General features: G+C 44.3%; 1 protein-coding gene across 1 annotated transcript; it reads right to left on the minus strand.

Annotated features, from left to right (window-relative positions):
• Positions 1–113,350: 113,350 nt before the first annotated feature.
• Positions 113,351–116,012, minus strand: LOC123446776 (G-type lectin S-receptor-like serine/threonine-protein kinase At2g19130). Its single transcript, XM_045123318.1, has one exon. The coding sequence runs from the start codon at positions 115,930–115,932 to the stop codon at positions 113,458–113,460; it is 2,475 nt and encodes an 824-aa protein (XP_044979253.1). The 5' UTR covers positions 115,933–116,012; the 3' UTR covers positions 113,351–113,457.
• Between the last annotated feature and the right edge of the window lie 28,167 nt (positions 116,013–144,179).

A 144,179-nucleotide genomic window follows, 5' to 3' on the forward strand; every position in this document is an offset into this window, starting at 1 on the left:
CCTGAGTCGGTGTTTAGCCTATGCCCCGGAGCTCAAACATAAGAAATAGTCGCCGGCTACCCTGAGCTGAAGGACGACGGGTCAGAGTTCACCGAGGAGGACTACCACCGAGTTACCATAGAATCCCGTTTCTCGGCGACTCAACTGGCAGCCAGCTTGGATTTGAATAAGTACCAAGCCGCCTATGACGAGAAGAAAAAGAAGGTGACGCCTCCCTCGTACGAAACTGCTAGCTTGGTTCCTCGTCGACCCAAGAATCCTTTTTATCTTGACATGGATCTATCCCTCTTCCTTGATGATGAAGATGAGTTCGTTGCCCTATCCAAGTGTAATTGGAAACTGGGCGACTTACAAATCAAAGGCGGAGAGAGCTCAAGGCAAGGTGACTCGGAGGCGGCTTGATTCGTCCCTAGGTGTTAGTGTGATTTTAAAAAGACAATCCGATCCTTTCTTCACTGGGGGATGACACCCGTTTTGTTCATGCGAGCCATGTAATAGCTTGAACAACAATCAGTCAGTAGTACCTTTTGATGGAACCTTTCCTGAACCACTTTTATTCCTTGAATCTATGCGTGAATCGCCTCATGTGTCAGAAAAAACATAAGCCGACTCAGTGAGTGCATGGCAAAGAATAGACCAGCCCCCCGGGTTATGGCAAAAAATAGATCAGCCCCCCGGGTTATGGCAAATAGTGGTTCAGAAAAATGAGTCGGGGCGAGTTATAACCAAAGGCTGACTAAAAAATACTAGGAAACCTTGTGGTCTTGCCATCAATAAATAAAATTTTGTCGACTCAGTGAGCTACGACAGGATAAGATGAGTTTGCAAAACTCTAGTGTTACCCTTAGAAGGCCTTTGCAAAAAGCCTTGTTGTTTTAGACCGGCTGATCACGCACGAGTCAAGCTTCCGTGAAGCAGGTTCAATGAACCAATGGTTTCTCTATTTGCCATGTGTGACTCTGGCCGGTACCTTTTATGTTTTAACCAAGGCGAGTTCAGGGTCCAAATGACGGATTGACTCGCCCTGAGTACATAGGTCCATGTGGCAACTTGTTCAACACATAGTCCAGTATAACCATTTGTAATGCGGCAATTTTTCGCTAGCCAAGAGGGTATTCGGGCTGAACTCAATGAGTGGAAACCCCCAAGTGACCTATGATTCAGGAAAAAGCCGGGCATAGGATCACAGAAGCGTATATACTCTTACCGCGAAACGACTTGGGGACTAGTAGCCCCCAAGTAAGACGGCTTAATTCTCAAAACCACATAAGGCTCCTATGTTTGAATCGTGCAACGTGGCAACATTGGTCCTCTTTGGCTTTATCAAAGCCCAGTTTTGAAGTAAGTGCAACATGGCGACTTACGCTCTTTGACTTTGATAGCGTCCATGTTTGGACGACTTATAGAACAATAAAGACTCATGCTTTCAAAAGCTGAAACGGCAAAGGACCCCGAAATTCATGGGTGCTGGCTTTATTGCTTTCATAATTCATGGATTACAATTTTCTGAAAACTGGTAAAAAAGGGACCTTATAGCTCCAAGTGTAGTAAGGCCGCAGATGGGCTATGTTCCAGAGGCGAGTTGTCTCAACCTTTGTAGTTGGTCGATCCGGGCGAAGATCCACCAAGTAATATGATCCGTTTCGAAGATTCTTGCTGATGACAAACGATCCTTCTCACGGAGGTGATAGCTTGTGCATACCAGTATGATCTTGAATCAAACGGAGCACCAAGTCGCCTTCTTGGAAAGTCTGGCTCTTGACCCGATGGCTGTGGTAACGTCGCAAGTGTTGTTGGTAAATCGCCGATCGTGTTGCGACCAAGTCACGTTCCTCCTCCAAGGCGTCCAACGAGTCTTGTCGCGCCAGCTCATTGTCCTGTTTCACATAGGCGGCGACTCGTGGTGAATCGTGTTTGATGTCACTTGGTAACACCGCTTCTGCTCCGTAGACCAGAAAGAAAGGAGTAAAACCCGTGGAGCGATTTGGAGTTGTCCTGATGCTCCATAATACTGACGGCAACTCCTCCACCCAACACCCTGGAGTATGTTCCAAAGGTACCATGAGCCGAGGCTTAATCCCCCGCAATATTTCCTGATTCGCCCTTTCCGCCTGCCCATTAGACTGGGGATGTGCAACCGCGGAAATATCAAGCCGGATATGCTCTCGTGAACAGAACTCTTGCATTGCACCTTTGGATAGATTAGTACCATTGTCAGTAATGATACTATGAGGATATCCGAATCTGAAAATTAGTTTCTTCAAGAATTTGACGGCCGTATCCGCATCACAACTGCTAACAGGTTCCGCCTCCACCCACTTGTTAAACTTGTCTACCGCCACCAATAGGGGAGTATTTTTAGTGGAAGACATCTTGAAAGGGCCAACCATATGAAGCCCCCATACTGCAAACGACCAAGTGATTGGTATCATCCGCAATTCCTGAGCCGACACGTGCATGTGACGTCCAAATTTTTGGCAGCCATCACATCGGTGAATGATCTCCTCTGCGTCTGCGTGAGCCGTCATCCAGTAGAACCCATGTCTGAAGGCCTTGGAAACCAAGGATCGGCACCTAGCATGATGACCACAATCGCCAGCGTGAACCTCATTAAGGATCATACACCCTTCTTCGGGAGAGACGCATCATTGAAATACCCCCGAGGTGCTTCGTTTGTGTAACTCGCCATTGTGTATGACCATGGATTTACACCGACAGACGATTTGGCGAGCTAATAACTCATCGACAGGTAACTCGCCTCTGGTGAGATATGCCATGTAAGGGGTCGCCCAGTCTGGAGTAGCATGAAGAGCCGCCACGAGTTGAATCTCGGGGTCCGGTACCGCTAAATCTTCCTCTGAAGGCAGTTTTACTGGGGGGTTATGCAATACATCCAAAAAGACATTGGGAGGAACTGGCTTACATTGTGAACCGAGACAGGAAAGAGCTCTGCTGCTTCGTTAAGTCGCCGATCGGTGTGATCCACTTTATAACCGTTGAAGTGACCTGCTACATCTGACACAGCTCGTCTGTAAGCCACCATCAAAGGGTCTCGTGAATCGCAGGTGCCAGAAACCTGCTGTGCCACCAGATCTGAATCGCCCAGACACCTGACTCGCGTGAGGTTCGTCTCTTTGGCGAGTCACAAACCATGGAGCAAGGCCTCGTACTCCGCTGCATTATTGGTACATGGGAACATGAGCCAAAGGACATAGCAAAACTTGTCACCTTGAGGCGAAGTTATCACCACACCAGCCCCCGAGCCTTCCAATTGCCTGGACCCGTCGAAATAGATGGTCCAATAAGTATGATCGGGCCTCTCCTCCGGGATTTGTAACTCGGTCCAATCATTGATGAAATCCACGAGTGCTTGAGATTTGATGGCCGTCCGAGGCGTATGCCGCACATGATGGGATCCGAGCTCGATGGTCCACTTAGCAATCTGTCTAGTGGCCTCTCGATTCTGTATGATGTCGCCGAGGGGGGCCGAACTGACGACCGTGATCGGGTGTTCCTGGAAGTAGTGCTTCAGCTTCCGACTCGCCATAAACACCCTCAAAAACCAGCTTCTGCCAATGTGGGCAACGTTGCTTGGAGAGGATGAGGACCTCGCTGATGAAATACACCGGTCGCTGGACCGGATACTCCTTTCCTTCTTCCTTCCGCTCGACAACTACTGCCACGCTGTCTGCTTTGGAATTGGCTGCAATGTACAGGAGCATAGGTTCCTTGTCCGTCGGAGCCGCCAACACTTGCGGGTTAACTAATTGTCGCTTCAAGGCTTCAAAAGCTTCGTCGGCTTCGTCCGTCCATACGAAACGATCAGTTTTCTTGAGCAACTGATAGAGAGGGATGGCCTTCTCCGCAAGGCAACTTATAAAGTGGCTCAGAGCTGCGTTTCGACCCGCCATACGCTGGACCTGGTTAACGTTGGCCGGTTTCCCCAGTGAGGTAATTGCCTCAATCTTGTCCGGGTTGGCCTCAATGCCACGCTCCGACACCAAGAAACCCAATAACTTCCCCGCAGGGACACCAAAAACACGCTTGGTGGGGTTAAGCCTCATCTGGTAAACGCGTAGGTTGTCAAAGGTTTCCTTGAGATCCTCCAAGAGCGACTCCTTTCGGTAAGACCTGACCACGATGTCATCCACATAAGCGTGGACATTACGGCCTATCTGGTTGTGCAAGCAATTTTGGATGCAACGCTGATAAGTCGCCTCGCACTATTGAGCCCAAACGGCATGGACATGTAGCAGAAGGCTCAGAATGGGGTTATGAAGGATGTCTTATCCTGATCCGCCACCACCATCTTGATCTGATGGTATCCCAAATAAGCGTCCAAGAAACACAGACGTTCACAACCCGCCGTCGAGTCAATAATTTGATCAATGCGGGGAAGGGCGAAGGGATCCTTCGAACAGGCTCTGTTTAGGTCAGTGTAGTCGATGCACATGCGGAAAGTGCCATTCTTTTTGAGTACCAGGACCGGGTTAGCCAGCCATTCAGGATGGAAAACCTCGATGATAAACCCGGCGGCCAGAAGCCGAGCTACTTCCTCTCCGATCGCTTTACGACGCTCTTCATTGAACCTACGAAGGTACTGTCGAACTGGCTTAACTTTAGGGTCAGTATTAAGATGGTGCTCAGCGAATTCTCTCGGTACACCTGGCATGTCAGAAGGTTTCCATGCAAAGATGTCCCGATTCTCAGGATGAATTCGATGAGCGCGCTTTCCTATTTGGGGTCGAGACCCGCCCCAATAGTGAACTGCTTGGTGGAGTCGCCAGGTGTAAAGTCTATAACCTTGGTGTCGTCCGTTGGTTTAAACTTGAGGGGCGGCTCAGAATAAATGGTTGGCCTCTTGAGCGGCGTCAGTTCTGCCGGGTCAACATTAGCTTGGTGAAATTTGAGCTCCTCAGCCACGCAAGCCGACTCGGCGTAAGCTGCGTCTCCTTCTTCACATTCTTGAGCTATCTTCCTATCTCCGCTGATGGTAATAGGACCCTTAGGGCCGGGCATCTTGAGTTTGAGATAGACATAGCATGGGCGGGCCATGAATCTGGCGTACGACGGTCATCCAAACAACGCATGATAGGGGCTTTTGATTTTGACCACTTCGAACAGGAGAGACTCGCTCCTATAATTTGACTCTGTGCCAAAAGCCACGTTAAGTTTAATCCGTCCAATGGGATACGCCAACTTACCGGGGACGATGCCGTGGAAGACCGTGGATGATGCATCAGGTCTTTCTCCAAGAGGTTCATCCGTCGGAAAGTATCAAAGTATAAGATGTTGATGCTGTTGCCTCCATCCATGAGGACCTTGGAAAGGGTGTACCCTCCGACTTGGGGAGCCACAACCAAAGCCAAGTCGCGAGGGTTGTCCACTCGGGGGGGATGGTCTTCCATGCTCCAGGTTATGGGCTGTTCAGACCAGTGAAGGTATCGAGGGAGCGCCAGCTCAGCTATGCTGAAGGTTCTATGCTTCACATTATGATCCCGCTTGCACATGCTGGTGGTGAACACGTGATACTGTCCGCTGTTCAATTGTTTGGGGTTATTCTGAAACCCGCCATGATCTTCCTGTCGCTGGGGATCCCCTTGCGGGGGGGGGGGGGGGTTGCTGGAACACTCCCGACGGGTGGTATTGCTGATTGTGAACTTGGTACTGCCCAACATTGGGTTGTGACCCGCCCTGTGGTCCCAGGTTAGGAAAACCACCGAACGGGACCTGGCGTGACCCGGATGCGCCGGGTTGTTCCTGCCGCTGGCCCTGTTCACCACCTTGACCTCTTCTGAGCGCCTCGGCCTGGAATTCCTGCATCACGTAGCAATCCTCCCAAGAGTGAGTCGCCGACCCCTCTGCCGTGGCATGCTGCAGACAAGGGACTTTGAGCATGTCGTGATAATTGCGCGGTTTCTTCCCGCTAAAGCCCCGCTTATTTTGGCGCGGGTTTCCGTTGCCGGTATTAGTATTAGAGACAAATTCCGTAGGACCTTCCTCTTTACTCTTTTTTCCATGCCCACCGGAGTGGTGGTTGCACCGGCCCTGAAACTGAGAATGGCCCTTGTGTAACTCGCCCTTCCTGGCGGTACTAACTTTGTTGTCGTCCTCCCCTGGATTCTTGGTGTCGTCCGACTCAGCATACCTAGTAAGGGTATCCATTAATTCGCCCATGTCCTGTACTTTCCACTTAAGTCGCCCTAGCTTTAGTACCAGAGGTTCGTAATGGTAGTTCTTCTCCAGGATTAACACCGCCCGAGCCGCCGAGATGCCTTCTGATGAATGAATAACTTCCATGACTCGCCGGGTCCAATGGTGGGCCGACTCATCCGGCCGCTGAATGAAGTACTATAGGTCGACGATGGTCATCGAGTGTTTGCAAGTCCCTCTGAAATTCTTGATAAAGCGCTCTTTTAGCTCTGCCCAGGTGTTGATGGAGTTGGGCGGTAAGTTCTTCAACCACGCACGTGCCGTCCCTTCGAGCATCATAGTGAAGTACTTAGCGCAAACTGCCTCATTTACGTCGAGCATGTCCATCGCGAGTTCGTAACTCTCGATCCATGACCTTGGTTCGAGATCCGGTGAGTAATTAGGGACCTTCCGGGGCCCTTTGAAGTCCTTTGGCATTCGCTTGTTGCGCAGAACCGGTGCAAGACACGATACACCTATGTGCTTGCCTCCGGTGTCTAGGGGCGTGGGAGGTGATGACGTGTAAGCCGAGTAGGCCTGACCCGCCGCGGCTACTGTCTCTATCTGATGCGCAGCTCGTGCCACGTCCACGATATCTTGAGCTCGCGTATCGGGCATCCCAAGCGGGCTATGTTGAGGGAATCGCCACGGCCGCTGGTTACCGCAGGTAAGTCCTCGTGGCAACTCCTCGTGTGGATCGCCTGAGGCATGGAGTGCAGCCAATCGAGGCTATGAGAGTACTGCGCGTGCTGGACCATGGCTGTCTTTAGCATCTCGATGGCTTTTCTGGCCTCTATCTCGACCGGGGAGTTTCCGTAAATCAACAGGGACTCCAAATGGCAGGTTGCCGCCAGCACATTGTCCACGGGATTCGAGAAGTGACCCCGTGGCGTCTGGAACCGAGTCGCACATGCATCCATTGGTTGAGGCGGCGGTGGATTGGGTGGCGAAACCTGACCTCCCCTTGGAACAGTTTGTAAAGGTCGATCAGGACCCACCCGGGGGTGCGCGGGGTGTCGAAAAGGCGAGTTGGATGTAAGTCGGCCGGGATACGTCCGTGGTGCCTCCTTTGGTGAACGGTGTTGAACGCGTGCTGCTGTCTCTCGAGCCGCCAGCCTTCGGTGTTCAACCGTTCCGTCTCTACTGCGATCGCGGCTTGCTGCGTCTCCACCCTGGCGGCTTCTGCTTCCATGTCCCGCTGCGCCTTGGCCATCGCCTCCCGCAGCTTTGCTAGCTCGGCATTGATAGACTCCTGATTCTCGGACGTGATGGTAGTTGCCATAAGCCTGGCGACCTCCGCCGCTAATTCCGCCATGGTTTGTGCTGGGGGTTTGGACGTCCCACCAGTCTCGTTGTTGCCGGTTGGATTTTGCTGAGGCTGCGCTGACCCCGCCATGTAGATGGCGATTTGTCGATGGGATCTCTCGAGGACCTCGGGGTCCATTGCCAACGACATCCCTCCAAGTTGTCCTTCCTGGAGAGGGTGGATTGAATCTGTCTCACCCATGGATGACTCGCCGTCAGAATTGACGGGGGTGATCTCCTGGACCGCCACTTTGTCTTGTACGTTGTTTCCCTGCGTAAAACCGACGAAAGCGTGGCGACTCCTGTCCCGCCGTGTGATGGGGAGGATGTACCTGGCCGGCTCTTCAATGTCGGTGGAGGTGTCCGGCTCAGGCATGGGCATCCCAATCCTGCCGATGAAGACGTTGATTTTTCCTAAGGGGACTCGGTAGCCAGATTCGACTGAATCGGCTTCCGTCTCCCACAGCGAGTTGTCGATGTAGTACCTCCCACGGCGACTCTTTGTCATGATGCCGACCGCATAGCTTTCTAACCCTGGTAGGGCTCCCTTCGAGAACTCAACTTCACCATGCACTAGCCCCACGGTGGGCGCCAACTGACGTGGTTTTGTCACGACAGATGTCCTCGTGAAAGGACTAAAGATGGAGCCATCGCACCTTGGTGGCGACTCGAAGGGGGTGAGCGAAAGCGAGACTCAGATTTACCCAGGTTCAGCCCCTCGTGAGGAGGTAAAAGCCTACGTCCTTCTTTGTGTGGATTAATGGTGATTTCAATTACAAGGAGGGCGTAACTCGCATGACTTAGCTCTCGATTCTCTCTAACTTGCCCAACCTTTCCCCGGGACTCGCCTTTATATACAGGTCGAGGCCCTAGGGTTTACAAAAGTCCTGCCATGCTACTCCTTGTGGCTTTCCCTATCTCTAATTCGCCGTGCTGTCCACGATTGGGAACTCCCTTGGTAATCTACCATCTGCACGACCTCTTGAACCGCCATCCAACTTCTGGGCCATGAGACACGCTTTGAATGGTAAGTCGGCCCTTTGATGATCTGACCCACTAAGGGCGGGTTATCCACAGGTAATATCCCCAACAAAGAGCCTTATGTTCCCTTCCACAAACAATTCCCTTACATATAACTAAAGCATTTCTAGACTCGACTTCGACCAGTTTGGCTTGGTAATCCTACAGTCAGTCAGGCTTTGATACCAACGTTTTCGGGACCCCGATCCTAGGCCATAGGAATCCAGCCTGTAACACATCGCATCCCTTTGCGGTCTCACGCACGGTTAACCCCACGGCTGCCACCTTACCTTAGCCGGGACCGTTTGCTCCTTTTGACTCACGTATGCAATTGTGTTGCTAGCATTCCAATGTCAAAGAACCCGGGTCAACATAACTAGTCATAAACTCAAGTGGCTCAACTGTACAGAGACAGGCATACATAACCCAGAAAGCAGATGTCGGTCATCAACGAGTGTAGACGAGTCGTAGCAAGCTACAAGGACTCCATTACATCACGTGACATTTCCCCGTAGGGACAGACACAACAACTAAGAAGGATACATGCCGGTCAACCAATGTATCTGGAGAAGTAGCAAACTACCAAGGCTCGGTGGAAGCACAAAGGGGCATTTCTCTGAATAGAGAGCTACTAAGGGCATACGACTAGGTGTCGAACCCCATACATATCACAGTACATCACACGTACGCATGACATACTTGATATGCATAGATACAACAATGGCATCACAACATAACCATACAACATCACAACATTTATTTAGAAGAGTCGGAAGAGTCTTGCATAATAAGTGCATACAGGTAGGGGTCACATGACCCGGCACTCAAGTTATACAAACAAAGTCATACAAGCCATGCGGAAACATTAAAGCTGTCTGAGTACACATAGTTGAAAGGAAAAGGCATAAAGCCTGACTATCTACAGATCCCTTCTGAAAGGGGCCAGGTCGTAGCTGGGACACCAGCTACTCGTCATCATCGACGTCTAGATAGAACCCACCTGTTGGCTCGTGGGTGTCTTCTGCAACATTTATTAAACAAACATGAGTACAAAGGTACTCAAAAAGACTTTACAACAGATCTATCTACTCATGCACATGTATCAATAAAGGGAGGGTTGTGGGGTTTCATGCACCAAGCCAGCTTTGACTCTTGGCTAGCCTATACTACAACTTTAAATAGTTTTAAACAACTTTGATAAGTCGTACACGAGTCCACTACCACCACAACAATACACCATCATGGATTCCTTCAAGTCTTTCTACGGGAATGCCATCCATTCCTGTTCATCGCCCAGATGAAACACACCTGACACAACTCTAGGCATAGCAAGCAAGCATGATAAGACACATCATAGCTCAAGCAACTACCAGGTATGCTAGGTTGCAAGGTTTGTCTATTTACTATGACAATGACAGGTCATGCAAAGGAATGGGTTCAGCTACCGAAGTAAAGCATTTGAAATATTTTGTCCTAATGCAATAAGTGAGAGCAGGAGCGGGAGCATGGGATTTTATCGGGATGATCAAAAATGGTGCTTGCCTTGTTGCTCAGTGGAGGGATATAATCCATGAGTCGGATATTCGGACGTATGAGGAGGGTCAGAGCCTACCGAAATAATAGCGACAATGAGTATCATTCATATGCAACAATATGATGCATGAACATGCATGAAATGAAATTTAATATGGTTTAATGTGGCTAACAGAACCTTAGTTTGATTCTGATATGAATTCAAAATTCAAATATTATTTAAAATAGGGTATTGATAAAATTCCTTTAATTGATTTGACCTGATGCTGTTTCTTAACTTTGTTTGTTATGCATGAAAGTAGCACTATTGTGTTCATTGAATTTTTCTGATACTTATACATATATTATTTATCAAATTTGGAGTTATATTTTTATTTTCTATGATTTCTCAAAGTTTTTGGAATTATTTTTAATCACAGAAATTGATTTATTGCGTGAGGCTGACGTCACTTGGTCAACAACGTCTGGCTCTGATCAAACTGACCAGTGGGGCCCACTGGTCAGTGTCAGAGGGAATAATCCCGCGCTGACTAGCCCCTAAGTGGGTTTTGACCCACCCTGGGGTCCACTGTCAGTGGCACGTGGGGGGTTAATTAAGCTTTAATGAGCTAGCCACATCGGCCCCCACCGGAGGGTGGTCGTCGGTGACCTTAGCTGCAGCGGAGGGCTCGCCGGAGACGCTCTGGCTTGCGCTACAGGGGGCCAAATGGTGAGTTGAGGGCACCACAGGTAGCCCTCGCTCGGCCTCATCTACTAGGTGCAGAGAGAGGGGATGAGGGTGGCCGGAGGGCACCGGCGACGAGCCGTGGCGGCTGCCGAAGCTTGGTATCACGGCTAGGTAGCTAGGGTGCAGGAGAGAGGGGAAAGTGAGGGGAAACACTCAGAAGCTCACGGCGGTGACGAGGAGAGGATCATATTGCTTGGGGAGGTAGCATGGCCGGTGAATCAACGGGCTTGCCGGCGGCCGAAGGTTGAAGATGACGGCGTTGGGGGCGATGCAGGGCTTGGGGGCTCGATTCCGTTGGCGTAGAGGACGAGCTCGACGAGGCAGAGGCGATGAGACGCTCGGGGAAGCTTGCTGTGACCGGAGACGACGGCGAGCTCGAGCTCGAGCTCGGCTCCAATGGCGGCAGAGAGAGGAGAGGGAAAGAACCCGAATGAGGAGGGGGAGAGGCTTGGAATGGGTTGCGGGGGAGCTTATCTCCCTCGCCAGCACGACATGGCGGCCAAGCAGGCACGCAGCTGCGTGCTGCCGGCGGGTGAAGCGGCGACCACCTCCTGCTGATGACTGGCGAGGAGGAAGACGACAGGGAGGTAAGTGTGCTGTGCCCGGTGAGCGGTAGATAGTTTTTTTTTTATATTTTCTGCTTTTATGTTTTCTGTTGACATTTTTAACATTTGTTTACTTTATTTTTGGCTCCAAACTATTCCTATAAATAGAGAGTATAATTATGGGGTGTTATTTGGAATATTTCCAAGTCCACCAAATTATTTCAACATTTTATAATATCCTGAGATATTTAAAACCACATATTTGGGTAATATCAGTGGCTTTGGTGGTTTAAATAAAATTCCAAAAGTATTTTAAAAATAATACCCAACCCTGAAATATTGTTTCCAGTATTTATCAAAAAGAGTGGGCTTTTATGAAGGCCATTTTGGGTTCATTGAAATCACACTCTTTTTATTTTGGTTTAAACAAGGTGAGGTGCTAGGGTTTCTTTCATCCCTATTTCATTTTTAATGCAATAATAAAACATGAGCACAATCTTGCTAATCACCAATAGGAAATCTAGGGATGTGACAAAAAATCTTGGTGGCACCGATTTTGATGTTCAGGCTTTAGACAGAGAACATTTGTGGGAGAATGACTATGTACTTTTGGTGGCTATCTCTAAGCACTTGAGCAACCAATTCATCATAGGTACCTTACTCCCTTTTAATAGTATTGGATTTCCTATGGACTCAAATGTGATTTCTCACAAATATAAAACATAGAGTCTTGTAGCTTGAATCTTGGCCAATCCTTTTCCTTTCGTTGTATCCAGGGGTTCTCCTCACAATCCTTTAGCCAATGCATCTTTGAACTTTTCTGAAATATACGATAAGATCATTAGCTCAATGACACATATGTTGTGATTAATTTCCAAAACCACCTTAGGGAGAAGTTGTTCTTTCAATCTCCTCCTTTTTGGTAATTGATGACAACATATAGATCAAAGCTTTGACAAAAGATATAATCAATGATTAACATTGTCGCATTGTGAAGTAAGTGAAAAGCAAGAGCTTCCCCTAAATTTGTGCATTATTTCAGATTTGCATTTGAATGCAAATGCACAATCTATTAGGATCATGGGTCACTCTTCCATATCACATACATCTTGGTGGTGCGCATATATTATATGAATGAATAGTAATGCACATAACACCAATCAATGAGTGAATGACCATCGTGTAGTAGCTCAAAGGTATGAAATGGTAGCATCAACAATCAAAGCGTATGATCAAACACAACAAACTTTAAGACATCCAAAAGACCAAATGTTTTGACAAACTAAAGAGAGCAATAAAAAGCAACACACACACTCTCTCTAAGCCCTAATGATATATACACTTCACCCCTTTGGCAACAAGTTACCAAAGAGTTCAAAGGTCTAGAAGTAAGCGTTGCTCTGGGCTCGATCTCCTCCGGTAGTAGTTGATGGAGACGACATGAGAGCGTAGGCGAAGGCTTCAACGGATGTCCTCTGGGGTGGAGGTGTTGACACTAGAGGGGGAGGAGCTGGTGGAGCTGATGGAGTTGAAGGTGCTGATGCTTGGTCCAATGAAGATGGTCTGGCTTCCAGAACTGACACAACTGTAGATCTGACCTGAGTCTTGAACTGAGTGGTAGTAGGAAGAGACTTATCATCCTCATCATCACTGATGGAGCAAGGTGTGTGTACTGCATCAACTTCATGTTTCAGCTGCTCAATAGTGGTAGTCAACTCCATAATTTTGATATCCACGTCATGGAATTTTGTCTCCACAATCCTCTCAAGACTCTTTTGGTTCAACAAAATTTCTAAGATATTATTATCCATCCCTTGGTTGGTGCTAGAAAAATATGACATCTACTCCTCTCTCGTCCTCAACTATGGTACTAGAGTTGCTCTGGCTGCGTGTGCCCGTGGTGCTACCTCTGCTTGAAAACGAGCTGAAGGTGAACTAGGATGGCTACGGTCCATCACTACCTCGTTGTCTTCAAACTCTCGATGTAGTGGTAGGTGTGGAAGATCAAGTAGGTATGCATGCTTCCCAATCTTGGCAATGATCAACATTTGAACGGAAGGAACATATCCACAAGATCTCTTTTGATGAGGAGCTATCCTCTTGACAATCTCAACTATCAGATCCATCACTCTAATCCTGGTGTGAGTGTCAATGTGGTGCAACATGTTGATGGAATACCCTCTCATCATCTTATCATCTCTTGGCTTAGGCATCAGGGTGTACCTCAGGATGGTATTTGTGGTAGGTATCCCAGCTCGCAGAAAGTAAACAAATCCAGGCTTGTGATTTTTGTGTGGAAGATTCAATCTCATACAGTGGCAAGATTTGGAACTGAGCCTAATGCACATGAATCGGATAAAGGAGCACAAAAGGGGGGAGATCTTTGCCCTAAGTCGGTGAAGATCTCCTACGGAGGCGACGACATGAGAGAATGCAATCAACGACGAGCACTCCTACGGCGAGGGCGCACGGGTTATGAAGGATGACGTCTTGGAGACACAAGCATGGAAGCAGGGGCTTGCGGGAGATGACGTTTGAGAATGAATTTCGAAAGTAGTGTCCGCTAGAAATATATATCCCCTTGTTGTCGGTGACACCAGTTCAAAAATATTGGTGCCACCAAGTTTCATAACTGTCAGGTGACAGTCAAACTCGGGGAGGCCGAGATTTACAAATCGGTGGTACCGAGATTCTCAAAAAATATCAACCCTAGTGATTCGGTGTGACCAAACTTTTGGAGTTGGTCACATTGAGTGGCACTTGGGAAGTTTTGGAAGTTAGCTCTTGTTGAGACGGATCTACGAGTGCTCCTCACACAGAGTGTCCCTAAAGTGGTTTCTCAAATTTTGTGATGTAGCATGAACATAATTTGAGATGAGAAAGCATAGAGAGCTAGAGAGGGTACTTAGGCATTCTTGCATATCCAATTAGCCAAATAAAAGGAAAAGCAGAATAACAACAATGGCATATCCTCGAATGGGCAAATATATGCATACCAAAATTCACTACAACTTGGGAGGATCAATATTCATCAACATCTTTACCAACACCATGTCATCTCAAACCCTAGTTCATCGCTTGTATTCAATCTTTGTCTTAGAACCTCAGATTGGTACATGTGGGTTACTAGTAGTGTTGATTACATCTTGTAGTTGATGCTAGTTGTTTTATTTGATGGAAGATAATATGTTCAGATCCATTATTATATTCATTACACCTCTAATATTGAACACGGTGATGATTTGTGAGTAGTTTCTTTTTTCCTCGAGGACATGGGAGAATCATGTTATAAGGAATCATGTGAAGTTGGTATTCGTTTGATATTTTGATGATATGTATGTTGTTGCTTTCTTTAGTGGCGTCATGTGAATGTCACTACATGACACATCACCATACTTGGGCGTAAGGGAAGGCACTTTGGAGTAATAAGTAGATGATGGGTTGCTAGTGTGACATAAGCTTAAACCCTAGTTTACACGTTATTTCATAAGGGGTTGATTTGGATCCACATGTTTCATGCTATGGTTAGATTTATCTTATTTCTTCTTTCATAATTGCGGATGCTCGCGAGAGCGGGTAAGCATAAGTAGGTTGCTTGTTTAAGTAAGAACATTGCCTAAGCACTAGTCCACCCACATATTAAATTATCAAATTAACGAACGCACATCAACTGGACATGATCAACATGACTAGATGGAAATTCCCATGTGTCCTCGAGAGTGTTTCCTTTATATAAGAGAACTTTCAGGCTTGTCCTTTGCTACAAAAAGGATTGGGCCACCTTGCTGCATACTTTCTACTCTTGTTACTTGTTACTTGTTATAAATTATCTTACTAGAAAACTATCTATCATGGTTACTCATAGCACTTGGATAGAATACCTTGCTGAAAACTAGTTATCATTTCCTTCCGCTCCTTGTTGGGTTCGACACTCTTACTTGTTGAAAGGTCTACAATTGATCCCCTATACTTGTGGGTCATCAGGAAGCGCCTGAAGAAGGTGCTCGCGGGTAGGCCGAACCCACAACTGAAATGCTTGGCGAAGACGACTATTTTGCCGTCACGCGGTTCCGACGCGAGCTCTCCATCGGGGATGCCCGCCTCCATCTACTTTGTCGTCAGAATCTTTTGCCGGTGGCATGGATGCATGATGAAATCCTCCACCATGTCGCTGCCATCCCACGAGCCCTTCCTCCCCTCCATAATAGGCTATGGCGTGGAAGGCGCTGAAGAGGTTGCCTAATGAGTTGCCGGTGAGGCGTGGTGGCGACCTACGACGAAGGGCTACGAAGAGAGAGTTGCGGGAGCACACACTCGTGGGCTAGAGGAAGAAGATGATGGGAGGGGGCAAAGAGGGGCTTATTCCTCGGTCGTTCCCCTCCCCTCCCTTTAAACCCCACAGGGTACGCGGGGTAGTGGGCTCGAATGCACTAGCGATCCCCACTACCCCTTGTTAAGTGGGTGCATTACCGAGCATTTAGGATCCCAACCACCCGTCTCAGACGCAGCAAATTTCGTGCGTGGGCCGAGCTATGTCCTTGTTGGTCTGGCTCATGGCCTTGTCTCGTCATGCGTGTGGCATGGCAGCGTTCGACCCGCCATAAGACCACACATGGCACCCCCACAGTGTGTAGTGGGTGCGCCTTTTTATGCCGGCCAACACGAGCTGGTCGAACCGTTCGCCACCCATGCGGGTTGAGCCTCGCGCAAGTTACTGGTTCGACGGGGAAACTAGTCGGCTTCGTCTATGACATGCACTTCCAACACTTCCATAAGACAAGTTGCCGACGTCCGCCTCATCGAACCGGTGGGCCTCCACGGATTCGGGGACTATTGTTGGGGGTATGACCCTCGGGTAGGCTCAAGGGAACTTATCCCCTTTTCAAAACTTCAGGGCCGTCTGCTCCCCTCTGTCCGGCTCGCCCTGGCTGGCTGCCACGACGTGGTCCATCTCGACAAAAAGCCACCGAGTGGGATGGTTGGGTGCGAGGCGGTGCGTCAGCGCCCGTCCCATTGCTCCGCGCAACAAGACCTCACCATGACGGGGAAGCGTGGCAACAATGGCCCCGGTACAGCTGACCGGGGCATGTGTGGCTATAGTGAAGGCGACCATACCGCTGACCAGGGTGAACAACGACCAGGCGATGCAGCACTATGGCTGCACACTGCAACCACTCCATGATGCCATTGATGTGTGGCTACATTGGCAGGGAGCTCACAAGCCCCTCCAGCGATGAGACCCTTTAGCCGGTGGGCCCTATGACGGGGGGATAACCCCGGTGTAGGCTCATCGAGCCTACTCCTTTGCATTCAAGAGTAAAGGGAAACCACAACTCTCTCCATACGGTCAAATCCTCTTGGCCGGCTAGGAAGCCCCTGCCGGCTACGAGCGAGACGACCAACTTCTCCTGGCCGTCTAGGAATTGCCGACCGGCTAGGAACGAGACGACTACCTCCCTCTGGACGTTTGGGAAGCGCCTACCGGCTAGGGGGAGACGACCGTTCCTGGGCTGGCTAGCGAGGTGGCTAGCTGGCCAGGCAGCTCAAGTCACATCAGATCGTAGGCCATGATTAAAGGTGAATACGCGTCAGCATAGTACAAGGTTGGAGCGCACGACAGACACAGTGTCAGCGGCAATGCCGCTGAGCTATTCGACTCCGATCCGTCAACCCCGCACAGTACCGGCCCGTCAGCATCCACTCCATTACCAAGCCCGGCGTGGTAACAGTGGAGACGACCGTACTGGCGACCCATCAAAAATCTCGCAAGACGACGCCGGACGTACTACACGTGTCCTGCGTCAGCCTTACGCGAGTGCTCCATTGGCTGGCCGACGGGTCCCATGACCACATGGGACCTCGCAGCCGGCGGGCTCCTTCAGCGATAAGACAAGACCACTTTGGACCCCTCGGCCAGCCGGCGAGGCTGCCAGGCGGGTCCCTCCTTTGTACTTTTATCCTTATTATGGGTCGGTGGGTTCGTCTATAAAACTCCTTGATCCCCCTCCATGCAGAGGGTCGGTCAATTGCTCACGCACACAACCATACAGGAGAGGTAGACGTGAGCCGGTAGCTCCTTCTTCCTGCTCCGTCGAACAGCTCGAGGAGCATGCTGTAATCCCTTTGGTGCATCAACCATTCCGACAGGACTAGGGGTATTATCTCTACGGAGAGCCCTGAACCTGGGTACATCGTGCGTCCCTCGCTTGTACTAACCCCGTTCCCAGAGCCCGCCGGTGTCCTTTCGGTTCCCACCACTCATGTTTGGCCTACCCATGGTTGATTGTGACAACCCGATGCCGACGCCCCAGAAGATTCCCCTTTATTTCCATTTTCGTCGTGTGGTTATTTTATTTTGTGGCATCATCACGTAGTTTGCATCATGGCATCATGCATGGCATCATGTCAACTGTGTTTTGTCGGTGTTGCTTGTTGCTCCGTGTTGTTGGGTGTTAATGCTTGTGAGTGCTTTGTGAGTGTGGCGTTGTTCGTTGGCGTGATGAGAGTGGGTGCAACAGAGCTGCTTCAAACCGTGTTACAACGAAGATGTAAACCCTTCTCTCCTCTATATTCTATTTTTGGGGTTGCGTAAAAGATTTCGGTTTTAACCCCTTTTAAAAACAAGTTCGTCTTCTTTTAAAATTCTTTGTTTAATGTGGGGGCAACCCTTGGGTTTCCTTTATTTTTTCCCTTTTGTTTATTTTTAAAACTAGAGACTCTTTTATTTATAAAAGGGGTTTATCTTATTATTTAAAAAAGGGGTTTTATTTTATTCTTCAAAAATGTTTTATTTTTATTCGTTAAAAAATGCCCAACTATATGGTTTTTAATGGAGCCAAAGAGTATTTTTTATTTGTTAAATCCTTTTTATTTTTGTGTGTGGTGTTTTCTGTTTTAAGAGAAATAAAGTAGAGTTTGAGGGAGAGAGGAGGCCTGCCCAGGCCCAGTCGGTCAAGGCCACTGGCCCAACCCTAGCGAGACAGCCCCGTGGATCCCTCGTTCCCCCGTGCGCCGTCCTCCCTCTGTTTCCTCGATCACCTTCTTCCTCCCGCAGCGACTCCCTCCTCCACCCCGAAGTCCCTCGTGAGCTGCCTCTCGCACCCCGCCGCGCTCGGCCCCTCCCGCGCCCCACAGTATCCCGCGCTCCGCCTCGCCCCTCTCCCTCACGGGTCGCCACGCCCCAGGACCCCGCGTACGCCTGCTCCGCCTCCCTCTCCTGCCCATGCCGAGTTCCTGCGCCGCCGCCGCCAAGTTCTCGACCCCGCCGCCATGGCCGTCTTCCGAGCACGTGCGCGCCTCCCGAGGCCCTCCGCCGGTGCTACCCTGTCATGCTCGCCCCCGCTGGTCGCCGCCTACAGTTCCCCATCGAGCCGCCTCCCCTCGCCCTCGGCCTCGTCCTCGCCGGCGGTCCCGTGCCGCGCCTGTTGGGTAACGTCGCATGGGAAACAAAATTTTTCCTACGCGCACGAAGACCTATCATGGTGATGTCCATCAACGAGAGGGGATGAGTGATCTACGTACCCTTGTAGATCGTACAGCAGAAGCGTTAGTGAATGCGGTTGATGTAGTGGAACGTCCTCACGTCCCTCGATCCACCCCGCGAACAATCTCGCGATCAGTCCCACGATCTAGTACCGAACGGACGACACCTCCGCGTTCAGCACACGTACAGCTCGACGATGATCTCGGCCTTCTTGATCCAGCAAGAGAGACGAAGAGGTAGAAGAGTTCTCCGGCAGCGTGACGGCGCTCCGGAGGTTGGTGATGACCTTGTCTCAGCAGGGCTCCGCCGGAGCTCCGCAGAAACGCGATCTAGAGGAAAAACCGTGGAGGTATGTGGTCGGGCTGCCGTGGAAAAGTCGTCTCAAATCAGCCCTAAAACCTCCGTATATATAGGTGGGAGGGAGGGGACCTTGCCTTGGGGCTCAAGGAGCCCCAAGGGGTTCGGCCGAGTCCAAGGGGGGAGGACTCCCCCCCCCCAAACCGAGTTGGACTTGGTTTGGTGGGAGGGAGTCCCCCTTCCTTCCCACCTCCTCCTTTTTTTTTCTTTTCTCTTGATTTTCTCTTCTTGGTGCATAGAGCCCTTTTGGGCTGTCCCACCAGCCCACTAAGGGCTGGTGTGCCACCCTCAAGGCCTATGGGCTTCCCCGGGGTGGGTTGCCCCCCGGTGAACTCCCGGAACCCATTCGTCATTCCCGGTACATTCCCGGTAACTCCGAAAACCTTCCGGTAATCAAATGAGGTCATCCTATATATCAATCTTCGTTTCCGGACTATTCCGGAAACCCTCGTGACGTCCGTGATCTCATCCGGGACTCCGAACAACATTCGGTAACCAACCATATAACTCAAATACGCATAAAACAACGTCGAACCTTAAGTGTGCAGACCCTGCGGGTTCGAGAACTATGTAGACATGACCCGAGAGACTCCTCGGTCAATATCCAATAGCGGGACCTGGATGCCCATATCGGATCCTACATATTCTACGAAGATCTTATCGTTTGAACCTCAGTGCCAAGGATTCATATAATCCCGTATGTCATTCCCTTTGTCCTTCGGTATGTTACTTGCCCGAGATTCGATCGTCAGTATCCATATACCTATTTCAATCTCGTTTACCGGCAAGTCTCTTTACTCGTTCCGTAATACAAGATCCCGCAACTTACACTAAGTTACATTGCTTGCAAGGCTTGTGTGTGATGTTGTATTACCGAGTGGGCCCCGAGATACCTCTCCGTTCACACGGAGTGACAAATCCCAGTCTTGATCCATACTAACTCAACTAACACCTTCGGAGATACCTGTAGAGCATCTTTATAGTCACCCAGTTACGTTGCGACGTTTGATACACACAAAGCATTCCTCCGGTGTCAGTGAGTTATATGATCTCATGGTCATAGGAATAAATACTTGACACGCAGAAAACAGTAGCAACAAAATGACACGATCAACATGCTACGTCTATTAGTTTGGGTCTAGTTCATCACGTGATTCTCCTAATGACGTGATCCAGTTATCAAGCAACAACACCTTCTTCATAATCAGAAGACACTGACTATCTTTGATCAACTGGCTAGCCAACTAGAGGCTTGCTAGGGACGGTGTTTTGTCTATGTATCCACACATGTAAATGAGTCTTCATTCAATACAATTATAGCATGGATAATAAACGATTATCTTGATACAGGAATTATAATAATAACTATATTTATTATTGCCTCTAGGGCATAATTCCAACAGTCTCCCACTTGCACTAGAGTCAATAATCTAGCCCTCACATCACCATGTGAATTACATTGTAATAAATCTAACACCCATACAGTTCTGGTGTTGATCATGCTCTGGCCGTGGAAGAGGTTTAGTCAGCGGGTCCGCTACATTCAGATCCGTGTGCACTTTGCATATATTCACGTCCTCTCCCTCGACGTAGTCGCGGATGAGGTTGAAGCGTCGTTTGATGTGTCTGGTCTTCTTGTGAAACCGCGGTTCCTTTGCTAAGGCAATGGCACCAGTGTTGTCACAGAACAAGGTTATTGGATTCAGTGCGCTTGGCACCACTCCAAGATCCGTCATGAATTGCTTCATCCAGACACCCTCCTTAGCCGCCTCCGAGGCAGCCATGTACTCCGCTTCACATGTAGAATCTGCTACGACGCTTTGCTTGGAACTGCACCAGCTTACTGCACCCCCATTAAGAATAAATATGTATCCGGTTTGCGACTTAGAGTCGTCCGGATCTGTGTCAAAGCTTGCATCGACGTAACCTTTTACGGCGAGCTCTTCGTCACCTCCATACACGAGAAACATCTCCTCAGTCCTTTTCAGGTACTTCAGGATATTCTTGACCGCTGTCCAGTGATCCACTCCTGGATTACTCTGGAACCTACCTGCCATACTTATGGCCAGGCTAACATCCGGTCTAGTGCACAGCATCGCATACATGATAGAACCTATGGCTGAAGCATAGGGGACGGAGCGCATATGCTCTCTATCTTCATCAGTTGCTGGGCACTGAGTCTTACTCAATCTTGTACCTTGTAGAACTGGCAAGAACCCTTTCTTGGACTGTTCCATTTTGAACCTCTTCAAAACTTTATCAAGGTATGTGCTTTGTGAAATTCCTATCAGGCGTTTTGATCTATCCCTATAGATCTTAATGCCTAGAATGTAAGCAGCTTCTCCTAGGTCCTTCATAGAGAAACTTTTATTCAAGTAATCCTTTATGCTCTCTAAAAACTCTACGTTGTTTCCAATCAGTAATATGTCATCCACATATAATATTAGAAACGCCACAGAGCTCCCACTCACTTTCTTGTAAATACAAGATTCTCCAACCACTTGTATAAACCCAAATGCTTTGATCACCTCATCAAAGCGTTTGTTCCAACTCCGAGATGCTTGCACCAGTCCATAAATGGATCGCTGGAGCTTGCACACCTTGTTAGCATTCTTAGGATCGACAAAACCTTCGGGTTGTATCATATACAACTCTTCCTTAAGGAAACCGTTAATGAACGCCGTTTTGACATCCATCTGCCAGATTTCATAATCGAAAAATGCAGCTATTGCTAACATGTTTCTGACGGACTTAAGCATCGCTACGGGTGAGAAAGTCTCATCGTAGTCAACTCCTTGAACTTGTGAAAAACCCTTTATAAACGGTCACATTACCGTCAGCGTCCGTCTTCCTCTTAAAGATCCATTTGTTCTGAATGGCCTTGCGGCCCTGAGGCAGTACCTCCAAAGTCCACACTTTGTTCTCATACATGGATCCTATCTCGGACTTCATGGCTTCCAGCCATTTGTTGGAATCTGGGCCCACCATTGCTTCTTCATAATTCGTAGGTTCATTGTTATCTAACAACATGATTGATAAGACGGGATTACCGTACCACTCTGGAGCAGCACGTGGTCTCGTCGACCTGCGTGGTTCGACAGAAACTTGAACTGGAGTTTCATGATCATCATCATTAACTTCCTCCTCAACCGGCGTTGCAATGACAGAGGTTTCCCCTTGCCCTGCGCCACCATCCAGAGGGATGAGAGGTTCGACAACCTCGTCAAGTTCTATCTTCCTCCCACTCAATTCTCTCGAGAGAAACTCCTTCTCGAGAAAAGCTCCGTTTTTAGCAACAAACACTTTGCCCTCGGATTTGAGATAGAAGGTGTACCCAACTGTCCCTTTTGGGTAACCTATGAAGACGCACTTCTCCGCTTTGGGTTCCAGCTTTTGAGGCTGAAGCTTTTTGACATAAGCATCACATCCCCAAACTTTAAGAAACGACAACTTTGGCCTTTTGCCATACCACAGTTCGTATGGTGTCGTCTCAACGGATTTTGATGGTGCCCTATTTAAAGTGAATGCAGTTGTTTCTAATGCATAGCCCCAAAATGATAACGGCAAATCAGTAAGAGACATCATAGATCGCACCATCTCTAATAGAGTACGATTACGAGGTTCGGACACACCATTACGCTGTGGTGTTCCAGGCGGTGTTAACTGTGAAACAATTCCACATTGTCTTAAGTGAGCACCAAACTCGAAACTCAGATATTCACCCCCACGATCAGACCGCAAGAACTTGATCTTCCACTTACGATGATTTTCCACTTCACTCTGAAATTGTTTGAACTTTTCAAATGTTTCAGACTTGTGCTTCATCAAGTAGACATAACCATACCTACTTAAATCGTCAGTGAAGGTGAGAAAATAACGATATCCGCCACGTGCCTCCACGCTCATCGGACCATACACATCAGTATGTATGATTTCCAACAAGTCACTTGCACGCTCCATTGTTCCTGAGAACGGAGTCTTAGTCATCTTGCCCATGAGGCATGGTTCGCACGTGTCAAGTGAATCAAAGTCAAGTGACTCCAAAAGTACATCAGCATGGAGTTTCTTCATGCACTTTACACCAATATGACCTAAGCGCCAGTGCCACAAAAATATGGCGCTATCATTGTTAACTCTAACTCTTTTGGTCTCCATGTTATGTATATGCGTATCGCTATCAAGATTCAATATGAACAATCCTCTCACATTCGGTGCATGACCATAAAAGATGTCACTCATAGAAATAGAACAACCATTATTCTCTGACTTAAAAGAGTAACCGTCTCGCAATAAACAAGATCCAGATATAATGTTCATGCTCAACGCAGGCACTAAATAACAATGATTTAAGTTCATCACAAATCCTGACGGTAACTGAAGTGACACTGTGCCGACGGCGATTGCTCAACCTTGGAACCATTTCCTACGCGCATCGTCACTTCATCTTTTGCCAGCCTTCGCCTATTCCGCAGTTCCTGTTTCGAGTTGCAAATATGAGCAACAGAACCGGTATCGAATACCCAGGCACTACTACGAGAGCTGGTTAAGTACACATCAATAACATGTATATCAAATATACCTGATTTTTCTTTGCCCGCCTTCTTATCTGCCAGATACTTGGGGCAATTGCGCTTCCAGTGACCCATACCCTTGCAATAGTAACACTCCGTTTCCGGCTTAGGTCCAGCTTTGGGTTTCTTCGTCGGATTGGCAACAGGCTTGCCACTCTTCTTCGAATTGCCCTTCTTGCCTTTGCCGTTTCTCTTGAAACTAGTGGTTTTATTCACCATCAACACTTGATGCTCTTTACGGAGTTCAGACTCTGCGACTTTCAGCATCGCAAACAACTCGCCGGGAGACTTGTTCATCCCTTGCATGTTGTAGTTCAACACAAAGCCTTTATAGCTTGGCGGCAGTGATTGAAGGATTCTGTCAGTGATAGCTTCTTGCGGGAGTTCAATCCCCAGCTCAGCTAGATGGTTTGAGTACCCAGACATTTTGAGCACATGTTCACTGACAAATGAGTTTTCCTCAATCTTGCAAGCATAGAATTTATCGGAGGTCTCATACCTCTCGATCCGGGCGTTCTTCTGAAAGATAAACTCCAACTCCTGGAACATCTCAAATGCTCCATGACGCTCAAAGCGACGTTGAAGTCCCGGTTCTAAGCCATACAAGACTGCACATTGAACTATTGAGTAGTCCTCCTTACGTGCTAACCAAGCGTTCTTAACATCCAGATCAGCCGTAGCGGGTGGTTCATCTCCTAACGCAGCATTAAGGACATAATCCTTCTTCCCAGCTTGTAAGATTAGCTTAAGATTACGAGCCCAGTCTACAAAGTTGCTTCCGTCATCTTTCAACTTAGCTTTCTCTAGGAACGTATTAAAATTCAGGATGACTGTCGCGTGAGCCATGATCTACAACACAAATATATTCAAAGTGGACTTAGACTATGTTCAAGATAATTAGAGTTTAACTTAATCAAATTATTCGCTAAACTCCCACTCAAAAAGTACATCTCTCTAGTCATTTGAGTGGTTCATGATCCACTTACACTAGCTCAAGTCCGATCATCACGTGAGTTGAGTATAGTTTCAGTGGTAAGCATCCCTATGCTAATCATATCATCTATATGATTCATGATCGACCTTTCGGTCTCATGTGTTCCGAGGCCATGTCTGCACATGCTAGGCTCGTCAAGCTTAACCCGAGTGTTCCGCGTGCGCAACTGTTTTGCACCCGTTGTATGTGAACGTTGAGTCTATCACACCCGATCATCACGTGGTGTCTCGAAACGACGAACTGTAGCAACGGTGCACAGTCGGGGAGAACACAATTTCGTCTTGAAATTTTAGTGAGAGATCACCTCATAATGCTACCGTCGTTCTAAGCAAAATAAGGTGCATAAAAGGATTAACATCACATGCAATTCATAAGTGACATGATATGGCCATCATCACGTGCTTCTTGATCTCCATCACCAAAGCACCGACACGATTTTCTTGTCACCGGCGCCACACCATGATCTCCATCAACGTGTTGCCATCAGGGTTGTCGTGCTACTCATGCTATTACTACTAAAGCTACATCCTAGCAAAATAGTAAACGCATCTGCAAGCACACACGTTAGTATAAAGACAACCCTATGGCTCCTGCCGGTTGCCGTACCATCGACGTGCAAGTCGATATTTCTATTACAACATGATGATCTCATACATCCAATATATCACATCACATCATTGGCCATATCACATCACAAGCATACCCTGCAAAAACAAGTTAGACATCCTCTAATTTTGTTGTTGCATGTTTTACGTGGTGACCATGGGTATCTAGTAGGATCGCATCTTACTTACGCAAAAACCACAACGGAGATATATGAGTTTCTATTTAACCTCATCCAAGGACCTCCTCGGTCAAATCCGATTCAACTAAAGTTGGAGAAACCGACACTTGCCAGTCATCTTTGAGCAACGGAGTTACTCGTAACGATGAAACCAGTCTCTCCTAAGCGTACGAGTAATGTCGGTCCAAGCAGCTTCAATCCAACAATACCGCGGAATCAAGAAAAGACTAAGGAGGGAAGCAAAACGCACATCACCGCCCACAAAAACTTTTGTGTTCTACTCGAGAATACATCTACGCATGAACCTAGCTCATGATGCCACTGTTGGGTAACGTCGCATGGGAAACAAAAATTTTCCTACGCGCACGAAGACCTATCATGGTGATGTCCATCTACGAGAGGGGATGAGTGATCTACGTACCCTTGTAGATCGTACAACAGAAGCGTTAGTGAACGCGGTTGATGTAGTGGAACGTCCTCACGTCCCTCGATCCGCCCCGCGAACAATCCCGCGATCAGTCCCACGATCTAGTACCGAACGGACGGCACCTCCGCGTTCAACACACGTATAGCTCGACGATGATCTCGGCCTTCTTGATCCAGCAAGAGAGACGGAGAGGTATAAGAGTTCTCCGGCAGCGTGATGGCGCTCCGGAGGTTGGTGATGACCTTGTCTCAACAGGGCTCCGCCCGAGCTCCGCAGAAACGCGATCTAGAGGAAAAACCGTGGAGGTATGTGGTCGGGCTGCCGTGGAAAAGTCGTCTCAAATCAGCCCTAAAACCTCCGTATATATAGGTGGGAGGGAGGGGACCTTGCCTTGGGGCTCAAGGAGCCCCAAGGGGTTCGGCCGAGTCCAAGGGGGGAGGACTCCCCCCCCCAAACCGAGTTGGACTTGGTTTGGTGGGAGGGAGTCCCCCTTCCTTCCCACCTCCTCCTTTTTTTTCTTTTCTCTTGATTTTCTCTTCTTGGCGCATAGAGCCCTTTTGGGCTGTCCCACCAGCCCACTAAGGGCTGGTGTGCCACCCTCAAGGCCTATGGGCTTCCCCGGGGTGGGTTGCCCCCCCGGTGAACTCCCGGAACCCATTCGTCATTCCCGGTACATTCCCGGTAACTCCGAAAACCTTCCGGTAATCAAATGAGGTCATCCTATATATCAATCTTCATTTCCGGACTATTCCGGAAACCCTCGTGACGTCCGTGATCTCATCCGGGACTCCGAACAACATTCGGTAACCAACCATATAACTCAAATACGCATAAAACAACGTCGAACCTTAAGTGTGCAGACCCTGCGGGTTCGAGAACTATGTAGACATGACCCGAGAGACTCCTCGGTCAATATCCAATAGCGGGACCTGGATGCCCATATCGGATCCTACATATTCTACGAAGATCTTATCGTTTGAACCTCAGTGCCAAGGATTCATATAATCCCGTGTGTCATTCCCTTTGTCCTTCGGTATGTTACTTGCCCGAGATTCGATCGTCAGTATCCATATACCTATTTCAATCTCGTTTACCGGCAAGTCTCTTTACTCGTTCCGTAATACAAGATCCCGCAACTTACACTAAGTTACATTGCTTGCAAGGCTTGTGTGTGATGTTGTATTACCGAGTGGGCCCCAAGATACCTCTCCGTTCACACGGAGTGACAAATCCCAGTCTTGATCCATACTAACTCAACTAACACCTTCGGAGATACTTGTAGAGCATCTTTATAGTCACCCAGTTACGTTGCGACGTTTGATACACACAAAGCATTCCTCCGGTGTCAGTGAGTTATATGATCTCATGGTCATAGGAATAAATACTTGACACGCAGAAAACAGTAGCAACAAAATGACACGATCAACATGCTACGTCTATTAGTTTGGGTCTAGTTCATCACGTGATTCTCCTAATGACGTGATCCAGTTATCAAGCAACAACACCTTCTTCATAATCAGAAGACACTGACTATCTTTGATCAACTGGCTAGCCAACTAGAGGCTTGCTAGGGACGGTGTTTTGTCTATGTATCCACACATGTAAATGAGTCTTCATTCAATACAATTATAACATGGATAATAAACGATTATCTTGATACAAGAATTATAATAATAACTATATTTATTATTGCCTCTAGGGCATAATTCCAATAGCGCCTCCCCGGCGGCCTCCTCTTGCCGTTGCTCCTTTTGCCGTGTTGCCGAGCTAGCTGCTGCTGTTGCCGCGCCTTGCTGCCGGATGTGGTCGTTGCTGCTTGCCATTGCCTATTGCTGTTGTTGTTCATGCTGCTTGTGCCGATGCTCTTGCCGCTTGCGTGCCTGCCCTGCTGATGCATGTTGCTGCTGTAGCTGCTTGCCCTGCTGATGCATGATGCTGCTGTGTTGGTTGCGCTAGCTGATGCTTGCTTGTGTGTTGCTGTTGCTCGTGCTGCTAGATGCTGCTGCTAGCTATTGGCCTGCTAGGCTGCTTGCCTTGCCTGCTTGCCTGCCTAGCTTCTTGTGCCGATGTAGTTTGCTAGTTAGTTTGCTGCTTGCTGCTAGCTCGTAGATGCTGCTGCTGTAGTAAGCTAGGTAGTTGTTAGTTGGTTGCCTGATGCTGCGTTTAGCTGTTAGCTGCTGCTGTAGTGTGCATGCCTACTAGCTAACTAGTTGCCGTAGCTTGCATGCTAGTAGATGTTGCTAGCTTGTGCTGCCGCTTGCCGTCGCCGCGTGCACCATCCCCTCCTTCATGGAACCGACAAGATCGCCGTGTACAACTACGTCCTCGACGACCCCCGGAAACGTGTTCGGCTACCGATGTGAAGACCATGAACCGACGCCGAAGACCCGTGAACCACAACGCCAAGCGAACGACTACCGTCGATGAGACCGGAGTACCACGACAACAAGTACTTCCACGACGACCACGACTTCCATGACGTCGGATATGACCCGAACCGCTACGATATGCACGCTGCGAAGGTATACCGATGAAACGTGTCGTGAACCGTATACATGTGATGTATGAGATGTATCGTACGTTTGCACTATATGTTTGCCCGTTGCACGTTGTCTTCCTTTTCGTCGTGCCCTCGACACATGGGAACCCGATAAGCGGGATCACCCCATCTTTATTTAGCGTTCCCGCACACGCTTCCTATACGTTGGCACGATATCTCGACGAGTTATCGGGATAGGAACGTTGCCGTGGCATCGTTTCCGTATAGCCGCCATGGTTCCCTTTCGCTCGCCGTGGCGACACATGTTTCTTTCTCTTCTTGCCCGTGGTGTTGTAATTTGCATGCATGACGCATTCATGGCATATATCATGTGTAGCATGTTTCTTGTGCCGTAGCTCCGTGCTATGTTCCGCGTGTTAACTGACTAGGACGACTGGTAGAATCACCCGCTTCACCCCTTGCCATGTTAACAACAATTTAATATTGCCGTGTAAATTAACGGGAGTGAACTAAATAATTAATCGTGGAGTTTCGTCGATATGCAACTCGTTGCATATCGAGCTTCACCTAATGTGTAGTGTTTGTGTGAGGTGTATTGCCATGCCATCCCTTGCATCATTGATCTGTTCATGCATCATATTAGGTTGTGCATCGTGTGGTGAATATCTGTGTTGTTGTTTGTTTCCGGTTTGCTCTGTCTCGATAGAGTTCCGCAAGTGTGTCGGAATGAGAGGACCCGCTCGACTTCGTTGGTTCGTCTGCTTCATGGAGTTGTTCTTCTTCCAAGCGGGATCTCAGGCAAGATGACCATTTCCCCAGATACCATTACTATCATTGCCATGCTAGTTTTACCGTTTCTACCGTTATGCCTCATTGCCTACCACATGTTAAATATCAGCCTCTCAACAATGCCATGAAAACTTTCAACCTGTTCAACCTAGCAAACAACTGATTGGCTATGTTACCGCTTGCTTAACCCTGTGTTAGCATTGCTAGTTGCAGGTGCAGTTGCTTCCACGTGATAACATGGGTTCCTTGTTATATCACCATATTAATGCTATTTAATTTAATGCACCTATATACTTGGTAAAAGGTGGAAGGATCGGCCTTTCTAGCCTGGTGTTTTGTTCCACCTTTGCCCCCTTAGTTTCGACTACCGGTGTTATGTTCCATAATTGAGCGCTCCTAACACGACCGGGGTTGTTATGGGGACCCCCTTGATAATTCGTTTTAGATTAAAGCTGGTCTGGCAAGGCCCAACATTGGTACTACATTTGCCCAACATAATTATTCTGTTAATTTGAAATGGATAGGGAGTTAGCGCTACCCGAGGAGTAATTCTACATAATACAGAGAGGACCAGTGCTGATGGTGCTGGTCCAAAACAGAGCACTGTGCGGGGCCAACCCAGGGCAACTTGGGTGATTTCTATCAGGCCACTGTACGCGTCGCTCATCCGTCATGTCCTGAGACCGAGATACGCGGCTCCTATCGGGATCGTCGACACGCCGGGCGGCCTTGCTGGATTAGCTTTACGTTTGACGAGATATCTTGTGCATCGGGATGCCGGTGATGCTTTGGGTAATCTCAGAGTTGATGTATTCCACTAAGGAGTCCGACGAGATCGCGAGTGTTGTGATCGAGGATTTCTATGCAGCTTGTGGTAATTTGTGATGGACTAGTTGGAGCACCCCTAGAGGGTTAAATCTTTCGGAAAGCCGTGCCCGTGGTTATGTGGCAACGTGGAAGCTTTGTTTAACACTGGTTCTAGACAACTTGAAGTTAACTTAAATAAAATATGCCAACTGTGTGCATAACCGTGACTATCTCTTTCGTGAGTTCCTTCTCCGATCGAGGACACGGTGGGGTTATGTCTGACGTAGGTAGGTGTTCAGGATCATTCATTTGATCATCAGTAGTTCACGTCCGCTATGCGTAGATCTTCCCCCTCTTATTTCTTGTACTCGTAAGTTAGCCACCAAATATATACTTAGTCGCTGCTACAACCTCACCACTTAACCATACCTCACCCATTAAGCTTTGCTAGTCTTGATACCTTTGGAAATGAGATTGTTGAGTCCCCTGTGGCTCACAGATTACTACAATACCAGTTGCAGGTACATGTAAAGGTTACTCGACGCGAGCGTGTTGCTTGTTCATTTGGAGTTGCTTCTTCTTCTTCTTCATCGATCTAGGATGGGTTCCAGGCCGGTAGCCTCGGATAGCAAGGATGGACGTCGTTCTTCTTTTCTTGTTTGTTTTTGTCCGTAGTTGGACCCTGCTCTTACTCTTGATATATATATGTACTGTACTGTTGTGACTCTGATGTAGCTTGTGGCGAGTGTAAGCCAATTCTATATATATATATCTCTTCTTTTCAGTACATGTACTTGTAACGATATTCATTCTTGCGACACGACGAGATGCGCTTCTATCCTTGACGAGGCCCTCGTGCCAAATTGAGGATAGGGCCGCATCTTGGGCATGACATTGATGTCGTGAGTAAACACCGACACCCTACCTTTGACAAGACTTTGCATCCCGCATGCCCCTCAACCCACTAGAGTGGCTGCCAGCACAGACCCGCCCCCATTTCCCATGAGTATTATAAGCTGGTGAGTTGACCTATAAAACCCCCAGCAACTCACCAAGCTGATGGTCTTGACCAGTTGTACACACACCACATACGAGGCGGGAAGGCAGGATAGTGCACCTTCTTCCTCCTCTCGAATAACTCAAGCAGCAGCCTGTAGTTCTTGTGATCATCTGAGTCACTCCAACAGGACTAGGGGTTTTACCTCCCACGGAGGACTCAGAACCTAGGTACATTGCAAGTCTTGCGTCGCTTGTCCTCTATCTCGCCACCAAAACACACCGACGTACATCCCCCCAACTAGACTCGATAAGCCACCCCATGGCATCTGCCATGAGAACACCACGATAACCTCCACCACTGTCGCCGTTGCCACCGGCTCCTGATTCTGACCATCTTTATCGCCGTCGACCTGCCGACCAACGTCCCCATCCTTCCTCGCCTCATTCCTGACGGCCTAAGGGAAGGAATTGTGGAGTAACAATTAGATGATGGGTTGCTAGAGTGACACAAGCTTAAACCCTAGTTTACGCGTTATTTTAGAAGGGATTGATTTGGATCCACATGTTCATGCTATGATTAGATTTATCTTAATTCTTCTTTCGTAGTTGTGGATGCTTGCAGGAGAGGGTAATCATAAGTAGGTTTCTTGTTCAAGTAAGATCAACACTGATCCACCCACATATCAAATTATCAAAGTAACAAAAGTAATTCAACTCAACATGATGAACATGACTAGATGGAAATTCCCATGTGTCCTCGAGAGCGTTTTCCTTTATATAAGACAACTTTAAAGCTTGTCCTTTTGTACAAAAGGATTGGGCCAGCTTGCTGCATACTTGCTACTCTTGTTACTTGTTACTTGTTACAAATTATCTTGCTACAAAACTATCTATCCCTATTACCCACGACACTTCCAAAGGATACCTTGGTGAAAACTGCTTATCAATTCCTTGTGCTCCTTGTTGGGTTCGATACTCATTCTTATTGAAAGGACTATAATTGATCCCTATACTTGTTGGTCATCAGGAAGCGCCTGAAGAAGGTGCTTGCGGGCAGGTCAACCCACGGCTAAAGTTCTCGGCGAAGACAATGACTTCGCCGTCCTGCGGCGTCAACGCGAGCTCTCCATCTTGGATGCACGCCTCCATCTACTCCGCTGGTGGCTCATATGCGTGATGAAGTACTTCGCCATGTTGCTTCCTTCCCATGATCCATTCCGCCCCGCAACCATCAGCTGCAGCCTGGAAGGCGCTGAGGAGGTTTCCCAATGAGTCGCCGGTGCGGCACATCGACAACATACATTGCGGGGCTCCAAAGAGAGAGTTGTGGGCGCGCGTGCTCGTGGGCTAGAGGAAGAAGATGGGGGGCGAGGCAAAGAGGGGCGGCCGCAACGGATCCCTCACGTGGGCCGAGGTGAAAGCACAACTTCTTCTTAAGGTAATTTTTGTAATTAATAACAACATATGTTTCATTGAACTAATGATTTTATCAAAGTATATTTTAGAAAAGTTCAAAGATGCATTGGCTAAGGATTGTGCGGAGAACCCCGGGATGCAAGGAAAGTAATAGGATTTGCCAAGCCCCAAGCTACAAGACTCTACATTTTATATTTGTGAGAAATCACATTTGGGTCCATAGTAAAGCCAATACTATTAAAAGGGAATGAGTTGATTATGATGATCTAGTTGCTCAAGTGCTTAGAGAGAGACACCTAAAATACTCATGAAATTCACCCACAAATTCTCTGTCCAAAGCCTATACATCAAAATGAGTGACACCAAGATTTTGCATTCGGCATACCGATTTTCATGTGAGACAGAACCTATGTCGAACCCTAGCATCTCGGTGACACCAACATTCCTTTAGGTGCAACCGAAATGAGTGACCAAGTTTCTAGTATGCCATTTTTCAAGAATTAGAATTTATAAGTTTTGAATCGGTCAGACTGAGATTTTGAAACTACCCTAGGTCACCTATATCGATAACACCAAGATTTGTTTATCACACTTATCGAGAATACAAAAAGTTGCCACCCACATTTTACACTAGTTGGTGCCACCGAGTGTCACTTCGGTTTCACCGAGTAGGGAAATAATGTTGTAACGGTTCGAGTTTTGGAGGTTCCTATATATACCCATCCATGCACTCGGAACACACATACACTTGCCACACCCATTTTTCTTAGGGAGAGCTACCTACTCATGTGTTGAGATCAAGATATTCCGATCCATCCATTTTAAACTAGATTTCTAGCCTCCCAAAGTTGCTTTCCAACCAATCAATCTCTTATACCAAAGACAAATCTATGAGAGAGTGATTGAGTGTTGAGGAGAGTATCTTTTGAAGCACAAGAGCAAGGAGTTCATCATACTACCGCATGCATTACCTTTTGAAGGGTGGTGCCTCCTAGATTGGTTAGGTGTCGCTTGGGAGCCTCCTAATTCATGTTGTGGAGTTGAACCAATAAGTTTGTAAGGGCAAGTAGATCGCCTTCTTTGTGAATATCTACCCTGAGTGAGGCTAGTCCTTCATGGACATAAGCCATGATGGAATACACAAGGTTTCTTATCCGTGGACCCTTCATGGGTTGAACCCTCCATGGACTCGCGCGGCCGTTACCCCCCGTGGGTTGAAGTCTCCATCAACGTGGATGTACGATAGCACCACCTATCGGAACCATGCCAAAAATTGTCATGTCAACCTTTGCGTTTGATCTTCTTATCTGTACCCTCTATTTACATGTGCATGTGTTTACTTTCCGCTACTATACTCGTAGACTTGCATGTGTAGGGTGTGCTTAACTTAGAACAATTTCTAAAACTTGCCCACAAGTAAAATTGGGAAAAGGCTAAGTTTTTATTTGGTCTAGTAGTTTAATCACCCGCCTCTAGACATACTTTGGATGTTGCAAGTGGTATCAGAGCTTTGGTCTCCATTGCAATGATTTCACAACCTACGAGAGTATGACGTCTAGTGAGGGAAATTGCGAGCGTAGATGTCCATATTTTGATGGTACAAACTTTGCTGGTTGGAAGCATAGGACGAAAATGCATATTTTTGGTCATAACCCTGTCATTTGGGCTATTGTTCGTGTTGATTTGCATGGTGAATTGTTTGGTGATGGAAGGGAACCGGATCGTGAAGGGACAACAAAAGAATTGAAGATGTTGCATTACAACACTCAAGCATGCGACATTTTGTTCAACTGCATATGCCTTGAAGAGTTCAACAAGATCAGTAGTCTTGAGAATGCCAAGGTAATTTGTGAAACTTTGGTTGATATACACAAAGGTACGTAATCCATCAGGGAATCTAAGTTGGATGTGCTACAAATTCAATTTGACAAGTTCAAGATGAAGGATGGTTAAGGAGTCACTGAGATGTACTCTAGGCTTGCTCTCATCATAAATGAGATTGCCATCTTAGGAAGCAAAGAGATGACCAAAAAATTCATCATCAAGAAGATACTTAGAGAGTTGGTTGGAAAGTACGACACCATGTGCACATTGATCCAAATGATGCCAAACTACAAAGATCTCAAGCCAACGGAAGTCATTGGAAGGAAAGTTGCTCATGAAATGTCACTCAAGGACAAAGAAGAGCACCATAACAAGTCAAGAGGTGCTTACAAAGTTGGAAGTGATACTCCCATTACCTCAAATGACAACCTCGTCACTAATGAAGAGATAACCCTTATGGTCAAGAAATTCAACAAGTTCTACAAGAGTAGAGGCAAATACAGAAGCACCAACTCAAGATATGAATAGCATCATTCATCTAGTCGTGACCGAAATTTCTACAATTGTGGAAGGCCCGGACACTACTCCAATGAGTGCTCGACCCCCCCACAAAAGAAGAGAAGAGTCACCTAGAAGACGAATCTCAAGAGAAGAGTCACCTTGAATTGAGGGAAGTTTTAGAGAAGATCGTTATGACCGAAGAGCCTCTCAGAGAAGCAAGGAATTGGAGAAGAATGACAAGTACACCAAGAGACACTCAAGAAGAAGACATCAAGCTCATGGTTGTGAATGGGTATTCGTCTCCAAGTTTAATAACCAATCCGAGAGAAGCTACCACTCCAACTCCGACTATAGTCAAGGTGAAGGTGTTGTCGGTCTTGCTCTCGTATTCTCCAACTCCTATGACATATTTGATTCACCAAATGAAGGGATTGGAAACTGCTTGATGACTAAAGGCCCCAAGGTATCAGACCCCGAGTACTTTGAATTTAATCATGATGAGGATGACTTGCTTGGAGATGATGACTTGTTCTGTTATAAAAGTAGTGATAACAATGAAAATGATCTTGATGATAATCATGCTAGTCAAAATAAGTCGTGTGATGATGATAAGAAGGAGATTCAACGTCTAACTAAAGAAACAAATACTCTTAAGTTATCCCATGAATCTACTCTAAAGGATCATAGAGAGCTTGCAAGAACTCATGAGAAGCTACATTTCGAGAAGCTAAATTTAGAGCAAGAGCATGAGTTTCTAAAAGAAATCATTGATGATCTTTGAAAGAACAGTTCTTATTATCTAGCCAAACGATTACTCTTGTCTACTTTTGTTCCACAAGTTAAATCTAAGCAAACTAGTAACAAAGGAAAGAAAGTTTCTTCCTCTAGTAACAACAACACTAATGCTAAATCTAATGATGTTGTTGCTAGTATTTCTCTTGATTCCACTAATGATTCTCTTAGCCAACTTACACTTGAGCAACAAAATGATTTATTGAAAGGAATTATAGAGATAGGTGTCTTCAAGAGCCTTGCCGGAACAAAGCAATTCGAGGATAATGTACACAAGAAAGGAGGACATCGAAAGAAACAAGGCATTGGCTACTTCAATGCCAATGGAGTTGAATGGGAAGATGGTCAATACCCAACCCGAAATTTGTTCCCCAAAAGTAGAAGTATGATTCTACTCTCCCCAAGGAAACAAATTCTCAAGATGACCTTCCACCACAAGGCCACAAGCTCAAGGGAAAGGACACACTTCAATAGAAGATTGCCTCATTTGAAAAAGAATCCCAAGCCATCGTCAGGTGGATTCCCAAGGCCACCACTAGCTCTACTTCATCATGCGCTTCAACTCCAAGGATCCCCATCAAGTTGATGTGGGTCCCTAAGAAGAAGAACTAGAGAAGTTCTTGAGGGTGACTCCGCCAATGAAATCCACTCTTATTCATTTTTTGGAAAGAACTATTTGCAATCAACTCCAGCCTTATGCATTAGTTCGAGGAGTCACACATTCCCTCAAAGGTAACCAAGGGCCAAGGTAATTAATGTATCAGTGGACATCAACTCATATGTACTTCACTCCATGTCCATAGATATTATTGTATTTGTTCCTTGTGTGGGACTAACCCATGTAGGTGAGAAGAGTATGAAATAACAATGATTGCTCCCAATTCAAGATGATCTTCATCAACAATGAGCATCCACCACTACTACACCTACATGAAGTCTTCTATGACAAAATCTAAGGTTAGTTTATCCCTCTTAGGGGGAATGTCACATCAAGGGGTAGCTTTACTCTAAGACTTGAGTTAAAGCATCTCTTAAGGTGTGAACCCATTGAAAGCTTTATGTAAAAGTGGCAACCCTGCTTGTGCTTAAACGATGAGTATGACCTGTGATAAAGTATTATTACTTGGCTCCTAAGTAGATATACTCATATATAAATAACTTCGTCATCGCCAAAGTTCTTGGTAGATACTAGAGTGGTTGTGCATGTTTGCCATGTTTTATTTGACATCTTATTGTGTGAGCATGTTTGTATGCATCTTTGTGCTCATTCGAGGATATCCAATTGTTTTTATTTGGATTTTCATTTTCTTTGGCCAACTGGATATACAAGAATACCTAAGTACCCCTCTCTAGCTATTTATGCTTTCACTTCTCCAATTCTATTCGTGCTACATCACAAAATTTTAGCACACACTTAGGGATACTTTGTGTGAGGACCACTTGGTGTTCCGTATCAACAAGAGTTGAGTTCCAAAACCTCCCATGTGCCACTCGGTGTGACCAAATCCAAAAACTCGGTCCCATCGAAGCACTAGGGTTGATATGGTTTTAAGAACCCCAGTACCACCGATTCATAAATATAGGCCTCATCAAGTTTTGCTGTCACCTCACAGTTATGAAACTCGGTGGCACCGATATTTTCAAACCGGTGTCACCGACAGCTACAGGGTATATATACTTAGCGGACCCAAGATTGGAAATTACTTCATCTGCTCAGCTTTCTGTACCCCTGTGCTACCACCACCCTTGTCTACGGACTTCCATCTCGTCTCAAGCACGTCTTCGCCGACGGACTCCATCATTGTCGTTGGCAATCTCCGTCGTCGCTGTTGCTGTAGCGGAACTTCGTCGAATTAGGGTAAAGTTTGGGCCACTGTACACTCATTGTTCTTCTTCTTGCGCATGAGTTTTCGCCCATTATCTTGCCACAAATTTCAATGACTCCAACTACAAAACAAACCCCACAGTGTAGACGAACGGAAATTTTAGGGTTAGGTCTCCGCCTTTTGTGTCTTGGAGTCAACGAGTTGAACTAGATCGGTGTCTGTGATTCATGTATTAGGGCTTATGAGAACTGTCTTGATGAGACCTAGTCTCACTTTTCACTGCTACCGAAAAGTGTGGCCAAGTCTGTGTTAAGTGGATGGTTAGTCTCGGAGGCTCGGATTTTTTTCATCTCGATGGAACAGAAACACACATAGCTGATACTTAAGACTAAAATTTTGAGTTAAAATTTTGATTTTTTTTGTGTTTCGTGATGCTCATCCATTCATACTATTCTACAACTATTCATAGGGTCAGCTTGTCTACTTGTCAGCTTGTTAGAATGTCAAGGTCTGAAGATAGCCAGAATGCTTACACAGAGCAGAGGATGGAAGTGGACTCAGACACTAGTCCTGAAATAATAGTTTCTGATCCAGACACTGCCAGCTCTCATGATATGCCCAAGGCAAATACTAGGTCTAGGAAGAGGCTGAACTGAAATGACGAGGATGCTGATACGTCTCCAACGTATCTATAATTTTTGATTGTTCCATGCTATTATATTATCAACTTGGGATGTCTTATGTGCATTTATATGCCTTTTTATATCATTTTTGGGACTAACCTATTAACTCAGTGCCTAGTGCCAGTTTCTGTTTTTTTCCGTGTTTTTGACCTTTTTCACAAAGAATATTAAACGGAGTCCAAACGGAATAAAACCCGCGGGATGATTTTTTCCATAACAGAAGATACGCAGAGGACTTGAGAACCAAGGCAGGAGGTCTTGGGGGAGGTCACGAGCCCCCTAGGCGCGCCCTAGGGGGGGCGCCTAGCAGGCTTGTGGCCCCCCCCCCCCCCCCGTGGCTCCTTTGCCCTACCTCTTTCGCCTATAAATTCCCAAAAATCCCGAAACCTCCAGAGAGAGCCACGAAAATACATTTCCGCCGCCGCAAGCTTCTGTCTCCGCAAGATCCCATCTGGGGACCGTTCTGGTGCCCTGCCGGAGGGGGATTCGAACACGGAGGGCTTCTTCATCAACACCATTGCCTCTCCGATGATGCGTGACTAGTTCACCACAGACCTACGGGTCCATAGCTAGTAGCTAGATGGCTTCTTCTCTCTCTTGGATCTTTAATACAAAGTTCTCCATGATCTTCATGGAGATCTATCCGATGTAACTTTCTTTTGCGGTGTGTTTGTAGAGATTCGATGAATTGTGGATTCATGATCAGATTATCTATGAATATTATTTGAGTTTCCTCTGATTTCTTATATGCATGATTTCGTATCCTTGTAATTCTCTTCGAGTTATGGGTTTCGTTTGGCCAACTTGATCTATAATTCTTGCAATGGGAGAAGTTCTTGGTTTTGGGTTCATACCGTGTGGTCCTCACCTAGTGACAGAAGGGGTAGCGAGGCACGCATCGTGTTGTTGCCATCAAGGGTAAAAGTTGGGGTTTATATCATATTGCATGAATTTATCCCTCTACATCATGTCATCTTGCTTAAGGCGTTACTCCGTTTGTTATGAACTTAATACACTAGATGCATGCTAGATAGCGGTCGATGTGTGGAGTAATAGTAGTAGATGCAGACAGTATCGGTCTACTTGTCTCGGACGTGATGCCTATATGTATGATCATTGCCTTAGATATCGTCATGACTTTGCGCGATTCTGTCAATTGCTCGACAGTAATTCGTTCACCCACCGTAAAACTTGCTATTATGAGTGAAGCCTCTAGTGAACACTATGACCCCTGGGTCTATTTTACACATCATATATTCAGATCTACACCAAAAATACCTTGCTGCACTTTTACTTTTACCTTTCATCACCATCAGATCTCACCTTGCAAATAATCGTGAAGGGATTGGCAACCCCTTTATCGCGTTGGGTGCAAGTTTGTTTGTTTTTGCGCAGGTTCATTGGTGCCTCATCTTGGTACTCCTACAGGATTGATACCTTGGTTCTCAAACTGAGGGAAATACTTATCGCTACTTTGCTGCATCACCCTTTCCTCTTCAAGGGAAAAACCAACACAAGCTCGAGAAGTAGCAAGAAGAATTTCTGGCACCGTTGCTGGGGAGTATTCAAGTGAAGCATATCCAAGTAACTATCGCAAAATCATCTCCTGCATTTACATTATTTTCCATTTGCCTCTCGTTTTCCTCTCCCCCACTTCTAAAAAACAAAATTTACAAAAATATTTGCCTTTTTCGTTCGCCCTTTCTTTTTCTTGCTTTCTGTTTGTTTGTGTGCTTGTCAGCTTGCTAAGTCACCATGTGTGAAAACACTAAATTGTGTGACTTCTCGAATACTAATAACAATGATTTTATTAGTACTCCAATTGCTCCCGCCACTAGTGCGGAATCATATGAAATTAATGCTGCCTTAATGCTGCCTTGTTTAATCTTGTTATGAAAGAGCAATTTTCCGGCCTTCCTAGCGAAGATGCCGCATCCCATATTAATACCTTTATTGAGCTATGCGATATGAAAAGAAGAAAGATGTGGATAATGATATGATTAAATTGAATCTATTTCCGTTCTCATTACGAGATCGAGCAAAAACTTGGTTTTCATCTTTACCCAAAAATAGCATTGATTCATGGAACAAGTGTAAAGATGCCTTTATTTCCAATTATTTTCCACCGGCTAAGACTATCTCTCTCCGTAATGATATCATGAATTTTAAGCAACTAGATCATGAACATGTTGCAAAATCTTGGGAGAGAATGAAATTGATGATTAGAAATTGTCCCGCTCATGGCCACAGTCTTTGGATGATTATACAAATTTTCTATGCTGGTTTGGATTTTGCTTGTAGAAATATCTTGGATTCCGCCTCTGGTGGAACTTGTATGGAAATCACACTAGGATAAGCCACAAAACTCCTAGATAATATCATGACGAATTATTCTCAATGGCACACTGAAAGGTCACCTACTAGTAAAAAAGTTCATGCTATAGAAGAAATTAACTCTTTGAGTGCTAAGATGGATCAATTAATGAAGTTGTTTGCTAGTAAAAGTTCTCCTCTATATCCAAATGATATGCCTTTATCTTCCTTGATTGAGAATTGCAAAGAAAATTTGGATGTTAATTTTGTTGGTAGGAATAATTTTGGTAACAACAATGCTTATAGAGGTAACTTTAATCCTAGGCCTTTTCCTAGTAGTCCCTTTAATAATTTTGGTAATTCCTACAACAATGCTCATGGAAATTATAGTAAATTACCCCCTAATCTTGAGAGTAATATTAAGGAGTTTATTACTTCGCAAAAGATTTTCAATGCTTCCATAGAAGAAAAACTGCTTAAAATTGATGACTTGGCTAGGACTGTTGATAGAATGTCTCTTGATATTGATGCTTTGAAATTGAGATGTGTTCCTCCCAAGATTAATATGGATGAAACTTTGAAAGCTATGCGTGTTTCCATGAATGAGAGTATAGAAAGAACCGCCCAAATTCGTGCTAGACATGAATGGCTTAAAAAGGCGTGTTCTCGTGATGAGAATCACGAAGATCTCAAAGTGCTTTGTGTGACTCCTATTGAATCCTTGTTTTCTAATGTCAATCCCAATGATGATGGGGCTGGATATGAATCCACTTTGGTTGAGAAACGCCCCAATGATTCGGAGTCTATTTATCTTGAAGCTAAAAATTCTATAAGTGGAGTAGAGGATATCAAAACTTTGAGTAGTGATGAAATTACTACTTTGGATTTCAAGGAATTTAATTATGATAGTTGCTCTTTGATTGAATGTATTTCCTTGATGCAATCCATGCTAAACTCTCCACATGCTTATAGCCAAAATAAGGCTTTTACCGATCATATCGTTGATGCTATGATGAAGTCTCTTGAAGAGAAACTTGAGTTGGAAATATCTATTCCTAGAAAACTTCATGATGAGTGGGAACCTACTATACAAATCAAGAGTAAGAATTATGAATGCCATGCTTTGTGTGATTTGGGTGCTAGTGTTTCCACAATTCCAAAATCTTTATGTGATGTTCTAGGCTTCAATGAGATTGATAAGTGCTCTCTTTATTTGCATCTTGCGGATTCTACTATTAAGAAACCTATGGGAAGGATCAATGATGTTCTTATTATTGCAAATAGGAACTATGTGCCCGTAGATTTCATTGTGCTTGATATTGATTGCAATCCGACATGTCCCATTATTCTTGGTAGACCTTTCCTTAGGACTATTGGTGTTGTTATTGATATGAAGGAAGGGAATATTAAATTTCAATTTCCATTAAAGAAGAGCATGGAACACTTTCCTAGAAATAAAATAAGATTGCCTTATGAATCCATTATGAGAGCTACTTATGGTTTGAGCACTAAAGATGATGATACTTGATTCTATTGCCTTATGCCTAGCTAAGGGGGTTAAACGATAACGCTTGTTGGGAGGCAACACAATGAATAAATTTATTTTTGCTTTTCACTTTCTGTTTTGTTGAGTCCACACCATCATGATTCTGTTATGATTGTGTTTTTATGTTTTAATTAGTGTTTGTGCCAAGTAGAACCTTTATGATTAGTTTTGGTGATAGTTGTTTAATCATGCTGAAAAAGACAGAAACTTTGTGCTCACGAAATTATTTTTAATTCCTATCCAGAAAGAGCTTTTGAGTTGATTCTTTTTATGCTGATTGATATGCAAATTTCCCTAATTTTCATAATTTTTCATTATTTTTGGGATAGCAGAGGTATAAGAAATATACAGATTTCCACAGACTGTTCTGTGTTTGACAGATTCTGTTTTTGTTGTGTTGATTGCTTATTTTGATGAAACTATGGTTAGTATCGGGGGGGGGGGGGGGGTACGAGCCATGGAAAAGTGAGAATAAAGTAATATAACATCAATCTAAATGGAAATCAAGTTTACTACAGTACCTAAAAAGTTGGTGGTTTGTTTTCTTATGCTAATGATATCACGAGTTTCTGTTTTAGTTTTGTGTTGTGAAGTTTTCAAGTTTTCGGTGATGTTATTATGGACAATGGAATAAAGAGTGGAAAGAGCCTAAGCTTGGAGATGCCAAGTCATCCCAAGCCAAATTCAAGGACACCAAAAAGCCTAAGCTTGGGGATGCCCCGGGAAGGCATCCCCTCTTTCGTCTTCAATCCATCGGTAATGTTACTTGGAGCTATATTTTTATTCACCACATGATATGTGTTTTGCTTGGAGCGTCGTGTATTATAGGAGTCTTTGCTTTTTGTTTTATCACAATCATCCTTGCTGCACACCTTTTTGAGAGGGACATGCACTCATGATGAATTTGTTAGAATACTCAATGAGCTTCACTTATATCTTTTGAGCTAGGCAATTTAGCTCCCATGAGCTTCACTTATATCTTTTGAGCTAGATAATTTTGCTCTAGTGCTTCACTTAAATCTTTTTAGAGCACGGCGGTGTCATATTTTGTAGAAATAAAAACTCTCGATCTTCACTTATATCATTTTGAGAGTGCTCTCTCTAAGTAACTTGGTAATTGGCGTGTGCTATGAAATTAGTCCTAAATATGATAGGCATCCAAAGAGGATATAATAAAAACTTTCATATTCAAGTGCATTGATTAGTAAGAGAAGTTTGATTCCTCACAATTAGTTTTGAGATATGGATATGGTAATATTAGTCGTATTAGTAGGGTGTCGTGAATCTAGAAATACTTGTGTTGAGGTTAGTGATTCCCGTAGCATGCACGTATGGTGAACCGCTATGTTAGGAAGTCGGAGCATAATTGATTTATTGATTGTCATCCTTTGTGTGGCGGTCGTGATCGCGCGATGGTTAACACCTACCAACCCTTCCCCTAGGAGTATGCGTTTAGCACTTTGCTTCGATTACTAATAAAACTTTCGCAATAAGTATATGAGTTCTTCATGACTAATGTGAGTCCATGGTATAGATGCACTCTCACCTTCCACCATTGCTAGCCTCTCTAGCGCCGCCCAACTTTCGTCGGTGCACAAACCCACCATATACCTTCCTCAAAACAGCCACCATACCTACCTATTATGTCATTTTCATAGCCATTCTGAGATATATTGCCATGCAACTTCCACCATTCCGTCTCATGACATGTGCCGTCATTTTTATTTTTCCATTGCATGATCGTAAGATAGCTAGCGAGATGTTTGAACGTCATACGCTAAGCTAGATCGTTGCACATCCCGGTACACTGCCGGAGGCATTTCATATAGAGTCATTATTGTTCTAAGTATTGAGTTGTAAGTAAATAAAACTGTGATGATCATCATTATTAAAGAATTGTCCCATGTGAGAAAAAAATAGGCCAAAGATGCCCACCAAAAAAATGAAATGAAAAAAGAGAGGCCAAAGAGCCCAAACAAAAAAAAATGATGAGAGAAAAAGAGAGAAGGGACAATGCTACTATCTTTTTCCACACTTGTGCTTCAAAATAGCACCATGTTCTTCATGATAGAGAGTCTCTTGTTTTGTCACTTTCATATACTAGTGAGAATTTTCATTATATAACTTGGCTTGTATATTCCAATGATGAGCTTCCTCAAAATTGCCCTAGGTCTTCGTGAGCAAGCAAGTTGGGTACAGACCCACTAGTTTTCTTTTTGAGCTTTCATACACTTATAGCTCTAGTGCATTCGTTGCATGGCAATCCCTACTCATTCACATTGATATCTATTGATGGGCATCTCCATAACCCATTGATACGCTGAGTCGATGTGACCATCTCCTCCTTTTTGCCTCACAACCTCCACCACACTCTATTCCACCTATAGTGCTATATCCATGGCTCACGCTCATGTATTGCGTGAGAGTTGAAAAAGTTTGAGAAAGTAAGAGTGCGAAAATAACTACTTGGCCAATATTGGGGTTGTGCATGATTTAAATTCGTTGTGTGGGGATGATGGAGCATAGCCAGACTATATGATTTTGTAGGGATAACTTTCTTTGGCCTTGTTATTTCAAAGTTCATGATTACTTTGCTAGTATGTGATATGTCTCCAACGTATCTATAATTTTTGATGGTTTCATGCTATTTTCTTGTCAAACTTTGGAAGTTTTGTATACCTTTTATATCTTTTTTGGGACTAACTTATTAACTCAGTGCCAAGTGCCAGTTCCTGTTTTTCCATGTTTTTTACCCCTTTCAGAGGAGGATTTTAAACGGAGTCCAAACGGAACGAAACTTCCAAAAAGATTTTTTCCAAAACAGAAGAAGATCGGGAAGCCTGAGAATCAGGGCAGGGGGCCACCAGGGACCCCACAAGCTCCCTAGCCGTGGCCAGGGGGGCCCGCGCCTCCCAGGCTTGTGGGATCCCTAGGCCACCTCTGCCCTAGGTCTTTCGCTTATATATTCCCTAAAATCCCAGAAAAAAATCAGGAGATCATCGAAAGTACTTTTCCGCCGCCGCAAGCTTTTGTCTCCGCAAGATCCCATCTGGGGCACGTTCTGGTGCCCTGACCGAGGGGGGATTCGGATACGGAGGGCTTCTTCATCAACACCATGACCTCTCTGATGATGCGTGAGTAGTTCACCATAGACCTACGGGTCCATAGCTAGTAGCTAGATGGCTTCTTCTCTCTCTTGGATCTTCAATACAAAATTCTCCATGATCTTCATGGAGATCTATCCGATGTAATCTTCTTTTGCGATGTGTTTGTCCAGATCCGATGAATTGTGGATTTATGATCAGATTATCTATGAATCTTATTTGAGTTTCTTCTGATCTCTTATATGCATGATTTCATATTCTTGTAATTCTCTTCGAGTTGTGGGTTTTGTTTGGCCAACTAGATCTATGATTCTTGCAATGGGAGAAGTGCTTGGTTTTGGGTTCATACCGTGCGGTGACCTCACCCAATGACAGAAGGGGTAGCGAGGCACGCATCGTGTTGTTTCCATCAAGGGTAAAAATATGGGGTTTTCATCTTTGGTTTGAGTTTATTCCTCTACATCATGTCATCTTGCTTAAGGCGTTACTCTGTTCGTCATGAACTGAATACACTAGATGCATGCTGGATAGTGGTCGATGTGTGGAGTAATAGTAGTAGATGCAGAAAGTATTGGTCTACTTGTCTCGGACGTGATGCCTATATGTATGATCATTGCCTTAGATATCGTCATGACTTTGTGCGGTTCTATCAATTGCTCGACAGTAATTTGTTCACCCACCGTAATATTTGCTATTTTGGGAGAAGCCTCTAGTGAACACTATGGCCCCCGGGTTTACTCCACACCATATTTTCAGCCTTACTCTTTTACTTCGTTGCACGTTCCGCCTTCACATCTCACTTTGCAATCAATCTTGAAGGGATTGACAAGCCCTTTATAGCGTTGGCTGCAAGCTCTCTTGTGTTTGCGCAGGTACTCTGGACTTGACAAGATTCTCCTACTGGATTGATACCTTGGTTCTCAAACTGACGGAAATACTTACTGCTCCTGTGCTACATCACCCTTTCCTCTTGAAGGGAAAAACCAACGCAAGCAAGTCTCCGTCAACGTGTCAAATTCTGGCGCTCTTGTTTGAGAAGTAGTAGAAGGATTTCTGGCGCCATTGCCGGGGAGGATCAAGTCAAGAACTCATCCAAGTAAGTGTCGCAAACTCATCTCTTGCATTTACTTTTTTGCCTCTCGTTTTCCTCTCCCCCACTTCTGAAAAACAAAAATTTACAAAAAAATCTTTGCCTTTTTCGTTTGCCCTTTTCTCTCGCTTGCTTTGTGTTCGCTTGTCTGCGTGCTAAGACCTATATGGCCTAACCAAGGGATTTTGATGCTCACTATGCGAGGTTGGAAGAGATTGAAACTAGTGTTAAAAGCTTCATGTCTACACAGTTTGATTATAACAGTTACTTCCATAGGGAACTGAAGGAGCAACATTCTCAGTTTGCTCGTCTTGAAAAGTTGATGATAGGGCCAAAGAATTCCTTGCGGTAAATTCTCAGTTTTCTCATCTTGAAAAGTTGGTAGGCCAGATTTCTGATAAGCAGGCTACCTTAGTCAATAAAATGGCTGCTAAACCTGAAACTCGTGATGAGAATCACGAAGATCTTAAAGTGCTTGGTGTGACACCCATTGAATCTTTATTTTCTTGTGTCAAACCTAATGATGATGGGGCTGGATATGAATCCACTTTGGCTGAAAAACGCCCCAATGATTCGGAGTCCACCTATATTGATGCTAAAAGCATTGAAAGTGGAGTAGAAGATATTAAAACTTTGAGTAGTAATGAAACTAATACTTTGGATTTCAAGAAATTCAATTATGATAGTTTCTCCTTGATTGAATGCATTTCCTTGATGCAATCCATGCTAAACTCTCCACACTCTTATAGCCAAAACAAAGCTTTTACCGATCATATCTCGAAGCTATGATAAAATCTCTTGAAGAGAAACTTGAATTGGAAGTCTCTATCCCTAGAAAGCTTCATGATGAGTGGGAACCTACTATCAAAATCAAAATAAAAAACTATGAATGCAATGCTTTGTGTGATTTGGGTGCTAGTGTTTCCGCGATTCCAAAGTCTTTATGTGATGTTCTGGGTTTTAATGAGATTCAAGAGTGTTCTCTTAATTTGCATCTTGCTGATTCTACTCTCAAGAAACCCATGGGAAGGAACAATGATGTTCTTATTATTGCAAATAGGAACTATGTACCCGTGGATTTCATTGTGCTTGACATTGATTGCAATCCTACATGCCCTATTATTCTTGGTAGACCTTTCCTAAGGACTATCGGTGCTATCATCGATATGAAGGAAGGGAATATTAGATTTCAATTTCCTTTAAAGAAGGGCATGGAGCACTTTCCTAGAAAGAAAATAAGATTGCCTTATGAATCCATGATGACGGCTACTTATGGTTTGAGCACCAAAGATGACGATACATGATTTTATCGCCTTATGCCTAGCTAAGGGCGATAAACAATAGCGCTTGTTGGGAGGCAACCCAATGAATTTTTTTTATTTCTGTTTTGTTGCGTCCACACCATCATAATTATGTTATGATTGTGTCTTTTGTGTTTCTTTTTGTGTTTGAGCCAATCAACCTTTATGACTAGTCTTGGTGATGGTTGTTTGATCCTGCTGGAAAAAGACAGAAACTTTTCGCTCATGAGATGATTTTTAATTTTTATTCAGAAAGAGATTTTGAGTTGATTCTTTTTGCTTCTGGTTGATATGCCTTTTGCGAAGGCAGTCGTAATTGTTCAGAAGTTTTGAGGTACCAGAAGTATACGAAGTATACAGATTGCAACAGACTGGTCTGTTTTTGACAGATTCTGTTTTTGTTGAGTTGGCCCTCGTTTTGATGAAACTATGGATAGTATCGGGGGGGGGTACTAGCCATGGAAAAGTGAGAATACAGTAATCTAACACCAATATAAATAGGAATCAAGATTTCTACAGTACCTAAAGTGGTGGTAGTTTGTTTTCTTGTGCTAATGTTATCACGAGAATATGTTTAAGTTTTGTGTTGTGAAGTTTTGAAGTTTTGGGTGATGTTCTCATGGACAAAGAGATAAGGAGTGGAAAGATCTCAAGCTTGGGGATGCCCAAGTCATCCCAAGCCAAATTCAAGGACACCAAAAAGCCTAAGCTTGGGGATGCCCCGGGAAGGCATCCCCTCTTTCGTCTTCAATCCATCGGTAATATTACTTGGAGCTATATGTTTATTCACCACATGATATGTGTTTTTCTTGGAGCGTCTTGTATTGTAGGAGTCTTTTCTTTTTGTTGTGTCACAATCATCCTTGCTGCACACCTTTAGAGAGAGACATGCACTCATCGTGATTTTGCTAGAATGCTCATAGTGCTTCACTTATATCTTTTGAGCTAGAAAATTTTGCTCTTTGTGCTTTGATACGTCTCCAACGTATCTATAATTTTTGATGGTTTCATGCTATTATCTTGTCAAACTTTGGATGTTTTGCATGCCTTTTATTTATTTTCTGGGACTAACCTATTAACTCACTGCCAAGTGCCATTTCCTGTTTTTTCCATGTTTTTGACCCCTTTCAGAGGAGATTTTGAAACGGAGTCCAAACGAAAGAAAATCCCCGAAAAGATTTTTTCTGGAACGGAAGAAGATCGGAGAGCTTGCGGGACAAGCCAGAAGAGCCCCAGGGGCCCCACAAGCCCCCACCCCGTGGCCAGGGGGCGTGCCATGCAGGCTTGTGGGCCCCCTGGAGGTCCCCTGACCTAGATCTTGCGCCTATAAATTCCCAAATATTCCCCAAAAAATCGGGGGAGCATCGTAATCACTTTTCCGCCGCCGCAAGCTTCTGTCTCTGCAAGATCCCATATGGGGTAGGTCCTGGTGCCCTGCCGGAGGTGGGTTTTGGACACGGAAGGCTTCTCCATCAACACCATGACCTCTTCGATGATGCGTTAGTAGTTCACCATAGACCTACGGGTACGTAGCTAGAAACTAGATGGCTTCTTCTCTCTCTGGGATCTTCAATACAAAGTTCTCCATGATCTTCATGCAGATCTATCCGATGTAATCTGCTTTTGCGGTGTGTTTGTCGAGATCCGATGAATTGTGGATTTATGATCAGATTATCCATGAATCTTATTTGAGTTTCTTCTGATCTCTCTTATGCATGATTTCATATCCTTGTAATTCTCTTCGAGTTGTGGGTTTTGTTTGGCCAACTAGATCTATGATTCTTGCAATGGGAGAAGTGCTTGGTTTTGGGTTCTTACCGTGCGGTGACCTCACCCAGTGACAGAAGGGGCAGCGAGGCACATATCGTGTTGTTTCCATCAAGGATAAAAAGATGGGGTCTTCATCATTGGTGTGAGATTATCCCTCTACATCATGTCATCTTGCTTAAAGCGTTACTCTGTTCGTCATGAACTCAATACACTAGATGCATGCTGGATAGCGGTTGATGTGTGGAGTAATAGTAGTAGATGCAGAAAGTATCGGTCTACTTGTCTCGGACGTGATGCCTATATGCTAGATCATTGCCTTAGATATCGTCATGACTTTGCGCGGTTCTATCAATTGGTCGACAGTAATTTGTTCACCCACCGTGATATTTGCTATTTTGAGAGAAACCTCTAGTGAAAACTATGGCCGCCAAGGTCTACTCTACACCATATTTTCAGCCTTACACTTTTTTACTTCGTTGCACTTTCTACCTTCATATCTCACTTTGCAAACAATCTTGAAGGGATTGACAACCCCTTTGAAGCGTTGGGTGCAAGCTTGTTTGTGTTTGCGCAGGTACTTTGGACTTGACGAGGCCGTACTTTTGGTTCGATACCTTGGTTCTCAAACTGAGGGAAATACTTACTTCTCCTGTGCTGCATCACCCTTTCCTCTTCAAGGGAAAAACCGACGCAAACCAGAGAAGTAACAAGAAGAATTCCTACGCTCCAGGGAAGGACTTTTGTTGCCGCAGCAGAAGAATTTCTGGCGCCGTTGCCGGGGAGGAAGATCAAGTCAAGAACTCATCCAAGTAAGTGTCGCAAACTCATCTCTTGCATTTACTTTGTTTGCCAGTTGCCTCTCGTTTTCCTCTCCCCCACTTCACCAATTTGCCTTTTTCGTTCGCCTTCTCATTTGCCTTTTCGTTCACCCTTTTTCTCGCTAGCTTTCTGTTCGCTTGTGTGCCATGTGCCTTCAATATGCTTGCATCTTTGCTTGCTGAAAATCTAGTGATATGGATCCTCATCCACTTGCTAATATCTTTAAGAGATCCAATTATGTTGATCCAATTGCTAGTGAGTTGAGTGCACTTGACTATCTTTATGGAGTTTTGCTTGAGATGCGTGAATCTGAAAATTGTGAGGAAGAAATTAATGAAGTGATTCACGAGGGCTCCTTGGATGAAAATCATGATTGCAATGGTTTCACTATAAATTCTATTAGTGAGAATCATGCTAAAAATATGCAAAACCCTAAGCTTGGGGATGCTAGTTTTGCTATGCCCACTACTTGTTGCAATGATATTTGCAATAGTATTGAAAGTGGGTTTGGAGAAGTCTTGACTTTAGTTGATGATAATCCCACTATTTTTGAAGAGCGTCAACTTTGCATGCATGTGGATCATGAAAAGAATATCCTTTGTGATAGCTATTTTGTTGAATTTGATTATGATCCCACATGTAATTGCTATGAGAGAGGAAAATATTAAGGTAAAACTTTCATGTTACCAAATTACCTCTCGTTATGTGGAGATTGCTATTGTCTCTTCCTTCTTCCTTGCATATGGCAACTATTGGTTGTCTTGATAATATGTTTTCCTATAAAATGCCTATGCATAGGAAGTATGTTAGACTTAGATGTGATTTTCACATGCTTTATTATGCTCTCGTTGTGCTTCAGTTCTTGTCTTTTGTGTGAGCATCATTGATTTATCAATGCCTAGCTAAGGGTGTTAAACAATAGCGCTTGTTGGGAGGCAACCCAATGAATTTATCTTTTTCTTTCTATTTTGTTGCGTTCGCGCTTTCACAATTCTGTTGTGATTGTGTTTTTTGCGTTTCTTTTTGTGTTTGAGCCAAGCAAAACCTTTATGATTTGTCTTGGTAATGGTTGTTTGATCCTGCTGGAAAAAGACAGAAACTTTTCGCTCACGAGATGATTTTAATTTTTATTCCTAAAGAGCTTTTGAGTTGATTCTTTTTGCTTCTGATTGATATGCTTTTTCCCCAGACCGTCGTAAGTTTTCAGAGTTTTTGAGGTACCAGAAGTATACGATGTATACAGATTGCTACAGACTGGTCTGTTTTTGACAGATTCTGTTTTTGTTGAGTTGGTTGCTCGTTTTGATGAAACTATGGTTAGTATCAGGGGGTAATAGCCATGGGAAGGTGAGAATAGAGTAGCCCATCATCAATATAGATGGAATTCAAGTTTGCTACAGTACCAAAAGAAGTGGTAGTTTGTTTTCTTTTACTAATGTTATCACAAGTTTCTGTTTAAGTTCTGTGTTGTGAAGTTTTCAAGTTTTGGGTGATGTTCTCAAGGAAAAATAGATAAGGAGTGCAAAAATCTCAAGATTGGGGATGCCCAAGGCCCCCCCAAGCCAAATTCAAGGACACCAAAAATCCTAAGCTTGGGGATGCCCCAGGAAGCCATCCCCTCTTTCGTCTTCAATCCATCGGTAACATTACTTGGAGCTATATTTTTATTCACCACATGACATGTGTTTTGCTTGGAGCGTCTTGTATCATAGGAGTCTTTTCTTTTTGTTGTGTCACAATCATCCTTGCTGCACACCTTTTTGAGAGAGAGAGACATGCACTCACCGTGATTTTGCTAGAATGCTCATAGTGCTTCACTTATATCTTTTGAGATAGATACTTTTGCTCTTGTGCTTCACTTATATCTTTAGAGCACGACGGTAGGTGATTTGGTAGTTGGATTATGCTATGAAAGTAGTCCCATGTGCTAGGTACTCAAAGAGGATGCAAAAACCTCCATCTTCATGTGCATTGAGTAGAAAGAGAAGTTTCGATTCCTCTCAATTAGTTTTGAGATACGGATTCGGTAATATTGAGAGTTATGTTAGTAGGGTGTTGTGAATCTAGAAATACTTGTGTTGAAGTTAGTGATTCCCGTAGCATGCACATATGGTGAACCGCTATGTTAGGAAGTCGGAGCATAGTTGATCTATTAATTGTCATCCTTTGTGTTGAGGTCGGATCGCGCGATGGTTTACACCTACCAACCCTTCCCCTCGGAGTATGCGTTTAGCACTTTTTTTCGATTACTAATAAAAACTTTTGCAACAAGTATGTGAGTACTTTATGACTAATGTTGAGTCCATGGTATAGATGCACTTTCACCTTCCACCATTGCTAGCCTCTCTAGCACCGCGCAATTCTCGCCGGTGCACAAACCCACCAAATTCCTTCCTCAAAACAGCCACCATACCTACCTACTATGGCATTTTCATAGCCATTCCGTGATATATTTCCATGCAACTACCACCGTTCCGTCTAATGACTTGTGCCGTCACTTTCATATTGCCATTGCATGATCATACTAGATCGTTGCACATCCCGGTACACTGCCGGAGGCATTTCCTATGGAGTCATTATCATTGTGATCGTCGAGCTGTGAGTAAATAATCGTGTGATGATCATCATTATTAGAGCATTGTCCCATGTGAGGAAATAAAAAAAGAGGCCAAAGAGCCCCCCCCCCAAAAAAGGGAGAGAAAATAAAAAAAGAGACCTAAGAGCCCCAAAAAGAGAAATGAGAGAAAACGAGAGAAGGGACAATGCTACTATCTTTTTCCACACTTGTGCTTCATAATAGCACCATGTTCTTCATGATTAAGAGCTTCTTTCTTTGTCACTACCATATGCTAGTGGGAATCTTAGTTTTATAACTTGGCTTGTATATTCCAATGATGGGCTTCCTTAAAATTGCTCTAGGACTTCGTGAGCAAGCAAGTTGGATGCACACCCACTAGTTTTCCCTTGAGCTTTCACATACTTATATCTCTAGTGCATCTCTTTTATGGCAATCCCTACTCATTCACATTGATATCTATTAATGGGCATCTCCATAGCCTATTGATACGCCGAGTCAATGTGACCATCTCCTCCTTTTTGTCTCACAACCACCACCACACTCTATTCCACCTATAGTGCTATATCCATGGCTCGCGCTCATGTATTGCGTGATAGTTCTAAAAAGTTTGAGAAAGTAAGAGTGCGAAAACAATTACTTGGCCAATTCCGGGATTGTGCATGATTTACATTAGTTGTGTGAGTATGATGGAGCATAGCCAGAGTATATGATTTTGTAGGGATAACTTTCTTTGGCCTTGATATTTTGAAAGTTCATGATTACTTTGCTAGTTTGCTTGAAGTATTATTGTTTTCATGTCAATAGCAAACTATTGTTTTGAATCGTACGAATCTGAACATTCATGCCACGTGAAATAAGTTGCAAAGGACAACTATGCTAGGTAGCATTCCACATCAAAAATTCGTTCTTTATCACTTCCCTACTCGAGGACGAGCAGGAGTTAAGCTTGGGGATGCTTGATACGTCTCCAACGTATCTATAATTTTTGATGGTTTGATGCTATTATCTTGTCAAACTTTGGATGTTTTGCATGCCTTTTATTTATTTTCTGGGACTAACCTATTAACTCAGTGCCAAGTGCCAGTTCCTGTTTTCCATGTTTTTGACCGCTTTCAGAGGAGATTTTGAAACGGAGTCCAACGGAAGAAAATCCCCGAAAAGATTTTTTCTAGAACGGAAGAAGATCGAAGTGCTTGGGGGCCAAGCCAGAAGAGCCCCAGGGGCCCCACAAGCCCCCACCCCGCGGCCAGGGGACACGCCATGCAGGCTTGTGGGCCCCCTAGAGGTCCCCTGACCTAGATCTTGCGCCTATAAATTCCCAAATATTCCCAAAAAAATCAGGGGAACATCGTAATCACTTTTCCGCCGCCGCAAGCTTCTGTCTCTGCAAGATCCCATCTGAGGCATGTCCTGGTGCCCTGCCGGAGGAGGGATTTGGACACGGAAGGCTTCTCCATCAACACCATGACCTCTCCGATGATGCGTGAGTAGTTCACCATAGACCTACGGGTCCGTAGCTAGTAACTAGAGGGCTTCTTCTCTCTCTTGGATCTTCAATACAAAGTTCTCCATGATCTTCATGGATATCTATCCGATGTAATCTTCTTTTGCGGTGTGTTTGTCGAGATCCGATGAATTGTGGATTTATGATCAGATTATTTATGAATCTTATTTGAGTTTCTTCTGATATCTTATATGCATGATTTCATATCCTTGTAATTCTCTTCGAGTTGTGGGTTTTGTTTGGCCAACTAGATCTATGATTCTTGCAATGGGAGAAGTGCTTGGTTTTGGGTTCATACCGTGCGGTGACCTCACCCAGTGACAGAAGGGGTAGGGAGGCACACATCGTGTTGGTGCCATCAAGGGTAAAAAGATGGGGTTTTCATCATTGGTTTGAGTTTATCCCTCTACATCATATTATCTTGCTTAAGGCGTTACTCCGTTCATCATGAACTAAATACACTAGATGCATGATGGATAGCGGTCGATGTGTGGAGTAATAGTAGTAGATGCAGAAAGTATCGGTCTACTTGTCTCGGACGTGATGCCTATATGTATGATCATTGCCTTAGATATCGTCATGACTTTGCGCGGTTCTATAAATTGCTCGACAGTAATTTGTTCACCCACCGTAATATTTGCTATTTTGAGAGAAGCCTCTAGTGAACACTATGGCCCCCGGGTCTACTCCACACCATATTTTCAGCCTTACTCTTTTACTTCGTTGCACTTTCCACCTTCAGTTCTCACTTTGCAATCAATCTTGAAGGGATTGACAACCCCTTTATAGCGTTGGGTGCAAGCTCTTTTGTGTTTGCGCAGATACTCTGGACTTGACGAGATTCTCCTACTGGATTGATACCTTGGTGCTCAAACTGAGGGAAATACTTACTGCTCCTGTGCTGCATCACCCTTTCCTCGTCAAGGGAAAAACCAACGCAAGAAAGTCTCCGTCAACATGTCAAATTCTGGCGCTGTTGTTTGAGAAGTAGCAGTATGCTTGAAGTATTATTGTTTTCATGTCAACATTAAACTACTTTTTTGAATATTACGGATCTGAACATTCATGACACAATAAAGAAGTTACAAAGAACAAATATGTTAGGTAGCATTCCACATCAAAAATTCGGTCTTTATCACTTCCCTACTCGAGGACGAGCATGAGTTAAGCTTGGGGATGCTTGATACGTCTCCAACATATCTATAATTTTTGATTGTTCCATGCTATTATATTATCAACTTGGGATGTCTTATGTGCATTTATATGCCTTTTTATTTCATTTTTGGGACTAAGCTCAGTGCCAGTTTCTGTTTTTTCCGTGTTTTTGACCTTTTTCAGAAAAGAATATTAAACAGAGTCCAAACGGAATAAAACCTGTGGGATGATTTTTTCCATAACAGAAGATACGCAGAGGACTTGAGAACCAAGGCAGGAGGTCTCGGGGGGGGGGGGGGGTCATGAGCCCCCTAGGCGCGTCCTAGGGGGGCGCCTAGCAGGCTCGTGGGCCAACCGTGGCTCCTTTGCCCTACCTCTTTCACCTATAAATTCCCAAAATTCCCGAAACCTCCAGAGAGAGCCACGCAAATACTTCTCCGCCACCGCAAGCTTCTGTCTCCGCAAGATCCCATCTGGGGACCGTTCTCGTGCCCTGCCGAAGGGGGATTCGAACACGGAGGGCTTCTTCATCAACACCATTGCCTCTCCGATGATGCATGAGTAGTTCAACACAGACCTACGGGTCCATAGCTAGTAGCTAGATGGCTTCTTCTCTCTCTTGGATCTTCAATACAAAGTTCTCCATGATCTTCATGGAGATCTATCCGATGTAACTTTCTTTTGCGGTGTGTTTGCCGAGATCCGATGAATTGTGGATTTATGATCAGATTATCTATGAATATTATTTGAGTCTCCTCTGATTTGTTATATGCATGATTTCGTATCCTTGTAATTCTCTTCGAGTTATGGGTTTCGTTTGGCCAAATTGATCTATAATTCTAGCAATGGGAGAAGTGCTTGGTTTTCGGTTCATACCGTGCGGTCTCCTCACCTAGTGACACAAGGGGTAGCGAGGCACGCATCGTGTTGTTGCCATCAAGGGTAAAAAGATGGGGTTTATATTATATTGCATGAATTTAACCCTCTAGATCATGTCATCTTGCTTAAGGCGTTACTCCTTTTGTTATGAACTCAATACACTAGATGCATGCTGGATAGCGGTCGATGTGTGGATTAATAGTAGTAGATGCAGATAGTATCGGTCTACTTGTCTCAGACGTGATGCCTATATGTATGATCATTGCCTTAGATATCTTCATGACTTTGCGCGGTTCTATCAATTGCTTGACAGTAATTCGTTCACCCACCGTAATATTTGCTATCATGAGAGAAGCCTCTAGTGAACACTATGGCCCCCGGGTCTACTTCACATCATATTTTTCACTCTACACTTTACTTTGTTGCACTTTCCACCTTCAGATCTCACCTTGCAATCAATCGTGAAGGGATTGACAACCCCTTTGTAGCGTTGGGTGCAAGTTTCCTTGTTTTTCGCAGGAACTTTGGAGACTTGCCTTGATACTCCTACTGGATTGATACCTTAGTTCTCAAACTGAGGGAAATACTTACTGCTACTATGCTGCATCGCCCTTTCCTCTTCGAGGGAAAAACCAATGCAAGCTCAAGAGGTAGAAACCGACAGTGTACCGGGAGTGACGAATGGGTTTCAGATATTCACCGGGAGGGGCGCACCCACCCGAGAGTGAGCTCAGTAGCCCTGGGGTGGCGCACCAGCCCTTAGTGTGCTAGTGAGGCCAGCCCAAGTGGGCTATGGCGCCACAAGGAGAAAAAACCAAAAGAAAGGAAAAACAAGGAAAGAGGGTGGTGGGAAGGAAGGAGTGGACTCCTTTCCCCAAACCGAATTGGGATGGGAGTCCACCTCCTCCTCTCGGCCGGCACCCTTGGGAATCCCTTGAGCCCCGAGGCTAGCCCCTCCCCTCCTCCTATAAATATTGGTGGTTTTAGGGCATTTGAGACACAACTATGCCGCGTGCAACTCAAACCTATACCACGTAGTTCTTCCTCTAGATTAGATTTCTACGGAGCTCGGGCGGAGCCCTGAAGGAATAGATCATCACCAACACCGGCGCACCATCACGCCGCCGGAGAACTCATCTACTTCCCCATCTCTCTTGCTGGATCAAGAAGGCGGAGATCTTCATCGAACTGTACGTGTGCTGAACGCGGAGGTGTCGTCCGTTCTGTACTAGATCGGGACGGATCGTGGGACGGATCGTGGGACGACGGTGATTTGAATCACGAAGCTGTACCACTACATCAACCGCATTTCTTAATGCTTCCCGCTTAGTGATATACAAGGGTATGTGGATCCTATCTCCCTCTCGTAGATGAACATCACCATGATAGGTCCTCGTGTGCATAGGAATTTTTTTGTTTCCCATGCAACGTTCCCCAACAGTGATATCATGAGCTAGGTTCATGCGTAGGTGTAATCTCGAGTAGAACACAAAAGTTTGTGTGGGCGTTGATGTTTGATTTTCTACCCACCTTAGTATTTTCTCGATTCGGCGGTATTGTTGGATTGAAGCGGCCCGGACCGACATTACACGTACGCTTACGAGAGTCTGGTTTCCTCGACAAACATGCAACTCGTTGCATAAAGATGACTGGCGGATGTCCGTTTCTTCAACTTTAGTTGAATTGGATTTGACCGAGGCAGTCCTTGGAGAGAGGTTAAATAGCAATTTGCACATCTCTGTTGTGGTTTTTGCGTAAGTAAGATGCGATCATACTAGATACCCATAGCAGCCACGTGAAACATGCAACAACAAATTAGAGGACGTCTAACTTGTTTTTGCAGGGTATGCTTCTTTTGTGATATGGCCAGAGACATGATGTGATATATTGTATGTATGAGATGATGATGTTGTAATAGTTAATATCGACCTGCACGTCGATGCTACGGCAACTGGCAGGAGCCATAGGGTTGTCTTTAAACTAACGTTTGTGTTTGCAGATGTGTTTACTATATTGCTAGGTTGTAGCTTTAGTAGTAATAGCATAGATAGCACGACAACCTCGATGGTGGCACGATGATGGAGATCATGATGATGGATATCATGGTGTGGCGCCGGTGACAAGAAGATCATGCCGGTGCTTTTGGTGATGGAGATCAAGAAGCAGAAGATCATGGCCATATCATGTCACTTATGAATTGCATGTGATGTTAATCCTTTTATGCACCTTATCTTGCTTAGAACGACGGTAGCATTATAAGGTGATCCCTCACTAAAATTTCAAGATAAAATTGTGTTCTCCCCGACTGTGCACCATTGCGACAATTCGTCCTTTCGAGACACCCCGTGATGATCGGGTGTGATAGACTCAACGTTCACATACAACGGGTGCAAAACAGTTGCACACGCGGAACACTCGGGTTAAACTTGACGAGCCTAGCATGTGGAGACATGGCCTCGGAACACAAGTGACCGAAAGGTCAAGCATGAATCGTATAGTTGATATGATTAGCATAGAGATGTTTACCACCGAAACTATACTCAACTCACGTGATGATCGGACTTGGGTTAGTGAATTTGGATCACGCCACACTCAAGTAACTAGAGGGATGTTTATTTGAGTGGGCGTTTATTAGTATTTTGATTATTTAAACTCTAATTGTCTTGAACATAGTCTAAGTCCACTTTGCAATATTTTATGTTGTAGATCAATGGCTCACGTAGTAGCAACCCTGAATTTCAATATGTTCCTAGAGAAAGATAAGCTGAAAGATGATGGTAGCAACTTTGTAGACTAGGCACGTAATCTTAGGTTCATCCTACAAGCTGGGAAAAAGAATTATGTCCTTGATGTTGCGCTAGGAGATGAACCACCCGCTACGTCTGACCAAGATGTTTTGAATGCTTGGCAATCACGTAAGGAGGACTACTCAGTAGTTCAATGTGCAGTTTTGTATGGCTTAGAACCGAGACTTCAATGATGTTTTGAGCGTCATTGAGCATATGAGATGTTCCAGGAGTTGAAGTTTATCTTTCATAAGAACGCCCGGATCGAGAGGTACGAGACCTCTGATATATTCTATGCTTTCAAGATGGAGGAGAATTCGTGTGTCAGTGAACATGTGATCAAAATGTCTGGGTACTCAAACCATCTAGCTAAGCTGGGGATTGAACTCCCGCAAGAGGCTATCACTGACATAATTCTTCAGCCACTGCCACCTAGCTATAAGAGCTTTGTGTTGTACTATAACATGCAAGGGATGAAAAAGTCACCCGACGAGTTATTGGCGATGCTGAAAGTCGCAGAGTCAGAACTCCGGAAAGAGCATCAAGTGTTGATAGTCAATAAGACCATTGGTTTCAAGAAAAACGGCAAATGCAAGAAGGGTAACTCCAAGAAGAGCGGCAAAACTGTTGCCAATCCGACGAAGAAATCCAAGGTTGGACCTAAGCCGGAAACAGAGTGCTATTATTGGAAGCGGATGGGTCACTGGAAGCGCAACTGCCCCAAGTATTTGGCTGATAAGAAGGTGGCCAAAGAAAAATCAGGTATATGTGACATACATGTTATTGATGTGTACTTAACCAACTCTCGTAGTAGTGCCTGGGTATTTGATACCGGTTCTGTTGCTCATATTTGCAACTCGAAGCAGGAACTGCGGAATAAACGAAGCCTGGCGAAGGATGAAGTGACGATGCGCGTGGGAAATGGTTCCAAGGTTGATGCACTCGCCATCGGCACAGTCTCACTTCAGTTACCATCATGATTAGTTATGAACTTAAATAATTGTTATTTAGTGCATGCGTTAAGCATGAACATTGTATCTGGATCTTGTTTATTGCGAGACGGTTACTCGTGTAAGTCAGAGAATAATGGTTGTTCTATTTCTATGAATAATGTCTTTTATGGTCATGCACCCAATGTGAGAGGTTTGTTCATATTGAATCTTGATTGTGATGATACACATATACATAACATTGAGACCAAAAGATGTAGAGTTAACAATGATAGCGCCATGTTTTTGTGGCACTGCCGCTTAGGTCATATTGGAGTAAAGCGCATGAAGAAACTCCATTCCGATGGGCTTTTGGAGTCACTTGATTTTGAATAACTTGACACGTGCGAACCATGCCTCATGGGCAAGATGACTAAGACTCCGTTCTCTGGAACAATTAAGCGTGCAAGTGACTTATTGGAGATCATACATACCGATGTGTGCGGTCCAGTGAGTGTGGAGGCGCGCGGCGGATATCGTTATTTTCTCACCTTCACTGACAATTTGAGTAGGTATGGATATATCTACTTGATGAAGCACAAGTCTAAAACGTTTCAGAAGTTCAAGCAATTTCAGAGTGATGTTGAAAATCATCGTAACAAGAAGATCAAGTTCCTGCGTTCTGATCGAGGGGGCGAATATCTGAGTTTCGAGTTGGGTGCTCACTTAAGACAATGTGGAATAGTTTCACAATAGACACCGCCGTGAACACCACAACGTAATGGTGTGTCCAAACGTCGTAATCGTAGTTTGTTAGATATGGTGCGATCTATGATGTCTCTTACTGATTTGCCGTTATCGTTTTGGGGTTATGCATTAGAGACAGCTACATTCACTTTAAATAGGGCACCGTCAAAATCTGTTGAGATGACACCATATGAACTATGGTATGGCAAGAGACCAAAATTTTCGTTTCTTAAAGTTTGGGGATGTGATGCTTATGTCAAAAAGCTTTAGCCTGAAAAGCTGGAACCCGAAGCAGAAAAATGCATCTTCATAGGTTACCCAAAGGAGATAGTTGGGTACACCTTCTATCTCAGTTCCGAGGGCAAAGTGTTTGTTGCTAAAAACGGAGCTTTTCTTGAGAAGGAGTTTCTCTCGAAAGAATTGAGTGGGAGGAAGATAGAACTTGATGAGGTTGTAGAACCTCTACTCCCTCTAGATGGTGGCATAGGGCAAGGGGAAACCTCTGTCGAAGCAACGCCGGTTGAGGAGGAAGCTAATGATGATGATCATGAAGCTTCGGATCAAGTTGCTATCAGACCTCGCAGGTCGACAAGATCACGTACTGCTCCTGAGTGGTACGGTAATCCTGTCTTATCTATCATGTTGTTAGACAACAATGAACCTGCGAATTATGAAGAAGCAATGGTGGGCCCGGATTCCATCGAATGGCTGGAGGCCATGAAGTCCGAGATAGGATCTATGTATGAAAACAAAGTATGGACTTTGGAAGTATTACCAGAAGGTCGCAAGGCTATTCAGAACAAACAGATCTTTAAGAAGAAGACGGACGCGGACGGTAATGTGACCGTTTATAAAGCTCGACTTGTGGCAAAGTTTTTTTTTTCACAAGTTCAAGGTGTTGACTACAATGAGACGTTCTCACCGGTAGGGATGCTTAAGTCCGTCCGAATCATGTTAGCAATAGCTGCATTTTTCGGTTATGAAATATGGCAGATGGATGTCGAAACGGCATTCCTTAACGGTTTTCTTAAGGAAGAGTTGTATATGATACAACCCGAAGGTTTTGTCGATCCAAAGAATGCTAACAAAGTGTGCAAGCTCCAGCGATCCATTTATGGACTGGTGGAAGCATCTCGGAGTTGGAACAAGCGCTTTGATGAGGTGATCAAATCATTTGGGTTTATACAAGTTGTTGGAGAATCTTGTATTTACAAGAAAGTGACTGGGAGCTCTATGGTGTTTCTAATATTATATGTGGATGACATATTGCTGATTGGAAACAATGTGGAGTTTTTAGAGAGCATAAAATATTACTTGAACAAATGGTTTTCGATGAAGGACCTAGGAGAAACTGCTTACATATTAGGCATTAAGATCTATAGGGATAGATCGAGACGCCTAATAGGACTTCCACAAAGCACATACCTTGATAAAGTTTTGAAGAAGTTGAAAATGGAGCAGTCCAAGAATGGGTTCTTGCTAGTATTACAAGGTATAAAGTTGAGTAAGACTCAGTGTCCAATAACTGCGAAAGATAGAGAAAAGATGAGTACCGTCCCCTATGCTTCAGCCATAGGGTCTATCATGTATGCAATGCTGTGCACTAGACCGGACGTCAGCCTGGCCATAAGTATGGCAGGCAGGTTTCAAAGTAATCAGGAGTGGATCACTGGACGGTGATAAAGAATATTCTGAAGTACCTGAAAAAGATTAAGGAAATGTTTCTCGTTTATGGATGTGACGAAGAGCTCGTCGTAAAGGGTTACGTCGATGCAAGCTTTGACACTGATCCAGATGACTCTAAGTCTCAAACCGGATACGTATTTATTCTTAATGGGGGTGTGGTAAGCTGGTGCTGTTCCAAGCAAAGCGTCATAGAAGATTCTACATGTGAGGCGGAGTACATGGCTGCCTCGGAGGCAGCTAAGGAGGGTGTCTGGATGAAGCAGTACATGACGGATCTTGGAGTTGTGCCAAGCGCACTAAATCCAATAATTCTGTTTTGTGACAATACTGGTGCCATTGCTTTAGCAAAGGAGCCAAGGTTTCACAAGAAGAACAAACACATCAAACTACACTTCAACCTCATCCGCGACTACGTCAAAGGAGAGGACGTAAGTAATTGCAAATTGCACACGGATCTGAATGTAGCAGATCCGCTGACTAAACCTCGTCCGCGAGTGAAGCATGATCAACACCAGAACTGTATGGGTGTTAGATTCATTCCAATGTAGATCGCATAGCGATGTGAGACTAGATTATTGACTCTAGTGCAAGTGGGAGACTGTTGGAAATATGCCCTAGAGGCAATGATAAAATAGTTATTATTATATTTCCTGTTTCAAGATAATCGTTTATTATCCATGTTATAATTGTATTGAATGAAAGCATAGATACATGTGGGGATACATAGACAAAACAATATTCCTAGTGAGCCTCTAGTTGGCTAGCCAGTTGATCAAGGATGGTTAAGGTTTTCTGACCATATGCAAGTGTTGTCACTTGATAACTGGATCACATCATTAGGAGAATGATGTGATGGACAAGACCCAAATTATATACGTAGCATGTGATCGTGTCATTTTATTGCTATTGTTTTCTGCGTGTCAAGTATTCATTCCTATGACCATGAGATCATGTAACTCACTGACACCGGAGGAATACCTTGTGTGTATCAAACGTGACAACGTTACTGGGTGACTATAAAGGTGCTCTATAGGTATCTCCGAAGGTGTCCGTTGAGTTAGCATGGATCAAGACTGGGATTTGTCACTCCATGTGACGGAGAGGTATCTCGGGGCCCACTCGGTAATACAACATCACATACAAGCCTTGCAAGCAATGTGACTCAAGTGTAAGTCATGGTATCTTGTATTACGGAACGAGTAAAGAGACTTTCCGGTAACGAGATTGAAATAGGTATAGAGATACCGACGATCAAATCTCGGGCAAGTAACATACCGAAGGACAAAGGGAATGTTATACGATATATATGAATCCTTGGCACAGAGATTCAACCGATAAGTCCAATATGGACATCCAGGTCCCGCTATTAGATATTGACTGAGGAGTGTCTCGGGTCATGTCTGCATTGTTCTCGAACCCCCAGGGTCTGCACACTTAAGGTTCAGTGACGTTTTAGTATTGTTGAGTTATATGTATTGGTGACTGAAGGTTGTCCGGAGTCCCGGATGAGATCACGGACCTTACGAGATTTTTCGAATGGTACGGAAATTAAGATTGATATATAGGATGGTTTCATTTGGTTACTAGACAGATTTCGGGCATTACCGTCAGTGTACCAGGAGTGACGAATGTCCGGATATTCACCGGGAGGGGCCCACGCACCCGGGAGTGAGCCTAGTAGCCCTATGGTGGCGCACCAGCCCTTATTGGTCTGGTGAGGCCAGACCAAGTGGCCTATGGCGCCACAAGGAGAAAAACCAAAAGAAAGAAAAAGAAGGAAAGAGGGAGGTTGGAAGGAAGGAGTGGACTCCTTTCCCCAAACTGAATTGGGACGGGAGTCCACCTCTTCCTCTCGGCCGGTGCCCTTGGAGTTCCCTTGAGCCCCAAGGCTAGGCCCTCCCCTCCTCCTATATGTATTGGTGGTTTTAGGGCTTTTGAGACATAACTTTGCCGCGTGCAACTCAAACCTATACCATGTAGTTCTTCCTCTAGATTAGATTTCTGCGGAGCTCGGGTGGAGCCCTGCAGGAATAGATCATAACCAACACCGGCGCGCCGTCACGCTGCCAGAGAACTCATCTACTTACCCATCTATCTTGCTGGATCAAGAAGGCGGATATCGTCATCGAGCTGTACGTGTGCTGAACGCGGAGGTGTTGTACGTTCGGTACTAGATCGGGACGGATCGTGGGACGACGGTGATTTGAATCACGAAGCTGTACCACTACATCAACCGCGTTTCTTAATGCTTCCCGCTTAGCGATCTACAAGGGTATGTGGATCCGATCTCCCTCTCGTAGATGAACATCACCATGATAGGTCTTCATGGGCGTAGGAAATTTTTTGTTTCCCATGCAACATTCCCCAACACCCCATGACGCATTGGCCAATACTATTTACTTCAACATATCAAAGGAAACATCTCTGATGAAGCTACAATTTGAGCCGGCAATTCAAAGCAAGCAGGAAAAGAAAAGGAAAGTGGCCCCGAAGGAACCAGGAGAGCCGGACTACGTGAGAATTAAGCACGGGTCAAAAGTCCATTATTCACCATCAACCCTATGCCGGCTTATGTCCCAATAAAGTATGGAGATTCTCAAGATGCCTATTTGAGTCGACTTAAGACTCGGGGGCTACATGGACATGGCTCGGCAGACTCAATTGGGATGAATAATTCAAGAACCCCGGGTCGTTACAGCAATAAAGCCTGTGCCCACTAAAGTCGGGGTCTCTGCCGCTTCAGCTTCTTGAAAGCATGAGTCTTTATTATTTCATAAGCCGTCCAAGCATGGATGCTATCAGTATCAAAGAGCATAAGTCGCCATGCTGCATTTATTTCAAAACTGGATACTAGTAAGCCAAACAGGACCAAAGTTGCCACGTTGCACGGTTCAAACATGGGCGCCTTATATGATTTTGAGAATTAAGCCGGCTTACTTGGGGGCTACTAGTTCCCAAGTCGTTTTGCAATAAGAGCATAAGCTTCTGCAATCCTATGTCCGACTTTTCCCTAATCATAGGTCACTTGGGGGCTTCTACTCACTGAGTCCAGCCTGAATACCCTCTTGGCTAGCGAAAAATTAACGCATTCAATGGTTATACTGGACTGTGTGTTTGGCGACTCGCCCTATGGTCCAATGTACTCTTGGCGAGTTAATCTAGTTTGGACCCTGAACTTTCCTTGGTTAAAACATGAAGGGTGCTTGCGGGAGCCGGCATATGGAAAATAGACGAGCCATGGGTTCACTGAACCTGCTTCATTGAAGCTTCACTCGCGCCTGATCAACCGGTCTAAACAACTAAGGATGTTGCAAAAGCCTCTTTAGGGTAGCACTAGAGCCTTGCAAGCTCGTCCTACCCTGCCGTGACTCACTGAGCCGGCCATCGTGACTCATTGAGCCGGCTTAACCTTTTTTGGGTACCACTAGAGCCTTGAGAGCTCGTCCTACCCGCCGTGACTCACTGAGCCGGCTGCCGTGACTCACTGAGCCGGCTGCCATGACTCACTGAGTCGGCTTATTTAAAATAACTTGATGCCATACTATCGTGTTGACAGCATTATTCTATCATATACATGCATCATATTGCATTGCATCATGCATCATACATACATATCATGCCGGCCTTCAAACCGGGTCAAAGCATAAATTTTTGCATGAGCAAATAAATCTTTGATAGCCAATATGGCTGGATTTTCATCATGGTTTATCATAACCAGTGTTCAATGATTGGGTTTTTTTAAGTCAGCTCGGAAGAATTGGTTATTTTCAAAGAGCCGCCGTATCACATATAATTCCGGGTCATCTAATTGACCGGCTCTTGGATTTCGTCAACTTGTGCTCTGTGGTAAACTACAACACTTATGGATTTCTCAAATATATGGATTTCTCAAGGATATATTTGCCGGGTTACATTGCAACCACGGTCAAGGATTGTTTTTCATCACAAAGGAATCATCAACTCATAGAGTGGATATGATTTTATTCTACAATGGAAGGAATAGTCCCGAGTCGCTACAGGCACACAACCTGGCACTTGGGGGCTACATTATTCAAATCAAGATTACATCAAAGTATGAAAGTCTCTTGTCGCTTCAATCATGCACCATGACACTTGGGGGCTAATGCGAATTTCTTTATCAAATCATCACATCATCAACAGACCCGGTTATTTCAAGGAGATAAGTCGGCCCTGGGGGCTACAGGTTGCTTTTTATTCAAGTATGGATTCAAGGAAGAACCAACTCATCATTTTTATAATGACCCGACCCTTGGGGGCTACACATTTCTGCTCAAGGTTACATCGTCAGATTTACAAAGTCCCTGCTCATTATTGCATAATGACCCGACCCTTGGGGGCTACATCATATGATGTTTTACTTTCAAAGGAGAAAAACATGCAAGTCCCGAGTCACCGCAAGCAATCGACCCGGCACTTGGGGGCTACACTATTAAGATCAAAATTTCTAAAGTACCAGGTTGCTGAAGGAAAGACAACCCGACACTTGGGGGCTACAACACTCAGTTGTTTCACAGATCATGAGGTCCAAATTGAAGACCCGACCCATCACACACTGATGAGCCGGCCCTTGGGGCTACACCAGTTGAAGCTTTATAAGTATAAGATGATTACAAGTCCGAGGCTCCTGCAGGCAAGACAACCCGGCACTTGGGGGCTGCATGGTCAAAGATATTATTGCAAATCTCCAAGTCATCATGAGCTGCTAAACTTGGAGCTTGGGGGCTACAGTTGAAGCATTGAAAGACCGGTTCTGCATTATATGGATTTCTTTATCCCCAATAATTTGATAAAGTCAATTGGAGTTCAGTTGTTTGACGGGGCGTTACCAACAATCATAACCCGCCATTATCAATCATAACCCACCGAAGCAAAGAGAAGCCGGTTCAACATTGTGTGGATTTCTTATTCCCCAAAATTACATCAAGCCAAAGCATTGAAGGCCGATTCAATGGCATATGTATTTTATTGTGGAGGACACATACATGCAAAATGATTGAAGACAGTTCAAAGAACAAACCCGGATTTTTCAAGGAGCCACTTCAGTAAATCAAGCCGACAAGAGGAGCAAGCCGGTCCTTTAACATATTTATTATTCTTATTTCAGGAGCTTACCATAAATAAATTCAAGCTAACCTGGGGGCTAATGGCGGGGATATACCCTGGAGTGTATCCCGGCTTGAAGTATGACCCGTCAAGGACTTGGCGACTCACCGGTGACTCAGCAGTGATCTGGCAGACGACTCATACTTGACCCCATAGGCGACTCAGACAAATGACGAAGGCCCAAGGCCCGGCGTATACCCTGACATAAGGCGGCTCATAGAGAGGCCATGAGGGCCGACTCACAAGAGAAGGCCCAAGAAGAGAAGAGACTCCCTCACAAAGGAAAAAGACCTGGATTAGGATTCAAGAGAGACTATTCCTATTCATACTCCTAGTAGGACTCTACATGTAAACCTACCCCTTCCACTTATGTAAGGAGGGGTAAGGCGCCCCAAGAGGGACAGATTGACAACTTAGATCTAGACAAGACAAATCATGAGATAGACAGATTAGACACCGACGGGATTAGAGGTGGCGAGTCTGCATCCTTGTAATCAAGATCATCATCTTCATCAATGAAACACAAGCATGACGTAGGCTTTTACCTCCATCGTAGGGCCGAACCTGGGTAAACTCGCGTCTCTCGATTCCGACCAACCCCGCTCATGCCGTCACATGGTTGCGATGGCCTCAAACCTAAGTCCTTGCACGAGGACATATGCCGTGGCAAAACCACGACACAACGCGACAATGTGTCTGCATAGTGTAATCACTCCATGACACCATTAACCGTTTGCTACAGTGGTAGGGAGCCAACGTGCCTCTCCAGGGATGGGACCCTACAACCGGCGGGCCCTACCTTTGACAAGAATTTGCATCCAACGGGCCCCATGGCCGGCTTGACTAGGTGCCAACAGGGGCCCGCCCCCATTTCCCATGAGTATTATAAGCTGGTGGGTTGACCTATAAAACCCCCAGTAATCGTCCTAGCTGAGGGTCTTAATCAGTTTCACACACACACACACAGACCACATATAAGGCGGGAAGGCAGGGCTAGTGCACCTTCTTCGTCCTATCGAACAACTCAAGGAGTAGCTCATAGTTCTTGTGATCATCTTAGTCACTCTGGAAGGACTACGGGTGTTACCTCCCACGAAGGGCTCCGAACCTGGGTACATCGCATGTCTTGCGTTGCTTGTCCTCAGTCTCGCCTCCGGAATCCATTGGCCCCAACTTCACTCGATAAGCCACGCCATGGTGCTACTTCTCAAACAACACGATGCGTGCGTCGCTACCCCATCTTTTTACCCTTGATGGCAACAACACGATGCGTGCGTCGCTACCCCTTCTATCACTGGGTGAGGTCACCGCACGGTATGAACCCAAAACCAAGCACTTTTCCCATTGCAAGAATCATAGATCAAGTTGGCCAAACAAAACCCACAACTCTAAGAGAATTACAAGGATATGAAATCATGCATAACAGAGATCAGAAGAAACTAAAATAAGATTCATAGATAATCTGATCATAAATCCACAATTCATCAGATCTCGACAAACACACCGCAAAGAAGATTACATCTGATAGATCTCCATGAAGATCATGGAGAACTTTGTATTGAAGATCCAAGAGAGAGAAGAAGCCATCTAGCTACTAGCTATGGACCCGTAGGTCTATGGTGAACTACTCACGCATCATCGGAGAGCTCATGGTGTTGATGAAGAGGCCCTCCGTATCCGAATCCCCCCCTCCAGTACGACACCAGAACGTGACCCAAATGGGATCTTGCGGAGACAGAAGCTTGCGGCGGCGGAAAAGTGTTTTCGTTGATCTCCTGATTTTTTTGGGATTTTAGGGAATATATAGGCGAAGGATCTAGGGCAGGGGAGGACCAGGGAGCCCACAAGCCTGCTAGGCGCGGCCCCCCTGGCCACGCCTAGGGGGCTTGGGGGGTCCCCTGCTGGGCCCTGCCTTGGTTGTCAAGCTTGACGCGTATCTTCTGTTCCGGAAAAAATCTTTTCGGAAGTTTTATTCCGTTTGGACACCGTTTAAAATCCTCCTCTGAAAAGGGTCAAAAACACGGAAAAAACAGGAACTGGCACTTGGCACTGAGTTAATAAGTTAGTCCCAAAAAAGATATAAAAGGCATTCAAAACATCCAAAGTTTGACAAGATAATAGCTTGAAACCATCAAAAATTATAGATACGTTGGAGACGTATCACATGGCATCTCGCATGAGAACACCACAACAACTGCCACCGCCACCGTCGTCACCGTCAACTCCTAATTTCAGCCATCTCTTTCACCACCGACCAGCTGATACGTCTCCAACGTATCTACTTTTCCAAACACTTTTGCTATGATTTTGACCTCTAATTTTTATGATTTGAATGAGACTAACTCGGACTGACGTTCTTTTCAGCAGAACTACCTTGGTGTTATTTTAGTGCATAAATAAGAGTTCTCGGAATCGAACAAAACTTTTTGTGAACTATTTTTGCCATTTGTAAGGATTTATGGAGCGAAGACCTACCACAGAAGTGTTGCCACGGGGTGACAAGCTAACATGGCGCCCCCTAGCCGCACCATGATAGCTTCTGGGGACCACGTGGATCCTCCGACCCTAATTCGAGTCGTATAAAATCACATCTTCAGAGAAAACCCATAGAGAAGGTTTCATCGCATTTCACTAGGCAGAGCCACGCCACCTCTTGTTCTTCCTTCGCAGGACTTATCTCGAGCCCGTTTGGGGCTTAGGAAAGGGCGATTCGTCGATGTCGTCATCACCAAACCTTCTTCATCAACACTGCGAAGATGCTCACCACCGGAGTGTGTAAATATTTGTAGACTTACTTGACAGCGACAAGATTGGATGATATTGATCATGTAATCAAGTTAAGTTTAATAGGGCTTGATCCCTAGTGTCCACTATGTTGTGAGATTGATTTTACTATGACTTTGCTATGCTTAATACTTGTCACTAGGGCCATGATTTTAGATCTGAACCTATTATGTTTTTATGAATATGAGAGTGATTTGGATCCTATCTTGCAAGTTTTAGTTACCTATTACGTGTCTTGATCTGCATACCCAAAGGTGACAATAATTGGGATTCTTTCCGGTGATTGCTGTAGTTTGAGAAGTTCATGTATTCACCATGTGTTAATGCTTTGTTCTAGTTCTCTATTAAAAGGAGGCCTTAATATCCCTTAGTTTCCAATAGGACCCCGCTGCCATGGGATGGTAGGACAAAAGATGGCATGCAAGATCTTATCGCAAGCACGTATGACTACATACGAAATACATGCCTACATTATATTGAAGAATTGGAGCTAGTTCCATGTCGCCCTAGTGTATAATTGTTACATGATCAATGTCATCTAAATCATTACCCATCACTGATCCATGTGCCTACACTTTACATATACTGAATCTTGCTAAGTTACTGCTGTTGCGGCTACTGTCACACCTGATACTCAATTGCTACTGTTACTACTGTTACTAAAATTGATGCTATCACTGTTAGAGTTACTATTATCATTTGTTGTGCTACTAAATCCATGTTGAAGAGATATATCCCACGTGTGGTTGAATTGACAACTCAACTGTTACGACCAATAAATATTCTTTGGCTCCCCTTGTGTCGAATCAATAAATTAGGATGAAATACTAGTCGTGAAGACTATCATGATCCCCTATACTTGTGGGTTATCAAGACCTTTTTCGGGCGCAGTTGCTGGGGACCATAGCTCTATTTATTGTGTTGACTTCAGGATATCCATTTGCCACACTAAAGAATCTGAAAGATAATCGAACTAAGATCATCCCCTCTCGCACGAGAGGAGGAAATGAACTGCCATCTAGCTCTGCTTTTGGTTCACCTACTATTTTGAATCGGCTTGTTACACCACCACTTATTGACCGTCTAGATATGTCAAATGAACTTGACGATGCTACTTCTGAAATTAATTATGATACTACTCCTACGCATGGTAAAACTAAAACTGTGCCACTAGGAGAATTACTTGATGCTCATATTGCTAAAGCTTGTTTACTTGAAATGTTTAAACTGATGAAGATATTGAATCACCTGTTACACGTCGTCCACCTAATAGATATGAATTACCTTACATACCTAAAGGTTATGTTATGGATGATGAGGTAGCTAGAGACTTTCTTGTTGGCAACGATAGAGGTTATTTGAAAAAGTTACTATGCAAACTAAAAGAAAAATCTATGATGGAGAAAATGAAACATGATCCTAAATTTGCTACTTCTCCTATATTTGTCACTGATAAGGACTATGAATTTTCTATAGACCCTGAATTAATTGCTATAGTAGAGTCTAATCCTTTTCAAGGCTATGAAAATGATAGTTGAACACCTTATGAAACCGACTAGCATTGCTGCCTTGTTCACCAATGATGAAAATATACGCTACTATCATATCCTTAAGCTTTCTCCTTTCTCGCTAAAAGGCGAGGCCAAGGAATGTTTTATTTCTCTTTCCCCTCATTATATGCGTAGTCCGCAAGATATGCTTTATTACTTCTCTGAAAAATATTTTCCTACTCATAAGAAACAAGCTAGCTTACAGGAAATATTTAGCTTTGTGCAAATTAAAGAAGAGAATCACCCTTAAGCTTGGGGAGGCTTCTCCAGTTACTTCGAGCTTTGCTTGATTGTGCTCTTAATAAAATGAAATTCTTGATATATTTTATAATGGACTAACCGATGATTCTAGGGACTTCCTAGATAGTTGTGTTGGTTGCCTTTTTAGTGAACGAACGGTTTCACAAGCAGAAGAGTTACCAAATAATGTATTGCAAAATGCCAATGATTGGACAATCCGTGAACAACCACCGGAACCTTCCAAAAGGAGAGGTATTCTATTCCTCAGCCCTCAGGATATGCAAGAACCAAAAAGATCTGTGAAAGAGAAATGTATTAAAATTGAGGATGTCAAGAAATTACCACTGATAACCCACAAGTATAGGGGATCGTTTGTAGCCTTCTTTTATAAATACGAGTGTCAAACCCAACGAGGAGCTAAAGGCAGAACAAATATTCTCTCAAGTTCTATCGACCGCCGATACAACTCTAGGCACGCTTGACGTTTGCTTTACCTAAAACAAGTATGAAACTATTTTGCAAGAATAAAACTACGAATACTTTGCGAGAATAAAACTATGAATAAATTGCAAGGTAATAAAAGTGGATAGCTTTTGTCAACAAGAAAGTCATTTGTCCCTAGGCAATCGATAACAAGTACCGATAATCATCCTTGCAATTTTATATGAGGGAGAGGCATGAGCTAACATACTCTCTTTGCTTGGATCATATGCACTTATGATTGGAACTCTAGCAAGGATCCGCATCTACTAAAGATCATTAAGGCCGTGAAACCCAACCATAGCATTAAGTATCAAGTCCTCTTTACTCCCATACGCCATAACCCACTTATCCACATTTAGGCTGCTGTCACCCCCGCAACACCGACAATAAGCAAACCATGAACATATTGCAACACCCTACAACGGGGGCCCCTCACGTTTGCACGACATGGAGCGCACCGTAGGACAACACCATAAATAAAATATACAATCATACCAACCAAGATCACGATTAACCCATAGGACAAAACGGATATACTCAAACATCATAGGATAGACAAATATCATTGGAAAATAATATATGGAGTTGAGCACCTTGTTTAAGTACATATTACAGCGGGGATAAGGGGTAGAGAGCCCCCTCCTTCTTCTTCCTTGGCCTCCCCCTAGATGGGAGGAGAGTTCCCCCTCTGGTCCATGGCCTCGACGGCGGTGGAGGGGCGGGAGCCCCTCCAAGATTGGAGCTCCCTCTCTGTTCTCTTCTGTTTCGCGCCACCTAGATCTCGCCTTCACGGTTTCTTAAATTCTCGGAGATCCGGAACTCCGATTGCGCTGAAATTTTTACACGATTTTTTCCATAAATTATGTTTCTTGCGCCACAAGAAGGGCTCCAACCGACATTCTAGGAGGGCACAAGACACCAGGGCGTGCCTGGGGCCTGTCGCGTGCCCTGGTGGGTTGTGGGCTCGGTGGGTCCCATTTGTGTTGATTCCAACTCCCAAAAATCACATAAAGTGCAAAATAATTCTCTGTAAATTTTTATCACGTTTGGACTTTGTTTTATATGGATTTTTTGCCATACAAAAAACATGCAAAAAACAGGAACTGGCACTAGGCAGTAGATCAATAGGTTAGTCGCATAAATCATATAAAAAGTTGCCAAAAGTATGTGAAAATTGTATAATATTGGCATGAAACAATAAAAAATTATAGATATGACGGAGACGTATCAACATCCCCAAGCTTAATTCCTACTCGTCCTCGAGTAGGTAAATGGTAATTTTTTTTGATGTGGAATGCTACCTAGCATAAACTTGATCATATATATAATCATGGCATGCATATTAATGTTGGGGAACGTCGCATGGGAAACAAAAATTTTCCTACACGCACGAAGACCTATCATGGTGATGTCCATCTACGAGAGGGGATTTCCGATCTACGTACCCTTGTAGATCGCACAGCAGAAGCGTTAAGAAACACGGTTGATGTAGTGGAACGTCCTCACGTCCCTCGATCCGCCCCGCGAACCGTCCCACGATCCGCTCCGATCTAGTGCCGAACGGACGGCACCTCCGCGTTCAGCACACGTACATCTCGACGATGATCTCGGCCTTCATGATCCAGCAAGAGAGATGGAGAGGTAGATGAGTTCTCCGGCAGCATGACGGCGCTCCGGAGGTTGGTGGTGATCTAATCTCAGCAGGGCTCCGCCTGAGCTTCGCAGAAACGCGATCTAGAGGTAAAACCGTGGAGGTATGTGGTCGGGCTGCCGTGGCAAAAGTTGTCTCAAATCAGCCCTAATACCTCTGTATATATAGGTGGGAGGGGAGGGGCCTTGCCTTGAGGCTCAAGGAGCCCCAAGGGGGTCGGCCGAACCAAGGGGGGAAGTCCTCCCCTTCCAAACCGAATCCAACTAGGTTTGGAAGGTGAGTCCTTCTCTCCTTTCCCACCTCCCCTCTTTTTTTTCTTTCTCTTTGATTTCTTATCCTTTGGTGCATAGGGCCTTCTTGGGCTGTCCCACCAGCACACCAAGGGCTGGTGCGCCACCCCCAAGGCCTATGGGCTTCCCCAGGGTGGGTTGCCCCCCCGGTGAACACCCGGAACCCATTCGTCATTCCCGGCACATTCCCGGTAACTCCGAAAACCTTCCGGCAATCAAATGAGGTCATCCTATATATCAATCTTTGTTTCCGGACCATTTCGGAAACCCCCGTGACGTCCGTGATCTCATCCGGGACTCCGAACAACATTCGGTAACCAACCATATAACTCAAATACGCATAAAACAACGTCGAACCTTAAGTGTGCACACCCTGCGGGTTCGAGAACTATGCAGACATGACCCGAGTGACTCCTCGGACAATATCCAATAGCGAGACCTGGATGCCCATATTGGATCCCACATATTCTATGAAGATCTTATCGTTTGAACCTCAGTGCCAAGGATTCATATAATCCCGCATGTCATTCCCTTTGTCCTTCGGAATGTTACTTGCCCGAGATTCGATCGTCAGTATCCGCATACCTATTTCAATCTCGTTTACCGGCAAGTCTCTTTACTTGTTCCGTAATACAAGATCCCGCAACTTACACTATGTCACATTGCTTGCAAGGCTACTATGTGATGTTGTATTACCGAGTGGGCCCCGAGATACCTCTCCGTCACACGGAGTGACAAATCCCAGTCTTGATCCATACTAACTCAATGAATACCTTGGAGATACCTGTAGAGCATCTTTATAGTCACCCAGTTACGTTGCGACGTTTGATACACACAAAGCATTCCTCCGGTGTCACTGAGTTATATGATCTCATGGTCATAGGAACAAATACTTGACACGCAGAAAACAGTAGCAACAAAATGACACAATCAACATGCTACGTCTATTAGTTTGGGTCTAGTCCATCACATGATTCTCCTAATGATGTGATCCCGTTATCAAGTGACAACACTTGCCTATGATCAGGAAACCTTGACCATCTTTGATCAACGAGCTAGTCAACTAGAGGCTTACTAGGGACAGTGTTTTGTCTATGTATTCACACATGCACCGTGTTTCCAATCAATACAATTATAGCATGGATAATAAATGATTATCATGAACTAAGAAATATAATAATAACTAATTTATTATTGCCTCTAGGGCATATCTCGAACAGTCTCCCACTTGCACTAGAGTCAATAATCTAGTTCACATCACCATGTGATTCCAACGAATCCAACACCCATATAGTTATGGGGTCTGATCACGTCTTGCTCGTGAGAGAGGTTTTAGTCAACGGTTTTGAAACTTTCAGATCCGTGTGTTCTTTACAAATCTTTATGTTATCTTATAGATGCTGCTACTATGTGCTATTCGGAAATACTCCAAATATCTACTCTACTATACGAATCCGTTTCACTACTCACAGATATTCGGATTAGTGTCAAAGCTTGCATCGACGTAACCCTTTACGACGAACTCTTTAACCACCTCCATAATCGAGAAAAATTCCTTAGTCTATTTAGTTATTAAGGATAACTTTGACCGCTGATCAGTGATTCAATCCTGGATCACTCTGTGTACCTCTTAACAAACTTGTGGCAAGGCACACATCAGGTGCGGTACTCAGCATGGCATACTTTAGAGTCTACGACTAAGGCATAGAAGACGACCTTCGTCTATTCTCTTTATTCTGTCGTGGTCGGGTTTTGAGTCTTACTCAAATTCACACCTTACAACACAGCCATGAACTCCTTCTTTGCTGATCTATTTTGAACTCCTTCAAAAACTTGTCAAGGCATGCATCTTGTTGAAACTTCTATTAAGCGCTTTTGATCTATCTCCATAGATCTTTGATGCTCAACGTTCAAGTAGCGCAATCTAGGTACTCCTTTGAAAACTCCTTTCAAACAACCTTGTATGCTTTACAGAAATTCTACATTACTTCTGATCCACAATATGTCAACCACATATACTTATCAGAAATTCTATAGTGCTCCCACTCACTTCTTTGGAAACACAAGTTTCTCAGAAACCTTGTACAAACCCAAAATCTTTGATCATCTCATCAAAGTGTATATTCCAACTCTGAGATGCTTGCACCAGTCCAATGAAGGATCGCTGGAGCTTGCATACTTGTTAGTATCTTTAGGATCGACAAAACCTCCTGGTTGTAACACATACAATGTTTGCTCAAGGAAACCGTCGAGGAAACAATGTTTTGTCTTCCTATGTGCAATATTTCACAAATAATGCAACAAGTACTAACATAATTCCAACGGACTTTTAGCATCGCTATGAGTGAGGAAGTCTCATCATAGTCAACTATTTGATCTTGTCAGAAACATCTTTGCGACAAGTCGAGCTTTTCTTAATAGTGACTTATCACCATCATCGTCTGTCTTCCTTACAAAGATCCATCTTTACTCAATAGTCTTACTACCATCAAGTAGTTCCTCCAAAGTCTACACTTTGTTTTATATATGGATCCTCTCTTGGATTTCATGGCCTCAAGACATTTGTCGGAATCCGGGCCCACCATTGCTTCTCCATAACTCGTAGGTTCACTGTTGCTCAACAACATGACCTCCAAGACAGGGTTACCGTACCACTTTGTAGTAGTACGTGACCTTGTCAACCTACGAGGTTTGTAGTAACTTGATCCAATGCTCGATGATCACCATCATCAGCTTTCACTTCAATTGGTGTAGGCGCCACAGGAACAACTTCCTGCGCCCTGCTACACACTGGTTGAAGTGATGGTTCAATAACCTCATCAAGTTCTACCACCCTCCCACTCAATTCTTTCGAGAGAAACCTTTCCTCGAGAAAGGATCCGTTTCTACAAACAAACACTTTGCTTTTGGATCTGATATAGAGAGATGTACCCAACTGTTTTCGATATCCTATGAAGATGCATTTATCCGCTTTGGGTTTGAGCTTATTCGACTGAAACTTTTTCACACAAGTGTCGAAGCCCCAAACTTTCAAGAAACGACGGTTTAGATTTCTCTAAACCTCAGTCTATACTGTGTCATCACAACGGAAATACGCGGTGCCCTATTTAAAGTGAATGCGGTTGTCTCTAACGCATAACCCATAAACGATAGTGGTAATTAGATAAGAGACATCATAGCATGCACCATACCAAATAGTGCGTGGCTATGGCGTTCAGACACATCATCACACTATGATGTTCCAGGTGGCATGAACTGCGAAACAATTTCCACATTGTCTTAACTGCGTACCAAAACTCGTAACTCAGATATTCATTTCTATGATCATATCGTAGACAGTTTATCCTCTTGTTACGACGAACTTCACTCCGAAACAGAATTGAACTTTTCAGTATTTCAAACTTGTGATTCATTAAGTAAATACTCTTGTATCTACTCAAATCGTCATTGAAGTAAGAACATAATGATATCCACTGCGTGCCTCAGCACCCATTGGACTGCATACATCAAATGTATCACTTCCAACAAGTTACTATCTTGTTTCATCTCAATGAAAACAAGGACTTGCTCATGTGGTATGATTTGCATGTCACTAGTGATTCAAAATCAAGTGAGTATAAAGATCCATCAGCATGGAGCCTCTTCATGCAATTTATACCAACATGACTGAAGCGGCAGTGCCACAAGTAAGTGGTACTATCATCATTACCTCGTATCTTTTGGCACCAATATCATGAACATGTGTAACACTACGATCGAGATTCAATAAACCATTGAAGGTGATTATTCAAGAAAATAGAGTAACCATTATTCTCTTTAAATGAATAATCGTATTGCAATAAACATGATCCAATCATGTTCATGCTTAACGCAAGCACCAAATAACAATTATTTAGGTTTAACACCAATCCCGATGGTAGAGGGAGTGTGCGATGTTTGATCATATCAACCTTGGAAACACTTCCAACACGTATCGTCACCTCGCCTTTAGCTAGTCTCCGTTTATGCCGTAGTTTTCATTTCGTGTTACTAATCACTTAGCAACCGAACCGGTATCCAATACCCTCGTGCTACTAGGAGTACTAGTAAAGTACACATCAACATCATGTATATCAAATATACTTCTTTCAACTTTTGCCAGCCTTCTTATCTACCAAGTATCTAGAGTTGCTCCACCTGAGTGACCGTTCCCCTCATAACAGAAGCACTTAGTCCCGGGCTTGGGTTTAATCTGGGGTCTCTTCATTAGTGTAGCAACTGCTTTGCCGTTTCACGAGGTATCCCTTCTAGCCCTTGCCTTTCTCGAAACTTAGTGGTTTTACTAACCATCAACTATTGATGCTCCTTCTTGATTTCTACTTTCGCAGTGTCAAACATCGCGAATCGCTCAAGGATCATTGTATCTATCCTTGATATGCTATAGTTCATCAAGAAGCTCTCACAGCTTGGTGGCAGTGACTTTGGAGAAACATCACTATCTTATCTGGAAGATCAACTCCCACTGGATTCAAGCGATTGTCGTACTCAGATAATGTGAGCACACGCTCAACGATCGAGCTTTTCTCCTTTACTTCGTGGACAAAGAATCTTGTCGGAGGTCTCATACATCTTAACAAGGGCACAAGCATGAAATCACAATTTCATCTCTTTAGAACATCACTTATGTTCCGTGACGTTTCCAAACGTCTTCGGCGCCTTGCTTCTAAGACATTAAGTATTTTGCACTGAACTATCGTGTAGTCATCAGAAACGTGTATGTCGGTTGTTAACAACATCCACAGACGACGCTCGAGGTGCAGCACACCGAGTGGTGCATTAAGGACATAAGCCTTCTGCGCAACAACGAGGAAAATCCTCTGCCAAGTTTGCTACTATCAACTTTCAACTAAATTTTCTCTAGGAACATATAAAAACAGTAGAGCTATAGCGCAAGCTACATCGTAATTCGCAAAGACCATTAGACTATGTTCATGACAATTAGTTCAATTAATCATATTACTTAAGAACTCCCACTCAAAAAGTACATCTCTCTAGTCATTTGAGTAGTACACGATCCAAATCCACTATCTCAAGTCCGATCATCACGTGAGTCGAGAATAGTTTCAGTTTTAAGCATCTCTATGCTAATCATATCAACTATACGATTCATGCTCGAAATTTCGGTCTCATGTGGTCCGAGGCCATGTCTGCACATGCTAGGCTCGTCAAGCTTAACCCGAGTGTTCCGCGTGTGCAACAGTTTTGCACCCGTTGTATGTGAACGTTGACTCTATCACACCCAATCATCACGTGGTGTCTCGAAACGAAGAACTGTCGCAACGGTGCACAGTCGGGGAGAACACAATTTCGTCTTGAAATTTTAGTGAGAGATCACCTCATAATGCTACCGTCGTTCTAAGCAAGATAAGTTGCATAAAGGATTAACATCACATGCAATTCATAAGTGACATGATATGGCCATCATCATGCGCTTCTTGATCTCCATCACCAAAGCACCGGCACGATCTTCTTGTCACCGGCGTCACACCATCATCTCCATCATCATGATCTCCATCAACGTGTCACCATCGGGGTTTTCGTGCTACTCATGCTATTACTACTAAAGCTACGTCCCAGCAATATAGTAAACGCATCTACAAGCACAAACGTTAGTTTAAAGACAACCCTATGGCTCCTTCCGGTTGCCGTACCATCGACGTGCAAGTCGATATTAACTATTACAACATGATCATCTCATACATCCAATATATCACATCACATCGTTGGCCATATCACATCACAAGCATACCCTGCAAAAACAAGTTAGACGTCCTCTAATTGTTGTTGCATGATTTACGTGGTGACCATGGGTATCTAGTAGGATCGCATCTTACTTACGCAAACACCACTACGGAGATATATGAATTGCTATTTTAACCTCATCCAAGGACCTCCTCGGTCAAATCCGATTCAACTAAAGTTGGAGAAACCGACACTCGCCGGTCATCTTTGAGCAACGGAGTTACTCGTAGCGATGAAACCAGTCTCTCGTAAGCGTACGAGTAATGTCGGTCCGAGCCGCTTCGATCCAACAATACCGCGGAATCAATAAAAGACTAAGGAGGGCAGCAAAACGCACATCACCGCCCACAAAAACTTTTGTGTTCTACTCGAGGAGACATCTACGCATGAACCTAGCTCATGATGCCACTGTTGGGGAACGTCGCATGGGAAACAAAAATTTTCCTACGCGCACGAAGACCTATCATGGTGATGTCCATCTACGAGAGGGGATTTCCGATCTACGTACCCTTGTAGATCGCACAGCAGAAGCGTTAAGAAACGCGGTTGATGTAGTGGAACGTCCTCACGTCCATCGATCCGCCCCGCGAACCGTCCCACGATCCGCTCCGATCTAGTGCCGAACGGACGGCACCTCCGCGTTCAGCACACGTACAGCTCGACGATGATCTCGGCCTTCTCGATCCAGCAAGAGAAACGGAGAGGTAGCTAAGTTCTCCGACAGCGTGACGGTGCTCCAGAGGTTGGTGGTGATCTAATCTCAGCAGGGCTCCGCCCGAGCTCCGCAGAAACGCGATCTAGAGGTAAAACCGTGTTGGTATGTGGTCGGGCTGCCGTGGCAAACGTTGTCTCAAATCAGCCCCAATAGCTCTGTATATATAGGTGGGAGGGGAGGGGCCTTGCCTTGAGGCTCAAGGAGCCCCAAGGGGGTCGGCCGAACCAAGGGGGGAAGTCCTCCCCTTCCAAACCGAATTCAACTAGGTTTGGAAGGTGGAGTCCTTCTCTCCTTTCCCACCTCCCCTCTTTTTTTTCTTTCTCTTTGATTTCTTATCCTTTGGCGCATAGGGCCTTCTTGGGCTGTCCCACCAGCCCACCAAGGGCTGGTGCGCCACCCCCAAGGCCTATGGGCTTCCCCGGGGTGGGTTGCCCCCCCCCCCCCCCCCCCCCGGTGAACACCCGGAACCCATTCGTCATTCCCGGCACATTCCCTGTAACTCCGAAAACCTTCCGGCAATCAAATGAGGTCATCCTATATATCAATCTTCGTTTCCGGACCATTCTGGAAACCCTCGTGACGTCCGTGATCTCATCCGGGACTCCGAACAACATTCGGTAACCAACCATATAACTCAAATACGCATAAAACAACGTCGAACCTTAAGTGTGCAGACCCTGCGGGTTCGAGAACTATGCAGACATGACCCGAGTGACTCCTCGGTCAATATCCAATAGCGGGACCTGGATGCCCATATTGGATCCCACATATTCTACGAAGATCTTATCGTTTGAACCTTAGTGCCAAGGATTCATATAATCCCGTATGTCATTCCCTTTGTCCTTCGGTATGTTACTTGCCCGAGATTCGATCGTCAGTATCCGCATACCTATTTCAATGTCGTCTACCGGCAAGTCTCTTTACTCGTTCCGTAATACAAGATCCCGCAACTTACACAAAGTCACATTGCTTGCAACGCTTGTGTGTGATGTTGTATTACCAAGTGGGCCCCGAGATACCTCTCCGTCACACGGAGTGACAAATCCCAGTCTTGATCCATACTAACTCAACAAACACCTTCGGAGATACCTGTAGAGCATCTTTATAGTCACCCAGTTACGTTGCGACGTTTGATACACACAAAGCATTCCTTCGGTGTCAGTGAGTTATATGATCTCATGGTCATAGGAACAAATACTTGACACGCAGAAAACAGTAGCAACAAAATGACACGATCAACATGCTACGTCTATTAGTTTGGGTCTAGTCCATCACATGATTCTCCTAATGATGTGATCCCGTTATCAAGTGACAACACTTGCCTATGGTCAGGAAACCTTGACCATCTTTGATCAACGAGCTAGTCAACTAGAGGCTTACTAGGGACAGTGTTTTGTCTATGTATCCACACATGCATTGTGTTTCCAATCAATACAATTATAGCATGGATAATAAACGATTATCATGAACTAAGAAATATAATAATAACTAATTTATTATTGCCTCTTGGGCATATTTCCAACAATTAAGACATAAGTTATTCAATGCAATAGTTTATAATTTGAAATAAAGACATCAATACTCAGGCATCCCAATAAACAATCATGTCTTTCAAAATATCAACGCTAAATAAAGCTATCCCTACAAAGTCATATAATCTTGTCATGCTTTATCTTCTTAACACAAAGTATAAATCATGTACTATCCCGATGTCAGCCAAGCAATTGGTTCATACTTTTTAACGCGCTTCAGCTTTTTCAACCCTGACGCAATACATGAGCGCAAGCCATGGATATAGCACTACGGGTGGAATAGAGTATGATGGTTGGGGTAAATATAGAGAAGACAAAAATGTAATAAAGTCTCACATCAACGCAGCTGACAAACGGGCGATGTAGATGCCCATCAATTGATATCAATGTGAGGAGTAGGGTTTGCCATGCAAGGAATGCACTAAGAGCTATAAGTGTATGAAAGCTCCATATGAAAACTAAGTGGGTGTGCATCTAATCCTATAATGAAAAATTCCCACCGGTATATGAAAGTGACAAAATAGGAGGCTCTCCATTTGAAAAACATGGTGCTACTTTGAAGCACAAGTGCGGAACTAGCATGCCCCTTCTCTGTTTTTTTTCTTTCTTTGTTTTCTTTTTATTTTTTTATTTTTTTTTATATTTTTTATCTCATTGTCCGGAGTCTCATCTTGACTTGTGGGGGAATCATAGTCTCCATCATCCCTTCCTCACTGGTACATGCTCTAATAATGAATAATGATGATCATCACACTTCTATTTACTTATAACTCAAAATAAATAAAAATTACAACTCGATACCTAGAACAAAATATGACTTTACATGAATGCCTCTGGTAGTGTACCAGGATGTGCAATGATCTAGCGTAACATGTATAAAAAATGATGCACGGTGGCTGAGCCACAAGTACTATGTCAGCTATATGATCATGCAAAACAATACGACAATGAATGCTAAGTCAAACGGAGGCGGTGGAAATTGCATGGCAATATATCTTGGAATGGCTATGGAAAGGCCATAATAGGTAGGTATGGTGGATATTTTGAGGAAGATATAATAAGGTTTATGTGTGATAGAGCGTATCATATCATGGTGTTTGGATGCACCGGCGAGGTTTGCACCACGTCTCGAGGTGAGAAAGGGCAATGCACGGTACCGTAGAGGCTAGAAAATTGCGGAAAGGTAAGAGTGTGTACAATCCATGGACTCACATTAGTCATAAAGAACTCACATACTTATTGAAAATTTTATTAGCCCTCCCAGCAAAGTACTACTACGCATGCCCCTAGGGGGGATGTTGGTAGGAGTTAACCATCGCGCGGCCCCGTCCTTCACACAAAGATAGACAATCAAGGATAAATTGTGCTCCAACTTCAAGGCATAACGAGAGACTATACGTGCATGCTTCGGGGATCACAAACCTTAACACCAATATTCTTACTATCGACAACCGTTTACTAGTACCTCCCACATATTCCATCTCTATATCGAAAAACTATTGTAAGGAATCAAACATATCATATTGAGTGATCCATAAGTTTTATGTAGGATTTTATGACTAACCATGCAAATGACCAATTCATGTTGACTCTCTAAATAGATATAAGTGAAGCATGAGAGTTTAATTCTTTCTACAAAAGATCATGCTCTAATAAGTGTAAGTGAAACAATAGAGCATTCTACAAACAACAGTTTTCTGTGTGAAGAGAAACGGGCAATCCAAACTTCAAATGATATAAGTGAGGCACATGAAGCATTCTATAAAGCCATACTCAAAAGATATAAGTGAAGTGCAATGAGCATTATATAAATAAACCATAGAATATCTCATACCAGCGTGGTGCATGAAAGAAAAAAATGAAAACTAAATGCAAAAGACGCTCCAAGATTTGCACATATCACATGAACGAAGCAAAAACGAAAACATACCGATACTTGTTAAAGAAAGATGGGATGCCTTTCGGGGCATCCCCAATATTAGACGCTTGAGTATCCTTGAATATTTACTTGGGGTTCCTTGGGCATCCCCAAGCTTGAGATCTTGCCTCTCCTCCTTCTCCTCATATCGAGACTTCCTCGATCTTGGATCAGTTCATCCACACAAAACTCAACAGAAAGCTCGGTAAGATTCGTTAGTATAATAAAGCAAATCACTACTCTAAGTACTATTGAAAACCAATTAATATTTTGTTTTTTAATTTTAGCTACTGTAATATAACTTTTCCATGGCTTATACCACCGATAAAAATTGATAGTTTCATCAAAACAAGCAAAACAATGCATCAAAAAAGAATCTGTCTTAAACATGACAGTCTGTAGCAATCTTTACATCTACCATACTTACGGTACTCCAACAATTCTGAACAATTAGGATAAATTAAAATATTTTTATATCAAGACTTTGCAAAAAGTTTCAGAACCTTTTTAAGTTCCACTAAAAAATGAAAATTCACGCTCTACAACCAAAGTTTCTGTTTCTACATCGCACATACCAACAAGCAATCTACCCATCCTAAAGGAAAATCTTGGGACATTATTTTTATAATACAATCGATTTGTACAAGGGGATAATTATTTTTCTGAGAATATTCATGAAAAATTCTACATTGTTCCCATGAGCATGAACACAAGTGTTCAAGGTCGACCCTCACTTCACCAATGCATCACCTTTCAATCGCTTCTATTTTTGTGAAGTTTTAAGTTCCCCTTCATATTTTTTGTTTTTAAACTTTATAAAAGCACTCAACAGAATTAAATGACTCTGTAAATCTTTTAGGTTGTCTCCCTGGCAGCGCTTTCTTTAAAGCCATTAAGCTAGGCATAAAGTGCTCAAGTAATGGATCCACCCGGATCCCAAGGTATATCAAAGCCAATTTTAATTAGCAATGATTTGGCATTTAGTAGTGAGCACAAAGCAACATATATCAACCAATGACGAAGTCTAACTCTCTCCCTATGCATCGGCATGAGAAATTCTTCCTGCTACTTCTTGAGCTTGCGTTGGTTTTTTCCTTGAAGAGGAAAGGGTGATGCAGCAAAGTAGAGATAAGTATTTCCCTCAGTTTTAGAACCAAGGTATCAATCCAGTAGGAGTATCAAGATGAGGCACCAATGCACCTGCGCAAAAACAAACAAGCTTGGACCCAACGCGATAAAGGGGTTGTCAATCCCTTTACGATTACTTGCAAGGTGAGATCTGATAGTGATAATAGGTAAATATAAATAAATAAATAAAAGTGCAGCAAGGTATTTTTGGTATTTTTGTATGTAAATCTGAATATATAATGTGTAAAATAGACCCGGGGGCCATAGTGTTCACTAGAGGTTGTTCTCATGATAGCAAGTATTACGGTGGGTGAACGAATTACTGTCGAGCAATTGATAGAATCGCGCAAAGTCATGACGATATCTAAGGCAATGATCATACATATAGGCATCACGTCTGAGAAAAGTAGACCGATACTTTCTGCATCAACTACTATTACTTCACACATCGAACGCTATCCAGCATGCATCTAGTGTATTAAGTTCATAACAAACAGAGTAACGCCTTAAGCAAGATGACATGATGTAGAGGAATAAATTCATGCAATATGATATAAACCCCATCTTTTTACCCTTGATGGCAACAACATGATGCGTGCCTCGCTACCCCTTCTATCACTAGGTGAGGACACCGCACGGTATGTACCCAAAACCAAGCACTTCTCCCATTGCAAGAATTATAGATCAAATTGGCCAAATGAAACCTATAACTCGAAGAGAATTACAAGGATACAGAATCATGCATATAAGAAATCAGAGGAGACTCAAATAGTATTCGTACATAATCTGATCATAAATCCACAATTCATCAAATTTCGACAAACACACCGCAAAAGAAAGTTACATCGGATAGATCTCCATGAAGATCATGGAGAACTTTGTATTGAAGATCCAAGAGAGAGAAGAAGCCATATAACTACTAGCTATGGACCCGAAGGTCTATGGTGAACTACTGACGCATCATCGGAGAGGCAATGGTGTTGATGAAGAAGCCCTCAGTGTCCGAATTCCCCTCCGGCAGGGTACCAGAACGGTCCCCAGATGGGATCTCGCGGAAACAGAAGCTTGCGGCGGCGGAAAAGTATTTTCGTGGCTCTCTCTGTTGGTTTCAGGATTTTAGGGAATTTATAGGCGAAAGAGGTAGGCCAAAGGAGGCAAGGGGGCCCACGAGCCTGTTAGGCACCCCCCTAGGGCGCGCCTAGGGGGCTCGTGACCTCCCACAGGTTTTATTCTGTTTGGACTCCGTTTAACATTCTTATCTGAAAAAGGTCAAAAACACGGAAAAAACAGAAACTAGCACTGGGCACTGAGTTAATAGGTTAGTCCCAAAAATGATATAAAATAGCATATAAATGCATATAATACATCCCAAGTTGATAATATAATAGCATGGAACAATAAAAAATTATAGATACGTTGGAGACTTATCAAGCATCCCCAAGCTTAACTCCTGCTTGTCCTCGAGTAGGGAAGTGATAAAGACCGAATTTTTGATGTGGAATGCTACCTAACATATTTGTTCTTTGTAACTTCTCTATTGTGGCATGAATGTTCAGATCCGTAAGATTCGAAACAATAGTTTAATATTGACATGAAAACAATAATACTTCAAGCATACTAGCAAAGTAATCATGAACTTTTGAAATAACAAGGCCAAAGAAAGCTATCCCTACAAAATCATATAGTTTGGCTATGCTCCATCATCCCCACACAAAGAATTTAAATCATGCACAACCCCGATATTGTCCAAGTAATCGTTTTCGCACTCTTACTTTCTCAAACTTTTTCAACTCTTATGCAATACATGAGCGTGAGCCATGGATATAGCACTATAGGTGCAATAGAGTGTGGTGGAGGTTGTGAGGCAAAAAGGAGGAGATGGTCACATCGACTCGGCGATCAACGAGCTATGGAGATGCCCATCAATAGATATCAATGTGAATGAGTAGGGATTGCCATGCAACGCATGCACTAGAGCTATAAGTGTATGAAAGCTCAAAAAGAAAAACTAGTGGGTGTGCACCCAACTTGCTTGCTCACGAAGACCTAGGGCAATTTTGAGGAAGCCCATCATTGGAATATACAAGCCAAGTCATATAATGAAAATTCCCACTAGTATATGAAAGTGACAAAACAAGAGACTCTCTATCATGAAGAACACGGTGCTACTTTGAAGCACAAGTGTGGAAAAAGATAGTAGCATTGTCCCTTCTCTCCTTTTCTCTCATCATTTTTTTTGTTTGGGCTCTTTGGCCTCTTTTCTTAATTTCATTTTTTTCTTCCTTTTTTTGGTGGGCATCTTTGGCCTCTTTTTTTTATTTCCTCACTTGGGACAATGCTCTAATAATGATGATCATCACACTTTTATTTACTTACAACCCGATACTTAGAACAATAATGACTCTATATGAAATGCCTCCGGCAGTGTACCGGGATGTGCAACGATCTAGCTTAGCGTATGATGTTGAAACATCTCGCTAGATATCTTACGATCATGCAATGGCAAAATGAAAATGATGGCACATGTCATGAGACAGAACAGTGGAAGTTGCATGGCAATATATCTCGGAATGGCTATGAAAATGCCATAATAGGTAGGTATGGTGGCTATTTTGAGGAAGGTATTGTTGTAATTATGCCCTAGAGGCAATGATAAATAAGTTATAATTATAATTCCTGTATTAAGATAATCATTTATTATCCATGCTATAATTGTATTGAATGAAGACTTAGATACATGTGTGGATACATAGACAAAACACTGTCCCTAGCAAGCCTCTAGTTGGCTAGCCAGTTGATCAAGGATAGTCAGGGTCTTCTCACTATGTACAAGGTGTTGTTGCTTGATAACTGGATCACATCATTGGGAGAATCATGTGATGGACTAGACCCAAACTAATAGACGTAGCATCTTGATCGTGTCATTTTGTTGCTACTGTTTTCTGCGTGTCAAGTATTTATTCCTATGACCATGAGATCATATAACTCACTGACACCGGAGGAATGCTTTGTGTGTATAAAACGTCGCAACGTAACTGGGTAACTATAAAGATGCTCTACAGGTATCTCCGAAGGTGTTCATTGAGTTAGTATGGATCAAGACTAGGATTTGTCACTCCGTGTGACGGAGAGGTATCTCGGGGCCCACTCGGTAATACAACATCACAAACGAGCCTTGCAAGCAATGTGACTTAGTGTAAGTCACGGGATCTTGTATTACGTAATTAGTAAAGAGACTTGCCGGTAAACAAGATTGAAATAGGTATGCGGATACTGACGATCGAATCTCGGGCAAGTAACATACCAAAGGACAAAGGGAATGACATACGGGATTATATGAATCCTTGGCACTGAGGTTCAAACGATAAGATCTTCGTAGAATATGTAGGATCCAATATGGGCATCCAGGTCCCGCTATTGGATATTGACCGAGGAATCCCTCGGGTCATGTCTACATAGTTCTCGAACCCGCAGGGTCTGCACACTTAAGGTTCGACGTTGTTTTATGCATATTTGAGTTATATGGTTGGTTACCGAATGTTGTTCTGGGTCCTGGATGAGATCACAGACATCAGGAGGGTATCCGGAATGGTCCGGAGACGAAGATTGATATATAGGATGACCTCATTTGATTACCGGAACGTTTTCGGAATTACCGGGAATGACGAATGGGTTCCGGATGTTCACCTTGGGGGGGGGGCAGCCCACCCTAGGGAAGCCCATAGGCCTTAGGGGTGACGCACCAGCCCTTAGTGGGCTAGTGGGCAAGCCCAAAGAGCCCCCTGCGCAAGGAGATAAGAAAACCAAAGAGAAAGGAAAAAAGGGGAAGTGGGAAGGAAGGGAAGGACTCCACCTTCCAATCCTAGTTGGACTAGGATTGGAGGAGGAATCGTCCTCCCCCCTTCGGCCGAACCCCTTGGGGCTCCTTGAGCCCCAAGGCAAGGCCCCTCCCCTCCCACCTATATATACGGAGGTTTTAGGGCTGATTTGAGACAACTTTTCGATGGCAGCCCGACCACATACCTCCACGGTTTTTCATCTAGATCGCGTTTCTGCGGAGCTCGGGCGGAGCCCTGCTGAGATTAGATCACCACCAACCTCCGGAGCGCCGTCACGCTGCCGGAGAACTCATCTACCTCTCCGTCTCTCTTGCTGGATCAAGAAGGCTGAGATCATCGTCGAGTTGTACGTGTGCTGAACACGGAGGTGCCGTCCGTTCGGCACTAGATCGGAGCAGATCGTGGGACGGATCGCGGGACGGTTCGTGGGACGGTTCGTGGGGCGGATCGATGGACGTGAGGATGTTCCACTACATCAACCGTGTTTATTACCGCTTCTGTTGTGCGATCTACAAGGGTACATAGATCTGAAATCCCCCTCGTGGATGGACATCACCATGATAGGTCTTCATGCGCGTAGGAAATTTTTTGTTTCCCATGCGACGTTCCCTAACAGTGTCATCATGAGCTAGGTTCATGCGTAGATGTCATCTCGAGTAGAACACAACAGTTTTTGTGGGTGGTGATGTGCGATTTGCTGCCCTCCTTAGGCTTTTCTTGATTTCGCAGTATTGTTGGATCGAAGAGGCTCGGACCGACATTACTCGTACGCTTACGAGAGACTGGTTTCATCGCTACGAGCAACTCAGCTGCTCAAAGATGACAGGCGAGTGTCGGTTTCTCCAACTTTAGTTGAATCGGATTTGACTAAGAAGGTCCTTGGATGAGGTTAAATAGCAACTCATATATCTCCGTTGTGGTGTTTGCGTAAGTAAGATGCGATCCTACTAGATGCCCATGGTCACCACGTAAAACATGCAATAACAATTAGAGGACGTCTAACTTGTTTTTGCAGGGTATGCTTGTGATGTGATATGGCCAACGATATGATGAGATATATTGGATGTATGAGATGATCATGTTGTAATAGTTAATATCAACTTGCACGTCAATGGTACGGCAACCGGCAGGAGCCATAGGGTTGTCTTTAAACTAACGTTTGTGCTTGCAGATGCATTTACTATATTGCTAGGATGTAGATTTAGTAGTAATAGCATGAGTAGCACGACAACCCCGATGGCGACACGTTGATGGAGATCATGGTGTGGTGCCGGTGACAAACGAGATCGTGCCAGTGCTTTGGTGATGGAGTTCAAGAAGCACGTGATGATGGCCATATCATGTCACTTATGAATTGCATGTGATGTTAATCCTTTTATGCAACTTATTTTGCTTAGAATGACGGTAGCATTATGAGGTGATCTCTCACTAAAATTTCAAGACGAAATTGTGTTCTCTCCGACTGTGCACCGTTGCTACAGTTCGTCGTTTCGAGACACCACGTGATGATCGGTTGTGATAGACTCAACACTCACATACAACGGGTGCAAAACAGTTGCACACGCGGAACACTCGGTTAAGCTTGACGAGCCTATAATGTGCAGACACGGCCTCGGAACACATGAGACCGAAAGGTCGATCATGAATCATATAGCTGATATGATTAGCATAGGGATGCTTACCACTGAAACTATCCTCAACTCACGTGATGATCGGACTTGAGCTAGTGGAATTGGATCATGAACCACTGAAATGACTAGAGAGGTGTACTTTTTGAGTGGGAGTTGAGCAAGTAATTTGATTAAGTTAAACTCTAATTATCTTAAACATAGTCTAAGTCCACTTTGAATATAATTGTGTTGTAGATCATGGCTCACGCGATAGTCACCCTGAATTTTAATACGTTCCTAGAGAAAGCTAAGTTGAAAGATGATGGAAGCAACTTTGTAGACTCGGCTCGTAATCTTAAGTTGCTCCTGCAAGCTGGGAAGAAGGATTATGTCCTTAATGTTGCGCTAGGAGATGAACCACCCGCTACGGCTGACCAAGATGTTAAGAACGCTTGGTTAACACGTAAGGAGGACTACTCAGTAGTTCAATGTGCAGTCTTGTATGGCTTAGAGCTAGGACTTCAACGTCGCTTTGAGCGTCATCGAATATATGAGATGTTCCAGGAGTTGAAGTTTATCTTTCAGAAGAACGCCCGGATCGAGAGGTATGAGACCTCCGATAAATTCTATGCTTGCAAGATGGAGGAGAATTCGTCTGTCAGTGAACATGTGCTCAAAATGTCTGGGTACTCAAACCGTCTAGCTGAGGTGGGGATTGAACTCCCGCAAGAAGCTATCACTGATAGAATTCTTCAATCACTGCCGCCAAGCTATAAGGGCTTTGTGTTGAACTACAACATGCAAGGGATGAACAAGTCACCCGCCGAGTTGTTCGCGATGCTGAAAGTCGCAGAGTCAGAACTCTGTAAAGAGCATCAAGTGTTGATGGTGAATAAGACCACTAGTTTCAAGAGAAACGACAAAGGAAAGAAGGGTAATTCAAAGAAGAGCGGCAAGCCTGTTGCCAATCCGACGAAGAAACCCAAAGCTGGACCTAAGCCTGAAACGGAGTGCTATTATTGCAAGGGTATGGGTCACTGGAAGCGCAACGTACTGCCCCAAGTATCTGGCTGATAAGAAGGCGGCCAAAGAAAAATCAGGTATATTTGATATACATGTTATTGATGTGTACTTAACCAGCTCTCGTAGTAGTGCCTGGGTATTCGATACCAGTTCTATTGCTCATATTTGCAACTCGAAACAGGAACTGCGGAATAAGCGAAGGCTGGCCAAGGATGAAGTGATGATGCGCGTGGGAAATGGTTCCAAGGTTGATGCCATCGCCGTCGGCACAGTTTCACTTCAGTTACCATCAAGATTAGTTATGAACTTAAATAATTGTTATTTAGTGCCTACGTTAAGCATGAACATTATATCTGGATCTTGTTTATTGCGAGACGGTTACTCGTTTAAGTCAGAGAATAATGGTTGTTCTATTTCTATGAGTAATATCTTTTATGGGCATGCACCCAATGTGAGAGGATTGTTCATATTGAATCTTAATAGTGATAATACACATATACATAACACTGAGACCAAAAGAGTTAGAGTTAACAATGATAGCGCCATGTTTTTATGGCACTGCTGCTTAGGTCATATTGGTGTAAAGCGCATGAAGAAACTCCATACCAATGGACTTTTGTAGTCACTTGACTTTCATTCACTTGACACGTGCGAACCATGCCTCATGGGCAAGATGACTAAAACTCCATTCTCCGGAACAATGGAGCGTGCAAGTGACTTGTTGGAAATCATACATACCGATGTGTGTGGTCCGATGAGCGTGGAGGCACGCGGCGGATATCGTTATTTTCTCACCTTCATTGATGATTTGAGTAGATATGGTTATGTCTACTTGATGAAGCACAAGTATGAAACACTTGAAAAGTTCAAGCAATTTCAGAGTGAAGTGGAAAATCATCGTAACAAGAAGATCATGTTCCTACGATCTGATCGTGGGGGTGAATATCTGAGTTTCGAGTTTGGTGCTCACTTAAGACAATGTGGAATTGTTTCACATTTGACACCGCCTGGAACATCACAGCGTAATGGTGTGTCCGAATGTCATAATCGTACTTTATTAGAGATGGTGCGATCTATGATGTCTCTTACCGATTTCTCGTTATCGTTTTGGGGTTATGCATTCATTTTAAATAGGGCACCATCAAAATCCGTTGAGACGACACCATATGGATTGTGGTATGGCAAAAGACCAAAGTTGTCGTTTCTTAAAGTTTGGGGATGTGATGCTTATGTCAAAAAGCTTCAGCCTGAAAAGCTGGAACCCAAAGCGGAAAAGTGCATCTTCATAGGCTACCCAAAAGTGACAGTTGGGTATATCTTCTATCTCAAATCCGAGGGCAAAGTGTTTGTTGCTAAGAAAGGAGCTTTTCTCGAGAAGGAGTTTCTCTAGAGAGAATTGAGTGGGAGGAAGATAGAACTTGATGAGGTTGTCGAACCTCTCATCCCTCTGGATGGTGGCGCAGGGCAAGGGGAAACCCCTGTCGTTGCGACACCGGTTGAGGAGGAAGTTAATGATGATGATCATGAAACTCCAGATCAAGTTCCTGTTGGACCTCGCAGGTCGACGAGACCGTGTACTACTCCTGAGTGGTACGGTAATCCCGTCTTATCAATTATGTTGTTAGACAACAATGAGCCTGCGAATTATGAAGAAGCAATGGTGGGCCCGGATTCCAACAAATGGCTGGAGGCCATGAAGTCCGAGATAGGATCCATGGATGAGAACAAAGTGTGGACTTTGGAAGTACTACCCGAGGGTCGCAAGGCTATTCAGAACAAATGGATCTTTAAGAAGAAGACGGACGCTGACGGTAATGTGACCGTTTATAAAGCTCGACTTGTGGCAAAGGGTTTTTCACAAGTTCAAGGAGTTGACTACGATGAGACATTCTCACCCGTAGCGATGCTTAAGTCCGTCAGAATCATGTTAGCAATAGCTGCATTTTTCGATTATGAAATCTGGCAGATGGATGTCAAAACGACGTTCCTTAACGGTTTCCTTAAGGAAGAGTTGTATATGATGCAACCCGAAGGTTTTGTCAATCCTAAAAATGCTAACAAAGTGTGAAAGTTCCAGCGATCCATTTATGGACTGGTGCAAGCATCTTGGAGTTGGAATAAATGCTTTGATGAGGTGATCAAAGCATTTGGGTTTATACAAGTGGTTGGAGAATCATGTATTTACAAGAAAGTGAGTGGGAGCTCTGTGGCGTTTCTAATATTATATGTGGATGACAGTTTGCTGATTGGAAACAACGTGGAGTTATTGGAGAGCATAAAGGATTACTTGAGTAAAAGTTTCTCTATGAAGGACCTAGGAGAAGCTACTTACATTCTAGGCATTAAGATCTATAGGGATAGATCGAAACGCCTGATAGGACTTTCACAAAGTACATACCTTGATAAAGTTTTGAAGAGGTTCAAAATGGAACAGTCCAAGAAGGGGTTCTTGCCAGTTGTACAAGGTACGAGATTGAGTAAGACTCAGTGCCCAACAACTGATAAAGATAGAGAGCATATGAGCACTGTCCCCTATGCTTCAGCCATAGGTTCTATCATGTATGCAATGTTGTGCACTAGACTGGACGTTAGCCTGGCCATAAGTATGGCAGGTAGGTTCCACAGTAATCCAGGAGTGGATCACTAGACGGCGGTCAAGAATATCCTGAAGTACCTGAAAAGGACTAGGGAGATGTTTCTCATGTATGGAGGTGACGAAGAGCTCGCCGTAAAAGGTTACGTCGATGCAAGATTTGACACAGATCCGGACGACTCTAAGTCGCAGACCGGATACGCATTTATTCTTAATGGGGGTGCTGTAAGCTGGTGCAGATCCAAGCAAAGCGTTGTAGCTGATTCTACATGTGAAGCGGAGTACATGGCTGCCTCGGAGGCGGCTAAGGAGGGTGTCTGGCTGAAGCAGTTCATGACAGATCTTGGAGTGGTGCCAAGCGCACTGAATCCAATAACCTTGTTTTGTGACAACACGAGTGCCATTGCCTTAGCAAAGGAACCACGGTTTCACAAGAAGACAAGACACATCAAACGACGCTTCAACCTCATCCGCGACTACGTCGAAGGGGAGGACGTAAATATATCCAAAGTGCACACGGATCTGAATGTAGTAGACCCGCTGACTAAACATCTTCCACGGGCAAAGCATGATCAACACCAGAACTGTATGGGTGTTAGATTTATTACAATCTAATTCGCATGGTGATGTGAGGGCTAGATTATTGACTCTAGTGCAAGTGGGAGACTGTTGGAATTATGCCCTAGAGGCAATGATAAATAAGTTATTATTATAATTCCTGTATCAAGATAATCGTTTATTATCCATGCTATAATTGTATTGAATGAAGACATAGATACATGTGTGGATACATACACAAAACACTGACCCTAGCAAGCCTCTAGTTGGCTAGTCAGTTGATCAAGGATAGTCAGGGTCTTCTGACTATGTACAAGGTGTTGTTGCTTGATAATTGGATCACGTCATTGGGAGAATCATGTCATGGACTAGACCCAAACTAATAGACGTAGCGTGTTGATCGTGTCATTTTGTTGCTACTGTTTTCTGCGTGTCAAGTATTTATTCCTATGACCATGAGATCATATAACTCACTGACACCGGAGGAATTCTTTGTGTGTATCAAATGTCGCAACGTAACTGGGTGGCTATAAAGATGCTCTACAGGTATCTCCGAAGGTGTTCGTTGAGTTAGTATGGATCAAGACTGGGATTTGTCACTCCATGTGACGGAGAGGTATATCAGGGCCCACTCGGTAATACAACATCACAAACAAGCCTTGCAAACAATGTGACTTAGTGTAAGTCACGGGATCTTGTATTACGGAACGAGTAAAGAGACTTGCCGGTAAATGAGATTGAAATAGGTATGCGGATACCGACGATCGAATCTCGGGCAAGTAACATACCGAAGGACAAAAGGAATGACATACGAGATTATATGAATCCTTGGCACTGAGGTTCAAATGATAATATCTTCGTAGAATATGTAGGATCCAATATGGGCATCTAGGTCCCGCTATTGAATATTGACCGAGGAGTCCCTCAGGTCATGTCTACATAGTTCTCGAACCCGCAGCGTGTGCACACTTAAGGTTCGACGTTGTTTTATGCGTATTTGACTTATATGGTTGGTTATCGAATGTTGTTCGGAGTCCCGGGTGAGATCACAGACGTCAAGAGGGTTTCCAGAATGGTCCAGAGACGAAGATTGATATATAGGATGACCTCATTTGATTACCGGAACGTTTTCGGAATTACCGGGAATGACGAATGGGTTTCGGATGTTCACTCAGGGGGGGGCAACACACCCCGGGGAAGCCCATAGGCCTTAGGGGTGCCGCACCAGCCCTTAGTGGGCTGGTGGGAAAGCCCAAAGTTTCCCCTGCGCAAGGAGATAAGAAAATCAAAGAGAAAGAAAAAAAGGGGAAGTGGGAAGGAAGGGAAGGACTCCACCTTCCAATCCTAGTTGGACTAGGATTGGAGGAGGAATCCTCCCCCCCCCCTTCGGCCGAACCCCTTGGGGCTCCTTGAGCCCCAAGGCAAGGCCCTCCCCTCCCACCTATATATACAGAGGTTTTAGGGCTGATTTCAAACAACTTTTCCATGGCAACCCGACCACATATCTCCACGGTTTTTCCTCTTGATCGCGTTTCTGCGGAGCTCGGGCGGAGCCCTGCTGAGATTAGATCACCACCAACCTCTGGAGCACCGTCACGCTGTGGGAGAACTCATCTACCTCTCCGTCTCTCTTGCTGGATCAAGAAGGCCGAGATCATCATCGAGCTGTACGTGTGCTGAACGCGGAGGTGCCGTCCGTTCGGCACTAGATCGGAGCGGATCGTGGGACGGATCGCGGGACGGTTCGCGGGACGGGTCGAGGGACGTGAGGACGTTCCACTACATCAACCGCGTTTATTAACGCTTCTGCTGTGCGATCTACAAGGGTACGTAGATCTGAAATCCCCCTCATAGATGGACATCACCATGATAGGTCTTCGTGCGCGTAGGAACTTTTTTGTTTCCCATGCGACGTTCCCTAACAGGTCTATGGTGGGTTTGTGCACTGGTGAAAGTTGCGCGGCACTAGAGAGGCTAGCAATGGTGGAAGGTGAGAGTGCATCTATACCATGGACTCACATTATTCATGAAGAACTCATATACTTATTGCAAAAGTTTTATTCGTAATCGAAACAAAGTGCTAAACGCATACTCCTAGGGGAAGGGTTGGTAGGAGTTAACCATCGCGCGATCCCGACCGTCACACAAAGGATGACAATCAATAAATCAATTATGCTCCGACTTCCTAACATAGCGGTTCACCATACGTGCATGTTATGGGAAGCACTAACCTCAACACAAATATCTCTAGATTCACAACACCCTACTAACATGAATCTAATATTACCATATCCATATCTCAAAACTAATTGTGAGGAATCAAACTTCTCTTACTAATCAATACACTTGAATATGAAAGTTTTTATTATATCCTCTTTGGATGCCTATCATATTTAGGACTAATTTCATAACACACGCCAATTACCAATTTACTTAGAGAGAGCACTCTCAAAATGATATAAGTGAAGATCGAGAGTTTTTATTTCTACAAAATATGACACCGCCGTGCTCTAAAAATATTTAAGTGAAGCACTAGAGCAAAATTATCTAGCCCAAAAGATATAAGTGAAGCTCATGGGAGCAAAATTATCTAGCTCAAAAGATATAAGTGAAGCTCATGGGAGCAAAATTATCTAGCTCAAAAGATATAAGTGAAGCTCATGGAAGCTAAATTGCCTAGCTCAAAAGATATAAGTGAAGCTCATTGAGTATTCTAACAAATTCACGATGAGTGCATGTCCCTCTCAAAAAGGTGTGCAGCAAGGATGATTGTGATAAAACAAAAAGAAAAGACTCCTATAATACACGACGCTCCAAGAAAAACACATATCATGTGTTAAATAAAAATATAGCTCCTAGTAACGTTACCGATGGATTGAAGACGAAAGAGAGGATGCCTTCCCGGGGCATCCCCAAGCTTAGGCTTTTTGGTATCCTTGAATTTGGCTTGGGATGAATTGGGCATCCCCAAGCTTAGGCTCTTTCCACTCTTTATTCCATTGTCCATAAGAACATCACCCAAAACTTGAAAACTTCACAACACAAAACTTAAACAGAAACTCATGATATCATTAGCATAAGAAAACAAACCACCAACTTTTGAGGTATTGTAGTGAACTTAATTTCCATTTATATTGATGTTATATTACTGTATTCTCACTTCTCCATGGCTCGTACCCCCCTATACTAACCATAGTTTCATCAAAATAAGCAATCAACACAACAAAAACAGAATCTGTCAAAAACAGAACAGTCTGTAGCAATCTGTAGATTTCAGATACCTCTGCTATTCCAAAAATTCTGAACAAATGACGACAATTTGGGAAATTTGCATATGAATCAGCAGTAAAAATAATAAACTCAAAAGCTCTTTCTGGATAGGAATTAAAAATAATTTCATGAGCACAAAGTTTGTGTCTTTTTCAGCATGATTAAACAACTATCACCAAAACTAATCATAAAGGTTCTACTTGGCACAAACACTAATGAAAACATAAAAAACACAATCATAACAGAATCATGATGGTGTGGACTCAACAAAAGAGAAAGTAAAAAAGCAAAAATAAATTTATTCATTGGGTTGCCTCCCAACAAGCGCTATCGTTTAACGCCCTTAGCTAGGCGTAAGGCAATAGAATCAAGTATTGTCATCTTTCCTTGTGGACCAAGGGAGGACCTTTTTATCGAGAGCATCTATATTCCTGTTTTGTGAAAGCACGTGACCATTTATAGTGGAGGAAATATTAAGCACATTACGGAAGTTCACGTCTAAACTAGCTTTCATTTCTTTTATTGATTCATTTTGATAGAAACACATGAGGGTGGTAGACTCATTTTTTCCTTTGGGATGCCCAAATACTGCTTTCATCCTTTCATAAGTGTCAAAGGCATCTCCAACAAGGAAACCCTTATTAAATATAGAATCCAAGACTTGTTTAAAAGAGTGGGGCAGCCCCGCGTAAAAACCTTTTAAGTACAGCTCAATATGATAAGGAGGGATATGACTGGCTTGAATCTTTAGCAGTCTATCCCAAGCGTCTTTTAAGGTTTCATTAAGCATATAATGGAAAAGTATAGGATCCCCATCATCAAAATTTCTAAAGGTACATCTAGACACCTTGCGACGTTTTCCCATAGACTCATTATTTATGAGTTTGGAAAGGTCAGAGGGCTATCCAAGACATTGAACCCAGGTAGAGTATTCTTGTGTTTGAAAAATTCAGACATGATGACTTACCAAGCAGAAAAGAACACAAGCAAAAGAAAGCAAGCAAAAGAAAGGGCGAATGAAAAAGGCAAATAAAGAAAGGCAAATATTTTTGTAAATTTTGTTTTAGAAGTGGGGGATAGGAAAACGAGAGGCAAATGGCAAATAATGTAAATGCAAGAGATCAGTTTGCGATGGGTACTTGGTAGATATGCTTCACTTGAATACTCCCTGGCAACGGCGCCAGAAATTCTTCCTGCTACTTCTTGAGCTTGTGTTTGTTTTTCCCTTGAAGAGGAAAAGGTGATGCAGCAAAGTAGAGATAAGTATTTCCCTCAGTTTGAGAACCAAGGTAAATATAAATATATGGTATTTTTGTATGTAAATCTGAATATATATAATGTGTAAAATAGACCCGGGGGCCATAGTGTTCACTAGAGGCTTCTCTCACGATAGCAAGTATTACGGTGGGTGAACGAATTACTGTCGAGCAATTGATAGAATTGCGCAAAGTCATGACGATATCTAAGGCAATGATCATACATATAGGCATCACGTCCGAGACAAGTAGACCGATAGTTTCTGCATCTACTACTATTACTCCACACATCGACCGCTATCCAGCATGCATCTAGTGTATTAAGTTCATAACAAACAGAGTAACTCCTTAAGCAAGATGACATGATGTAGAGGGATAAATTCATGCAATATGATATAAACCCCATCTTTTTACCCTTGATGGCAACAACACGATGCGTGCCTCGCTACCCCTTCTGTCACTAGGTGAGGACACCACACGGTATGAACCCAAAACCAAGCACTTCTCCCATTGCAAGAATTATAGATCAAGTTGGCCAAACGAAACCCATAACTCGAAGAGAATTACAAGGATACGAAATCATGCATATAAGAAATCAGAGGAGACTCAAATAATATTCATAGATAATCTGATCATAAATCCACAATTCATCGGATCTCGACAAACACACCGCAAAAGAAAGTTACATCGGATAGATCTCCATGAAGATCATGGAGAACTTTGTATTGAAGATCCAAGAGAGAGAAGAAGACATCTAGCTACTAGCTATGGACCCAAAGGTCTGTGGTGAACTACTCACGCATCATCGGAGATGCAATGGTGTTGATGAAGAAGCCCTCCGTGTCCGAATCCCCCTCCCGCAGGGCACCAGAACGGTCCCCAGATGGGATCTCACGGAAACAGAAGCTTGCGGCGGCGGAAAAGTATTTTTGTGACTCTCTCTGTTGGTTTCGGGATTTTAGGGAATTTATAGGCGAAAGAGGTAGGGCAAAGGAGGCAAGGGGGGCCCACGAGCCTGCTAGGCGCCCCCCTGGGGCGCGCCTAGGGGGCTTGTGACCTCCCACGAGACCCCCTGCCTTGGTTCTCAAGTCTTCTGGGTATCTTCTGTTATGGAAAAAATCATCCCGCAGGTTTTATTCTGTTTGGACTCCGTTTAATATTCTTATCTGAAAAGGTCAAAAACACGGAAAAAACAGAAACTGGGACTGGACACTGAGTTAATAGGTTAGTCCCAAAAATGATATAAAATAGCATATAAATGCATATAAGACATCCCAAGTTGATAATATAATAGCATGGAACAATCAAAAATTATGGATACGTTGGAGACGTATCAACATGTCAAACAAGAACAATTCATGCACATCAAGTAAAGGCCAATACATAGCATAAGCACTTTCTTGCAATTTTATCGTGTTGGAAACATAGAGAGGCAGAGATGTAGCTCCTCTCTCATAATAATTGCAGGTAGGAGCAACAATAACATGTATATTATATTCATCAAAATCATCATGTGTAGTGGTAAAAGGCAACCCATCAATATAATCCTTAACAAGTGCAAACTTCTTCGATATAGTGTAGTTTGGAGAATTCAAAAAGATAATAGGACTATCATGTGTGGGTGCAATAGCAACAATTTCATTCTTAATATAAGGAACAATAGCAAGTTCATCTCGAATAGCATAATTCATATTGGCATCTTGTCATAATTGAAATATCAAGCATCATTAAAAAGGGATATTTCAAACGAACCAACGGGATCATAGCAATTATCATGGCGTCCATCCTTCGGTAAGAACGAAGGGACGTTAAACAATGTATGAGTTGAAGAGTTACTATCATTAGAAGGTGGGCACGGGTGATCAATCCGCGCTCTCTCCTTTTGTTCTTCGCTCTCCTAATCATCTTTTTCATCCAATGAGCTCATAGTTTCATCAATTCCTTCTTCCATAGACTCCTGCAAAATATTAGTCTCTTCTTGGACAGCGGAGAGTTTCTCAATAAACGCATCAATATCGGAATTGTATTTATAATTATCATAGCAGTATTTAAGGATAGCAAAATTTTCAGGTCAATAACTGAATCATGAAAATCTTCAAACTCTTCAAACAAAGATTCAATTTCATAAGCACCCTTAAAAGCAACAAATTCTTCTATTTGTTCCACATCATAGTAATCATATATACCATTAGAATAAGAGGCCAAGGTTTCATTATCATTAAATTTGCATGAAAAGGGAAGGTGTGGAGCATTCTTCCTAGAGCAACAAGTAAAATCATATATTTGGCATAAATTCCAAGCCTACCAATGCAACATATCAATTTGATCCCATAACAATTTCCCTTTTTGTGTCAAGCGATAATCCCTAAATTATTCACGTTGATCCAACGTGTCTCCCATTATCATGTTGAATGGGGTTTTCTCAGGATTATCAAAGTAGTGCATAATATTTTTCACATAACGAGCATCGAGGGTTTTAGGAGGTTCCCCATCTTCATGAGTAGCAAGTACCACTAATTTTTTGGTGTTTCGTGTTCCATATCCATAACTAAAGAGAGAGAACAACTTAGAATGGGAAATAAAAACTACTTAGTGATAAAGCAAACAAGCACACACGAGAATATTCACCCCACACTATTGCTCCCCAGCAACGACGCCAGAAAAAGGTCTTGATAACCCAGAAGTATAGGGGATCGTTTGTAGCCTTCTTTGATAAATAAGAGTGTCGAACCCAATGAGGAGCTAAAGGAAGAACAAATATCCCCTCAAGTTCTTTCGACCGCTGTACAACTCTATGTACGCTTGACGTTTGCTTTACCTAAACCAAGTATGCAACTATTTTGCAAGAATAGAACTACGAGTACTTTGCAAGAATAAAACAACGAATAAACTGCAAGGTAATAAAAGTGGATAGCTTTTGTTAACAAGAAAGTCATTTGTCCCTAGGCAATCGATAACAAGTACCGGTAATCATTCTTGAAATTTTATATGAGGGAGAGGTATGAGCTAACATCCTCTCTTTGCTTGGATCATATGCACTTATGATCGGAACCCTAGCAAGCATCCGCAACTACTAAAGATCATTAAGGTCGTGAAACCCAACTATAGCATTAAGTATCAAGTCCTCTTTACTCCCATACGCCATAACCCACTTATCCGCGTTTAGGCTGCTATCACCCCCGCAACACCGACAATAAGCAAACCATGAACATATTGCAACACACTATAGCAGGGGGCCCTCACGTTTGCACGACACGGAGGGCATCGTAGGACAGCACCATAAATAAAATATACAATCATACCAACCAAGATCACGATTTACCCATAGGACAAACGGATCTACTCAAACATCATAGGACAGTCAAATATCAGTAGGAAATAATATATGGAGTTGAGAACCATGTTTAAGTAAAGATAACAGTGGGGAGAAAGGGTGTTACACCGCTCCATAGAGGGGGAGAAAGTTGGTGTTGACGGTAGCAAGGTTGTTGATGTAGATCGTCGTCACAATCCTAGCCCCGACGGCACTCCAGCGCCACCGGGAGAGAGGGGGAGAGAGCCACCCTACTTCTTATTCTTCCTTGGCATCCCCCTAGACGGGAGGAGAGTTACCCCTCTAGTCCATGGCCTCCATGGCAGCAGAGGGGCGGGAGCCCCTCCGACATTGGATCTCCCTCTCTGTTCTCTTCTATTTCGCGCCTCCTAGATCTGGCCCTTCACGGTTTCTCAAATTCCCGGACATCCGTAACTCCGATTGCCCTGAAATGTTTACACGATTTTTTCCATAAATTATCTTTCTTGCACTAGAAGAAGGGCCCCAACCTACATTCGAGGAGGGCACAAGACACAAGGACGTGCCTCGGGCCTGTGGCGCGCCCTCGCGGGTTGTGGGCTCTGTGGGCCCCGTTTGCGTTGATTCCACCTCCCAAAAATCACATAAATTCCAAAATTATTCTCCGTAAATTTGTATCATGTTTGGACTTTGTTTGATATGGATTTTCTATGATACAAAAAACATGCAAAAAAACATGAACTCGCACTCGGCACTAGATCAATAGGTTAGTCGCATAAATCATATAAAAAGTTGCCAAAAGTGTGTGAAAGTTGTATAATATTGGCATGAAACAATAAAAAATTATAGATACGACGGAGACATATCAAGCACTGATTGAAGAAATACATGGACTTGATACCCCAACACAGGTAGTAGTGGTAAACTCTCTTCGTTCCTTTGCTTCAAATGATATACCTTATGCTAAGACTCCCGATCAATGCATGGATGAATTTGACAACTAATCCCTCCCTCCCATAATATAAGAATGTTTTTGACACTAGTATAGTGTTAAAAACGTTCTTATATTATGGGACGAAGGGAGTACATTGTTAAACAAGAACACTTCTATAACTATGTTAAGAACCAATTGAATAATAATGCCATAATGATAGACCGCTTAAGTGACTTGATGTTTAGAATTGCTAATTATGTGAAAGGTCTAGGTAACCATGCCTATATGGTTCACACCCAACTAGATCAAGTAGCTAAGTCACAAAATGATTTGCTTGTTGATATGAATAATATTAATGATCATGTTGTTAGAGTGATGACTAGAGGAGGTAGAATGAGTGAGGAACCTCTCTATCCTGAAGGTCATCCTAAAAGAATAGACGAGCATTCTTAGAGAATTAATGATGATACTCCTAGTACCACTAAGAAGAAAAATAAAAAGAAAAATGATAGGACTTTGCATGCCCCTAGTGAACCTGGTATTGAAAGATCTGCTAAGAATCATAATGATGTTTCTATTTCTGATACTGTGACACAATCTAGTAGTGAACATGAACATAATGATAACTTTAATGAATAAAATGATGTTCATGTAGAAGATCCACTAGGTAGTAATAAGCAACGTGATAATGATGTTGAAATAGAACATGTTGAGGGTCTTGATAACCCAACTCCTAAAAATAAACGTTATGATAAGAGAGACTCTGTTGCTATAAAACATGGAAGGGAAAGAGAGACATGGGTTCACAAACCCATGTCATTCCCTCAAAAGCCTTTTAAAAGTAGGGACGATGAAGACTTTGAATTCTTTGCTAAAATGATCACACATGTCTTTTTGCGCATTTGCTTGACTGATATATTGAAAATGCCTCCTTATGCTAAGTACATGAAGGATATTGTTACCAATAAAAGAAAGATACCCGAAACTGAAACTGCTACTATGCTTGCTAATTACTATTTTGATGGTGGAATACCTACAAAGTTGGGAGACCTGGGTATACCCACAATTCCTTGCTCCACTAAAAGAAATTATGTTAAAACTGATTTATGTGTTTTAGGAGCTGGTGTTAGTGTTATCCCTTTCTCCCTTTATAAAAGACATGAATTGGATAAACTTACACCCATTGAGATATATTTACAAATAGAGGATAAATCAAATACCTTACCCATTGGAATTTGTGAGGACGTCCCCATTGTGGTTGCTAATGTTACTATCTTGACAAACTTTGCCATTCTTGATATGCCCGAGGATGACAATATGTCAATTATCCTTGGTAGACCTTTTCTAAATACTGCAGGGGCTATTATGGATTGCAACAAAAGCAAGGTCACTTTTCATGTTAATGGCAAGCAACATACGGTGCATTTTCCAAAGAAGCAAACTCTGGTTAACAATATTAATGTCATTGAGCCTATTCCCATGATCATCATTGGAGATTTTACAATCCCTCTACCTAGTGCCAAGGAAAGGAAATACTATAATCTTATTGTAGGGGAGATGCAAATACCCATTGAGGTAATCTAGTGATGTACACAAAATTCTTTGGTTTCACGTTAGTCGGAAACGGTTATTAATAAGACTTGATCAACCTTATTAATAGATCATTATCGAAGGACATGTGATTGATGAATTGAGTATTCACAACTCTTTGTACCCCAAGTTTATTCTTTGTTCTCTTTGATATAAAAAATAAAATGCAAATATTATCATGTTTTGTGAGTTTTCCGTACCATAGAAAAATGATCGAAAAATAAAAAGTCTTGGAATGCCGTAAAACTTTAACATGTTTTTTCTAGAATAAATGATTTTTTGGCATAAATATAATAGCACGGAGACGCACCTGTGGGCCACAAACTAACAGCCCCCCCGCTCGCACCCTGATAGCTTGTGGGACCCACACGGTCCCCTTGCATTATCTCTTTAGCTCACATCATCTCCTACCTCTAGCAAAGTTTTCCTATATCCGTCTCTCATGCGTTCTTCCTCCAGAAATTGAAATTTTTTGTCTCTTTGGTCGAAACCCTTTTTCGAAACTGTTTTTAGGAAATTGCTCCTTGGTATGTGACTCCTCCATCTCTCCAATTAGTTTTTGCCTTAGTGTTTTATATTTGGCATAAATTGCTGCACTTGGTGCTACAGAACATGAGCATGCATATTAAAATTTGTAAGTTCCAAGTAGAAATAATGCTTGATATAGCTTCTAAGTAACCATATGAATAGTTGCTATATTTCCCATGAAGTTTTATTGATGTATCTTTCTCGAGAAAGTGTACTTCAGGAGAATCATCGAGCGAGAGCTCAATACGTCAAGCTTATATCGAGCCTCGAGCCAATCAGATAGTCATGACTGATGCCAAATCCCGTCGTTGGCCTAGTGAAGAGTTAATGAGGAATGTAGGCTCGCGAGAGATACTACGTTCTTGAGAACGAAGTGCGGGAGTACAATGCTGCAGTAGAGGTTGATCGCCTCGCGGAAGAAGTAGCCAGGAATGCCCCAACAAGCTACCATCACAATCACTTCCCAAACTACCAGTGGTGATTACCAAGCGAGGCAAAAGGCTAAACTTGGGGGAGTACGTATTTCCCACCAACATTACATTCATGCTCACACACCTCATATAAATTGTCGGTGTTCATCCTCTTTCATTTTATATTCATGTTAGCTTTATTTTTCTGCTTTCTTCTTGTGTGTTTGAGAAACTTTATAAAATCCAAAAAAATTTCTTGCTTATTTTTGGGTTTTCTTTCCCATTCAACTGGTTGTAGCATTAAAAGTAAACCCAAAAAGATTTCCTTTTGCTTGTCGAAAGCTTTCCTGTGTAAATAGTTTTTATCATTCTTGTTTTCCCTTAGTTTATTTTTCTTGCTTAAGAAAAAAAAACTCCAAAAATATTTTAGTGTGCTTCTGTGGATTTCTTTTCCATTTGTTGAATCCTGAAAAGGGAAGACCATGATGAAAATGATGAGCGACTCTCATATGTTTTATTGTTGATCTAACAAAGAGTCAATATTACCATGTCTTCCAATTTGTTTAAAACTGTCGTGCAGATTACAGGTTGGCCCACGGCACCACTACACTTTTATTATTATCACATCATTCGGTCGTGCAAGTGAAAGGAAATAATGACGTTATTTGATGAATTGATCATGGCAAAGGAAACGGGTATGAACTCTTCTTGCTTTTCGTTCTTGTAAATACGTTGGCTCGTTTGAGCTTGATTCACTATATCAGGAGTGAACAGTGAACATGTTTGTGATGACAATTAGAGATCATAGCTTTTCATGCCATGTTTAAATAGCTAGGAGTTGATAATGATTTACCTTGTGTGTCAACATGCATTAAAATAATTATGATGTAATATGGTAGTATGGTATTTCCTTCTCACTAATTCGAGTGGTTTGACTTGGCCGATGTGAAAACATGTAGCTGATTCAAAACCAATGCAGCCTTCATGATATTTAAATTCAGAGTGTTAATATCCTACTCAAACTTTGTCCAAAGTTGATTATTTTTAATGCATGATCGTGAGTGTTGATGCTCTCTAGGTGGTCGCTACCCAATATTTTGCTAGCCTTCACGTGTACTAAGCGGGAATGCTGCTTGTGCATCCAATATCCTTAAAACCAAGTAATTCCACATGAGTCCACCATGCCTACCTATATGCGGTATTACCCTGCCATTCCAAGTAAATTTGCATGTGCCACCTGTAAATACTCAAACAAGCATCTGTTTCGTGCACTCATCCCGCTCATGGAGTGACGGGGTAGTCTATATCTTCCATGCTAAGTAAGTTACTCTCATGACATCGTTGCACAAGAGAGGTTGGTAACAAGGATGCCAATCCCGCTTAATCAAAATTAAATTAAAACAAAACTCCTTGGGAAAGTTGATATGTTGGAGGGCACGCGTGAATTCGGCAAGCCATGGTTGTGTATGGATGGTGGATGGGAGTAAAACTTTACAATTCTGTTTGGGAACCACCAATGATGAGTTTGGCCTGGGAGATACTGAAAAACTTTGTCATAACGTTAACAGTAATGAACACCTCTCAAAATTACATTTCCAATCCTGCTTTAAAAACTTGAGCTTTCGCACCTCTCCAAATCAATGCTTCCCTCTGCGAACGGCCTATATATTTACTTTTATGTTGAATCATCACCCTCTTACTTAGAGAACCACACTCGAGAGCACTATTGTCATTTTTATGCACTGAGTCTAGCCAATGTAGCTTATGAGTATGACTAGGATCTTTTCTATTCTAAATTATAATATTTAGTCACAACTTGAAACTCAGAGGTGCTCTGCATTTATGTTTTGTAGTCTCACAAAGGGCTAGTGAGATACCATATCACCATATTATATCGTGATTGTATTGACAAACTTGTTAGCATGTGAGATATCTTATTATTGCTTGCTAGTTGGTTATGTATTGCCATGATTGGATATGATGCTTAAATTATTATCATGGATGTTTTTATTTATGATTTATGCTGAAAACCTGAACACTAACTAAGCATGTTTATAACGACGGGAACAAAAGAGTTTGTAAAAATTTCTTTATCACTTCCAGTTTATCAACTGAACTGCTTGAGGACAAGAAACGACTTAAGCTTCGGGGAGTTGATACGTCTCCAACGTATCTACTTTTCCAAACACTCTTGGTGTGATTTTGACCTCTAATTTGCATGATTTGAATGAGACTAACCCGGATTGACGCTGTTTTTAGCAGAACTACCTTGGTATTATTTATGTGCAGAAATAAAAGTTCTCGGAATTGAACAAAACTTCTATGAATAATTTCTGGCATTTATAAGGATTTATGAAACGAAGACCTGCCTGAGAAGTGCTGCCACGGGGCTACAAGCTAAAAGGGCGCCCCATGGTTGGGCCCTCATATCTTGTGGGGCCCACATGGCTTCTACAACCCTAATTCTAGTCCTATAAAATCACATATTCGAAGAAAAAAATTAGAGAGAAGTTTTCATCGCATTTCATGAGACGGAGCCACCGCCACCTCGTGTTCTTCCTCCGGAGGGCTGATCTGGAGCCCGTCTGGGGCTCTGGAAAGGGGCATTCAGCACCGTCGTCATCATCAACCCTTCTTCATCAACACCGCCATGATGCTCACCATCGGGAGTGAATAATTCCTTTGTAGGCTTGCCGGACAGCGGTGGGATTGGATGAGATTGATCATGTAATCGAGTTAAGTTTGATAGGGCTTGATTCCTAGTGTCCACTATGTTGTGATATTGATGTTACTATGGCTTTCTTATGCTTAATGCTTGTCACTAGGGCCCGAGTGCCATTATTTCAGATCTGAACCTCTTATGAGAGTGATTTGGATCCTATCTTGCAAGTTGTAGTTACCTATTACGTGTCTTGATCCGCATACCCCAAGGTGACAATAATTGGGATTCTTTCCGATGATTGTCGTAGTTTGAGGAGTTCATGTATTCACCATGTGTTAACTCTTTGTTACGGTTCTCTACTAAATGTAGGCCTTAATATCCCTTAGTTTCCAATAGGACCCCGCTGCCACAAGAGGGTAGGATAAAAGATGCCATGCAAGTTGTTATCGCAAGCATGTATGACTACATACGGAATACATGCCTACAATATATTGATGAATTGGAGCTAGTTAGGTGTCACCCTAGTGTGTAACTATTACATTTTCAATGTCATCTAAATCATTATCCATCACTGTTCCACGTGCTTATGCTTTACATATACTGAATCTTGCTAATTTACTACTGTTGCTGCTACTGTCGCACCTTATACTCAATTGCTACTGTTACTACCGTTACTACTCCTACCAAAATTGCTGCTATCACTGTTACTGTTACTACTAAATCCTTATTGCAGAGAGATATCCTAGGTGTAGTTGAATTGACAACTCAACTATTATGGCCGATAAATATTCTTTGGCTCCCCTTGTGTCGAATTAATAAATTAGGGTGAAATACTACTCGTGAAGATTATCGTGATCCCCTATACTTGTGGGTTATCAGCAACCACCCAATGTACCCACTCTTCCTTGTCTCATTCTAGATGGTCATCGCGCCCTTTGAGCTCTCGGGTAGTCACGGCAGCTCCTCCATGGATTCAGGCAGTCGCCATCGGCGACAGACATCCATCGTTCCCATCCATCTCTCGGGTGGCCACGGGAGCTCGTCCATGGATGCAGGCTCAAGGTCATCGCCAGGCCAGACGACCATGAAGCAGCAAAAATAGTAGTGACTCGGATGACTGCTTGTGCGGGTGATTTTGCGGAGAAGATGACCATGAATTTTTTTTAAATATGAGAGATGGAATATTTGTTTTTACGAAAGAAATTTGTGATATCTGTTCTACCGCGACCTTTTTCATACCGTAAAACAGTTTTAAGGTTCTCTTATAGTGGTTTTGCGGTACCACGATATCAGGTATGTATAGAGATGCTCTTATAACTCCATCATTGTTGGTGGCAGTCAGTTTTTGGTTGATGCTCTTGTACAAGAAGAAAATGATAAGGCAGTTCAAAATTGAATCCGGATTTAGAAATGTTCGAAACTCTTGTCCCATAAAACCTGTGACATAAGGCCTGTTTGGGACTGCTCTGCTCCATCAAAATCAGTTCCGCTCCACCACATTCACTTTGGAGCTGTTTCATACACAAGTTGCAACTCTTTCAAAGAGAATATTTGGCTTTCATCTAGATTCAACTTCAAGAATGAAAAATTTGGTGGAAATGATCTATTTGACTCGGTTAGAGGGGAGAAACGAAGGGGTATCCACTTACTCGTAGCATTGGTGGGTAACTCCTTCCAACTCCAACTTTTACAATTTTATGGATCACCTCCTAGAGAGATTCACAAAAAAACAAGGAATTGTACCCCAAATTCTATTTTTTTGTGGAGCATCATATCATGGGGCTACCCCGTTTCGCCTATGTTTTCTAGAGTGGAGTTGAATATTCTGGAGCAGAGTAGTCCCAAAGAGGACCATAGTACTAGATTAGAACAACTCCAAACGACGACCTGTTTCATCTGTGCATGTCCGTTCGGATCGGTGCGAACACAAAACTCGACCCAACGCGGCGACACAAATGGACGCGCATTCGTTTTTTGTTCGCTCGCGACACATCCCAGGCCCAAAGTTGGCTTGCATTTGCGTTGGCACGGACACAGGAGAGACGCACGCGACGCCTACCCTTCTCCTCCCCCTGGCCAGCCAGTCAGTGGGACAACGCCACCATTTCCCCCCACTTTACCAAAAATCTCCCGCCCACTCGCGCCCCATGGAAGACGACGCACCAACCCTTTCCGCCGCCGCTGGCCTCGCCTCCCTTACCTCCGCCGGCCCCGTCTCCCGCAAAGGAGGCAAGGCATTGTGCTCGCAAAGTGTCGATGCCGACCAAGAAGAAGAAGGAGCTAATGGACAACCAACCGCCATCCAGTCGTCGAAGAGGAAGTACCACCAGCACATGCAAGAAACCGGTATTGATGCTGCGGCCACGTCCACCCTCGCCGCCACCATAGATCAAGAGGACAATGCCGTGAAGACCAGCCACCTCATTCGGGAGGCCACAAGGCAGGCCCTGCTGATGCTAGGGTTAAATCCCAGCCTACACGGTCTCGTCACTGCCGTTGTGGCCGCAAACAGCGCCAGCTCGTTGCTCCTTCGTCCCCCACTTCTGGACTCGCCGTGCATGTTGACCGCGCCGCGCGCGCATGGCTTTCACCCCCACCACCCGCAAGCCTACCGTTTTTCCAACTCTACGGTCTCCAGTTCACCGAGGCGAGCGTGGTCGTGCCTGCCACGCCAACGCCCATGATCATCGATCTCAAGGCGACACCTGTGGGCGGTGGATCATCCTTTGGGGGAAGCGAAAACGGCAGCGCGAGCTCCCACCCGACACCATGGAGAACGGCCACAACCTTTTCGACACAATGCCGACTATGAACGATGAGGCCAACCGCTTGTTCATGGAGAGCATCATCTTCGAAGGTGGTGGCGGTAGTATTCCCTTCAATCCCGATGAGACGCAAAGCCAAGATGATCGAGCCCCCTTCATGGCCGACCACGAGGGCATGGGCAACAAGTTTGGTGAAGACAATGGGGGCACGGCTGACCCCTTCATGAAGGACCGACTCGACATGGGTATCTCTTTCCTGCTAGAGCACGAGTTCCTGAAAGACTATGACCTAGACGAAGAGGATGACGAAGTGGACATCGATGGTGAGCCATAGTTTTTCGAGCAGGAGCTCGCCACCCAAGCCAATGCAATCAAGAAGCGGAAGAGCAAGCAGACCAAAGCATACAAAAAGCATGAGGACAAACATCTTTGTGAATGTTGGAGAGACATTGACCAAGACCCCAAGATAGGCTCCGAGCAAAAGGCTTCGGCATTTTGGCAAAGAGTGCATGGCGAGTTCCACGAACGCAAGAAGTTTAAGCTGTACCAAATTGAGAGCAAGCCTAGGTGGGTTCCGCTCGGCAAGCGTTGGAGGGTGATACAACAAAAGTGCAACAAGTTCTTTGCGACCCTTGAGAGCATCGACGCCCGTCCCGTGAGTGGCCTCGGCATCAAAGACATGGTATAACGACATGCTTGTTCAATTGCTTGCTCATTTTCCTTGTTGACATGTTTTTCCAAATATGCTTGCTCATTTCATTGTCCAGTAGCTAATACGCTTGCTCGTATGCTTGCCAATAAGCTTCCTCATATGCTTGCTTGTCCATGTGGTTGCTTGTCCATTTGAAGGCCTTCGAAGCTTTGGAAGTATTCAAGGCCCAATATAAGGACAAGTCCTGCAACCTCACCTATTGTTGGATGATCAACAACGAGGACAATATGTCGTCATCAAGGCGCGTGGAGGGAAGGTAACCGTTGTAGAGCATGGTCAGGGGGAGGAGCCGCAGCTGCAGGGAAAGACCAACTCCAAGAAAGAGGACAAGCGTGAGGTGGCATCCCTTGCCTTGCAAGCTACTTTACAAGGCATGATCACCAAGGATTCAAGAGAGGAGAAGCGTCAACAAAAGAAGGACGAGCAAATTAGGGCCTTCATGGACGTACAATAGAAGAAGTTTGCGTTGGAGACGGAGAAGCAAGCAAAGATGCTCGAGATCGAGGCCACCAAAGCAAGAGAAGTCCGGCTCGCTTGCGTGACGAAGGGGTCGAGATCATGAAGGTCGACTTGAGCACGGTCCCCTAAAAAAAGATCTTCGTTTGACAAGATGCACGACGACATGCTCAACCTCGATGACGAGTTATCTATGACCGACGACGCCATGTTTATTGTATGACCGCAAGTGTACCGGCATAATCATGACCGAGATGACGTGGTAAAACTAGAGTCTTATTTTGTGTGATAGCACGTTTGCCGGCCGATGGCAGGTGCGATCTATGAACTGCGTACGTTTTTTAAAGGCTGGAATCTGCACCTTGGAACTTCCATGATCCGACACGCACACAAGGAAAATCAACTACCGTCAAACTATACAAAGCATTTCATATTTGCGTAATCTTCACTCGAGCTATATAATGTGGCTAATTTTCACCCTTTACGCTTTCTCTGTTGCTAATTTGTTACTGCTCTCTGAATCGAATTCATCCGGTTCACCTCCAATGGCGCCTGCGTTCACCTTTGCCAGCATGTGAAGCCTGGATGGGACCGGCGGTAGCCCGACGTCGGCGACTCCTTCAAGCTGCTGCACGACGAGTCCCATGGCCGGCCGGTCAGCCTCCTCGTCCTGGATGCACCAGCAGGCGATCCTGCAGATCCTCTCCAGCTCCTTCACGTCGGCCTCCTTGTCCAGCCTCTCGTCGAGCAGCCCGACCACGTCGCCCTCATGCAGGCTGACCGCGGCGTGCACTGGGAAGTACATCCCGTAGCCTCCCTTTTCCGACTGGCCGTTGTTGCGCCGGCCGGAGACGAGCTCAAACAGCACGAGGCCGAAGCTGTACACGTCCGCCTTGGCGGTGACCGGCGAGCCGGCGAGCCACTCCGGCGCGAGGTACCCGAGCGTGCCGCGCATCGTGGTCAGGACGCGGCTGAAGTCGTGGCCCACGAGCTTGGCCATGCCGAAGTCCGCGAGCTTGGCGCCCAGCTCGTCGTCGAGGAGGATGTTCTCCGGCTTGATGTCGCAGTGTATGATGCACTCGCGGCACTTCTCATGCAGGTAGGCCAGTCCCCTGGCCATGCCCAGCGCGACGCCGTACCTCTGCCCCCAGCTCAGCACCTTGGCCGCCGACCCGCCGCTCTTGAACAGGTACGAGTCCAGCGAGCCGTTGGCCATGTAGTCGTACACGAGCGCCCTCTTGTTCCCCTCGGAGCAGAAGCCCCGGAGGCGTACGAGGTTGACGTGCTGGACCACGCCGAGGGTGACCACCTCGGCTCGGAACTGCTTCTCGCCCTGCCGGAGCCCATCCAACTTCTTCACAGCCACCGGCGTCGCGTCCGGGAGCGCTCCCTTATACACCGTGCCGAAGCTCCCGCCACCGAGCTTCTCTGAGAAGTTCCTCGTCGCTGTCCTCACGGCCTGGTAGTCCAACAGCAGCAGCGAGCCCTGCCCCTGCACCGCCGTCACCTTCCCCTTCCCCCGCCGCCTCCGCAGCATCACCGCCGCCACCACCCCGATCACGAGGCTTGCCAGGAGCACCACCACGGCCGCAACTACGCTCCCGAGGATCACCATCGATTTCTTCCAAGAATGCGTCGGTGACGATGACGACGCTGCCACCTCCGAGTGCGCGACGCGGAGGTGAAGAACAGCTCCGGCGAGGCCAGGATCGCCACTTTGGTCAATCGAGAGTGCCCTCAAGTTGACGAGATCGCCCTTCCACATGGAGCACTTGGTTCCGTCGTAAACGTAGGCGGTGCATGAGCAATCTTTCAAGCAAGTGCGCTCGCAGTCCCTGTCACCCCTAACTCCGGCGGCCTCCGACGAGCCATTCGGGAGCTGCACGGGGTTCGGAAGCTGCATGAACCTGTCTTTGGTACAGTCCAGTAAGGTCCGCCTCTGGCATCCGGAGGCGGTGTTCCCAAGCTTCCACTCTTGCTCCGACCGCGGCAAGAAGCCGGCGGGACACTGGCACGCGGGGCTGGTGGCGTTGCTACACAACCCGAAAGGGCCGCACGAACCGTGGACGTCGCAGGCGTCGTGCGGCTCCGAGCAGAAGAGGATCCAATTCCCTGCCATGTCGCTCCACTGGCGCCGTCGCATCTGCCCGTTGACGTCAAGCATGAAGTTGCCGGCGCCCATCATCGGGATCCGGTCGTGGTAGCTGAAGAAGTTAATAGTGCCGTTGCGCGCGTAGGGGAAGCCGGAGAAGTAGCCCGATCGCATCTCCGGCACGTTCACGAAGATCTCGCCGTCCCACAGGCCGGTCGTCCAGTACTGGCGGTGCTCGCCGCCGCCGGCGTCGGAAAACAGGTCGAACTTGGGCTGCCCACGCGCGTCGATCTCCATCGTGAACGGGCCGGGCGCCGGGTTCTCGGCATCCGTCCACGACGTGAGGAAGCTGTGGACGCCGGCACCCCTGTTGTAGCCGAGCCTGGCTCCGGGGAGCCAGGTGTCGGTGGGGTGATCGAAGCTCTGCCACACCACGTAGGCAGACGACGACGTCGTGTTGCTCCGCCTCACCACGAGGTTGCCGTCGTCCTGGAGCGTGGCCACGGTGGTGCTCGGGGGTGACCGGGAGGACGCGTTGGATGACCACAGCAAGGTGTCCGACGGCGTCGTGAGGAGAAGCAGCTCGCCGTGGATGCTGAGCATAAAGCGGGAGGTCGACGGTTTGACGACCGGGTGCTCTCGGTTCGCCACCCAGACGACCGTTTGCTTGGAGATCTTCTTGTACCAGATGCCGACGTAGTGCTTGCCGGAGTTGCCGGGGGAGAAGAAGCCGAGCTCGAAGTCGCCGCCCTTGGACACCAGTGTCTCGTTCCATGGGAGTGCTTGGCCTAGAGCGAGGGTGTCGATGGCAGTCGTGGAGAGCTGTAGGCTGGAGAAGAGCAGGAGGACCAGGAGGAGGAGCATGGTGGCATGCAAATTGGAGGATTTTGCTACGATCCGTGTATGATTGGTTTGCCTGCATCCTCCTGGTTCCGATAAATAAGGGCAGCATCTCAACAATCTCCAACAGGCCCTTAAAAAGTAGTCCGCGCGTTAAAAAGTTTATTTTTCGAGCCCGTACAGCTCCAATAGACGCTGCAAAACAGGACGCTGCCCCGCTGAAAAGCGCTAACGCACGCAACATATTTGATGCGCCGGCTTGCGCGCGCAGCAAACTCTGTGCTGTTGCCGGTGGGGTTGTTGGATTGGGCTGGATTGGGCGTCCCACTAGCGCGCGTCTGATGGAGATACTCCGGTCCCCGCGCTTTAAAAGTGCTACAGTGACGCGCTAATTTTTTTGTTGGGCACGATATTTTTATGCTGCTGTTGGAGATGCTCTTAAGGCTGGCCATAATGGGGAGTATCATATAGTAGTATCACGCATATGATACTATTGTATGATATTACCTTCATAGTGCATAGTATCATAAAGTAGTATCATAAATGACCTTATTTATTGACATGCATGACACATACTAGCATAGCATTTAACATGTTATGATACTTACGTATCTACCTATGTTACTCTAACCCTATCTCTCTTCTTTAATTGTCTATCACATCAGCATGTTTGCTAGTCCCAAGTACATGATACTACCTTAGTTAGGCTGGTTGTAATGGAGAGTATCATATACTAGTATCATGGATATGATACTAGTGTATGATACTACATCCGTAATGCATAGTATCATGTGCTAGTATCATAGGACAGTTCATTTATTGTCATGCATGACACGTAGTAGCAAAATATTTAATATGATACGGTATCATAATATGATACTCAATCCTCTCTTTCTTCATTTAATTTCATGCCACCTCATCAAATATGCCTAGTTGGCATGCATGATACTACTTATGATACTCCCATTACAACCAGCCTTACTCCCACTATGGCCAGCCTCACTCCTGGTTTCGATAAATAAGGCCACTTTCGATGCATTGATGTTAAGATGAGGTGTTAAGCACATTAAATAGTTTAGCAACTAAAGTCCCCAATGCATAGTTGCTTAACTTATTGTAGCTAAGCCTCCTTATTTAATGCTTTTGTAACTAAAGTTGTGCATGCATTGGTGCATTTCTTTCATTTCATTTTTTTACCTAGGTTCACGCGTTTAGCATTGTTTCTTCCTGGGTCACCACGCCCATCTCTCTCCTATTAATTAGCTTGTCACATCGGATTTTTTACCTATGTGACAGCCTTAGCACCTGTACAAGGTGGAGCAGTGGGAGTGGCCTAAGGGCTCCTACTCCTGGTTCCGATAAATAAGGGCTCCTACTCCTAGTTCCAATAAATAAGGGCTCGTACTCCTGGTTTCATAGGATATTTATTAAAAAAATAAAATCCTTAGAAAATTTTCCTACTCCCTCCGTCTCAGCTTACAGATCATGGTTCCTTTGATTCATAAGATTTGATCTCATATGAACCTTTTCTATGAAATCTTATATACTACATTTCGTAGAAAATCTAGCATCCATTTCAACCTTTTTTTATATATATTTTTTCTATGGCATCAAATACATTTTGCTAATCCTATAAGGTTCAAATGAACAAGCCATTGCAATTCTATACCTTTTATATTCCTGAGTTTTGAATATCCTACAAATCAAAGAGACCTTAAGTAGCCGAGCCTTGGTTAATAAGGTGAGCCGAAATAATTTAGCCCCTTTTCCTACCAAAACATACGAGTTGATTGTTTTTTTATGGAATGCCTACTATCAGTTGGATGCCAATCCCTCCCCCTATTGGAATTATGCCCTAGAGGCAATAATAAATATAGTTATTATTATAATTCCTGTATCAAGATAATCGTTTATTATCCATGCTATAATTGTATTGAATGAAGACTCATTTACATGTGTGGATACATAGACAAAACACTGTCCCTAGCAAGCCTCTAGTTGGCTAGCCAGTTGATCAAAGATAGTCAGTGTCTTCTGATTATGAACAAGGTGTTGTTGCTTGATAACTGGATCACGTCATTAGGAGAATCACGTGATGGACTAGACCCAAACTAATAGACGTAGCATGTTGATCGTGTCATTTTGTTGCTACTGTTTTCTGCGTGTCAAGTATTTGTTCCTATGATCATGAGATCATATAACTCACTGACACCGGAGGAATACTTTGTGTGTATCAAACGTCGCAACGTAACTGGGTGACTATAAAGATGCTCTACAGGTATCTCCGAAGGTGTTAGTTGAGTTAGTATGGATCAAGACTGGGATTTGTCACTCCGTGTGACAGAGAGGTATCTCGGGGCCCACTCGGTAATACAACATCACACACAAGCCTTGCAAGCAATGTGACTTAGTGTAAGTTGCGGGATCTTGTATTACGGAACGAGTAAAGAGACTTGCCGGTAAACGAGATTGAAATAGGTATGCGGATACTGACGATCGAATCTCGGGCAAGTAACATACTGAAGGACAAAGGGAATGACATACGGGATTATATGAGTCCTTGACACTGAGGTTCAAACGATAAGATCTTCGTAGAATATGTAGGATCCAATATGGGCATCCAGGTCCCGCTATTGGATATTGACCGAGAAGTCTCTCGGGTCATGTCTACATAGTTCTCGAGCCCGCAGGGTCTGCACACTTAAGGTTCGACATTGTTTTATGCGTATTTGAGTTATATGGTTGGTTACCGAATGTTGTTCGGAGTCCCGGATGAGATCACGGTCATCACGAGGATTTCCGGAATGGTCCGGAAACGAAGATTGATATATAGGGTGACCTCATTTGATTACCGGAAGGTTTTCGGAGTTACCGGGAATGTACCGGGAATGACGAATGGGTTCCGGGAGTTCACCAGGGGGCGGGGGCAACCCACCCCGGGGAAGCCCATAGGCCTTGAGGGTGGCGCACCAGCCCTTAGTGGGCTGGTGGGACAGCCCAAAAGGGCCCTATGCGCATTGGAAGAAAAATCAAAGAGAAAGAAAAAAAAAGGAGGAGGTGGGAAGGGAAGGAAGGACTCCCACCCACCAAACCAAGTCCAACTCGGTTTGGGGGGGGGGGGAGACCTTCGCCCCTTGGCTCGGCCGACCCCCTTGGGGCTCCTTGAGCCCCAAGGCAAGGTCCCCTCTCTCCCACCTATATATACGGAGGTTTTAGGGGCTGATTTGGGACGACTTTTCCACGGCAGCCCGACCACATACCTCCACGGTTTTACCTCTAGATCGCGTTTCTGCGGAGCTCGGGCGGAGCCCTGCTGAGACAAGGTCATTACCAACCTCCGGAGCACCGTCACGCTGCCGGAGAACTCTTCTACCTCTCCGTCTCTCTTGCTGGATCAAGAAGGCCGAGATCATCGTCGAGTTGTACGTGTGCTGAACGCGGAGGTGCCGTCCGTTCGGTACTAGATCGTGGGACTGATCGCGGGATTGTTCGCGGGGCGGATCGAGGGACGTGAGGACGTTCCACTACATCAACCACGTTCACTAACGCTTCTGCTGTACGGTCTACAAGGGTACGTAGATCACTCATCCCCTCTCGTAGATGGACATCACCATGATAGGTCTTCGTGCGCGTAGGAAATTTTTTGTTTCCCATGCGACGTTCACCAACAGTGGCATCATGAGCTAGGTTCATGCGTAGATGTCTTCTTGAGTAGAACACAAAAGTTTTTGTGGGCGATGATGTGCATTTTGCTGCCCTCCTTAGTCTTTTCTTGATTCCGCGGTATTGTTGGATTGAAGCGGCTTGGACCGACATTACTCGTACGCTTACGAGAGACTGGTTTCATCGCTACGAGTAACCCCGTTGCTCAAAGATGACTGGCAAGTGTCGGTTTCTCCAACTTTAGTTGAATCGGATTTGACCGAGGAGGTCCTTGGATGAGGTTAAATAGCAACTCATATATCTCCGTTGTGGTGTTTGCGTAAGTAAGATGCGATCCTACTAGATACCCGTGGTCACCACGTAAAACATGCAACAACAAAATTAGAGGACGTCTAACTTGTTTTTGCAGGGTATGCTTGTGATGTGATATGGCCAACGATGTGATGTGATATATTGGATGTATGAGATGATCATGTTGTAATAGATAATATCGACTTGCACGTCGATGGTACGGCAACCGGCAGGAGCCATAGGGTTGTCTTTATACTAATGTTTGTGCTTGCAGATGCTTTTACTATTTTCCTAGGATGTAGCTTTAGTAGTAATAGCATGAGTAGCACGACAACCTCGATGGCAACACGTTGATGGAGATCATGGTGTGACGCCGGTGACAAGAAGATCGTGCCGGTGCTTTTGGTGATGGAGATCAAGAAGCACATGATGATGGCCATATCATGTCACTTATGAATTGCATGTGATGTTAATCCTTTTATGCACCTTATTTTGCTTAGAACGACGGTAGCATTATGAGGTGATCTCTCACTAAAATTTCAAGACGAAATTGTGTTCTCCCCGACTGTGCACCGTTACTACAGTTCATCGTTTCGAGACACCACGTGATGATCGGGTGTGATAGACTCAACGTTCACATACAAGGGTGCAAAACAGTTGCGCACGCGGAACACTTGGGTTAAGCTTGACGAGCCTAGCATGTGCAGACATGGCCTCGGAACACATGAGACCGAAAGGTCGATCATGAATCATATAGATGATATGATTAGCATAGGGATGCTTACCACTGAAACTACACTCAACTCACGTGATGATCGGACTTGAGCTAGTGTAAGTGGATCATGAACCACTCAAATGACTAGAGAGATGTACTTTTTGAGTGGGAGTTTAGCGAATAATTTGATTAAGTTAAACTCTAATTATCTTGAATATAGTCTAAGTCCACTTTGAATATATTTGTGTTGTAGATCATGGCTCACGCGACAGTCACCCTGAATTTTAATACGTTCCTAGAGAAAGCTAAATTGAAAGATGATGGAAGCAACTTTGTAGACTGGGCTCGTAATCTTAAGCTAATCTTACAAGCTGGGAAGAAGGATTATGTCCTTAATGCTGCGCTAGGAGATGAACCACCCGCTACGGCTGATCAGGATGTTAAGAACGCTTGGTTAGCACGTAAGGAGGACTACTCAGTAGTTCAATTTGCAGTCTTGTATGGCTTAGAACCGGGACTTCAACGTCGCTTTGAGCGTCATGGAGCATTTGAGATGTTCCAGGAGTTGAAGTTTATCTTTCAGAAGAACGCCCGGATCGAGAGGTATGAGACCTCCGATAAATTCTATGCTTGCAAGATGGAGGAAAACTCGTCTGTCAGTGAACATGTGCTCAAAATGTCTGGGTACTCAAACCGTCTAGCTGAGCTAGGGATTAACCTCCCGCAAGAGGCTATCACTGATAGAATCCTTCAATCACTGCCGCCAAGCTATAAAGGCTTTGTGTTGAACTACAACATGCAAGGGATGAACAAGTCTCCTGGTGAGTTGTTTGCGATGCTGAAAGTCGCAGAGTCTGAACTCCGTAAAGAGCATCAAGTGTTGATGGTGAATAAGACCACTAGTTTCAAGAGAAACGGCAAAGGCAAGAAGGGTAATTCAAAGAAGAGCGACAAGCCTGTTGCCAATCCGACGAAGAAACCCAAAGCTGGACCTAAGCCTGAAACAGAGTGTTACTATTGCAAGGGTATGGGTCACTAGAAGCGCAATTGCCCCAAGTATCTGGCAGATAAGAAGGCGGCCAAAGAAAAATCAGGTATATTTGATATACAAGTTATTGATGTGTACTTAACCGGTTCTCGTAGTAGTGGCTGGGTATTCGATACCGGTTCTGTTGCTCATATTTGCAACTCGAAACAGGAACTGCGGAATAGACGAAGGTTGGCGAAAGATGAAGTGACGATGCGCGTAGGAAATGGTTCCAAGGTTGATGCAATCGCCGTCGTCACAGTTTCACTTCAGTTACCTTCAGGATTAGTTATGAACTTAAATCATTGTTATTTAGTGCCTGCGTTGAGCATGAACATTATATCTGGATCTTGTTTATTGCGAGACGGTTACTCTTTTAAGTCAGAGAATAATGGTTGTTCTATTTCTATGAGTGACATCTTTTATGGTCATGCACCCAATGTGAGAGGATTGTTCATATTGAATCTTGATAGCGATACACACATACATAACATTGAGACCAAAAGAGTTAGAGTTAACAATGATAGCGCCATATTTTTGTGGCACTGCCGCTTAGGTCATATTGGTGTAAAGCGCATGAAGAAACTCCATGCTGATGGACTTTTGGAGTCACTTGACTTTGATTCACTTGACACGTGCGAACCATGCCTCATGGGAAAGATGACTAAGACTCCGTTCTCCGGAACAATGGAGCGTGCAAGTGACTTGTTGGAAATCATACATACCGATGTGTGTGGTCCGATGAGCGTGGAGGCACGCGGTGGATATCGTTATTTTCTCACCTTTACTGACGATTTGAGTAGATATGGTTATGTCTACTTGATGAAGCACAAGTCTGAAACATTTGAAAAGTTCAAGCAATTTCAGAGTGAAGTTGAAAATCATCGTAACAAGAAGATCAAGTTCCTACGGTCTGATCGTGGGGGTGAATATCTGAGTTTCGAGTTTGGTGCTCACTTAAGACAATGTGGAATTGTTTCACAATTGACACCGCCTGGAACACCACAGCGTAATGGTGTGTCCGAACATCGTAATCGTACTTTATTAGAGATGGTGTGATCTATGATGTCTCTTACCGATTTGCCGTTATCGCTTTGGGGTTATGCATTAGAAACAACTGCATTCACTTTAAATAGGGCACCATCAAAATCCGTTGAGACGACACCATACGAACTGTGGTATGGCAAAAGGCCAAAGTTGTCGTTTCTTAAAGTTTGGGGATGTGATGCTTATGTCAAAAAGCTTCAGCCTGAAAAGCTGGAACCCAAAACGGAAAAGTGCGTCTTCATAGGTTACCCAAAAGAGACAGTTGGGTACACCTTCTATCTCAAATCCGAGGGCAAAGTGTTTGTTGCTAAAAACAGAGCTTTTCTCGAGAAGGAGTTTCTCTCGAGGGAATTGATGGGAGGAAGATAGAACTTGATGAGGTTGTCGAACCTCTCATCCCTCTGGATGGTGGCGCAGTGCAAGGGGAAACCTCTGTCGTTGCGACGCCGGTTGAGGAGGAAGTTAATGATGATGATCATGAAACTCTGCTTCAAGTTTCTGTCGAACCACGCAGGTCGACGAGACCACGTGCTGCTCCAGAGTGGTACGGTAATCCCTCCTTATCAATCATGTTGTTGGACAACAATGAACCTGCAAATTATGAAGAAGCAATGGTGGGCCCAGATTCCAACAAATGGCTAGAAGCCATGAAGTCCGAGATAGGATCCATGTATGAGAACAAAGTGTGGACTTTGGAGGTACTGCCTGAGGGCCTCAAGGCTATTAAGAACAAATGGATCTTTAAGAGGAAGACGAACGCTGGCGGCAATGTGACCGTTTATAAAGCTCGACTTGTGGCAAAGGGTTTTTCACAAGTTCAAGGAGTTGACAACGATGAGACATTCTCACCCGTAGCGATGCTTAAGTCCGTCAGAATCATGTTAGCAATAGCTGCATTTTTCGATTATGAAATCTGGTAGATAGATGTCAAAACGGCGTTCCTTTACGGTTTCCTTAAGGAAGAATTGTATATGATGCAACCCGAAGGTTTTGTCGATCCTAAGAATGCTAACAAGGTGTGCAAGCTCCAGCGATCCATTTATGGACTGGTGCAAGCATCTCGGAGTTGGAACAAACGCTTTGATGAGGTGATCAAAGCATTTGGGTTTATACAAGTGGTTGGAGAATCTTGTATTTACAAGAAAGTGAGTGGGAGCTCTGTGGCGTTTCTAATATTATATGTGGATGACATATTGCTCATTGGAAACAACGTAGAGTTTTTGGAGAGCATAAAGGATTACTTGAATAAAAGTTTCTCTATGAAGGACCTAGGAGAAGCTGCTTACATTCTAGGCATTAAGATCTATAGGGATAGATCAAAACGCCTGATAGGACTTTCACAAAGCACATACCTTGATAAATTTTGAAGAGGTTCAAAATGGAACAGTCCACGAAGGGGTTCTTGCCAGTTTTACAAGGTACGAGATTGAGTAAGACTCAGTGCCCAGCAACTGATGAGGATAGAGAGCATATGCGCTCCGTCCCCTATGCTTCAGCCATAGGCTCTATCATGTATGCAATGCTTTAGCCTGGCCATAAGTATGGCAGGTAGGTTCCAGAGTAATCCAGGAGTGGATCACTGGACAACGGTCAAGAATATCCTAAATTACCTGAAAAGGACTAAGGAGATGTTTCTCGTGTATGGAGGTGACGAAGAGCTCGCCGTAAAAGGTTACGTCGATGCAAGTTTTGACACAGATCCGGACGACTCTAAGTCGCTAACCGGATACATATTTATTCTTAATGGGGGTGCGGTAAGCTGGTGCAGTCCCAAGCAAAGCGTCGTAGCAGATTCTACATGTGAAGCGGAGTACATGGCTGCCTCGGAGGCGGCTAAGGAGGGTGTCTGGATGAAGCAGTTCATGACAGATCTTGGAGTGGTGCCAAGCGCACTGAATCCAATAACCTTGTTCTGTGACAACACGGGTGCCATTGCCTTAGCAAATGAACCACGGTTTCACAAGAAGTCCATACACATCAAACGACGCTTCAACCTCATCCGCGACTACGTCGAAGGGGAGGACGTAAATATATGCAAAGTGCACACGGATCTGAATGTAGCAGACCCGCTGACTAAACCTCTTCCACGGCCAAAGCATGATCAACACCAGAACTGTATGGGTGTTAGATTTATTACAATGTAATTCGCATGATGATGTGAGGGCTAGATTATTGACTCTAGTGCAAGTGAGAGACTGTTGGAATTATGCCCTAGGGGCAATAATAAATATAGTTATTATTATAATTCCTGTATCAAGATAATCGTTTATTATCCATGCTATAATTGTATTGAATGAAGACTCATTTACATGTCTGGATACATAGACAAAACACTGTCCCTAGCAAGCCTCTAGTTGGCTAGCCAGTTGATCAAAGATAGTGAGTGTCTTCTGATTATGAACAAGGTGTTGTTGCTTGATAACTGGATCACGTCATTAGGAGAATCACGTGATGGACTAGACCCAAACTAATAGACGTAGCATGTTGATCGTGTCATTTTGTTGCTACTGTTTTCTGCGTGTCAAGTATTTGTTCCTATGACCATGAGATCATATAACTCACTGACACCGGAGGAATACTTTGTGTGTATCAAACGTCGCAACGTAACTGGGTGACTATAAAGATGCTCTACAGGTATCTCCGAAGGTGTTAGTTGAGTTAGTATGGATCAAGACTGGGATTTGTCACTCCGTGTGACGGAGAGGTATCTCGGGGCCCACTCGGTAATACAAAATCACACACAAGCCTTGCAAGCAATGTGACTTAGTGTAAGTTGCGGGATCTTGTATTACGGAACGAGTAAAGAGACTTGCCGGTAAACGAGATTGAAATAGGTATGCGGATACTGACGATCGAATCTCGGGCAAGTAACATACCGAAGGACAAAGGGAATGACATACGGAATTATATGAATCCTTGACACCGAGGTTCAAACGATAAGATCTTCGTAGAATATGTAGGATCCAATATGGGCATCCAGGTCCTGCTATTGGATATTGACCGAGAAGTCTCTCGGGTCATGTCTACATAGTTCTCGAACCCGCAGGGTCTGCACACTTAAGGTTCGACGTTGTTTTATGCGTATTTGAGTTATATGGTTGGTTACCGAATGTTGTTCGGAGTCCCGGATGAGATCACGGACGTCACGAGGGTTTCCGGAATGGTCTGGAAACGAAGATTGATATATAGGATGACCTCATTTGATTACCGGAAGGTTTTCGGAGTTACCGGAATGTACCGGGAATGACGAATGGGTTCCGGGAGTTCACCGGGGGGGGGGGGGGCAACCCACCCCGGGGAAGCCCATAGGCCTTGAGGGTGGCGCACCAGCCCTTAGTGGGCTGGTGGGACAACCCAAAAGGGCCCTATGCGCATTGGAAGAAAAATCAAAGAGAAAGAAAAAAAAGGAGGAGGTGGGAAGGGAAGGAAGGACTCCCACCCACCAAACCAAGTCCAACTCGGTTTGGGGGGAGACCTTCCCCCCTTGGCTCGGCCGACCCCCTTGGGGCTCCTTGAGCCCCAAGGCAAGGTCCCCTCTCTCCCACCTATATATACGGAGGTTTTAGGGCTGATTTGAGACGACTTTTCCACGGCAGCCCGACCACATACCTCCACGGTTTTTCCTCTAGATCGCGTTTCTGCGGAGCTCGGGCGGAGCCCTGCTGAGACAAGGTCATTACCTACCTCCGGAGCGTCATCACACTGCCGGAGAACTCTTCTACCTCTCCGTCTCTCTTGCTGGATCAAGAAGGCCGAGATCATCGTCGAGCTGTACGTGTGCTGAACGCGGAGGTGCCGTCCGTTCGGTACTAGATCGTGGGACTGATCGCGGGATTGTTCGCGGGGCGGATCGAGGGACGTGAGGACGTTCCACTACATCAACCGCGTTCACTAACGCTTCTGCTGTACGGTCTACAAGGGTACGTAGATCACTCATCCCCTCTCATAGATGGACATCACCATGATAGGTCTTCGTGCGCGTAGGAAATTTTTTGTTTCCCATGCGACGTTCCCCAACACCCCCCCCCCCCCCCGAAACCCCGAAAGCAAGTACTAGTATTCGATGAGATTCAGATGACCCGAAAGCAAGTACAAGTCTTGCCCGATTCCGATGAAGAAGGGGCGATGACGGCGGCACGCTTTCGACTCGCTCGAGTGTTTATAGTCATTGCTAGGTGATCCATGTATATAAATGTAATTTGTATTCTTTGTAGTTTCATGGTGCTCGATTAATAGATCAAACAAAATCTTGCAGAAAAAAGAATAAACGAGCCCTGCAAAATTTTGAAGCCATATTACGCACGAGCGTGGGTACATTTGTATTAAATTGATATGAAACATTCAACTGGTAGAACAGCACATTTGCGTAGACCAATTGAGGCATCATGACTGCACCAAATTTACCATGATTTGAACATTTGTGGATAGAGTCATGCCACTACATCCGGTGGGGAGAAAAATGTCAGCGTCCATTATAGTTTCCTAAGTCTTTTCGTCCAAATTAATTTTGATGGTCCCTAATTTTCGTTTGCCAGCTTATCGAACATGGTAAAATAAAAAAGTCATAAAAATAAAACATGCTAAAATGAGCCGTTTAGTACTTCCGAAAAGTAACACGTCGTGCCATTTTGGAGAAAAGCAAGACCTTTTGAGAAGAGAGCAAGTCAACAAGTAATGTCACATTCGAACTTAATAGCGCCGAAAACAACAGCAAATAACCAGGCACCAATCTTCTGTGGCACGAGTCATTTGCAGTACTTTGTGTTTCATTTTTCATCATTTATATAAGTTGGCCTCAGTTTTTTCATTCATTTGCCAGTAGTGACTGCTAAGCAGCATTGCTTACTTAGCATATAATTTATGTTTCATCACTATCCAGTTGGTTTGATGTCGCTATGAAGGATCTGTTGAGGAAGAGGCGAGAGATGCAATCATGCAACTAGGTGAGGTACGTACTACTACGTGCTGGCATCTTCTTCCACACGCAGCATCAAGGCGTTACCCTTTGGAGGCCGGCATTTCATCCATCCGCACTAAATCGTGTCCCACTCCCAATTAGTATTCATCAACCAAAAAGACCAATCGGACAGTGCGAGTGTGACAATGGAAATCAATGTGCGCGAGTACTCCGTATCACTTGAGACGATGGAAACGTGCAGTCGTCGTGTAGATCACAAACTGTCGATGTTCGACAATCAAGTATAATTTTCTTTGATGACAGCGCTGAGTAATTCTGCAAAGCACATCTAGATGTGGCATAAGTATTGTCCATCTAATTTATGTGTTATTGATCTTACACGGAGATTCATGTGGGTATTTTTTTTCCTTTTTCTTTTCCTTGACATGCTTGATTATTGTGTCACTTAGATGTGCAATAATAATTATTTTTAGAAAAATGAGGAATACCTTGATCCTCGGCATAAAAAATATAGCCCCTTTATTAATACTAGCACAAATGTCCTTGCGTTGTAACGAAAAATAAGTATGATGTATCATGTTTTGGAATAAACAATGTAAATGATCCTTTTCTGAAATCTAAGGTATACACTGAAATAATATAGAATACAAACTAAAAAGAACCTAAAAGTTTGGATTTTTGGTGCATATGAATGAAGGCATGATAATCGTTCAAACAATGTAGTGCAGAATGTACGTAAATCATAAGCAGAAGGAAAAAGTTCAACTATTGACAATCCATGTGCGTTGATAAAAGAATAAATTTTCAAATTTACATTTACTACATGTTTTTTAGCAGAATTCACTACTCCCTCTTGAAAATATAACCATGATAGTTGATAGGTTGGTGCGATCATTAGATGGAGAAGATTACGATCAGTGTGGCTGATGGGACAACAGTCCATTTGACAGGTGCTGGAACTCCTATTTGTATGTATAAAATCAATCTCTCTTGGAACATACTAAATTTGATGATAATTTTTGTAATATATGAATATTTTAAAAAGTATTGAATCTGCTAAAGAAAGTGTAAAAAACTTAAACAGAGAAGCCGGAACGAATTATGACAACGAATTATGAGAACTTCAGGTTAGAAGAGAAGGCCCTCTCCATCTAGCCAGGGCTTGAGTATTGATTTATTATGGCATAGGCGTATATAACCAATACTAAAAAAGAACTAAATCATTATTTGACTTACGGGTGGCATGATGGGTAATTTATGAGAAATTTAGAGGCATTCTTCATGACGTACGGACATAAGTTATCCTTGCTTTATTAGTAGGTATAGAAAAGCAACAAAATAGTCTGCGGTTTCAAACAAGTTTATGAAGAGTTGCAAAATAATTTAAAAGGGAAAAAAAAGATGTCGCAACCGGCGAACTAGATGATTAACCACTTATCCTACTAGTGGACCGTCATTCAAACCGTTTGTATATATCCCGAGTTACCATCTTTCATCGGATAGACTGAATAACCAAAGCCTCCCTGGTTTCGTATGAATGAGTAACGATATGTACGGATCAAAGCGGTTGGCCTGTATATAACCTGCAAAAAAAAAATATACGAGTTTGTCTGTTAAAAATAATGTCATTCCTACAATTTCATATAGTCCAAAGTAAAGCACATACTTCTATATAAATATGTTCCGCAATATTTATCTCTATTCCATTTAGCCACATCTCAAATAACGTGTCAATACTATCTAAAGGAATGATATTAAAGACTATATGAACGGGTCACCATATGGCTAGCGGCCATTCGAGAAAAAGACGTTTGATAGTCTCATTATAATCACAAAAGCTACATCTTGTACTACTCTTCCATTACGCTTTGCCAAATTATTCTTAATGAGGATCACCTTCTGATGAACAAATAAGATGAAGAGTTTGATTTATAAGGATGCTTTGACCTTTCAAATATGTATTTATTTGGAAATTGGTTCAAAATCAATAAGATTCAAATACATCCATTTCATTAAAAATATAGCGTTCATGGTTAACTTTCAATTAGGCCTATCAAACTCATCCGATAAATGGACATTTATCAGCCTCTTGATAGGTGTAAACATGCTTCTCATCGATTTTCCACCAAAGCTTTCCATCGGTGAACATCCATCAGCCTTCTAACTAGGTGTGCAATAATTATGTCACACATAAATGTGTCCTAGACGAATCCTAGAAATATCGCCAACGAAATGCAGCGCCAAAGACAGACGAGTACTCTTGGACGGATGCATGTCCTTGAAGAAATCGACCAGCCGAGCATGGACATGTGACAGCCCAAAGACTCAGTAAAAGATATTAGTGGATGCGACGTGCTCCATTAACTCGGGTAACATGTGACAGCCCGGGATCAGGTTTGAAACAGGGATGAGCATGAGCAACGGATACGCCAACGAAGGATGGATCATGGATGACCACGGAGGATGCGGCCGCGACGACGATTCAGAGAAGTTTGCTGTGCTGATTTGGACGCTGTGCCCTTCTCCTGCTGGCTGTTGCAAGGGTTGAAATAGTCGCTTGATCCATGGCAGAGGAAAGGGAGCGCCGCGGCCCGATTTATTGCTGTTAGTTGGCCGTCGCGGTTGTGGTGTGATGTGACCGCTGGTGTCGATTGTTGTCGAGCTGCCGTGCGGCGACGTAAGAGCAACTTCAACCCGCGAGCCAAACTGACGCCCGTTTCGACGTACGTTTTGTCTGTGTTTTGTCAGTTTGAGTCGTTCTGTCTGTCCCGTTCTTCGTTTGGATCAATCGTGCGTCTAATGCGTTGATTTATTTTTCATCCGTGCAACAGATATATGATTATTATTTGATCATAGATTAACAAAGTTTAATAAAAATACAAAATATTGCATAGTTCAAGAACCACATAAAATACTGAGTATCTCATAGTTTACAAGTCAAATTAACATTAAATTGTTTTAATACGTTTGAAAGAAAATACATTTATTCGTTGCCAACATGAATCCATACATGTTCAACCAAATTATTTTACATCTGCATGTGAGTTTTTCAATCACATATCTGATGATGAAACTCGATGAACTATGAAATGTTGCCGGTCCTCCATGCTCACACACAACATTGTCACTCTGAAACTGAAACCCTTAATCGTAGAGACGTTCTAGACGCTCATCCTCAAGCAATCATCACCTCCCAAAGCTTCTAGATGCTCCAAGTTCTTGCAGAATACCGAACAATGCCACATCGAGATTGCAAAACATCAAAGACACACTCAACATCCTTCCTAGCACTCTCTTCCTCTTGGACAAATCTCTTACTCTCTTCCTTTTGGACAAATCTCTTTCTCTTCTCTCCTACACGGTTAGGGATTGTCTTGACAAGAGTAGTCTACTCTGGATAGATACAGTCATTTAGATAGTATCCATTGTTGTATTGGTGGCCATTGATCTTAACATTGATATCAGGGCAATTGCCTTTTGCCATCCTAGCAAACATCGAAGAGTGCTGGAGTATATTGATATCGTTATGAGATCCGGCCATGCCGAAGAAAGAGTGCCAAATCCAGAGATCTTGGGAAGCAAGGGCCTCAAGTATGATTGTGCAAGCTCATACATGGCCCTTATACTGCCCCTATCAAACAGAAGGGCAGTTTTTTCATTTCCAGTGCATACAATCTATACTAGCAAGCATCCCCGGGAACCCCCTACTGGCATTCATCGCCAACAACAGTGATGTATCAGCAGCAATTGTCTCACTCAAGTACTCTGGCCCAAACACAACTATGACAGCCTTGCAGAATCTATACATGGACTCAAGGCAGGTGGACTCACTGATCCGGACATACTCATCAATGAGATCATCAGAAACTTTGTATGCAAGCATCCAAATGGCAGTAGTGCATTTCTGATAAGAGAGGAAGCCAATCTTTTCAAGGGCATCCGTTTTGCACTTGAAATAGTTATCGTAGCCACCACCCCCTCCCGAATACGGTTGAACACATGCCTAGCCATGCGAAAATGGCGTCGAAATATGTGATGTTTGAATTGCGGGTTTGGGGTTTCGAAGTAGTCCTTCCAAAGTAGGAAATGGACACTCTTCCGATTGTGATTCAGTGCCGACGTGTGCATCGATAGGGAGCCCCTAAACAGCAGTCACTCCATACTTATTTGGTCATGGATGACCAACGTAGCTCCCACGATCTCCTGATCATCGGATGAAGAATCATCTGAATCATAAAGAACGTTATAGAAAAAACTTATTGTCAGAGTCCGTTTGTACCTTACGGGCAAACCCTCGAACAACTTGCACGCTCGTGTAACAAGTCAGCATATGAAGAGCCTCGCGACACAGATAGCGAGATGGGCGGCGGCTGCGAGAGATGAGGCGGCCGGGAAGGTGACCTATCTATGGACGAATGGTTGGAGTCGGCAGTGGAAATGGGCGGCGGCGGCGGCAGGTGTGTGGCACCTGGGTGAGTCGAGGGAGAAGGAAGGAAGAGGAGAGTGGCCTGCATGCCATTGACTAGCAGGCCAAGGGAAGAGAAGGGGGGTGTCATGGTTTTGTCACGACAGATGTCCTCGTGAAAGGACTTAGTGAAGGAGCCATCACACCTTGGTGGCGACTCAAAGGGGGTGAGCGGAAGTGAGACTCAGATTTACCCAGGTTCGGCCCCTCATGTGGAGGTAAAAGCCTACGTCCTGCTTTGTGTATATTCTCCACTATGTTTTGAGATTGATGTTGCTACTACTTTGCCATGCTTAATGCTTGTCACTAGAGCCCGAGTGCCATGAATTCAGATCTGAAATTATTATGTTGTCGCCAATATATGTGTGTTTTAGATCCGATCTTGCAAGTTGTAGTTACCTACTATGTGTTATGATCCGGCAACCCCGGAGTGACAATAACCGGAACCACTCCCGGTGATGACCATAGTTTGAGGAGTTCATGTGTTCACCAAGTGCTAATGTGTTGGTCCGATTCTTTATTAAAAGGAGAACCTTAATATCCCGTAGTATCCATTTGGACCACGCTGCCACGGGAGGGATGGACAATAGATGTCATGCAAGTTCTTTTCCCTAAGCACGTATGACTACACACGGAATGCATGCCTACATCACATTGACGAACGGGAGCTAGTCACATATCTCTCCATGTTATAACTGTTGCATGATGAATGTCATCCGACAAATCACCGATCCATTGCCTACGAGTTTGTCCCACTGCTATTGTTACTTGTTGCTACTGTTACTTGCTTTGTCCTGCTGCTGCTGCCACTACTATTGCTACTACTGTTACTTGCTACTACTGTTACTTGTTGTTGCTGTTACTGTTACTTGCTACTGTTGCTACTTGCTACTGCTGTCACTACTGCTGTTCCTTGCCACTGTTGTTACTCGTTACTCTGCTACTACCTGCTACAATACTTTTCTGGCGCCATTGATACAACTGTTAGGAATAGTCTGCCTTGTCACCAGATTGTTTCTGGCACCATTGCTATCATACTACCTTTGCTGCTTATATCCTGCTTGCAGATACTAATCTTTCAGGTGTGGTTGAACCGACAACTCAACTGCTAATACTGGAGAATATCCTTTCACTCCCATCGTGTCGAACCAACAATTTGGGTTGAATACTCTACCCTCGAAAACTGCCTCGATCCCACACGTTGGTGGGCCATTGCAAGACAATTGCTAATTGTTGAGCAACTGGAAGCAAATCTTTTCTGGCGTCGTTGCCATGGAGGCATCAAGTCAGGAATAGTTGCACGTCAACAACATTTTTCTGGCGCCGTTGCCGGGGAGTATAGCTATATTCTCTGAGTCACTTGGGATTTATATCTGCTGATCACTATGTAGAATCTGAAAGATCCAAGAACCAAAGTCTTGCCCTCAACTACGAGGGGAGGTAAGGAACTGCCATCTAGCTCTGCACTGGATTCACCTTCAGTTATGAGTAAGTTTGCGACACCACCTCCTGCTAGAAATCTTGATATGTCGCCTGTGCTAGATGATGCTAGAGATGCTACTGGTATTGATGATGCTTATGATGCTACTATGCCTGATACTGCTAGAGATGCTATGCCTGATACTGCTATCCATGATGCTATGCTTGATACTGCTTTGCCTGATGATGCTAGAGATGCTATTTTGCCTGATGATGCTATGCTTGATACTGCTAGAGATACTACTTTGCCTGATATGCCACTAGGGGTATTCCTTGATGCTCATATCGCTAGAGTTACTGCCAATGCTCGTGATGCTTCTGAAACTGCCGATACTATTGAGATAGAACCTGCTTTTGCTCCTACTAGATCTAGCTCTCCTAGATATGAATTGCCTGATATACCTGAGGGTTATGTTATGGAGGGAGAGATAGATGAGGATTTTCTTGCGTGTAAGGATGCCTATGACGCTGAGAAATTACTTCTCAAGTGGAAGGAAAAATCTCTGAAAGCTAGGATGAAATACGACCCGAAGTTTGCCACTTCACCTATCTTTATCACCGATGAGGATTATGAATTCTCTGTCGACCCTGAGATAATCTCTCTAGTCGAATCTGATCCTTTCCACGGTTATGAGTTTGAGACGGTCGTATCCCATCTTACCAAACTACACGATATAGCCACCCTTTTCACTAGTGAGGAGAAGATCCGCTACTACTATATCCTTAAGTTGTTTGTTTTCTCTCTAAAGGATGACGCTAAAGCCTGGTTCACTTCTCTTGCTCCTGGATGTGTGAGTAGTCCCCAGGATATGGTCTATTACTTCTGTGAGAAATATTTCCCTGTCCATAAGAAGCAAGCTGCCTTGGAGGAAATATACAACTTTGCTCAACTCAAAGAAGAGAGCCTCCCACAAGCTTGGGGGAGGCTCATCCAGCTACAGAATGCTTTGCCTGATCACCCTCTTAAGAAGAACGAGATACTTGATATCTTCTATAACGGACTTACCGATGCTTCTAGAGACCACCTACATAGTTATGCCGGTTGTGTTTTTAGGGAACGAACTGTAGAACAAGCTGATATGCTACTGAATAACATCTTGATCAACGATAATGCTTGGACTATTCCCGGACCACCTCCTAAGCCAACTCCTAAGAAAAGAGGTATTCTATTCCTCAGTCCCGAAGATATGCAAGAAGCCAAGAAATCTATGCAAGAGAAAGGCATTAGATCTGAAGAAGTCAAAAATCTACAGCCTATCGAAGAGATCCATGGTCTCGATAACCCGATACAAGTAGTAGAGGTGAATTCTCTGCGTAGATTCAATGAGAGTGATATTCCTTTTGACAAACCTGCTAGCCTATGCTTCGATGAACTTGACAACTTTGTTGCCAAACAACAGAGTTTCAATGATTATGTTAGCAGACAATTGGAACAAAGTACTCGTATGCTTAGTCATTTAAGTGCTTGTGTGGACAGAAATGTCAATGATCTGAAGCTTCTGAGTAAACACGCCTCTATGATTACTACTCAGGTAGAACAAGTACTTAAAGCTCAGAATGACTTGCTCAATGAATTAAATGACAACTCTGTCAGAGTCATTACTAGAGGAGGCAAAATGACTCAGGAACCTTTGTATCAAGATTCTCAAGGAATTAATGCTGATACACCCAGTCATCCTAAGAATAAGAAGAAGGATGATACAAATCTACATGCCAGTTCACCAAATACTGTCACACCTGAAGAACCAAATGGTATTTCGGCGTGTGATGCAGAAACACAATCTGGTGATTAACATGAACCTGGTGACAATATGTACAACGATGTTCATAATAATGCTCAACCTAGCAATGATAAGGATGTGGAGATTGAACCTACGGTTAATCCTGATAACCCACAACCTAAGAGATACGATAAGAATGACTTCACTTCTAGGAAGCATGGTAAAGAAAGGGAGCCATGGGTTCAGAGACCCATGCCCTTTCCTCCTAAGCCATCCAAGAAAAAGGATGATGAGGATTTTGAGCGCTTTATTGAAATGTTGAGACCCGTCTTTCTGCAGATGCGGTTAATTGATATGCTCAAAATGTCTCCATATGCCAAGTACATGAAATATATCGTGACTAATAAACGGAAGATACCAGATCTTGATATCTCCACCATGCTCACCAATTACACTTTCAAAGGTGGAACTCCTAAGAAACTTGGTGATCCCGGAGTGCCCACTATACCTTGCTCCATTAAAGGAAACTACGTAAGAACTGCCTTATGTGACCTTGGAGCCGGTGTTAGTGTTATGCCTCTCTCTCTCTTTATCGTAGACTTGAACTGGATAAGTTGACACCCACTGAAATTTCTCTGCAAATGGCCGACAAATCAACTGCTTTCCCTGTCGGCATTTGCGAGGATGTGCCTGTTGTGGTTGCTAACACCACTATCTTAACAGACTTTGTTATCTTGGATATTCCCGAGGACGATGCCATGGATGTCATCCTCGGAAGACCCTTTTTAAACACTCCAGGAGCTGTTATAGATTGCAACAAAGGTAATGTCACCTTCCATGTCAACGGTAATGAGCATACAGTGCACTTTCCGAAGAAACAATATCAAGTACATTGCATTAATGCTATCAAAAAAACTTCATCGATTCTTATTGGGAGCTTTGAATGCCCTATTCCTCGTGTCAAGATGAAGTATGATTTGCTTGTTCGGGAGATTCATATCCCCATTGAGGTGACATAGTGGCTATTCGACAATTCTCCATTTCCTTTTGCGATTTGAAAAGGTTTTGTCATGAGGATTTGATCAACCCCATTGACGGATTTCTTTCGATGACCATGAGATGGATGAATCAAGGAGTCACAAACCTCTGTTTTAAGATTTCACATTCTGTTGCTTAGAAGAAAAATGATAGATTTAGTTTAGTTTTCCCTGTTTCCTGTTTTAGTGTCCCGGAGAAAAGTACCCCAAAAATAAAAGTTCTCCGATGGTCTAGAAAATCAAATATGATTTTTTCTGGATTTTTTGAAAAATACTGGGACTGAGAGCTGGCCTAGGGGCCACACTAGTGGGCCACAAGCCCTGTCGCCGCGGCCTCCCCCCTGGCCGCGGGCACCAAGCTTGTGGGGCCCACAGGGACCCCCTCCACTCATTCCAGCTCCCATCCTCTTCTTCTACCTCCAGAAAAAAATCGTTTCATAGCTCAAACCCGTGTTCTTGCTCATTTGGTTGTGATTTTCGATCTCCTTGCTCAAAGCACCATTCTCCGAACCGTTTTGGGGAAATTACTCCTTGGTAAGTGACTCCTCCATTGGTCCAATTAGTTTCTACTCTAGTGCTTTATCCTTCGCGTATTCTTGCTATCTTGGTGACCCTGTTCTTGAGCTTGAAATGTTGATTTTAGCTAGTCCCAAGTAGTTTTAGCGCGTGATACGGTCTCTAGGCACTAGTAGGAGTAGTTTCTATAAGGTGTGGTTGGTGTTTATTCACTTTTCTCTTGAACTTCAAAAATTTCAGCAAAAAGAAATTATGTTCAGGAGGAAGTTTCATGGTGGTTCCTCAAGTAAGAAGGGTCCCCGTCTTTCTATTCGGGAGCCCGATCCTTATCAACTAAGGGACGCACCTGTACAACCATGTGAATGGCCTTTCGATGAGTTCATGATCGAAGCAGGCTTCAAGGATGAGTTTGATACACTTGTCCGCAATGCCGGGTTAGAAGAATTCCTCTCAGATAAATGTGAACAATATGCTATGCTCACTGCCTCTTTCGTGTGTAGATTTAAATTTTCAGTTGGCCGTGACTCATCCATACTGTTTGATCTGTATGATAAATCCTACACCATGGATTTGGAGGATTTCAATAGGATTTGCAAGATACCCGATGGGGGTAGTCTTAATGATCCTGCTAAGTCTTCGGTTAGAGATTTTGTCTCTAGTATAACTGTTGGAGAAACTCGAGACATCACACAAGCTACCATAGGAAGCATTCATTTCCCTAACTTGCACTACTTTGCCCTCTTCATAGGTACATGCATTAATGGCAAGGTTGAATATTGTCACCTATGCGCATCCGACCTTAGTATCCTTAAGAGCGTAGTGACGGGTGACAAAAGCTTCAACATGGGAGCTATCAGAAAGGAGGCTGGATAAGAATGCTATTGATGGGGATTTCTTTGGCGAGATCTATGCCACTCGCATAGCAAATTTTCTTGGAGTACCCATCCACGCAGGAGATCCCCCGCTCCATACAGCTTTCCTTAACCGCGTCGCTATGACACGCTACCAGTTCCTTGAGAGGGATGATGGATCCCTCCTATACCGATTGATATTTAACCGGCAGCGTGTTTTCCATATTACCCTTCCTGCTCCTGCTTTCTTTGACTTTCAGGTAAAACAGAGATATTACATAACCAGAGGAGAGGTAGAGGAGTATGAGAGGGAGGCGAAGGTTGCTCGTCTCCGTGAGGCAGCTATTCAGGCAGTGGCTACAGCGCTCCCATATAACCCCGATTATGATTTTGGGTTTCGCCAGGACCATCCTTGGGAGTAGATCAAGTTAGGCCAAAAGCCTAAGCTTGGGGGAGTACGTGTTTGCACCAACTTTACATTCATGCTTATGCTTTCACTTTGTTAGTCGGTGTTTACACTTTGCCACTGTATTATCCATGCTAGTTTATTTTTGTTTTCTTGTTTTCTTGTTTTGTGTCCTTTTGAGAAAACCCAAAAAGATTTTCCTTTCTTCTTTTGCTTGTTGGGAGCTTTCGCGTGTAAATAGTTTTCTTTTTCTTTGGGTCAAGGTAGAAGATATTGGTTACAATGTTTAGTGGCTCTTGCATGCATACCTGTTTAGCTTTCAAAGAGCCATATTACTTTGTCTTCTCCTTTGTGTTTGCCTGTAGATTTCAGCTTTAGTCCAATGCACGAGCACTCTTATTATTGTTCACATCATTCGATCGTGCAAGTGAAAGGCAATAATGATGATATATGATGAAGTGACTGAGACTGGAAAAGCTGGTATGAACTCTATCTATTTTGTTTTTGTAAATATGACTAGCTTGTCGTCCCAGATTCAGCTTTGTTGAGCGAGAACCATGTTTGCAATGACAACTTAGATATCATAGTTTCTGATGCCATGCTTAATTAGCTAGAGCTTATAATGATTTTGTCTTGAATGCCAACATAAATTTTGAGATGACTATGATGTAGTATGATAGGATGGTATTCTCCTTTGAATGATTCAAGTGGCTTGACTTGGCGCATGTTCATGCATGTAGTTGAAACAAAATCAACATAGCCTCTATGATGTTCGTGTTCATGGTGATTTATATCCTGCTCATGCTTGCACTCAATGTTAGTCAAACTCATTGCATCTTGATGACTGTTGTCGCTCTCTAGTTGGTCGCTTCCCAGTCTTTTGCTAGCCTTCACTTGTACTAAGCGGGAATACTGCTTGTGCATTCACTCCCATAAACCCAAAGTTTTTCTATGAGAGTCCACCATACCTACCTATTTGCGGTATCTACCCGCCGTTCCAAGTAAATTTTCATGTGCCATTCTCTAAACCTTCAAGAAATAATCTGTTTTGCTTGCCCGAACCGCTCAAGTGGTGACTAGGGCTATTGGTATCTTCCATGTTAGGCGTGTTATCCTCGACATGTGTTTATTCACTATCATTCACGAGAAAGGGGTCGGTAATTGGAATGCCCAGTTCCACACTTAAATCGAAAACATAACTATAAAACAAGACTCCCCCCGGATTGATGTTAGTATGGACGGTACCCGAGGATTCGGCTAGCCGTGGAGTGTGATTGATTGGTGGTGGGGGAGTTGAAACTTTACTTTTCTGTTTGGGAACCGCCTATAGCATGAGTAGCATGGAAGATATTGAGAAGTCTTGGTCATTGCGTTGACAATGAAAGCATGCCACCCAAAATTATTATCCCTGTTTGAAAAGCTTGAGATCTGGCACCTCTGCAAATCAATGCTTCCCTCTGCGAAGGGCCTGTCTATTTACTTTCCTGTTGAGTCATCCTCTTCTTATATAAGCACCAATTAGAGAGCACCTCTGTCATTTTTATGCTTTGCTTTTGATTGATATTGAGTATGACTATGACTGGATCTTCGTTTCTATGACTTACAATGTTTAGTCAGCCCTTGATCTTTGAAAGTGCTCTGCATTTATGTTTTGTGGTCTCAGAAAGAGGTAGCGAGATACCACCGATTCATATTGCTTGATGCTTGTTTTGATTGAATTGTTGTTATCTGAAACTCATTATAATTTGCTCGCTAGCTGATTATGCCATTGATATTAGTTTACCGTGAGACCTTTGTGTCACTTGCTTATGTGGTTAACTTGTGATCTTGCTGAAATTCTGGTTATGAGTTAGACATAGTTGCAACAACAAGATCAAACAGAGTTTGTCAAAGTTTTTCTTTCTCTTTCAGTTTGTCAACTGAGTTGCTTGAGGAAAAACAAGGTTTTAAGCTTGGGGGAGTTGATACGTCTCCATCGTTTCTACTTTTCCAAACTCTTTTGCCCTTTTTTGGACTCTAATTTGCATGATTTGAATGGAACTAACCCGGGCTGACGCTGTTTTCAGCAGAATTGCTATGGTGTTGTTTTTGTGCAGAAATGAAAGTTCTCGGAACGTCCTGAAAATTTACGGACAATATTTCTGGAAAATATGAAAAATACCTGCGCAAAGATCCACCGGAGGGGGTGAGCTAGTGGGCCACAAGCCCTGTGGCCGCAACCACCCCCCAGGCCGCGTCGTCAGGGCTTGTGGGGCCCATGAGACTCCACCGCCTCCAAACTCATCTCTATATATTCCCTTTCGTCCCGAAAAAAATCAGGAGAGAAGATTTCATCGCGTTTCACGATCCGGAGGCGCCGCCACATCCCGTTCTTGCCCTGGAGGGCATATCTGGAATCCGTTTTGGGCTCCGGATCAAGGAGATCGTCGCCATCGTCATCATCAACCTTCTTCCCTCTCAAATTCCATGAAGCTCTTCATCGTTCGTGAGTAATCTATTCGTAGGCTCGCTGGGCGGTGATGAGTAGGATGAGATCTATCATGTAATCGAGTTAGTTTTGACGAGGATTGATCCCTAGTATCCACTATGTTCTGAGATTGATGTTGCTACTACTTTGCCATGCTTAATGCTTGTCACTAGGGCCCGAGTGCCATGAATTCAGATCTGAAATTATTATGTTGTCGCCAATATATGTGTGTTTTAGATCCGATCTTGCAAGTTGTAGTTACCTACTATGTGTTATGGTCCGGCAACCCCGGAGTGACAATAACCGAAACCACTCCCGGTGATGACCATAGTTTGAGGAGTTCATGTGTTCACCAAGTGGTAATGCGTTGGTCCGATTCTTTATTAAAAGGAGAACCTTAATATCCCGTAGTATCCATTTGGACCCCGCTGCCACGGGAGGGATGGACAATATATGTCATGCAAGTTCTTTTCCCTAAGCACGTATGACTACACATGGAATGCATGCCTACATCACATTGACGAATGAGAGCTAGTCACATATCTCTCCGTGTTATAACTGTTGCATGATGAATGTCATCCAACAAATCACCGATCCATTGCCTACGAGTTTGTCCCACTGCTATTGTTACTTGCTGCTACTGTTACTTGCTTTGTCCTCCTGCTGCTGCCACTACTGTTGCTACTACTGTTACTTGATACTACTGTTACTTGTTGCTGCTGTTTCTTGCTATTGTTGCTACTTGGTACTGCTGTCACTATTGCTGTTCCTTGCCACTGTTGTTACTCGTTACTCTGCTACTACCTGCTACAATACTTTTCTGGCACCATTGATACAACTGTTAGGAATAGTCTGCCTTGTCACCAGATTGTTTCTGGCACCATTGCTATCATACTACCTTTTCTTCTTATATCCTACTTGTAGATACTAATATTTCAGGTGTGGTTGAACCGACAACTCAACTGCTAATATTGGAGAATATCCTTTCACTCCCATCGTGTCGAACCAACAAATTTGGGTTGAATACTCTACCCTCGAAAACTGCCTCGATCCCACACACTGGTGGGCCATTGCAAGACAATTGCTAATTGTTGAGCAAATGGAAGCAACTCTTTTCTGGCGTCGTTGCCGTGGAGGCATCAAGTCAGGAATAGTTGCACTCAACATCCTGTCATCCCAAAAATTTAGGCGCCATCATCTTCGGTTTTCAATCTGTCGCCTCGATTCCTACGCCTCCTGTTTTCTGTCTTGCCCTAGGCCTTTAAATAGCTGCAAGGGAGTAGGATGGCACCGCCACCTACCCCCATTTCTTCCCTTCAACTGCATCGTCTTCGTCAAGCCCGTACCTCGACCACCTCGTCGCCGCCGAAGCCCCGTCGGAGGTCGTCGCGGTCCAGCTGCTTCCCGAGCCAATCGAGGGTGCGGTCGCCGTCGCGGGACTTCCTCAATCTTCGCCCGGCATCTCCCCCTTCCTTCAGGTAAATCTCTTTCTTCCATTAGGAGTAGATCCCGAACCTTTGCACTTCTTAGGGCAGCACCAGAATTCCACGAACACCATATCCCCCTGCCTTTTAGCTCATCCAGATACGGTATTGTAGATCCATATATGTAATGATAGTCACGGTAGTTCTTGTCATGTTCCCCAGAGATTCGTCGTTCCTCCTCTGTTGCTCATAGATCTACACACCATTTTTCGTAGTGTTCTTTTGCGTTCTTAGTGTTCGATCCTTCGGCCAGCATCATTTTCTCCATCGGAATCACCCGTAGATCCATAAATTATCGCTTGATGTTGAAAACATGTTTGTCCTCAATCGAGAATATTCCTAAGGAAACCTTTTATAGCCGTAACCCGCCTCCTTTCGCCATGGCGAGTTATAATATCCTTGTAGATACATCTTCGATCATTTAGCTGGCGAGTTGCCACTCCGTAGTTCCTGACAATCTGCCCTACTCTTTCTTTTTTTTAGTTATGGGCACCATCTTGAAATGCAACTGGCTGCCAACAGAGGTCAACGATGCTTATCTTGATAAATTTGTGAAAATGGGTGGTGGACTGCCTTCGGGGAAACATTTCCCCAACCCGCCGAAGGGGAGGTAGTCGTGTTTGCTGATCACCTGGAGCGAGGCTTCAAGCCGCCCGGCTGAAAGTTTTTTAGAGACACCCTGCATTTCTTCCACCTTCATGCTCAAGACCTGGGACCAAATTCCATCAATAACCTTTGTCAGTTTCAAGTATTCTGTGAGTCTTATCTGCAAATAGAGCCCACCGTGCTATTGTTCCGGAAGTTTTTCTATCTGAATCGCCAGACAGAGTTTGCCCATGGACCTAGCTTAGAGCTGGGTGGAGTCAATATTCAGGGGCGTCGTGAATGCGGGTTTCCGGCTGTCACATTACCTAGTCATCCCAAAGGCTGGGCAAAGACTTGGTTCTACTGTCGTGACACTTCTCCATCCAACGAAAACACTCTCCCAGGCTTCAGGGAAGATCGCCTACCTATGGACTTCGAGTTGCCCGAAAAATTGACTGAAGAAGAGGAGGCCACACTCGTCCCTATCTTTGGTAATCTGAGGGCCCTTACCACCAACGATCTTACCGGGATTGATCTGATCCGCTGCTGGGTAGAGTGGAGGATTCTTCCCTTAAGCTGGTGAAATGGTTTGATGTGTGAGTATGATGGCGGCTTGAACCACCCCCAATGCTTTTACAATGTGAGGCTCTTGGAAAAAGACATTGTTGATATCATAAAGTCGCTATGTGGCGAGCTTATTGAGAATTGCTCCAAAATTGGGCTCAAACCCTTTTGCATCACCAACCCGGCTCTAGAGGTAACCAACCCGCCTCCAAAATGTAACCTTTCCATATACTCATTTATATTTCTGATCTTGAGACTTTCATCATGTTTAATCAGAGGGATTCGACGTTTTGGACCCGGAGAACTAAGACAACTGTCAAGAAGACAACAAAAGCCCCCTCCAAGACGAAGAAGAAGAGCAAAGGCAAAGCTGTAGTCAAAGAGTCATCCGTTATTGGCGAGTCTCGGGCCGTTGAGGAACAGTCAGAGGTAAAATTTCTCGTCTTTATTGCTTCATTCTGACTTGCACTTATGCTTTACCGCCTTTGTTTATAGGATGATGACTATGAGAGCCAAGGTGAAGATGTCGAGGTAATTTCCATTTCTTCCAACTCAACTTCTTCTCTCCCCAAGCCGGCCAGGAGAATTTGTAAGAAAGTTCCCATGTCTCACCCGAATGCTCATCTGGACCCCAATTTTCTTTTGAAGAAGGCGGGTTACACACCTAAACGTCATACTCGAAGCCATTCTAGAGACCTAGTGTCCGACTTACCCGAGAGAACAACTGGTCGAAAACGGCAAAGCGAGAGAACAACTGGCCGAGGCGTGATGACCACAGTCACCCGCATGTATCTCTTTAAGAATCGCACACCCTTCCTCAGAGGAGACACACCTTTGAAAGACTCCAGAAGTGCTTCGCTTGTGTAACTCACCTTTATGTATAACCATGGACTTGCATCGACGGACTATTTGGCGAGCCAACAACTCATCAGAAGGTAACTCGCCTCGTTCCTGATACGCCATGTAGGGGATTGCCCAATCCGGGGTAGCATGGAGAGCCGCCACAAGTTGAGACTCAGGATCAGGAACCGCTAA

This window comes from Hordeum vulgare, chromosome 4H (assembly GCF_904849725.1).
Source record: "Hordeum vulgare subsp. vulgare chromosome 4H, MorexV3_pseudomolecules_assembly, whole genome shotgun sequence".
In the NCBI taxonomy this organism is placed as follows: domain Eukaryota; kingdom Viridiplantae; phylum Streptophyta; class Magnoliopsida; order Poales; family Poaceae; genus Hordeum; species Hordeum vulgare.

Excerpts from the sequence above, each read along its gene's own strand:
- LOC123446776 (XM_045123318.1), bottom strand. The coding sequence starts at position 115,932 with ATGCTCCTCCTCCTGGTCCTCCTGCTCTTCTCCAGCCTACAGCTCTCC.